A 107,017-nucleotide genomic window follows, 5' to 3' on the forward strand; every position below is an offset into this window, starting at 1 on the left:
GAGGAATTCAGTCATTCATCATCTTTGACAGTTGAAATTGTTTAGCCTTTACACTTCGGCCTCGTAAAACCCTACGAGCAAAACTTCCCTCACCGTACCATCATAAAAATATCACCAGGATCTCAAAAATCTGTGGCTCTACAAAAGCAGATCATTTTGAATGAAGTCAGAAGAAAAGCTGCGATTGCTAAGCTCCACTCCCAACATACAGGTTCTCTCAAAAAATATCCTCATAAACCCTCACAAATTTGTACTCATAAGACCTTGTATCATGTACATTACAGCCATAAAATAGTTTAGTATATAATGACATAAGATTCAGACAAGCTGATTTTTTTTGTGGCACTTATTTAAGTTTAATTAAAAAGTTTTATCCTGGTGAAGGTTGCAGTAAATCTGGAGCTGATCCCAGGAGCACTGGGGGACGATGTGAGAATATACACCCTGGATGGGATGCCAAATCTTAGCAGAGATTTTACTCATTAGCAAACAAGCAGCAAAAATGATCCTCTAACATGACACAGAAATAAAAACGAACTCGTGTGATCAAGCCTTTTGGACAGCGAGAACATGTGAAAGATCTGAACTGTCAAACTATAACCACCCGACATTCCTAATATATTTTATTAGATTTATTTACTGCTGTGTCTTTTAAAGGAATATTTATGCTGTGCCAATATAACATAATGAAAGACCATCCTTAATGAGACATTACACTGAGCAAAAACTGAGGCTTTTCAACACTTTTCTGGCCATGAGATTCATCTTAAAGGTTGCAGTAGGACCAGCTCTCCACATGAAATATATTTCCAGTTTCATCAAGTTTTGAACACTGAGATAAAAAAAGAATCGACAAACACTTAAAAGACAACAACAATAATAATAATAATAATAATAATAATAATAATAATAATCCTATTATTCCAGGGATTTTATTATTCCAGAGGTGGATAAATGGAACAATGTTTGTTGCATGTTTGGGAAAAGTCTTGTGGTTGGATGTCACATTTATTTCTAAAATAATAATAATTAAAACAATTAAGTAAAAAAAAATTTAGCTTATAAGACTAAGACGTTCTAAAGACTTGGGATGTAAATAGGACATTCAAAAAGAAAACATAGCTAATATCAGGCACTAACACACTAACACAGCACTGGCTAGTATAAGGAATGGCCCAAGCTATATATAGCAATATCCAAGGTATGGGTAAGGGTACTGGCTAATATCTATAGTGTATTCATAGCTTAGTTAGGGTTTAGTAATACTAGTTTAAGTATGTTGTTGTCGTATTAGCATGAAGAAAGTTTTGCTGCAGCTCTTCAGGCTAACAGACTGATTTCATATTCAGGACTATTTTTGACTTATTAGCCTCAAAGAAATGGACAGAATCGTCCTCTTCATTCATTAGACAGGAACTATAGCGAAGTGACTGAAACTATCTGAACAAACAAAGGCAACACAGAGCAAGTGCTAAATAATAGTAAGAATAATCAGCATGTTGTGTTTACTGGGTCTCGCTTTCCTGTTGTTTTCCTGTTCATCAGTCCAGTTATGACGAATACACTCTACTCCTGTCCTCTGGCACTGATTTTGTTTCTCATATGCCAGTTTAACAGCTCGTGTTAAAAGCCACAACACACAGCAGGTTCGGTTTATTTGCTGCAGTTCAGCTGAATCACGTTCTCACTGATTTTTTGTGTGGAAACAGAAAGTAGATCTGGTCTCTGATATGCTAGTTGGTTTGGCAATAGAGAGCAATTATTGTGTTTCCCAGACCAATCATAAAAAGCGAGTGAACACACTGGGGTTCAATTCAAGCGCCTGTTTAGAGCGGATACACAGACTGCAATATATTAAATATTAATTCTTCCTTCACTACAAAAATAAAATACACATCTTTAATTAAACTGAGTCTGTATCATGCTTTGTTAATAAATTCTCTTGTGATCTACTCTACGGAAGCCATCCTTTCTGGGATCACGTGAATATGGCAGACGTATGACTCTGTTCGCTCGGTCTCTCACCTAAAAGAAGAGAGGGAGAGTTTGTTGCTCTTCTAAAGCAGGGGTCAAAGGTGAAGCCTGAGGGGGGCAAAGGCAGGACGCTTGACCCGGTGACTCACAGACCTCCCCCCTTCAATCCTGCCGTCACACTCCGTGTCTTATAGAGAAAACTTTAATAGAGTCTCGCAACGGCAAGAGAAATAGAGAAAGACAGACAGTAGAGGTGTGAAACTCGAGCTGACAGAGCAGCAGGAAGGATATTAACACCACACTCACATCAATACGCACACAAATTAAAAAGGTTTCAGCCTTCTATTGTGACTTTTACGATCCTGGTGGAGGCTGAATATTAGAGTTGCACAGAGAGAGAGAGAGAGAGAGAGAGAGAGAGAGTTATCAGACTGTTCTGTCCTCTAGTGGAGAGAAAAAAGCATTTCATACATTACAATCTTTATTATCTTTAATCTTTATTATTAGTATAACTTCTTAAATCAAACACTAATATAGTAATGTTTCACTAACAGACAAATTCCTTAATTAAGCTACAACAAAGCTGGAGGTTTATTTAACCCTTAATTGCTCAGTTGTATAAATGAGACAAAAGTCACTCTGGATAAGGGCGTCTGCCAAAATGGTGTAAATTTCTACAAATGTAAGATTACATCTTTTTACACGGACCCACATGTCTTTGCCTGCAGAGTCTAACTTTACATCAACGTTTCATCAGAAACTCAAACTCGTACATCTATAACTTTAATAAACTGAAAACACGTGATGAAGAGGGCTCAGCGATTCAGCAGCAACTCGGAACGCACTATTAGATTTGAAAGTGTCAGATCATCAGCAGTCTGCTAATTCACAAATGCAAATAACTTTTCCACTTTCCCAAAGCAAGAACATGCAGCTCCAGTGCACATGTGGGCATGGGGATAGTTTATAGAGTGCTGTCTGAGAGGCTTTGTTTGTGTGTGTGTGTTGTATTGTGTTGCCTGTTTCTCACGCCGCACTCTACGGTTATGTCTCTGTTCACTGTGAGCTCAGTTTCCTGCTATTGAAAGAACAATCTCTGTCCCCCTCCCCATTACCTTATCTACCCATCACACACACACACACACACATACACTTGTTTTTAACATCCTTGTGAGGACCTTCCACTGAAATAAACATTATTTATCTTTGCTAATAATTAATTACTACAAATTCTAAGATTAAACTTAACCCCAGTAACCAAAAGACATTTTGTGTCTTGGTGTCATTTTTTTTAATAATTTGAAATAAAACTGCAGTTTTTCCTCATGTGGTCCAGCTAAATGTCCAGCTAAATGTCCCCACAAAGTCAAAACGGTCAGATAGTAGTATCCTTGTGGGGACATTTTGTTTCTGGCAAGAGATTAGCACGCACGCACGCGCACACACACACACACTTGCCTATTTCTACTGTACTTATAAAACACTACTACTACTACTACTACTACTACTACTATTAATAATAATAATGACAGCAACAACAACGGTAACAATAATAACAATTATTATTATTTAATTTTTATTATTATTATTATTATTATTATTATTATTATTATTATTATTATTATTACATTTAAAGTGCATTAAACAATGTTAATCGTGTTTTATAAAAACATAAAATAATTTTGAGGCTTTATTAATGGAAGTTAACAACAATAAAGAAAAATAATAAAAAAAAATTAAATTATTGTAATAAATTAAATATTTAACCAATTTAGAAACATGCCCCATAATACCACAAAACTAGAGTACCCATTTATTTATTTATTTATTTTTCTAAATTGCTTCATTATTATTTATGTTCCATATAAAGAGTTTTGACTTTGACTTAAATGCTACATTTGTGTTACAGAGCCATTGAACCTTGTCTGAACTCCTTTACTGGTTATTAATCATAAACACATCAGCTCAAGATTATATAATATATACACTTTTAAATCTCTATACATTATAACAGTCAAAGATCTCCATCCTCCTCTGTGCTCGTTCTACATCTACAACATGAAAATCTTAATGCAAACGTAAATTGGGTTTAAAGAATAATTAGGTTGCAGCTCGGAGATTATGGAAAAGCTTGCTATTGTTTATAAAGACATCCAACATCCATGGGAGACGTTTTAAATCCTGTTTCCAAATGTCTTGAGAACCAAGTCTTTTGTTTTGTCCTGGCTTTTCATTTATGGTTTTGTCTTTTAATGCTTTTTTATTGTGTGTGTGTGTATTTCTTTTATTAGTTACTTCATTAGTTTACGTCAATCTACTATTTCTATTTTTCCTCACTGCTGTATAAAAAGTATTTAAGTTTATTGCACTGCACTGGCCCAACACTGTATGCGGCATGTTTGTAGAAATAAAAGTGACTTTCAGAATTTAGCACCTTCCTTAACCGAGTTTAAACAAATTCAATTGATCCGGACAGGGGAATGTGCTGTATTAATTACCTAAACTAGTCACTAAGTAAAGGTTTGCTTGCTGAATACAAGTATTCCTTTAATAAATGTTAAAATAAAACTGTGAAAAAAACCCCAAATATAAATAAAAAATAAATAAATAAAAATAAAAATAAAACTAGCATATTGGAGCATTTCAATATTATTTATAATATTTATAATTGTAACATTACAGTAATAACAAAAAACATACTCATAATATAAACCTTAATTTAAAATAAAGTTATTAAAAAAACAACAACAACAACAACAACTTCTCTGTAACCCTATATAAACACACACACACACACAAACACACACACACACACACCACAACTGTGTTCCAGCATTTTTAACTAAAGATGACAAGCCGCCTTGAACTATGCGCTCTCTCTCTGTCTGTCTCTCTGTCTGTCTGTCTCTCTTTCTCTCTCTCTCTTTCTCTCTCTCTCTCTCTGATCAAAGTGAGTCTCCAGTCTGTCAGCACAGAGGTGCCGTTTGAGATTAACACACCTAAGGTTCAGAGTTTAACCTCTTCTGAGACATGGGAACCAGGAGCAAGAGGCCTGAGGACAAAACTGAGTTGGACCTCTGTGTGTGTGTGTTTGTGTGTGTTTCTCCCGGAAGCTCCTTCTCTCTCTATTTGCCAAAGTCTTTCTCTCTGTAGTAGATTGTTTGTCTTGCGGCTCAGAGCCTCTGTTCACCTCTCTCCATCAGAGAGGATGAGAAAATCCCCCCTACTTCACCTCCTCTCTCTCTCTCTCTTATCTTTTCATGCTGCTCGACCCCTCTAAGGCAGAGTGACAGGGCAAACATACATCACATGGCGTAGAGGTAGCGGCATTGGCAGGGACGGCTATTCACACTGTGTGTTTCATAAACATAGGATTAACCACAGACACACACACAGACACACACACACAGACACACACACACACACAACACCCTGCGTGACACACTTCCAGAGTAATAGAAGCTGACACTGTTTGCAAAATGGAAACATTCCTCTCTCTCTCTCTCTCTCTCTCTCTCTCTCACACACACACACACACACACAACACACACTGATTTTAATTCCCTATGGCCATGATTTTGGTAGCATATTAAAATGGAGCACTGCAGTACATTATCAATATATTATTATATTGTTGCATTTGTTGTCAATATTTTCTGAAATATAACTCCACCCATATAATTAAGCTTTATCAACCTCATAACATTATATGAGCATGCATGAAACACCTCGTTATTAAAAAATCGTTATCTGTGAGCAACTTTGCTTCTAAAGGTTCTCAGCTTCTAATGAACATCTTCAGCAAATATCTGGGGATTACACAAACGGCATTCTCTTCTCTAATTATAACAATTTTCAAGTCCTAATTAATTACACGCCGCTTCGGGATTCAGGGTAAACAAATTCCTGTTTCAGAAATAGACAAAATTAACATCATGGAATTATTGCATAGTTTATAAATGGACTAATTTGAATGCTTTTAAATGACCAGTATAAAGAGCTATAATAGCTTGATAAAAAGAGTCAGAAATCGAGGTTTATGACTATAAAGTTTTCCCAGAGGTTCAGTATCCAGTTTTAGAGGGAGACAGAAACAGATTACTGGGTTTTCCAGTTAACAAGCTGAAAACTAAAGAACTTTTTGATAACTCAGAGGATATATTAACACTTCACCCTTGCTGGTTAATTCTATTAAAAGAGATTTTTCTTTTTATGTACTCAGCATTATGCTAGGTCATGACATACAGACATGACTAGCATTTAAAACCTGTTTTAAATTCCAAAATTTTGATTACAGATTACTTTATTTTTCCCATACGAGTCCTACAGCAGCCGGGTTTTCTAGAAACCTAGCAACACTAGCGAACAGAAAGAAGCCTTCCTCTGAACGATCCGATATATTATCCGATAATGTTACAGGATCCATGGAGTTGTGGAATCTAAACACAATTCAATTTTAATATTACACAACTCAAAAAATAAGAGCGCTTAGCCTGAAATGCACTGATTAATATCTATTCACACACTAATCCAAGCACAGACCCCCAAACTGGCAGTGCTGGGATTTGAACCTGCAGCCTTCTAAACCTTAAAATCTACTGCGCTTCCCCTGCCCCAAGCTTGTTATAAATATCATTTAAATGATCCGCCCTAGTACTGTCCACTCCAAGCAATTTTTCTCTGCTCTTAATGCGTTCCTTTGGCCCGTCTTTCATAAATCAGGTCTCTGTCTCTATCTTATGGCCGTGTGTGGTACTGCGTCTTACAGCATATGCTCCAGAATTCATGCGTAGTCTTTGGCTCCATCTGGTGGTCTGATCATGTACTGCATTTTAGGCACATATGTTCAAGTTTACGTGCACCAGAGATCTAGCTTCACTAAGAATTAATTAACAAGACCAAGGATCATACATTTCTGCTGTAAATGAAGTGGTTTATGGACAGATTCCAGTGTTCTAAGGAGGCTGACCTTAACACATACATGCTACATGTTAACTTTTAATTTACAATGAACCTGATGTTGTTTAGTTAGCACATTCGCCTCACACCTCCAGTGTCCTGGGTTTGAGTCTCGCTCCCGCTCACTGTGTGTGTGGAGTTTGCATGTTCTCCCCGAGCTTGGTGGGTTTCCTCTGGGTGCTCTGGTTTCCTCCCACAGTCCAAAGACATGCTTCTAGGCTGATTGTGGTCTCTAAATTGCCCGTAGTGTGTGATTGCGTGAGTGAATGAGTGTGTGTGTGTGTGTGTGTGTGTGCCCTGCGATGGGTTGGCACTCCATCCAGGGTGTATCCTGCCTTGATGCCCGATGACGCCTCAGATAGGCACAGGCTCCCCGTGACCCGAGTATAGACCAGAAAAGCGGTACAGACAATGAACTGAACTGATGTTGTTTACAGCAGTGCTCATATTTTTAACTTTTTCACTGGGTCACGTGATGCTACTAAATAAAAAAGACATTTTGTTCAATATTTGTAATTTGACTAAAAGAAAACATCCACCCCAATATTTCAATATATTGAAATATTTGTGATACTGGTGCGAATGTATTGGTTGATCTGGTATGTCTGCAAGAGCATCAGCAAAAATCAGCAAGAGCATCTATTTTTCTGCTACAGTCAGCATCGTATTCCAGTATGCTCGTATTCACAAATGCTGCAGAAACCTACAGGTTTTGTGCCAAAATAATTTTGAAGTCCCAGCTGAAGAGAAACAACCCCATATAACATGATGCAGCCACCACCATGCTTCACTGTGATGATGAGCTTCTTTAATTGTGAACCACAAAAAGTTCTACATTGGTCTCTATGTTGGATTTAGGAGGGCTTAGATTTTTTTTATTTCCATTTTTGGGAGAAAGGACTACAAGAACTTATTGAAGAATATCTTTTACTAGCCCTTTTGTCTAGTTTAGAGGGACATCCTGTTCTTGGAAATGTCACTATAGTGCACCATCTTCCCCACTTCACTTTCTATGGTACAGATGATATCTGATGTACTTAAGGTGATATCTAATCTAATTCTTCTGAACCCCTTTCCTGATCGATAAATCGTTTCAGCATTGAGTTACACCGATCAGGCATAGCATTATGAGCACTGACAGGTGAAGTGAATAACACTGATTATCTCCTCATCATGGCACCTGTTAGTGGGTGGGATATATTAGGCAGCAAGTGAACATTTTGTCCTCATATTTTATCAACTTTGGGATAAAATATTCACTAAAGTGCAGACTTGAGCGAGTTTGATGAAGGGTCAAATTGTGATGTCTAGACGACTGGATCAGAGCATCTCCAAAACTGCAGCTCTTGTGGGGTGTTCCTGGTCTGCAGAACATCAGAACTGGACCAGAAAACAATGGAAGGAGGTGGCCTGGTCTGATGAATCACATTTTCTTTTACATCACGTGGATGGCTGGGTGTGTGTGTTGCTTACCTGGGGAACACATTTTTGACTAACATTGTCTTGTTCACTGCACAAAGTCAGCCTATATGTTGTTTGTCTGCATTGTCTTGTCTTGTCTTCCTGTGCACTTCTGTTGTATGTCTAGTTCTTAAAGACTGCATCTTAAGTTTAGTTTATTTTTTTAGTTTAATTTTAATTTTTAAATTATAGTTTAATTTTTTTATCTCTATGTTATAGCTCCATGTTTGTCTGCGTCACTGTACTTTGTCTGTGTTATGTGTAGCATCTCTGGTCTAGGAGGAATGTTGTTTCACTTCACTGTGTACTGCATCTGCTATATATGGTTGAAGTGACAATAAAGCTTCTTTGAATTGACTTTGACTTTGACCTTACCTTAAGTCAGCTTACCTGGGGAACACATGGCACCAGGATGCACTATGGGAAGAGGACATGCCGGCGGAGTCAGCGTCATGGTTTGGACAATGTTCTGCTGGGAAGCCTCGAGTCCTGCCATCCATGTGGATGTTACTTTGACATGTACCACCTACCTAAGCATTGTTGCAGACCATGTACACACTTTCATGGAAACTGTATTCCCTGATGGCTGTGGCCTCCTTCACCAGGATAATGCACCATGCTACAAAGCAAAAATGGTTCAGGAATGGTTTGATGAACACAACAACGAGTTTGAGGTGTTGATTTGGCCTCCAAATTCCCCAGATCTCAATCAAATCAAGCATCTGTGGGATGTGCTGGACAAACAAGTCCGATCCATGGAGGATCCACCTTGTGACTTACAGGACTTAAAGGATCTGCTGCTAACATCTTGGTGACAGATACCACAGCACACCTTCAGGGATATAGTGGAGTCCATGCCTCGATGGGTCAGGGCTGTTTGGCAGCAAAAGGGGAACCAACACAATAGCAGGTTAGGTGGTCATAATGTTATGGCTGTTATGGTGTACATGCTTTGGAAGATCTTAACGGAGAAAATCTTCAGCAAATCATAAGAAACCAAGAATATAATCCTACAGAAACAGCAGATCATTATTTGGGGGTTAATCAGAATCACATCATTGATGGCATGTGAGTGATAATTACTTTTAAACGTGAGGTTGAATGTAATAGGTTGAGTCACATGACATATTATATAACACTTTCTTTCCCCTAAAATGAATATTAGTATTCTTCTTCTTGAATTTTGCTGCTGTGTCAGGTTAAAGGTAGGAAAAGATCTGAGGTTCATCTTGGTTTTTAATTTATTTCCATATCCATTTTAACAAGTGTGTGCAGACTTTTTATATCCACTTCATCTCCATAAATAAAAATAGCTGAAAAGAAAGAGAGGGGGTGAAGGGGAGGTCGGCTGGGGTAAATATATATATATATAAAAAGGACCCAAATGCTGTTGAGAAGGAACATGAGTTCTATTTTAAGCAAGAGTAAGCAAATAGTTTAAATTATGCAAAACATTTCTGCTAAGTTCCAAATTTGATGGTGAAGGAAGAACATTTGTGGTTTCCAGCACTACAAAGTGGAAATGAAATCATGTCTAATCATGGCAACTCCACCACTGTTTCCTGTATCAACAGAAGGTGAGATGGTGGAACACGTAGGTTAAGAAATATTTCACAGCACTGACATGAAAGTCTAATAATGAAGATATGAATGTCTCTGCTTCCTGTACAGCACAGCATGCAGAGTTCAAAAAGTTATTAAATACAGAAGCTTTCCATGGAAAAGCAAGTTTCATTGATAGATAGATAGATAGATAGATAGATAGATAGATAGATAGATAGATAGATAGATAGATAGATAGATAGATAGATAGATAGATAGATAGATAGATAGATAGATAGATAAACTAGGGGTAATCTATGAATTAACAATATGTACATTATAATTATTTTATATTGACAAGATGTAGCAGAATGTACAGGGTAAAGCAGAACTGCAAAATGGTGAAGTGTAGTGAGACAGAGTGTCCTAGCAGAGTAGTGTAGAGTTCAGAAGATTTATGGCTGGTTCCAGTGCGGGGGTCCTGCATCTCCTCCTGGATGGAAGGAGGCTGAACAGTTTGTGACTAGGGTGGGAGGAGTCCTTTATGATTTTGTGTGATCTGCTGAGGTGAAGAGACTCAATAGCAGGTATTTGGGTGCTGATGATGCATTGGGCAGTTTTCACCACCCTTTGCAGAGATTTATTTTCAGAAAATTGGTCAGGATCTTGGGGGATAGGTGCACTGTTTTTAATCTTATCAGGAAGTAAAGACACTTTTGCACCTTCCTAGCCAGAGTTGAGGTGTTCTGATGCCAGGACAGGATTCCTCAGAGATGTGGATTCCCAGGAACTTAAAGCTGGAGACGCGTCCTACTTCAGACCCGTTGATGTAGATGGGGAGTGTGTGCTGCTGTTAGATTTCTGGAAGTCTACAATGTGCTCTTTGGTCTTCGTGGTATTAAGGGTGAGGTTGTTCATGGAACACCATGCTGACAGGCTTTCGAAACCCCCCCATAAATTTATAATGTAATGTACATCATCTGGGAAACAACTTAAATATCTTATGTAGTTTCTGAAGGACTGTACTAAATGAAAACTAAATGATAACAATGTACACCGATCAGCGTGCTCAAAAGTTTACACACCCTCTCCGGCTCTTAGTGTATCATGTCACTTGCTTGTGTATCAGTGAATGTTGTGGCGAGTCTCTTAACTGTCCTCAGTGTAAAAAGATAGAGCTCAATTTCATATGACATGTTGGAAAGGGGTCAAATATGCAGAAGGTTCTGGAAAAGTAAAGAATGTACAGGAGGCTGGAGGATTTTGAAGAACAGTGTGCAGGTCTACTGTTCTGGACAAGCAAGGGACACATAAACAACTCATAATTCTCACTGGAAGGAAGGTGTTGATTCATTTTCTACTACAGAAGGCTTATACCTATTAACGCACTTTACATACATTACGTATTATGCATATTAACGTATTATACATATTAGCGCACTTTACATACAATATAATTTCTAATCTCACTCACAGAGACTTGTAAGATGGAGGCTCCACATTAACAGATCATCATATCGTATATTTTTCAGTTTCTTTTTGTTTAGAATTTGTCTCTGGTGTAAGCCCTTTGTAAGAATCAGAGTTAAAATATTTCTTCATGTTTTCTGACACAGGAGAGTCTTCTTAAAGGACACCCCACGCCCTGGACACCATCTATTTGAACGTCTGCCATCAGGTAGACAGTACAGATCATTAAAATCAAGGAGAAATAGATTTAGAAACAGCTTCTATTCCAAAGCAATAACCAAACAGGAAGTCCTTAGCGTAGTGAAAATGAAATGATGAATGTGCTACACTGGGTATAATACACGAGTAGTGGTGTGTTGTTTAGAAGCAGTGTAAGTTTAGCCGTATGTAGTCTGATACTTATTCGTCAGCTTCTATGATTTCTGTAGATCTAACAGGAAAAGCCACATCTTCACTGGGTGTGACCTTTCGCTACTTATCACAGAGACCTCTGCAAATAACTAGTTAAAGGATTAGTTCAGAACGGGTTAAAATGAGTTTGAACCACAAAAAATGTTTAAAAAATATAATTTTTGGTGGGATGTGTTAATAATTTAGAATACTCGATGTGCAAAATCTCCCACTGAGTCTTTTTATAACCACATGCACATGCTTACTTCAGCAAATAAATAAATAAATAAATAAATAAATAAATAAATAAATAAATAAAAAACAATCAATCAAACAAACAAATAAACAAATAAATAAATGCCTGGATAAGACTGACCAATTCAATTCAACAATTTAAACAACCCAAGTTTTAAACAATATCACCAGAGAGAAACAGGGTTCTTAACAATAAAAGCACCTCATTGCTAGGCCTCTGTGTGCAGCCATCTTGAGAGAAGCACAAGTTGGTGTAGACCTCAGGAAGTGGTGTAGCATCATGCCTGCTCTCAGACTTACAGGCAATGAAACGTCTGCATCAACCACGTGAGCCAATCGCACTTCCTCTAAATGACACTCACACTCTCACACACACATTCTTTTCTTTTACTGTCCCACCATCTCTAACCGTGGGATTATCTCAAGACAGCACCGTGACCATATAATCAGGTGAGCAGGTAAGGGTGGATTTACTTTTATTTCTTCTTCTTATTTCCTTCATTAGCATCACCTTATCAGCTGGATGATGACGAACACTTTGAAATGGAGAAATCTCCTATGCGATTGAGAAACCAGATTTTAGATGTTTTTTTTGGGGTTTTTTTTAACCTTGCAGGCCTTCCTGAACGCATAGAGCTGGTTTAGTGGGCAGTAAAAATGTAAACCTAGACGTATTATTTAGAGTTACATCATGCTTAAGATATTTTAGATTAAATGTTACAAAGGAATAGTTGTGATGGTAAAAATAAAAGTGATAAATAATGTACATCTGATGAGGTTTTGCTAGGGTTTGGGCTACGTCGCTGTATTTGGTTCTGATCGTTAAATTATATACATATAAAAAGTGTTCGGGAACGAAAAACAGTGCAATAATCGACATGCTATCTGACTTTGCTGCTTCTGAAACTTTGACTTAAATAGACACAAGACTCTGTTCTCTGCTGGCACTTGATTTCCGTTACCCCCTTTTTTTCAAGTGATTTATTTATTTCCTGTTGTTTGACAGAGTGAGCTGTTACTACGTAACGATAGGGCAGCATTTGGGTGCTTTGTGGGTGTAAGGTTCAGGGTTTCCTCACATTTTAAACTGCAAACTTTCCATACATGGAGTTGTAAACATCTCCATCTCTGATGCATTTAGACCAGAAGGAACATATGAAAATCTTCCATCATTTCCAAACTAGGCATTTTTAATCAATATTTCATCTATTTCATCGTATAAGATATTTATGGCCTAATGCTTTTGGTGACAAGCTATTACAAATAAACAATTACCTTCAGCATTAATACAGTATATAACAATAATAATTCATGCTTCATCTTACACCATACTATGCACCAGCTTCTGTGATTTCTGTAGCTCTAACAGGAAAAGCTATATCTCTACTGGGTGTAAATGTTCACTACTAATCATGGAGACCTCTGCAAATAACTAGTAAGAACTAGTTAAAAGGATTATTTCAGAACAGGTTAAATTGTTCATTTAAGTAAAAGTTAAAAATGTGGATCTAAAGCTAGACCTAAAAGAAAGCGGTGAATGGTATGGTCTCTGGATAAGACTGACCATAAATTTAAAACTTGAAATAAATAATAATATAATTAATAAAATTATAATTAATCATGTAGCATAATAGCCAAATATGCTAAAGGTTATACTAAACTAATAATCGACCACATTTACTGCTTAGGGTTGCTATAATTAGCAATAATTCATTTCATAATTTTTATTACATTAATGTAAAAGCCAAAGCTACATTTTTATCACTATATTATTCTTTGTAATCTTCAAACTATAAAGGGTTTCAAACTGTTTCATGAGATAAGAATCGATATTAATGTTTTAGCCATTATGATTCATAACAAACTAGGAATTTCTAAAATAATTCACACTTCTCTGAGCTGATGTTCAACAATGTTTTCTCTTATCCAAGTCCACAATGATCCGAACCAAACTTTTAACCTGCCCTTCCTAAAGTTTATCTGTAATTATTAATGTTTAAAGGAGAATTAGGCAAGATTCAGTAAAGTAGGTAGATGCAAGGGTAAGAGTGAAAGCACAAAGCTCCGCCCACTGATCCTAGCCAATGGATTTCAGCTGTACGGAAAAAAATGTGGACAGTCAGATTTCTATTCAAATATTCTGATTCCTAGCTAAACTATATTAATTGAATTTAAATGCATTTCTAAATCCATGTAAAGCGATACTGATTAGTTCACATAGTATTAAATCCTGTAATGTTTAATAATAAATATAATGAATTACATTTAACCTCATTAAAAGTATGGTAGTAATGACACACTGGGGCATGCCTCGCTGTCTCACAAAATGAGTGACCTGTGTGTGATCCTCAGCGAGGATGAAAGTGTTTGTTTTTACTCAGCGCTTTGAAAATACATGATCAAATCAGGTGGCATGTACAAAACCAAATTGTGTTAATGTAACTCGATTCAATTCAGTTCATTCAATAAGCTTTTCTTCAGCAAGCTAACCAAGCTTGTATTAGCAAGGACGGCCTTGACGTCTCTTTCAAGCTGCTGGATAGACAAGTTATAATATCATAAATGGACGAAATCTGGCTCATAATTTTTATGAGCATGGATAAAATTCACTGGTTATAAATCATTCAACCTTACAAAAGCTCTGCTAGTGTTTATTCTGGGATTACTGATTCTTCTTCTTCTTCTTTTTTTTTTATTAAAAACAGCAGCTCGTAGGAAAATTACCTGGCTGCGCTGGGCACATGCTGAATTTAGATTTATATTTTTTTATATAAAAAATACATATATTCATATATATATTTATATTTTATTCTTTCTTTCGGAATACACCGAGACTGAAATGAACGTGGAGTGAAAAGGATTTGGGGTATTGTCTATACAAGGAATGATAAGAGTCCCATCCAATTAGAAACAAGAAATCGAACCCTACTGCGGTTTTCTGATTTATTTATTTATTTTTTATTTATTTATTTTTTTTATATTTAACGTCTATATTTTTAGGTTATTTGTAAACATAAAAAAAGACTGCCTCGTTTATGACATTTATACAAACTCTTAGAATGTGCTATAAATAAGAACAGCTATAAATTAGAACGGCTATAAATAAGACTATTGAAAGTCCAAAGCGATGTCTACGAGCATAAAAGACTCACTTGGCAACAGATAAATGTTTGTTTGAAGCAGAAATTATTTATAATTATTTATTTATAATTATTTTTGATTTCCTGGCTGGTTGTGTTAATATTCCTCATTGATTCAAAACTTCATAGCTATCTATCAGGACATCAAAAATAAACTCATCCAAGTGTAGCAGAGTCCTTTCTGTATCCATTACTTACTTCTTCTTCTTTTTTTAAAGCTTGCTAATTATTATTTTTCTTTTTAAATCATGCTAATGATTCTCTTTAAGGCTGTTACACAAATAGAGAAGCAAAATCTCATGTCTATTAGATTTTGTGCAACAGATGTTTCTGCAAGAGAACATGGCACTGTTGGTTTTCACAGTTTCCTCTCTGAGGAAGTAACTTTATACTTTTGTTTCCTATCCTGTACCATAGCTAGCTACTTTATGATAAGATTCTTTGTAGCTTAAACTTGTTTAAATCATGACTAGCTTGTAGTATGACTTGTTATAGATGCAAAGTAGCTTCAACAACACTGGCTGGAAGCTAATAAATAAACTAGAACTTGAACAGAAACGATTATTTTGCCGACTACTGCTTTATATACTATTAATGCTGAAGTTCCTGAATTTATTTGTATTGAGAAATCACTTCCTTTAAATACCCGCCCTGAACATGTGCAACATGAACGAGTATCGAGAGAATAAACACACATTAATTCAGGTGACTATTTATTTAAATGTATTAATATGTTATATTATATTATATTATATTATATTATATTATATTATATTATATTATATTATATTATATTATATTATATTATATTATATTATATTATATTATATTATATTATATTATATTATATTATATTATATTATTATGTGGACTTTATATTATTAAGTCCAAACTGTTCACAAAAAAATTCTTTGTTACCTAAAAGCTAGCAAAAAAAGAGTAGAGAAAACGGTTCTGTCTTCATAGCCTGATGTTGGAATGATGCAAGCCTTTGTTTCAGGAAGCTGACTTGACCTCGTAAACACATGACACCAGGAGTGAGTCAAGACATACTAATCTGCTGCCTAAAACAATCTAAAATGATTTCTCTGGAAATGCTGTACAATGCTATATAAAGTCAGCTCCAGATTTACTGGCACCCTTTGTGAAATCTTTTAAAGAGGGATATGTCTTTGAGTTTAAACATATCAGGATGCCCCAGAGTTATGACTGAGCCACTGAGACACTTCCTGTTACGAGTGTCAGGGCTGGAGAGGCTGGATGTTTCTTCATGCAGGACAAATCAAGCGGACACAGTCTTAGTCTTATCATCTTCTTTAATTAATTAGATTTGTTATTTAGGCATTAGTTATCAGTTGTTTTGTTTATTTTTTTTGTTGTTGTTGTTGCTAAATTTATCAGGATTTTATTCACTTAACAACCAGCATCGATGATCCGCCTCCATGATTTACACTGAATATCAGGTTCTCAGTTATCTCAATTCTATATCTCAATTTTAGACAAAAAAAGTGTTGCTCATGACTAAAAAAAGCCCCTTGAAACGGAACAAATAAAGGTTTGGGAGATTTCACAATCCCAGCACAACTGATGAGAGCAAATGAACTCGAAAGATTGTTAGATTTTTCACCATAAGGCCAGTATCATTTACACACTAACGAAGTGATGCCTATAAACTGCCCTGTTTTTTACATTAAAAAAGTTTGAGATGTTATGAAATAAATAAATAAATATGGTTTTATTTTCATTAACGTCACACTTCACACACTTTCAGTAGAGGAAGTGTATTCATTCAGTGATACAGAGTCGACACAGGTGACTGACTTTATGCGTATTTCCTGCACTCTAATTTTACAGCACATTGAGCAGCAGCTATGATACTCTACACAAATCCAGACACTACACTGCTTTTATACCAGCTATAGCACTGGATCTACTCCTGTGAGAAGAAAGTGGGATTAGAAATGAAAATAAAGCTCATATGACATAAGCCAAGTGCATATGATCAATTATTATTCTGATTATTCAACTATTATGTAGCACAGTACAGTTATTTTTGTGCAATGCAGTATTTTATGTTCAACTACAAGGATTAAATATTAATGTAATATTAGAATATTAATATTATAAGGAGTTTAATGCTAGAAGTGTGCATGGAAAGATCATTGTGGAGCACTTCTTTTTTTGTTAAAAAAAAAAGTAAAATGTGTTGGACTACTGAACAGAAGGTTGTGAGTTCAAATCCCAGCTCCACCAAGCTGCCACTGCTGGGCCTCTGAGCAAGACCCTTAACCCTTAATTGCTCAGTTGTATAAAATGAGATAAAATGTAAGTCGGTCTAGATAAGGGGATCTGCAAAATGGCAGGAATGTAAATGTAAACACACACAAAAAAACAATTTAAACATCTGATCTTACATGTTCTTGTCCACTTTTTCAGCACTATCGCCATGCAGAATGTGTCGAAGCTGCCGCCTGTTCCTCTGGTGCTGCCTCAAGGAGCCGTAGCTATGAGGATCAAAAGCTCCACCGGTAGCGGTGAGCGCCTGAGTCAAACCAAATCTATGGTCATACCGGACCTGGACACAGCACAGAAACCAGTGAGACTGACTTCTTTTTACACACACACACACACTACAGCACATCATTTCCCTGTCCCATTATCCCTTTTATCACTGCTCTCTATCTGTAACTTCACATTAACTCATCAACACATACTCATCATTAATTATAGTTACATTTCTGTAACTGCAGCTTGGACAATAAAGTCTTTATTCTTCAATCACTAATTCATTATATGACACGAAGCATCACAGTGGACAAATCACTGATAAGATGATTTTTTTTTTTTTTTTTAATGTCTTTACTGTTTCATGCTTTGAACCTCTTTAAGGGAAAGAAAAAAATATTTATAGCTGTTTTAAATGATAACAAAAGTATTATATGTAAATGTTTTTAGCTTTAATGAACAGGAGTAATTCTTTCAGATATGGTGGACATGCGATTGACCTCTACACTTCAAAGAGAGGAAATTAAAACAAGATGCTACAATTACTAATTAGGCGTTAAGTGTTTATTCCATTTTTTTCGTCTACTTGCATCCATCAAATAATCTGAAATAGAGTAAATTTAAAAAAAAAAAAAAAAAAAAAACAAGCTCTGCCCACATGCTCATATGGCACAATTGTGTCATATATCCATGAAAAGCTTGATAGTAAAATGAAATATATTAATCATAAAATTAATTAATTAAAGATATTAGTTATGCAAACCTGCATTTATGTAATAAATAAAACAGGGAATCATTCACATAAGTAAATTTGCATTTTTGAAGAAGTTCCAATGTCAAAATTATTTATTTTATTTATGTATATTATTATTATTATTAGTATTAGTATTATTATTATTATTATTATTATTATTATTATTATATAATTTATAATAATATTGTTATATATTTGCATATAATGTTGTGCTAATTTCTTGAGATATCTCAACACCACCATACATTTAAAAAAAAATAAATAAATATTGTTTAGAAAATATATATATCATACTTCACATTTCTAATAAATAGCCTCCTGGTAGTCCAGCAGCAGGATCCTGCGCGTTCATTGCCATGGCCCAGGTTCGATTCCAAAGCAAGGAGCTAACCCAGCCACTGAAGAGTAAACTCTCAGTGCTGGTCCCAAGCCTGAATTAAATGGGAGAGTTGGGTCAGGAAGGGCATCCAGCATTAAAAAACCTGTGCCAAATCAAAACATGCGGACTAAATGATCTGCTGTGGTAACCTAGAACACCGAAGCAGCCGAAAGAACAACAACTTCACGTTTCTAATCATATCTGTAGCACCAAATAACAGAAATTAATAGACTAATCCTGGTCCACTCACAAATCTAGCACCAGAAATTCAGCAGTATGTGCTGAGAGATAAACCCGAGACTTCACGATGTGATGAAGACAGTAGAGGGCAGACGAGCTCTGTGTTACTGAACCTGGACTCTCTGCTGCTTTCACAAGACATTAATATCACTTACTAGCTGCCAGGTTACGTCTCCAACAGAGTGAAAACCTAAACCAAGGGATGAAAAGAAACTATGTGGACTTCACCTTAAAACTTTTTGGTTTATCATTTTTTTGATAGAATTGGTAGCTTGTGGGAACTGATCCTGTCACTGAGTCAAAACAAATCAAGTCATTATGAGGGAGTAATTAAGACAAAATGACAGAAATTAACGGCAAACTTTATGTTCTTTATTTTGAAAGAAAGGCTGTGAAATCACAATGAAATCACAATGTAAATGAAATTCCCCGATTTTTCTGCAGCTTAACCGACATCGCAGGAATCAGTCCCAGCACAACACCAGTCAAGGTGTACAGCAGGTGTGTGTACTTATTTCATCACAAATGAGAAGCAACTCCACAACAACACACATATCTAGGCTGTCTATTTCTGTGTCTAAGTCATGAACTGAATTAGAGCGGCATTCAAAGAATATGAAACTGTAAGAAAAAATATAGGAAACATATATAGTGAACAGGTATTATTATTATTATTATTTATTTTTTGCTGATATCTACTGACTTGTTATTAACTCTGTTACAGCTTCAGCCTTCTTTGCATGGGGTTTATCTGAACAAAACCAAGATCGCTGACGGAGGAAAAAAACTCAAGTATGTAAATCTGTCATTTTGTCCATGAACATATTTCATAATTCTGAGGTGATGTATAGTTTGTAATTCTATATAATTTTAGAAGTGGTGCCTTAAGTCAATATCAATATTTGCATGGGGAAATTTGATAATCTTGAACAGACCAATCAGATTATTAGCATGACCCGTGGTTTACCTCACACCTCAATGGTCACTTTGGGCTGGAGGCAGATGCTAATTTTATTTATAGTGCTAAACAACGTGCTACCAGGAACCGAGGACAAAAAAAACAAATATCAACAGAAATACTCAAGCTCACACGAGTTACAAACAGAAGCTAGACAAAGCCAACGGGAAAAACAGGAAGGTGACTAATTACTAAACACAGACTAATCACAGGTGAGCACCATGAACTCAGGAAATGAAACATATAACAAAAGAAGTCTTTTAGACTTCAACTGTGCAGGGTTGCCCTCTGGTGGTCTGGCAGGGAAGTGTCCTTAATATCTGAGACTAGATCCTTTAAATACAAGAACAATGAATATAATACATATTATAATATGTAATATAATATAACATGAAGATGACAAGCACTGAAATAATATGAACAGAATAATATGAATAGTCCTGGTCCTAATCATCATTTAAACTGAATTCTGGTTTCATTTAACAATATAGCTTATAAAATAGCACTTGATCCAGAACGTTCTGTTATTTTGCATTTTAGTGTTTATCATGCTCCAACAGTCTTATGTGCACACAACTTAAAGAAGCCACAATGTAATGAGCAATGTAATGTAATGGGGATGAATGGCACTTTGCTACACATTTAATTTATTTTGACTAGATAAATTAATAAAATGTCAATGTTTTCATTATTACAATGCACTCTCCTTTAAAAAAAAAACACGATTTAAAGCAGATGTTTTCCACCCCCAAATGCACCCCATTTCCCTGCTTTTCACAAGAACGTCCAATTAAAATGTTGACCCTTCAAAATATATGGACTTTTGAAAGGGACAATACTATAAGTGTCATATTTAGGTATTTAAAGGGACAATACTGTCATATTTATGCATATTTATCACTCAACAGCATATTTCATGTATTAAAGTGCAGTAATCAATGCAAATGTGATTTGATATCAGACTATGCTTAAATTTACACACACTCAGGAACATGAGAAGGACATTCACAAATACCAGATTTCTTGTGTAAACTCTCATATGAGCAATTTAGGCATAGACAGAATGAGGCCCAACATGTGTGTTAAAAAGGACATGACTGTATGTGTTGTATTTCTCTATTAAAATATCATCCTTATATGTCATTATATAGTTGTTGTTAGTGAAAACACACACATACATTTCAACATACACCGATCAGGCATAACATTATGATCACCTGCCTAATATTGTGTTGGTCCCCCTTTTGCTGCTAAAACAGCCCTGACCCGTCGAGGCATGGACTCCACCAGATCCCTGAAGGTGTGCTGTGGTGTGCTTCTAACACATCAACTTTGAGGACAAAATGTTCACTTGCTGCTTAATATATCCCACCCACTAACAGGTGCCATGATGAGGAGAAAATTAGTGTTGTTCACTTCACCTGTCAGTGGTCATAATGTTATGCCTGATTGATGTATTGTGGCTACATCAAACCGTTTAAACGTCATCACTTGAGTCAGTATTTCAAATGCTAAAGATCCACATCATATGTAAAGTAAGATGTGCCTCATGTGTGCAATATTAAATAAAAAAAACTAGTATCAGAATACTGCCCTTAATTAAACCTATACATACTTTCTAGCTGCTGTCTCTGAAATGATTAATTCTTTCTACACTCCTCTCTAGGAAAAACTGGACTTTAACTTGGGTCGTCCTGTCATCAAATGAGCTGCATTTTTACAAGGAGTACAAGCAAGAAGCAATGGCCAGTTTGGTAAGGTATCTGCATAGAGATGCGATTGATCAGCAAAACGTCAACACACCTACACACATAGCAACGCTGCTGCATTCAGTAAATGAAGCTAATTCAGTTCCAATACACATGTTCGAGTGCATGTTTCGTCTTTCAGTCCTCAGACTGTAAGCTTTAAATGTTGCCAGAAAGCTTGTCTCTTCATACAGATAGAAAAGTTACAATGGATGTTGGATAAAATGGGTGATTTAAAACAGAACCCACTCTACTCACCCACATGGAATCTCTCACCCACACTCACTGTTCTGTTCAGATTACCTTTTACTGGCTCTGGTACTGAGAAGTCACTTTTTTTTACCTTATTTTCTGTAAGCGATTGGAAAAAACCCAGCAAGGCTAAAGCTCCTTTGTCATCATTTACACTAAATATAGAAAAAAAATCAACCTAAAAAGAGCATGGAAGAAATGTTGTTAATAAAAGCAGAGAGGTTACAGGTGGTCAGTTACGCATTCCTCAATTCAGACTATAATTTAGACATCTCAGGTTATGCTCAGTGCCAGGATTTTTCTTCTTTCATCACCAGCCTGCATTTGAGATTTGATCTGATGCAGCCTCAAATGTACATTAAATCCTTTATTATTTGCTGTTCCTTATTTGTTCTTCACAGAAACCAGGACTTAAACCAGAAGGTGTGGACCTCTGCGGCGCCATTGTAGACTGGACAACAGAGAAGTCGAGTCGGAAGAACGTGTTTCAGGTTGGAAACCTTCTGCTAACTATTTCAGTAAAAAAAAAAAAAAATAGAGAGGGTTTTGTTTCTTCTGAGGCCAAAGAGAGGCAATTACTATACATCACATCTGCATTATGGTCCAGCTGATTTGTACCTTCACTACTCATTATGAAGTCCACAATGAACTAATAACTCTCTGTGTTGAGAAGACATGCGTACTAAAGACATACAGTGTACAGTTTGTTACTCTCTTCATTTCTCTCTCAATGTTTGAAGTTTTCTTTATAATGTTTTTCAACCCAACTCAGATAGAGTGTAGTATCAGCCAATGCCCTTAACTCTAACACTAATCTTTTCAATGCTCAAAACTTTCATATATCTTCTTAAACTGAGATTTATAGCAGAGCACTAGTTTGTTAAAGAGTACTGAAACTGGAGATTCCTTCCCAAAAATAATAAACAAACATCTCCAGACAGCAAACATATCCCTAATTATGCACTGTGAGATACTCATGGGTTGTGAGGAAAATGTGGAATCAAGAGGCAGGCCGGAGACAACTTCGACTGCACTTTATTTGATGTTCTTTCTTTTCTAAGCATTTTCTAACTCTCAGGCTCACACAGAGATACGCACAAACACAAACACAAACACAAACACAGTTCAGCTTGGCTCTCGCTCTGTGGTTTCCGTGCCATTTCCTGCTTTTATCCACTTGCTATCGCTCACTGAAACACAGAACACTTATTATTAAACTCCTATCAGACGTAGGCTCATCCCTACCACTCATTCATTCACCAGACTCCAGCTTTCATTCCTAAACTTGCACTCAGCCACATCCCTACCATATATATATATATATATAAGAAATAAATTTCGTAAAATTCATAAACGCACTTCACTTGGCTTCGCTTGGCTTTCCACTGATGAAGTTTTGAACGGCTCCAAGACTTTTGTACAACATAAGTGTTAATGGAGTGCAGAGTGATAAGAGAGTCTTTATTAAGTTCTAAAGGATCTGTATGGTGGACATGTCCGTGCTGAGCAATCTGATGTTTTGAGAGAAGAAGCTCAAACTACAAAAGTGCTTGTCTTGCTAAACAGAGAGTTACCAGGGTGGATGGAGTCCCTGATGATTTTAGCAGTTCTGGTACTCCATCGTTTGGTGTAGATGTCATGCAGAGAGAGAAGAGCAAACCCGGAGATGTGCTTGGGTAAATGGACCGCTCTCTGTAGGGCTCTGTAGTACTAAGTTGAGCAGTTAAGTACCATGCTGAGATGAACCAAGTCAGTAAAATTTTATAAAGCTCCAGTTTGAGGATCCTGGGGAGATCCTGAATTTCCTCAGCAGTCTCAGATGTTACAACCATTGTCTGGATTTATTCAAATGAGTTTTGATGTGATGAATCCTAGTCAGGTCCTTTTCTGGCTTGGTTCACCTTAGCCTGGATGTGATGACTTCAGGTCAGGTCCTTGTCTGGCTTTGCTTACCTGAGCTTGAATGTGATGACTTCCGGTCAGGTCCTTGTCTGGCTTGTATCACCTGAGCTTGGATGTGATGACTCCAGCTCAGGTCTTTGTCTGGCTTTGTTCACCTGAGCTTGGATGTGATGACTTCAGGTCAGGTCCTTGTCTTGCTTTGTTCACCTTAGCCTGGATGTGATGACCTCAGGTCAGGTCCTTGTCTTGCTTTGTTCACCTTAGCCTGGATGTAATGACTCCAGGTCAGGTCCTTCTCTGGCTTTGTTCATCTTAGCCTGGATATGATGACCTTAGGTCAGGTCCTTGTCTGGCTTTGTTCACCTTAGCCTGGATGTGATGACTCCCAGTCAGGTGGAGTCCCCCTGTGGAGAGAGTGAGCAGCTTCGGGTACCTTGGAGTACAAATTTCATTTTCTTGGGTCAGCTTGAGTTGTTTACTCCAACGTAAAGGAAACTATCACTGTCTCTTCCAATGTCCTGCAAATATTAATTGGGGTGTAGTTCCAATGCTGCTGTTTCTTCAACTCATCGAGGTAGGCTGCCACATTGGAATTGGAAATGAGGTCCATTTCCACTGTGTCGTCAGCAAACAGAGATAGAAGTGTAGCTGTCCAAGGACTTGCAGTCATGTGTGTAGAAGAAGTAGAGCAAGGATACAACCTTGTGAGGCTCCAGTGTTCCAGGTGATGGTGTTAGAGATAAATCCACTCTCACTACCTAGGGTTAGAAAGTCTAGGACCCAGTCACAGACAAGGGATATGAAGTCCAAGGTTTTTAAGCTTGCCATGTGGTTCCTGTATGGAACTATATTTTATAAACAGCAGCCTCACATAGTTCCCTTTGTTGCTGTCGGTGTGGCTACACGTAGTGAACCATTTAATCAGTGGACAAGCAGCTTTGCTCTAGAGAATCTAAGCACAAATATTAGACTTCTGTGCACACAACCAAGTGAACTTCATTATCTACACTAAGCATGCTCCCTAGATCATACCCAGTGGGTTAAGTGTGTGTCTGAAACAGCATTAAAGCAGCATCTAAAGAGAGCTAATCTTCGGACGAGTGCTTAAGAAAAAGTCCAATATTTATCAATACATGGACAGATGCACTAGAGCACATAATGAAGCCAAAGGAAAATGAAACACAGATTCCTGATCTCATCTCATCTTATCATAGCCAAGCGCTTCACCACTGGCCCCCCAAAAAATCTTTTTCTCCATTGGAGATTAAAAAGGCATTACACTGTAAGCTTAAGCAATCCTAAACTTGATATATAGAAACAAGTACTTGTAACGATATTAGCCAGCTATTTTGTGGTCTGATAACGCCGTCAATCAAATTGTGTGGATTAGAAAGGGGTGTGGAAACTTCTGATCAGCTTAGAGGACAATTAAGATTGCTGTCAGATGAAATACAGTTCAGATTTAGGATAAGTTCCCTTTTTCATGATCACTTTTTAAGCATTCAGGGCTGAGTTTTAGCTCCTTTCACTGTTGTAGATGTTCTCGTTTCACGGTCTGGACTAAATATTTTATTCCCTGCTTTTTTAAGGATTACACTAATAGCATTCCTACTTAAGCCTTAATATTAGGCGTGTTGATTTTGTCACTTTCAAAATGGCACATCAAAAAAAAAAAAATCACCCTGAAAATAGAAAGCATCAGCAAGCTTGCCATAAATTCGACTTATGCTATGAACTAATCAAGATATTGAATCCGGACAGCACACAAACCTACAATGTGCTTGCAACTGATGAAATATGAAGCCGAGTGTTAAAGTCAGCAGCTCCCTGTGTTCAGCTAGGAAGACTTTTACCACAATTGCTCTTAGCGATCCAACCCATACAGGCTTAATGGATAAATCTGAGGTCGTGGAGCATGGAACCACATTCAGGTATCACTTTCAAAGCCTTGTCAAAAACCCAACCTGTTTTCCCACATGGACATCAGTAACACTAGACGTTGAGGCAACAGCACACTTTTCCTACAGGAAGGCTTTTCCTACCACTGAAACAACACTGCAGCTGGTATTAAGGTTAACGCCTGTCTTTACACGGATCGTTTGACTCATCATTTCAAAAAACACAACATTCTATCTGGACGACAATGCTGAAAAATCCTTCGATCACACCATCACACGAATAAATCGGGAGGAAAGAGTGAATCATATCCAGTAAACATGAAATGACTCAAAGTTGTCAGATACATAGTTTAACTCTTTAGCACCTGTTTGTTTTTTCACTTTTTTATTTTGACAAAATTTCATCATCTGTTTTAAAGTAACACCCACTTTCCATTGAGAAATGTGCATCCTGAAAGAAGTATCACTTCACATGGAAACAACACGCTTTAGAAATTTGAAACTGATGGAATTCAGGAAGAAGGATGAAGAGATGTGTTTTTGCCTCTCAGAATCAGATAATAACTCATCCTCTGTTGAAAAAAAACAGTAAAAACAAAAAAAATAAAACAGTGTGTGTGTGTGTGTGTGATGGTGTGGTATACAATATAAAGGTTTTGAACACCACAGGTTTCTTTGGATTTGTTTTAAAATCCGGTTACTCCTTAAAAAAAAGGACAAGGAAGAAAATCTGGAACCTGCACTCATAAATTAATGTACTTATGGAAAAACATTACTGACACATTTTATAGTATTATAATATTTTACAAGTTATATGAAAGTCGCTCGCCACACCGCTGCCTCTTCAGTCATCTGATCTCAGTTCACACTAACATCACTGGGGATATAATCATGTGTGTATTGTGTAAATTGTCTAATTACAAACTGAATTGACTTTTTTGGTCAAAGCCTAATCATTTATAGCAAAAGCAAGGCAAAATATAAAGCAGAAAGCAGAGTAATTAGTCATTAAAAGGATGGAGGGCATTTTAAATGACTCCTGGGTTTTTGATTTGAGATGCGTAAACTGGGTCATTGTATCCGACTCGAAAAAAAAAGTCAAAATCCAACTTTACATTATCAGTGATCACCAACGAAGATGACTATCAGTGATGTGAATTGTGCTGTGATTCCTCATACAGCACCTTGCAGGCTGTTTAAGGCATACAGATTTAATTCATTCTGGAGGTGAGTTCTTAAGGTGAAAATTTGTATTGCGAAACAAATTTTCCCATAAGAAATAATTTAAATGCAGATAATCCGTTCCAGCCACCTGAAAATATGACCAATATTACCAATACGAAGCGTATGTAAACTGTATGGCTGCTTACAAAGAACTGACCCAAGCCAAGCATTCCATGTCAAGGGTCCTCACAGGAAGTCGTGCCACCAAGCTTGGGCTAAAAATAGAACAGACCACCCACGCCACCAATCTGTCAAAAAAAACATGCAAAAATCACCTAGCTTTTGAATGCATGACAAAGGCAACATTGGTATCGGGGGTTGACGCTTTCAAAACAGCTTTCACTGACTGAAAAAAAAATGCATAAAATCAGCTTCGCTTGGCTTTCCACTGATCCCGGACATACACGCAACTTAGCCGGCATTCGGTTCGGTTCGAAAACACAAAATTTCAATTCTTAAGGAGAAAATTTGTAAGGGAGGGCATTCGTATGCTGAGGTTCCACTGAATATCACTCACACTTACAGAGATGCCTGAATAGAAGCCCCAGTAATGGGCCTGATGGAGTTGCTAGTAGAGATTATTTATTAATATGAGCTAATGCTGTGATGTGTTGTCTCGAGTAATTATGAAATGCTTTTCAGGTTGTCATTTATTATAGAAATCAAACTGATGACTGTCAGGACAATAAGATCACAAATTCTGCTTACAATCAGCATGATTATCTAAAGAGAAAACGAAATATTCTGTCATCCGATCCGTAATCACAGTTTGTACATGTGGACTGTGGACAGATATTTTTCCAGTAAAGCCACAGAAAATTTACTAGCCTTTAAATTTATTTATATGCTCTGGCTTACTTAATTCCTCAGCATTAAGAGTAATAATTGAATAATTATTTACAATTAGAATTTATTTCACTTGGAATAATGTGTATGCTTTAACTAACTGACTTCCTCAGCATTAAGAATAATAATGGAATAATTATTTACAATTAGAATTTATTTATTGTGTTCAAGAATCTAGAAATGGGAAATGTGATGCATGCAATGAAAAGAAAAAAGAAATGTTTTTATGAATGTTCAAAAATTTCTGTTTTGAAGGCCAAATATATGGAAAAACAAACACTGAAAAAATAATAATGTAAGTTAATTATATATGAATAAAGATGTATATATGAATATAGATGCATAAAGAACTGCATCCTGGTATTCTTGAATATTCTTAGTATTTCCTTCCTATAAAACAAAAGTTTAAATCAAAATTAAAAGGAGTACACGTCTGCCACAATCAATAGATTTCATTCCAAATCAGTAACAAATACATAATATTCCAGTTGCATTAAAACTCTCAAGAACAGATAATAAATAAGAATAGTACACCATTCCTACTTCCACAATCCTTAAGAGAGCAATTATCGTGTTACTAAAGCAATACATATTAGTTAATTATCAAGAATTGTGAAACGTACATCAGCCATGACCACAGAGAAGCAAATACTGCTGGAATCTGGGAAGGGTTATAAGTCCATCTCCAAATGATTCGAAATTCAGAACGCTTCAATTAAGTTCAGACTTTTTAATGCAAATGTGTAGCCATCCATCCATCAGCCGAAACTGCAGCGAAATTGGCTCATGCAATAGGATAATGATCCCGATCTGTAATGGCAAAGTCCAGACCTGAACTTTGCAGTGGACACTGTGCATAAACAAATGCCTTCAAACATCCATGAACTTCAGCAATGATGTAAAGATGATAAGCCTGCAGAAAACATTTACCTCAAGTAATTATTGCTAAAGGTGTTTTATATTCAGTATATAGGGTGCACTTATTTTTCTCCTGTTTACTTTTCAGGAAAAATTGACTACATTAAAATGTAGTGTGATCCGTTGTTGTTGTTGTCGCCTCAGAGTATTTGTTCATTTCTAGAAGTTTGTAAGGACCACACAATTGTTATTTAGGCCCTGATGACTAAAACATAGACAGGGTACCATAACCCCCCAAAAAGTATGCTGTTCTTGTGACTCAAATTCAGACGGACTCACTGTTTTTTTTCTCACATCATTCTAACCATGAGCAAGTCCTACCACTAGCTGTATCTCCTGTGTCTTGAAAAAAGCTATCAGACACAAGGAGGGTGTTAAACAAACATGAGCTTCCTCTGACATGTGAAGCTGTTGCATCTTTTCAGAATGTGGCACATGTGAGATCATTGTGCAGTTTGAGCTTTCGGAGACACTCGGATAATCAGTTCGGAGAGAGAAAGACCTTTTTTCCTAAATAGAGAGCAGCTAAATTCAATCTCCAGGTTTTCATGCCATCCAGGAAGCTCTATGTTGATGAGAATATTCCAAAAAAAAAAAAAAATGACTACCATGCATAGAGTACATCTTGATCTCATTTTTGTTTGTTTAATATTCAACTCAAGCTTGAAGCATCATTTAATCATGCAGCAGGGTTAGAAAGAAAAAAAACACCTCACCCCCACTTATCCTTTGTTTTCTGGCTTATTAAAGTTGATGGCCTTCTAAATCAGACTCATTCCTACTTCGATGTAAAACTGGAGAAAATGAATCCCACAATCCAAAGTGCTTTAAAGTTGTGTCTTTATGAAGCACTCAAATGAATGGTTAATTTAATAGAAAAATACAAATGTGAAGTTATAAATGACATACAGCTCTTTGTACTGCTTTGCCTTATTAAACATTAATTAACAGACCAAGTGTGAGCTTGGATATAAAATTACTCCTCATTAAACACAGGCATAAAAAGGCATTGGATTCATGTTATGCTCCTTTTTTATTTCCTCACAAGAAGTTTGTAAGAGTTTTGATCATTTAGAACAAAACCACTTTAAGAAACCTTATTCTAAACCTTCTTCATCTTATACTTAACCTTATTCGTATGATATATGACCTAATATGATTGATTTTGCTGATTTGCTAAAAATCTTTACAGAAAGGTTTTAAATATTCCTGAATGTCACTGGGATATAAAAGAGAAAGAAGTAAGAATGCCAAGCAAGGCTGTTTCAGTTCCTGGTTTTTGTTCTTCTTCTGTAAGGAGTCGTCGCAGCGGATCATGTTCGAGTTGGTGCAGGTTTTTTTTTTTTGCCGGATACCCTTCTGTTTCTTCCAGGTTTGGGAAAAGTGAGAGGGAGTTAAGCAAATCCCAGTGGCTAGGTTGCTTCCAGTCCAGGAATCGAACCTGGTCATAAAAACATATGCAGTGTAAGCGGTCTACAGTAAACTGTTAAACAGCTGGAATGTAAAGACATGGAATCAACCTGTTTAATGGTCAAGCATTTCATGTACTGGGTCAGGCATATTCTGTCCCTGATAGCAAATCGGTTCTGGGCCGGGTCTGGGTGTTAGTTTGGCTCACAAAATAATGGAATTACTGCCCAAGGTTGGCCCAAATGGGGTTTGCCAAAAGTCAAACGGAAACAGATCAAAACTTCACAATGTCACCAGAAATCAGCCTTAACTTGCCCACAACAGTTCTGGAATCCACAGATGTCAGCCAGACAAGAGCCAAAATACCACCATCTTTACCACAGAACTTATCCAGAAGCTCCAGGACTGAGCGTCTTAGATATAAAATGTAAACTAATCATTTTCCTGAAGTGAAATTTACATGCTAAAGGTTGAAAAAGTCATACCCTTTAGTAATACTTTTTCACATATCGAAGGTTTTGACATCCTGAAACTTCAAATTTACATCACACAAATTCTCAAACGGTCTGAAAGTAAAATTTGGCCAAATCCATGCAGAACCTTATTATTCTGTCTAATCAAGTACTGATTGATTTTATAATGTTTCTAATAAACCAATCTTACTAAATATCTCAAGTGATGAGAAGCTCAGCACAGACAGAGTTAGATTTCATATCCCCTGAAAAGCTGCTCCTTCTTCATTGTATAACTTATATACTTATAACGATATACAATACAAGCACAAAACACGCCTTTGAAATCTGCTGCATAAACATCAGTCTCCTGTTACGCTAGAAGGTGTATTAAGCTTGTTGCATGTGGTTTGTAATAACGTCTGTAATATTTAATGCTAATGTTATCTGATGTTAGCCACAATATTGTTTTTTTTCTGCTGAGCTAAAGACTGGTATACATTGTAAAACCAGAAAGCACATCACACTTATGTTTTATTACTCTTAAGAGACAGATTTAGAATATTTACAGCTAAATGTTTTCCTCATCAATCTTTATACAGTGGCTTTAAGTCTGTTTTTTTTGGTTAGAGCATAAAGAAAATGTGGGAATTGATTGAGAAAGAGCATACCTGCACTATGTGGGCAGAGATTAAGCCTAGTTCTAGATTTAAACAGCCTTTAAAACCAGATTAACAGAAATCTGCTTTCTCAGTAATGCACAGAAACAGTCCTAGTCATATCCTAATCCTGGATTTACCAACCGATTCCCTGATGGATGATTGGAGAAACTCTCCAGGACGATATTGAGGCTTAAATTTAACCTCCCAGGAGATTTCAGATTAATGCTGTTTGTCAGAACTGTTTAAGTAAGCTATATTTGGTTTATTTTTGTCTTATTTTAAACCTTGTCCAGGAAACTGCCTGTATATGTTTGTGGACACCTGGCGCTCACACCCAGACATGCTCATTCTCCAAACCTGGAGGTACCAACTATACAGGAAGTGTTTATATTGTAGGTTTACAGTTTATCTTTACTGGAACTAAGGGACACAAACCCAGTTCCAGCATGACAGTGCAGCTGTGCACAAAGCACAGAGCTCTATGAAGGCAGGAAAAACTGGAGTGTCCTGCACCGAGCCCAGAGTCTGACTCAACCCCACTGAACACCTTTGGGATGAACCCCAGACCTCCATACTCTTACTCAGATTCTCCTAATTAATGCTCTTGTAACTGAATGATCACAAATCCACACTCCAACATCTAGAGAAAAGCCTTCACAGAAGAAAAGAGTGAAGTTGATTGTAATAGGAAAGTGGGAACTGAATCTGGAAGAAGCAAAAAAAAGGTGCGATGGTCAGGTGTGCACAAACTTTTGGACATATAGTGTGTGTGGGTTCATACTAGATACTGACTTGCTGGTTGATAGATAGAACTCAAACAACCTTGTCTACACTGATTTCTCTTTGCTTCGTGGGCCGAACCAGAGACAAACTGCAACCAGACATTTCTTAAAGCATTAAGGACTGAGATTACGAGTGGTAGCTGAGGGATAAGATATGAATATGTATATGAATATTTAAAAGATTAAAATCAGATTGAAAAACACGCACTCCTTTTGTAAGAAATGGCAGCTTCATCTTTCAATTTCTCTGCTAATCTGCCTGAGGTCAATAAACTAAAATGAGATGCTTTGATGTTTAAAGATATTTTCCTTTTCCTTTAAACCTCAGAAGAAGAGTTACTGCCAGGAAACTGACTGGCCATTAAAGAGAAGTTAATAGAAGTTTAGCCTTTAATTTGTTAAAGGAATCAAGGAATCGTTTACCCAAAATGCTAACAATGAATGAACGCTCATGTCAGCACGAGTTAGCTTGCTAAATGTTCATTTTTTATACAATGCTATTTTTTTATGGTGCAAAGGATTTCTGGCTTCATGATTACTTTAAAGGTCATTGGTCTCAGATGTGTATTAAAGATTTAACACAGCTGGAAATTTCATTAAATAAAATAAATAAAGGTTTCAGTTTCTTTTGTGCATGGTTTACTAGTGTATGTATTTGTTCCTATCAGTTCCAGTATCCACAAACTATGTTCATGTCCATAGGCAGACTGAGATCTAGAACAAAAACTCGCTCACATAATCTACATCTAAAAATGGAGATCTAGCAAACCCATTCTGACATTCTGCCCCAAATCATTCCCTGTTTCTGCCCACTATCCCCAAAGAGACCGCTCCGATCCCATCTGCCATTCTCTCTCAGAGTCAGAAAAGCCTCATTCCAAAAGGCACAAACTCTACATGTCTTTGTAGAGTGACTACAGAACAAGATGCCCTGTGATACCATCTGGTATTTTTAGATGCTAGCAATGTTAAAACAATTCTCGCTTTTGTATTAATGCAGTGTCAAGCAGCAAGCATCAGGAAATTCCAAGAGTATGTGACAACGCTGACCTTAGCAGGGGTGTTTGCTAGGATTGTCAGTGAAAGGCACTTATGCTGTGTGATGGTGCCATGTGCAGTTACGTCTCTGGGGGAAAACAAGGGCAGCATTTAGTAAGGTATCATGCGAACGAAGATAAGCCTGAAGGAGGATATTCTATTCTTTTCTCACATCCTGTTCAGCCTTTACAATGACGGCACAGAGCAGATATGAGTAACGATACAGCTGAAATCAACAGTCATCTATTTATTAATAGCCTACTTTACATCAAAGCTCCTGTAGTTCAAAGTAAAACCTAGCTGATTTTTTTAAAGTCTATTCACGCTACATTATATGGCCAAGAGATAATATGACCATCACTACTAAATGTGTTCTTTACCCAAAGCTGGAAACACAATTTCCATGAGAACTACGGAGCAAAATATCTCCACAGCCATTCTCCAAAATTGAATGGAAAACCTGGAGAGTGGAGCTGATTAATAAGAGCAAAAAGGAACCCAGTGTGGAATGATGTTTGACAAGCACCTCTGGGTGTGATAGTCAGGTGTCCACAAACTTTTGACCACAAAGACTTTCATGGCAATTGTGAACAATGGAAATCCTGAACACCACCAATGAAGTTAGGGCCAATAGTGTGGGGAAAAAAGCATTGGTATCCTGTTCTCAGGCGTGAACAACTCGGCTGTAAATGCACAAGAGAACCAATTCAATTCGAGTTTGAATCAAGTAACACCTAAACTGGACCGAAGCCTGCAGGAGGTCATTTCTATATAGCTCAAAGCCCTCACTTATCATCTTACTTATCATACTTACGATGCTGTCATAACATCTTTACCCTGGCACTCTGACACCAATTCACACCTCTAGACAATAACAACAGTCATGTGACCTTAATACAGTCTTTGTCTATTTTATTATTTGAATATTTCCATGAGATTCCATATATTAATCTGTTCACTTAGCTATGGAAACGTTATATAATGATTTCAATTGATAGTATTTATTCTTTATTATCCACAGATAACAACAAGGTCTGGTGAGGAGCTGCTTCTGCAATCGGATGACTACCCTACCATCAGTAAATGGCATGATGTCATCAAAAAAATAGCAGAAAAATCAGTGAGTCATTTTATTACGGTGCAGCTCAGGAAATTCAAGGGAATTTCAGTATGTGCTCTTAGTGTCTGAAACTGCATCTTCATTACAGGACTCAGAGCTATGCATTAATCATTTCTAGATTCATTCAGTGAGTGAGTGAACACATTAGAACGAGTCTAAGTTACTCCCAGGATGTAATTCAGATGTATGTATGGTCATGAAGTCTTTGTCAGATGTGCACAGAGATTACAGAGATTAATGGCCTGGATTTTCATCTGTAACGCTTCTTACTTGTGAGATATTTCATAAAATGCTGATTTTCATGCTCAGTGGTTTATACAGAATGGCAGAATGGTAGGAAGATGGAAATGATTTGTTGAGGAGAGAGAGCTCAGAGGAGAACGTCCAGTCTGATTGGCAGGATGGCTACGGTAACACAAATAACCACATAAGCAGAAAAGCAAGTGAGATACACTATAAGTGGAACCTCGAGGCAGATTATTTTCAAGCTGTCCAGTTTTAGTGATCTTTTGCCTGCTGTAATCTCAGATTCCTGTTCTTGGCTGACAGGAGTCATTTCCACCCACAGAACTGCCGCTCACTGGAATGACCATTCTGTGTAAACTCTATAGACTGTTGTATGTGAAAATCACAAGAGATCAGCAGCTTCTGAAAGACTTAAAGCAGCCCATCTGGTACCAACAGTCATGCCACAGTTAAAGTCTCTAATATCACATATTTAATGTGAACATTCACTAGAGCTTTAGAGCTTCACCTGGATGATGTTATGCATTGTGCTTCTGTTGCTGCCACATGACTGGGTGATTAGCAGGGCCACAGATATTTCTAATAAAGTGGTCAGTAAGTATACACCGATCAGGCATAACATTATGAGCACTGAGAGGTGAAGTGAATAACACTGATGATCTCCTCATCATGGCACCTGTTAGTGGGTGGGATATATTAGGCAGCAAGTGAACATTTTGTCCTCAAAGTTGATGTGTTAGAAGCAGGAAAAATGGGCAAGGGTAAGGATGTGAGCGAGTTTGACGAAGAGCCAAATTGTGACGGCTAGACGACTGGATCAGAGCATCTCCAAAACTGCAGCTCTTGTGGGGTGTTCAGTATCTATTAAAAGTATCCTTTAAGTCCTGTAAATATCCCTTAAGTCCTGTAAGCAGATTTGCTGCTAACATCTTGGTGCCAGATACCACAGCACACCTTCAGGGATCAAGTGGAGTTCATGCCTCGATGGGTCAGGGCTGTTTTGGCAGCAAACGGGGGACCAACACAATATTAGGCAGGTGATCATAATGTTATGCCTGATCGGTGTAATTCTAGCTAAAAAAAAAGGGTTTAAGTGAGCAACGATGTTTCACAGCACATGCTATGCAGTAACAGTTTAAATCACGTGAATTTAATACTTAATGAAACCTCTGATAAAAATTCTGAAAATGAGTAAAGAGAAAGAATTCATCAAAAGAAGAAAAGTTGCCCCCCCTTTCATACAGTAGTGTGAAATTTTAAAAGAAAGTCAACTACACTTCTGAATCACTTCTGACTTTGATTCTGCTTGCCTGTTTCACAGCCCAGTGCAGGCACAGGGTCCGGTGGAGGAAAGGCCCCATTACACAGGTCCAACAGCACAGAGTGTCTGGCCAGACGATCCCAGGACTCAATAAAATCCAAAGGCAAAGAGCCGAAATCAGAGAACAGACGATCTCTCAGTGAGTAATGTGTGTCAGTGACAGAACACACACCAAAAAATTTGGAAAGACCTCTTTATAAACCTCTTGGTGTTCTGACTAATTATTGTTTTCAGGCCACCTTTTCTGCATTATATATTACCCAGAATTGTGAAAAGTCTTCCTGAGAGAAAAACTTGACAATAAACAGTTATAGATAGGACATTATTTACATTTACATTATTTACTGTCCAGTGTCATGCAAATGAGGATGAGGTTCCTTAGGATTCTGAGCCTGGTTCATCTCAAGGTTTCTTCCTCACATCATCTCAGGGAGTTTTTCTTCACCATTGCCTCAGGCTTCTCATTAGGGATAAATATTAGGCATAAATACCATAAAGGTGTATCCACATAATCTTCAGTGAAATTTCCCAGATGTTTTCTTAATGAAATATAGCACACAAACCAACACTCACTCAGATACTGTTAATAAAATGGGTTTCTTCTCTATAACGTGGGCAGTGTTCAAGCTGAACTACAGTGCCTCTGACAGCGCAGATAAGAACGGCGTGAAGAATCGCCTCAAGAAGTTCATCTCCAGACGGCCCTCCATGAAAACACTACAGGAGAAAGGCCTCATTAAAGGTGAAGTGCAAAAAAAGAAGTCTAATAGAATTTATATCTCAGACAATGTTCTATGTCAGCAGCACTGACAATCATGTCAGCTATAATTCTTATAAGTCACACGTTTATATTAATGTGCTTATTATTTGTACAGTAACAACCCACACACAGGGACTTGTATACACTGTCTGGCCAAAAGTACAGGACACCTGACCATTGCACCCATGTGTTTTTTTTTTGTTTTTTTTTTTGCTATGATGTAGCTTTTAATTTCCCTTCACTGGAACTAAGAGGCTTGAATGACAATGCGCCTGTGCACAAAGCTCGGACAAAGACATGGTTTGCGGATCTTGAATCTTCAGTGTCCTGCACAGAACCCTGACCTACATTTGCATTTCTGGCATTTGGCAGAAGCTCTTATCCAGTTATACAACTGAGCAATTGAGGCTTGCTCAATGGCCCAGTGGTGGCAGCTTGGTGGACCTGGGATTCAAACTTACAACCTTCCTATCAGGAGCCCAAAGCCTTAACCACTAACCTTCCACAACCCCAGTGAACACTATTGGGATGAACTGGAACACCGACTGAACTAATGCTCAAACATCAACACACCCACTTCAAAATGTAGTGGAAATACATCTTAAAAAGTAAAGGAGTCTGACTCCATATCAATGCCCATAGTTTTGGAATGGGATGTTCAACAAGTATATATGAGTGTGCTGTGCCGGTCAGGTGTTCACATACTTTTTTCCATATTGTATAATAAAAAGATTTGGTGAAACTCTGTAACTCTGTAAGGAGTCTCCAGTGTCAGGGTTACGCAAAATTCTGTATGTTTTCCATCACAATATCCTAGTAGAAGCCATTAGTATTAATCTAGGTGAAATTCTGGGCTATTACTTAATTGGGGTATTTTCCCATTTAAGACAGAACAAATCTACCACCTCATCAAGCCAGCAGAGCCGCATTCCTTAATCCTAGAACAAATTATTAGCATATTTAGAATTCTTAGCTGAAAATAATGATATTTGTAATTTCGTCTTTAAGCTTTTTAATGATAAAAGAGGACAATGCTGAAAATAAAAGTAGTCTGGGATTAAGAAATAGCGCAGGTGGCCCTTGAACTGACAGCACTGGCAGAGCTCCAAGGCAAGCTAGTTAGGAGAAGATCCCTTACCATATTACTCTTCTTTCCCCTTCCTCTCACAAACGCACCATTAAAGGGTAATTTATTTAATAAAAGGGCTCTACTTCCATATATTTCTCCAGTAAGTGGTGCGAATAGAAATTTATATGCAAAGGTGGCTTGCTTGCAGTCATTTATGCATTTGGCGCAGCCTCCCCTCCCCTCCTCTTCCTTCTCCTCCTCCTCCTCCTCCTAACCCCCTCCACCCTTTACTGAGTGCTCAAACGAGAGCAGGCCATCTTTGATGTTCCATAAGCCTCGGGGAGCGCTTGGCTGGCCGCGTATTAGTTCAAACGCCGAATGATGAGGAAGTTAATAGACTGTGAGTAACTCCATATTGACAGTCGCAGTTTGATAGAACTGTGTCACAGGACCGAGGGTCGTGTCCGTCTGATGGCGGCTTCAGAAAAGTGCTCAAACTAAGTGACATTTGAGAAATTAAAATGCTTTACTTTTTGAAACCCGCCATGCCAAGTTCAATGAAAATGATTAAAAGAAAAGTCATCTTGCAGATTGCGTCTTTGGATGTCACATGTTGACTTTGTGTCAGCGTGAAGGGACCACGATTCCCAAATTTGTCCAGCTGTGTGTCAAGGAAGTGGAAAAACGAGGTATGTAGCTTTTGGAGAAAAGTCAATCATTATAGTGTTGCAATTATTAATAGCTCACCATAATAAACATATCTTTTTTTTTTTTTTTAAATCTGTTTCTCATAGGGCTTGAGGCTGATGGGATATACAGGGTGAGTGGTAACCTGGCCACTATACAGAAACTACGCTTCCTAGTTGATCAAGGTACCCTTCAAATAAAAACAGCTTTTTCTTTTCTTTTCTTTTTTTTTTTTTTTACTTTAAAGTTTCTGTATGCATATGCAGTCTTTTCTATTTACAACAGTGTCTTTCTGCCAAAGGCTCATTTTTCATTGTATTTTGCACTCAATGATATTCAAAGATATTCTCAGTACATATAAAAGACACAAAGAACAATGTCTCTGAGTTCTCAAGGGGCAAATTAACAGGTTTGTGTCCTACTGGAGGAACAAAAGAACACTGACATCATGATTAGCATTCTCTAATTTGCTCATCAAAAGACTGATGTTGTAATTGTTTCCTGCCTCCTCCTTCTGTTTGGTTCTTTCCCCCCCCAGAGGAGGAGCTGAATTTGGGTGACAGCCAATGGGAGGACATTAATGTCATCACTGGTGCGCTAAAGATGTTTTTCCGTGAACTGCCAGAGCCTCTGTTTCCCTTTCGCTTTTTCGAAATGTTCGTGGAGGCCATAAGTAAGTGACACTGCATTCTATCACATTTCTCTCGCTGGAAACCAGCACTGTTCTGTTAAATAACAATTCTTGGGAAATCTGGTCACCATTCTGGAAGTTTTTGAAAGAGCATAATTACTTCCCTGGATCCTTTCCCTTTAAAACATATATTTCAATTCTCTTGTTGAAATTACAAGCACATATTGAAACATTTAGGATAAATTCCTTGTGGCGCCTTATTCCACGCATGTAGCCATTAAAAATAAACTTTCAACAGTAAACCTAAAGACAATGACCAGCGGTTGAGAGTTCCTGAAACCTGAGAACCGTTTTGTCATTTCTAATAGTGTCTGATTCTGGAAACATTTCACTTAAATGCTTGGCCTAAAGCCATGTAAAAATAGGATTTCAAACTGACCATACTTCACGGCCATTCTGACACACCTGCCGGCCAAAAGGGGGCACTCTTTGATAGGGAGGTTGGTTTTCCCAAACCGTTCTCTGGGGAGCAGGGGGAATTCCTTAGGCCAGGGGGCAAAGCCAAAGCCTGAACTGCAGACTGAAGCTGTCACCAGATCAGCTTTAATATCACATGGAACCCCCAACACCACTGCAGGCCGAACTCTGGGCCCCATATTAGCAGGCCAACTGACGCCATGCTGGTTCTCTTGGGCACTCTACCTCATAAGGTGGCATGTTCTTATTTCAGCATGCCTCAATGACTGCTAAATGTTTATAATGGATTTTTTTTTCCACTTTAAAGGAATAGTCCAGTCAAAAGTGCCAACAGTTAACAGTAAATTAAACCATATAGCCTCTACTTATGACTTAACCGTTGGCTGCTAATTTCCATTCATGTTTGCTAGACCTATTCTATCAGCAGGGTATATTTTTATAATACAGATTATAAAGGCATCTATCTATAAGGATCTTTAAATACACAGCTATTTAGTTTCATACTGAACAGATTTCAGATGCAGCTACAGGTTTATTTAGAAGTTACATGAAACTATGAATTTGTGTAAAATTTCATTACAGGAGATACTTTGATGGCATTATTTTTTTTGAATTCTACAAAAATAGAGAAAATCATGATTATAAGCTACATACAAATTATGTAGTCATGACCTCAGTTTAGTGTCTCGTGGCTTCATTGAGTTGTGCTCACTATAACCGTCAGCATACGACAAAACAAAAGTAACCTGCAGAATTATATGAGGTGATGGATCAAGTGCTATTTTATAAGCTGTTGAATAATAAGCTGTTAAATTCAAACATATTTACAGTGATTAATGTGATGAATAAAATTCTGGTTATTCATGCAGCAATAGATTGGTAATATACTCGATTTCTATTAGATATTTATTAATGCTTTTCATTTACATGTAATATTAGTCCTTTTTTCATTTTTAAATTGTCTCCTGCTTTTATATCAAATTGCCCACACACACACCCTTCTCCCTGTTTTAATCCTGGCCAATTCCCACCCTCATATCACATGATCACATGAAGGCTACCAGCTCCTGAGGGTGAAGGTTGACACATGCTTCCCTGAGACACATCAATCTGACCAGCTGCATCTTTTCTTACTGCTGCTCATGCTGTATCACAGGCCAACAGAAAAAAATCAGTGCTATCTGCCCTCTTCCACATACATGACCTCACAGATGCTCCCAGCTACTAGTGTAACTGTGATTGACAGGGGATAGATTACGCCGTCCCCTTCATTTAGAGCGCACGGCTGCCTCACAAGCCCACAGTCCTCATTTTCTATCTCTGATTTTTTTTGTTGCTGCTGGAAAACCCTATTGGATGATCTAGCTAGAAAATGGAAATTCATAACCAAACTGTAATTATGTGTAATTGTTCTTGAATAAATTTTAATGTAAATTGTTGAGTCGAGTCAACATCTTTTAATTCATTGTTCACGCGTCTTCTGGAAAGCAAAAGATCGTAAAGATCAGCAAATACCGTATACTTATCGCTATTTCTCTCAGAGTAGGTAAGATTAATCATTCAAGCAGAGCTGGTCAAACTTCAGCCTTAAAAAGACAAATTGTATCGTGACCTGTGGACACTTACAGAATTCCAATCCTGGTTTTTTCCCATTCGGTTGCAGAAGGAGCCTGAGGTGACGTAGTTATTTGGTAATAAATATATTCTTGCACTGCAAGTAGCCCTCCTTTCGCTTAACGAGCAGAGGCGCCTGATCACTTATAGATAATGTTTAGACAACTAATTAAAACAGTATAAGGCACATCACAGCAGGATGGCAGTGTAATTACTTCAACCTGCAACACACTTTGTGATAAATGGAGCTTTAATACTGAAAGAAATGAGAAAGACAGCAGTGAAAGAAGGAAAGAGGCCAAAAGCAAATAAACAGTCGGGAGAAAGTAGTATAAAATCATACGAGCCGGAGAATCATTTCGTCATGATTCGTTATACCAGCTCAAATTCTGACGAGAGAAAGCAGAATGTTTGCTTTTACATGACTATCATCTCACAGAAGTTTTTCTCTCTTCCAGCTTCACTTTTATATACATTTCTTTTTACCTGGCAGCTGAAGATCATTCAAAAGAACAAGGATATGTTTCTCATAGTGACACTGGCCAGAGTGCATCATTAAAACAAGCTCACTCCTACTCATGACTGCCCTTTAAATGGGTGGCATTAGCTAAAGGTCTTTGGAAGAGCACTTTGGATCATAGTCGGTTCAATTAGGAGCCATGCCCAAAAGCACATTGTGATTGGAACAGGCTGTGGTTGGTTGTGCTCTCGCACCACCATAACTTTATTTATTTCTACTCATTACATCTCATAGCTTTCTGAATATAGTTATGGAACGCCCCTTGTACAATGACCTAAATGCAACTTTGTTCGATTGTTTACCGATGTATCATCCCACTCATGTTGGAAACACACCCCCGTCACACACGTTTATGTAATTATTAATTCGCTATGCCTGCTCCACGATTTAGACTTTCCTTTCCTCAGGTAGACAGTTGGCCTTATTTTCCATTCCCTCATTCTGTGCATGGAGTGCAAAGGTTGGCAAGCGAGCAGTTCTTGGCTCATGATGGGCTCAAATCTATTATTCATCTTGCCTGGTGTCTTAGCGACATTGTCCCACCACCTGTCTCGCACACAAGCGTGCCTTGTTGTTCCTAGTGAATGTGTGCTCACTGACAAATTGAGGTTTTGTTCTTCGAGTTGACAAGCAGAGAATCTGACTAAAATGTGTGTGTGTGTGTGTGTGTACTCCCAAGTTCCTTTTGTTTCATGTTAGCACGGAGATATACGACAAAAATCCTTCAGCGTGATGTGTTCATACGTGACGGCCTACGCGGCACCGTTCATTCGATGCTGAATATGTTAGCGATTTCTAACACCACCCTATATGAGCTGCGGTATGATATAGAATTATTCAGCTTTTCACTTAGTCTTTAAAACGATGCCTTCTATGAAGGCTGCCTAATTTCTCTGGTGTGAACTCATTGGCATGCAAAGCTGGCATGCAGAAAGACTTTCAAACGCATAAAATGCTTCCCAGTCTCTATATTTCATCAAGGAGTTTTTCATGTTTAATAAATTACAGCGGCTGATCCACTAAGACTTTGTTATTCATAAAGCAAAGCATTCAATTGGGATACATTTAAAATCTTAATCATAACCTGCAGGACTATTTGCAGTGTGCTAATATTTGCCTTGACAGGGCTTACAGAAGTCAGTAGACAAAAGCCCCGAGATGAGCTTAGACGCCGAAGCGAGCTTTATTTGAACAAAGCAGGCGTTGGTGTTTGTGGATTACTTTCACAGTTGTTTAGAACGGAACGTGGGTCTGATTACCACATCCATCGCTACCGCAAACAAACCAAGGATGCTACGATAGATTTTTTTATAGCTCATATACCGTATTGTCATCTTTCTTTCCGATTAAGTACATTTAGTCCATGCAAGCTGATTTTTGATGAGACACTGCAGCAAATAAGTTGCATATATGAGCAAAAATATGAGGTTACTGTAGCTCAGCCTACACCTTTAATGACAGCTGTGTGAAAGGACTAACGATTAGCATGATGTATAAGTGCACACTGATTTAGATACAGGCATTTTTACTCTGTTATATATTAATGACACTGTCCGCACCATCTGTCCACAATGCAGAACGAGGGACCATCTCCAATATGCTCACCACCAAAGGCAAAGTAATTAATGACAGCAATAATGCCAGCAATAATGACTAGATTAAATATTTCACAGGCCGACTGCCATGCAGTTGTCAAAGCCAAATAAGTGTTGAGGCTTTCACAGATTGGGTAAAGGCTGAAAATTTGTCTAAATGCTTTTTTTTTTTAAGAATCAGAACACGTCTTTCAGGGATTATGATGATAAACAGCCACTCCCTTTCATCTCTCTCTCATTTTATTAATAATTTTTTCTGCTAGTGCGCTGCATCATTATATCTGTACCTAAACACTGCACTACTGGCACTTATAGCAGTGGGTCATGGCCACTCTCAGTCCTAAAACTTGTTCCCTGTCTGTGCTTAATTGGAAAACCTGGCATCTGACAAGGGCATCTGCTAGCAAGGGCCGTGCCAGCACGGTGAATACATGCAGACATCTGCTCCATTAGTGCCCAGGGGGCATCCCGGGCAGTACAGTAGACCAGGGCCGTGATCACTGCCAGCTCTTTTACACTGCACAAGCAGGAAGAATAAAATCATATACATAAATATATACACACATATAGATAGATAGATAGATAGATAGATAGATAGATAGATAGATAGATAGATAGATAGATAGATAGATAGATGTAAAAAAAAAATGTTTTACTACAATAATACATTTTTTTAATTAATCAAGAAAAAAACATTGTATTGTATTTCATTTGACTTGAATTTTATTTATCTAGTGTTTTTAACGATGGCCGTTGTCCCAAAGCAGCTTTACAGAAATCCGGATATAAATTTCAATTCAAATTTTAATTTCATCCCTAATGAGAACTCCAGAGGCAACAGAATGTACTGACACTGGAGACTCCTTACTTAAATGTTAAATAGACATCTTACAGGAAGCTTCATCATTTTATAAAACATGGCTTCATTTATCTTAAACGGCCGCTATGCATGGCACTGAGAACGAGCTGTTACTATAGAAACGATAATGAATTAAAACGAGTGCATTGTGTTACAGCCAACACAACATTAATATTTAAAAAAATGTGTGCTAGTATACATAGAGTCTCTGCAATTTCTAACTGGAGATCTTGAATTTGGATCAGTCTGTGTGTGTAAACCCTTGTTGCAAAAAAAAAGGTCTTGAACTAAGCTGGAAAATAGCTAATGCGGTGCAGGCATCTGACCTGCTCGTAAGTGGCTCAGCATGTCCGTGTACACACAAACACACACACATACACAGGTGGTGTTCCTCAGCAAGCAAAAGCTGTTCCCAAACATCTGCTCAGGGATCAGATGGCCTGTTCTGGAAACGAATGCTGGAGTGATAGGAGATATGATTACATCCATGTACAGTTATTGATCTTAGCGTGCTCCTGTGCTCTCCAAGAGCCGACTAACTTCCATCCACCTTGATTTCCAAAGATTCAATATTAAACACTCCTAATGTAGAGGAAAAACAGCCTGACAGATGACAGATGGGGGAAAAAAACCCTCTACAGGTCAAATGGGCTGTTATGTGTTGTAGATAACATGCAGGTTGGCTTCTCAGTAGTGTTTCATGAGGCTTCCAGCCATCTGACATGCCAGGAGTATGAGGGTCAAAAGGTGAACGTTTAAGGCTAGTGTTACATCGCGAGGGCTTTTAAAGGACCACAGGTCTGTAAAGCCATTAACCAACCAGCACAACATCAATAAAAAGATCTATGAGTGAGCACCAGACTGAAAGACCATAATAATCAATATTCCATCCAGATTAATACTGCTATGAATGAGTTCTTACAAGTTGATCCAAAGTTAATGATTTCAATTTAAAACATGGCAAGATAAAGAGATTATACATTATTCACATATGAATTTTGAAGTGCTCTGCGAAATTAAGTATGTGAGCAGGTTATAAGAAATTGGACAATTTTGAGAAAATGTTCAGATGAATGCTGAAGTCGTAATTAGGGTTAAAACTAGGGATGGGTGATAAAAAAAAAAATGACAAAAAAAATCATATCATGTACAGGCATTTTTATAATATATTTTATATATTTCAATATATTTCATTATATATATATATATATATATATATATATATATATATATATATATATATATATATATATATATATATATATATATATATAATCAACTGCTTTTTCTTTGGTATAAAAAATGCTAAAGTATTACATTCTAATTGATATTAATAATAATAATAATAATGATAATAATAAATATATTTTTATTTAATATCACAATATGTATGATATCTCCAAAAAGTACCTGTTCATTGTAAAAATGTATCATAGAATCAATACTGTATCATCATATAACTCAGACCTAGAAAAAAAAACTACCTGTTTCTTTTTTTTTTCCGAACAGAACATAAGGAGCAAAAGCAGAAGGTTCACGCTTTGAAGAAGCTGGTCTGTCAACTCCCTAAACCCAACCATAACACCATGAAACTGCTCTTCCATCACCTGCAGAGGTTGGTCAAAACTCTTTTGATTTCATTTGCATTCAATCAGATCCTTACGAAAGTGAAATCTTTTACCAGGTTTGAACACAACCTCCGCTACAGAACACCAGTCGATGTTATCTACGAGTGTGATTAGACAAACTATCCATTTTGCCGTGTGTTTAAATACCCCAGGAAAGAAAAAGCCCCGTGCACAGAAAAATGCAAACTGGAGCGCTGAAGTCCCTGTCCATGCTAACATAGCTGGCACAGTCACTAGGCCATATGGCTAGTCTCCATCTCCCAGAAGGGGTGTTCCATCCCACTTTACCCTTCTGCACATTTACCACCCTGCACAGGAGGGCTAGAGGACTCAGATCAGATTGATGAGCCTCTCCTCGCCTCCAAGCTCTCCCTATGGAACATGCCCTTTTGGCTCTAGTGATAAAGTTTGTTGGGTTGCATATGTCAGATTGAGCAGGTGAGGTGAGGGGGGAATTTTTACTTTGTCATAACCGGCTTATACAGCAATACAAAAAAGAATTCTGACTAACTAACAAACAAATTGTCCTTGCCCATCATTATTATTTTTATTATTAGTAGTAGTATTAGTATTATTGTTGTTGTCTTCACCCAAAAAATGCATATTAATGAGCATATTGAGCCTCAGAATAACACAACAGACGGATGAGACGGTCTAAAATGAAAATAGATTTGTCCTGTGATCTGCATGATCGTAGCACAAGACATGGCCAGTTAGTCACCGTATTTGCAGCCAAAATTCATGTGTTAATGAACTGTCCAAAAAGACTATGAGCACAATACAATTTAAATTCCGACCTCGCTCAGTCATGCACAAGCCGTTAATTCTTTGAAAGGAGACCTTAATTCCTTGAACTTTTATTTTGCTGACTGACTTGCTGTTATAGAGGGACTTGTGGTGGTGTTGAAAATCCCTGCAGTGCCACCAAGTCTATCCTCTGCCCTTTTGCTGTACGCTACCAGTGGTCTCTTGTAGTGTTAGCGTCCGCGGGGGAACGTCGGGCCTCTCTGAGTCGTGGAGCCACGCCCAAAGCGACTGATGTGGTTCATACATAACTCTCACTTTGGAAGTTTTATACTTCTCGCTCCTTTTGTTCCTTTTCCTCTACCTCTGACTCTGAGAACAGCTTTCTCCGAGTTGAGTAAGCGCTAGGAATGTGTGGTTAAACGGAATTTAGTAGAAAGTTCACTCAGCTTTTTTGTTATCTCAGACATGACAGATAATCCAATGGTCATTAAGCGTGCAATAATATTAAATCACAAACGAGCGTGTGCGTTTATTCAGATGAAGCTCTAGGGAAGTATTAGTGCTAAGCGAATGATTCATTGGAGTGAATAAGTAACATTTGAATCTTGTTTGGAAACTTTTAGTACCAAATGAAGTCTGAATGCATGTTTTCATTGTACTTATTCGGTTGGCATGTCACCGTTCCAAGTCTAACTGTCAATAAAGATGCAAAATTTCCCTTCATTTGTAAAGCCTTAAATGCTAAATGGTTTGGCTGCAATTGCAAACACACAAACAAAAACAGCCTCCTCAATCTATAAATCTAGAAACTCCAATCAAAGTAATAGCAATTTCAGCATAGTTTCAAATCTGCTGTAACCAAAAACCTCAAATACCCGGCTGCAGCCAACAGGAACAAGTTAGAACCGAACTGCTTCCCATTATCTGTGTTTCCTTCATTGTTTATCACACTGGACTTTTAAGAAATGATTTTTTTTTTTTTTTTTTTTTTTAGCAAAACAGGTATGCAGCAGCTAAGTGTGACCCAGAATCCCTCACAGCTATGCCTGTGTTGTGGGCTACATTTTCTCCTTGGCTCGGCTCATTCGAGGAGTGGCGGAGAGCCTTATGAAGTCGAGGACCCTTTGTTGTGGGTGCGTGGTATGCCCGTGTGGAACCAATGTTCCCGTTTTCCTCTGGTCCATTGGGGCCTGTGTTCAATAAAGCAGTTGTGTATTCGCATTGTGATGATGTGGTCAAGGCAACCGGCTCTCTCAAGCTTGCATTCGCTCAGCCATGCTATTTACGTCTCTTCTTGTGGGTGTTTTTGTCACCGCCACTCATATTTCCCATTTGCCGCAAGTGATTTAAAAGATGGTAGGTTTTGGCATTTTTGCTGGTAATTCAAGGTTCTTTTTTGTGCCGGAGAAACCTGGACCGACCTTCGTGGCCAGAGCAAGCTGATCAGGAAAGCTAAAATTAAAAAAAAAAAAAAAAAAATACAAAAATGTTTGTCTCTCATCTGGGTTTGATGTTTCAAACAGGATAGGAATGCTGTTAGCAAATGAATAGCCCAGAAAAATAACAACATTTGTTAGAGGATACATGTGATGATACATCCTTGTTTGAAAAAACAGACTCCAGAGAGACAGTACTTTTGCAGAAAGATGCACATTTTGAATCGGACTGGATGCTCAGAGAGAAAGACGGAAAGAATATTACAACAAAAAAAATCACTAGGCCATATGGTTAGTCTTCATCACCCAGAAGGGGTGTTCCATCCCACTTTACCCTTCTGCATATTTACCACCCAGCACAGGAGGGCTGGAGGACTCGGATTAGATTGATGAGCCTCCCCTCGCCTCCAAGCTCTCCCTTTTGCCTGTAGTGATGAAGTTTGCTGGGTTGCATATGTCAGGTACCCCGATCCGAGAGCTCAAAACAGGTTAGTGACTGCATTTTTTCCTCACGTTGGTTGAACAAAGACATTTAGATGAAATTCAGTCCTTTTTGTGTGTGTATAGAAAAAAAAAGAAATGGGATATACACTCACCGGTCACTTTATTAGGAGCACCTGGACATCACGCAGACACAGACCAAGAGCTTCGGTTATTGTTCACATCAAACATTAGAAAGGAGGAAAAAATGTGAGCTCAGTGACTTTGATCATGGCATGGTTGTTGCTGCCAGATGGGCTAGTTGAAGTATTTCAGAAGAAACTCCTGAGTTAAAAAAAAATCCAGTGCACGGCATTTCTACAGCCGAAACGTCTTGCTGATGAGAGAGGTCAGAGGACGATGGCCAGACTCAGTAGAGCTGACAGGAAGGCTGAGGTAATTCAAATATCCACCTTTACAGCTGTGGTGTACTGAAAAGCATGTCGGAACGTTGATCCACACCAAATCAGCTGAAGAACAGGAAGCTGAGGCTACACTGGGCTTTGCCTTGCTGACATTGGATCAACATGGTCGAAATGAATAAATCCCTGGACCCAACCTGCTTTGTGTCAAAAGGTCAGCCTTGTGGAGGTGGTAAAATGATGTGGGGAATGTTTTCTTTGCATTGGGCTCCTTAATACAACTCGAGCTTTGTCTGAACGCTACGGCCTGTCTGAGTATTACAGTTGATCGCATGCATCATACAATGGCTACTTCATGTTACAAAGCACAAGCTGATTCCTAACCATGAATATAACAATGAGTTCAGTGTATTTTGCTGCTTTCCCCAGTCATCAGATCTGAATCCAGTCAAGCACCTCTGAGACATGGAAGAATGAGAGTTTTGCGATATGAATGTGCAGCTTATAAATCTGCAGAAATTATATAAATCTGCAGTAAAGGGACCTGAATGGAATCTTTCCAACACCTTGTGGAATCAGCAACAAACTCTAACATGGTGTTCCTAATAAACTGACCAGCCAGTGTAGCTTATACCCTAGAAAATCTAAAACCTTTCAGATAACAAGCAAATTTCCCTTTCAACCAAGCCAAAAATAATAAACTAAGTCTACTCGGTGATGCTGCCTGGTCTGTTCTCAGTTAAGGCCACATTCTACTAATGACATAATTTAAAGCTTGGAGTGATGCCTCCACTCCTGCGCCCCATCCCACCCCTAATTTATTATTCGACTCGTCCTTAAGGACTGAACGAGGCTGACCCAATTAGGAAAAGCTTCCTCTGCGGATGGGAGGGGGGAGGGGCGATTGTGTGCTGTCCTCCATTTCATGTCAAGTACTGTTCACAAACAAGATGCTAATTAATAACCATTGGCATCCTGAATAGCGCTTGTTGCCTTTCATGCTGGGTATCTCGTCTGATTCGTCTGATTCCATCGAGCGCAGCGCAGACACCCCCGGTCAAGCTGGTCCTCCCTCTCGAAGCTTCAGTCAACCGAAATAGTCTAATGAGGGCAATCTGCTATAAGCATATACATATATATAAATAGAAGAAGAAGCCTTTATTCATCACATATACATTACAGCACTGTGAAATTCTTTTACTTTTCTACATATTTCTGTTTGTTAGGAAGACCACAGGGTACCCAAGGTCCTTACTCAAGGGACCAGTGGCAAATTTTGCAGCGCTCGGAATTGAACCCCTGACCAAAAATAAAGTCCTCATATGGATACTACACTTAATCTTAGCTAAAAGGCTGAAAAGTGATGGCTAATTTTACTAAAAAAAAAAAAAAAAAAGAGTATACTATTTAATAGAATCTTGTTTTTGATGTACAAAAAATGATTACAGTGCACATATACTGTACATGTACACTGAACTAATCAAAGCTGTATTAATTTAATTCAGCTACAATGAATGCAAATTATGTAGAGGACAATGATGGTACAGGGATAACATAATGAAATAATTACAGATAAATATACTGCAGGATTAGGAAGAGAAAAAAAAAAGCTTCATATTAAACCTTTTAAAAAATCACTTCGGAAATGAAGTCTTTCCCTCTTTAAGATCATTAGTGAGCCATTAGCAATGGCAGCCAAGATCCTTACATCACACTGTGCTAATTAGGTTAAAATGCTGGTGGCAGGACGAGTGTCTGGCTATGATGTACAAGGGAAACGAAATGGCCGAGGTTAATTATACGCATTAAAGAGGGAATTATTGGAAGTGCTCGGGCTGCCCTTTTAGGTTATGTTGCTCCGATTAAATGGGTCTCTATAGTGCAGGAACACACACCAAAACAATCATGAAGAGCCATGTCATTACTCGTCTGTCTTTAGAGGCTCATTGTTTGCAGAACACGCAGGACATTTGTCAATTTGACGATGGGTGAGTGAATCTGTGGAAATACGCATGACTTCCGTGGACAGTTTGTTTCTTACTACCGAGCGTTCATCCTAAGGTATCATCCTAACTACATGCAACTGTGTAGAGTGCAAAATATTTTTGCCACTGAAAAGCCACAGAATGTTAAAGCCTCCAGTCCACCTCAGAGCTCTTAGTCATGATCCCATTGACAACTTGGAGTATAGCCTTCAGCCACAGTTCCACCCTCTTTTTCCAGGCTTTATCCCATTACAGAGCTCGAAGGCTCTGTCCTGATTCGTCCTAAGAGCCCTCCGGTAGCTTAGTGGCGTTTTTTGTGCATTCCAGCCAAACCTCAGTTCTCTGTAGATACCTCCAAAAGAACTCAGCTATCTTAGACTTTATCCTCTAGCCATCTGCCCAGCTGCACATTATACAACAGTCTATACAACACATGACTGGCTGAGACCAATAGCATATCAGAACTACCTTGATACTCAAACACATGATAAAATATTGTATATAACATTCCACTTGTCTGTTTCTCTTTGCAGAGTTTTGACAAAGTCACAGCAAAACCTCATGTCGAGCCAAGGCATCAGCATTGTTTTTGGACCGACTCTCATGTGGCCTGAGCTGGATGCAGGAAACATGGCTGTCAACATGCTGTACCAGAACCAGATAGTGGAATTCATGCTCATTGAGTGTGTTGAAATCTTTGGACCAGAATCCAAGTAACAAGTGTTTAAATATATATATATATATATATATATATATATATATATATATATATATATAAAAGCCTTCCATTTTATGACAGGACTACATGTACATTTGTTTTACATGAAAATAAGAAAATATAACAGGAACCTGTAGGATGTTGCTTCTTTTTCCTCTTGTTGCACTCCATATTCAGGTCTTAAGCCGGGTTTGATTTGTGCGATTTTTCAAATCAAATTCTACAATGTAAACAAAATCTGTGGTTGTGAGCTGAGAACAGTGGAATGTGACGTGACATGCTGACCTCCAGCAAATTTAGTACCACTGTGATCAAAACTTCTTCTCTATTATGCTTGATTATTGTAGGATATTGTATTAACTGCATTACAAATGCCAATATAAATGAATGAATTAATGTAACTTTATCAGCATACATGCTTGACCCTTCATACAGGCTTGCAAAGCTAGCATATGTGCCGAAGAACAGGGAAAAATATTGTTTGTGTGTTGTTGTTTTTTTCTTTTTCCCAATTATTATTATTATCATTATTATTTCTACTACAGTGGAACCTTGGCATAGGAATGTAATTTGTTCTGGAGGCGAGTTCTTAAGGGGAAAATTTGTATTTGTATTCCCCATAAGAAATAATTTAAATGCAGATAATCTGTTCCAGCAACCCAAAAATATTAGCAATATCACCAATACGAAGCGTATGTAAATTGTACAGCTGCTTACAAAGAACTGACCCAAGCCAAGCATTCCATGTCAAGGGTCCTCACAGGAAGTCGTGCCACCAAGCTTGGGCTAAAAATAGAACAGACCACCCAAGCCACCAATCTCAACAAAAACGGCCAAAAAAAATCACCTAGCTTGTGAATGCATGCTGAAGGCAACGTTGGTATCGTGGGTTGACTCTTTCAAAACAGTTTTCACTGACTGAAAAATGTAAACTCGCTTTGGTTGGCTTTCCACTGACGCAAACAAGTTTTGAAGGGCTCCCAGACGTACGTGCAACTTAGCCAGTGCTTGGTTAGGTTTGGTTTGTTCGTATGACGAAAATGCTTTGTATGCACAATTTCAATTCTTAAGGCGAAACTTCTTAAGGGAGGGCATTCGTATGCCGAGGTTCCACTGTATTATATTACCTCAGAATGGGTATTCTGGTCCTATTTTTTAGAGCCCCCAAACAATTCCAAACTCCCTTTCTCCCCATTTTAAAACATCATACAAAGAGCTTCTTTCTGTCCGTGCTTATTGTTATTTCTGAACAAGCCCGGAATGACACTGAAGACTTAAACACAACATTGGCATTTTCTTTAATCGTACTAGATCTTCACGGCATACAAATTCACATCCTGATGATGCCACTCTCTGGGTGGGAGGTGTACCATCTCTAAAAGAGGCGGGACTTAATGTCATGAAGAGGTCTAACCCTAACCCTAACCCGAGTCTGTGAATTCAAGTATGCAGAAGAGGGCAGATAGCTCTCAACAGCAACCTGTGAATGGTGTCTTCCCCATTCGTAGGTAGAGGGAGGGAATTTGTGGGAATAAATTGGAGAGTTAATTGTGTATATTAAGTGTGTGGAGTATGTGTGTGGGGTGGGGTGGGGTGGTTATGCAAATAATAATTAGCGTCTTGAATGGATAAATGTACATTTAGGAACTCTTGTGAGTTTTGGTCAATAAGGTTAACTTTTTTGACTTTTGAATCTTAAATATTTTTTATACCATCATCGTGTCATACAGACATATCTTCTTGTGTACTCTTGTAAATAAAAAGTAACCTTTATGTTTACCTGCAGTTTCAGCTGTATATTTCTTCAGGTTCAACAGTAAAAGCTAGAAACATTTTATGTACTGAATACATACACCACTTCTTTTTTTTTTTTTAAACATTTTGGATTACATGTTTTTGCTAGCATTCAGAAATCATATATTGGTCAACCGAGTTAAAACCCCACTAGCTATTCAGCTGGTTATATATGCATCCTTCAAGCTGGTATGCTGTTGTGAAAATAGTTCCAGTGATCTTCAGAACTGCCACAGCGAACATGCAACGGCCACAATCACATCGGTTTCTAATCAAACTGCCAAAAGTCCTCTCCAATTCCCCAACAGCGGCGTCTTTTTATTCGCTCTCCGCAAGCCATCGCCGAGACGCTCTGCATGAATGTGTTTTTTATTCCATCCCAGAGATAAGACGGAGTCTGTAATTACGTGGAGAGCCAGTGCTCTAAATCAGACACTTCATTTTTTTGGCATTGAGTCGAGGAACGATGAAGGGGAATGGAGAGCGTGGAATGGGGGATGGGCAACGCAAACCAGATATGCGAGCTTGCAAGTTTCACTAAATCCATTGTGGAAATAAAAGAGAGAAATGTTCTGGATGCTTGAAGTGACCTTCCTGGCAGTGTGGGTTATCTCTAGAGCTGGAATTAGTATGGGCAAATCACTGGGACATCCACTGCAACATGTTGCTTAGCACAAGTAAACTATACTATAGGTGAAGGAAGTAATTTTATCCAAAAATAATGGAAGATAATGTCAAAAAACAGTAATAAACCTTCAGCAGCATATTCCGATTTCTCTCACACGTGCATACGAAATATTACTACATACATTCACACTACGTTGGCTTCAAGTGCTGACTAAATGTTTCTCTCTTCTGGGAAAGTTTCTCTGGACAGACTTAATACCGGATTAATACACCTCAATAGGAGCTTTAATAAATATGCAAATCTTTCTTTCGAAATATAGGTTTTCCAAATCCGGAATATAGTGTTGAAAGAAAGCTGTAAAAACATTATATACATATACATACTGTTTAAACACGTTTTATACGTCTTCTTAGCTGGACATGGCTCATTTGTTGCCAAAAGCAATACAGACCTACAAATGCTAATCATCAATGTATAAGCAAAAAAAAAAAGGAATACATCGTAAGTTTTTGCGCACCCAAAAACAACAGGAAAACGGATCACATCACGGTGTCCTGTAAACGTCAGTGCCGTGTGAAAGACCAGTCGACGCCATGCAGACTTGCAGGACGAGATGGAGACTGTGGGCTTCGTGTTTTCCCTAGGCGAGCCAAGACGCTTTGCGTCTGACGATTTCGTGTTCTAACCAGAGACCACTGCGCTGTGGAGAACCCCCGCCCCTCCACCTCGCACTCAACACACACTTTTGTTTTCCCATCCTTCTTGGCAGAGCTTCATGGAAATGGGTGTCTTTGTAAGGCTAAAAAAAAAAAAGAACTGAATGCTTAAAAAAAAGAGACTCAAAAAAGTAAATGAAAGCATAACAATGCTGTGTCCTTGTGAACTGCCTGCCATGTTCTAACCACCAGGCCCCATTAAAAGGTGGAGCATGTTCCAAGAGAACATGGCAGCATATTGATAGCATATGACTGTGTCACACAAGGACAGCGCTCTGCCTTGGCCTTGTTTTTACATTAGGAACACTGGCATGCTTAGCATTAGTTCTTAACTACTTGTAAAGCTTTTATGTATGTACACCAAATATGTGGATTTGTATGTTTTAGATCCGTCATGTCTTTTGTTCAATCAAAAAAAAAAGTTGTCACTAGACTTGATAAGTCTTTGTTCTTGCCATCTGAGTGAGGTGGCCATCCCTATTTTTCTGTACTGGACTGAAAGCTACAGGTTTGAGTTATTTTTAATGACTACACACACTCAGCTAATAAAGTCTTACACTACAGAGGTAATAGAGTTTACATTTCAAATGTCTATAACGTGATATGTAAAAAAAAATAAGGCCACTTAGCATCAGTTGTGATGGCGGGAGCACCTTGTTAACGAGACAGGTCTGAGTAGAATGGCCAGATCTGATCTGAGATGCCCAGAAAGGATACAGTAACTCACATAGTACCTCTTTATAATTATGGTGAGCAGAAAAGCATCTCAGAATCAAACCGTGAGACAGATTACCAACAAGAGCGGAAGACCAGATCAGGATCCACTCCTGTCCAACAAGAGCATTAATCTGTAGCTATAGAGAGTAACAGGCTCATCCAAACTGAACAGCTTAAAGATCACAATAGCCTGGTCTGATGAATCTTATTTTCTGTTGCAACATGCAAATGATAGACTCAGAATTTGGTGTAAACAGCATGACTCCACAAATCCAGTGTCATCTCAAACTGGTTCAGTGAATATAACAATGAGTTTAATGTGCTTCAATGGCCCGGTCACCAGATCTGAATCCGATAGAGAAGTGTTCGGATAGGAGATTCTCAGCATGAACGTGAACTGACAAATCTGCAGCAATTATGTCATGCGAATCATATCGACACGGACCAGAATTTCAAAGGAATCTTTGCATCAAGATTCACTAAGGAAAGTACGTTTGTTCTGAAAGCAACGGGGGGTCCTAACAGGTATGAGCATGGCATGACCAGCATATCTAGAAGCACTTCTGAACATTTGAGTTAAAGACTTAAAAACAGAGCGACTGCAATTAAATGCACAATCTAGCCTGGATACTCATTTATTTCAGAGGAACATTTCTTTGTCTCCCACCACACACACACACACACACACACACACACACACACACAAGAGGTATTCATTGCTTAAAGAATTTCATTCTTTCATTTTCTCTTTCAGGTTTAGAACAACAGCCAAACAGAAACAGGATCACTGCTGGGCCGTGAAATTAATGCCACTGTTTCTCGTTGATAATCCAGTTTAAAGAACACCCCCAAACCTCCTCTCACTCTCAATCAGCACCTTTCTGTGGAACTTGGGGCAGCTGTTGCTGCATTTTTTATACACTAGTCAACTTTATTAGGGGCAGAAAAAAAAAACTGTAGAAATGTTCAAAATAAAACCCTTTATCCTGCGAAAGGTAAAATGGTATGTCGGAGATAAACACATTTTTAACCAAAAGCTGCAAATCTTCTGTTAAGACTGAGAATCTGTGAGGTGAGGTGGGGGAAGGATTAAAGTGGCAGACGTTCGGTGTAGTGGGAGGAAAGGCAGTTCTCACTGGACTTGACAAGTCTTTGTTTCTGAGTTATTTTTTGCCATATCCAAAGTTTTTGTGTTACAACCCAATTACATTTAACTGCCACATCTAACGGAGTGCTGGATTGACAGCTACAGGTTCAAGCACCAGTTCTTATGAATCACTGTATACAATCTTCTAGTAAAGTCCCGCCCCTTTGGTAATTTCCTAACTGAGTTTCCCCTCAGGTAGACTTATTTCAAATGCTTTAAAAAAAATATGCTGAAAAAAATAAGGCTATTTTAAAAGACCAGTCTTGAGATTCGGTCTGCTTGTGTCACTTCGGTTCCTCAGACACTGTTAGTGAAATGCGGGAACATGAATTAAAAAGGCCAGTGAAAAAGGGCTTAATGCCTACTGCATTTTACAGAGGTTGCTATTAAGTTTTTATTTGTGGGGTGACATTTTGTAAGTGGCGAAACGGCAGCGGTATAAGCTTTACGGCGTCGTTAGGTCCTGACCTCAGGTCGGCCAGACTCGTCTGACTCTGCAGGAGAGGATCCTCAAACGACAGCAGATCGGTCACGGCACTCAGGGGTCAAAGCAATCCATCTTCGGGCGTAATGTACCACGGCAAGACATGGTGTTGGCTTTCGGTAAACCCGAAATGTGAAATGACATTATCTCTCTTAAAGCTTCTTTTCTACTAGTATCCTGCACATACTAGATTATGATCTTGAAAGCACCGTACATGAATCTGTGAGTGGGAATGTCCCTGGAATAACACATACATCAAGCTGCAAACATCTCTGCATCTTCTGGAGGAAGGAAAATCATAGTTGCACATGAGGAATGCTGATAAAAGATATTAGGAGCCATTTTTCAAACAGAGGTGAGTCAGGTCCTATGCCAAAAGCAAGAATGATGGGCCTCATTTTGCTCTCTCAGGAAATAAGGAGCTATATACCAACCTGATTTCATTTCTTCCTTTAATTCCGATCTCACATCTGCTGCACCTGAATTAGCAATGCATTTGTATTAGCTGCATGTCACCGAGCCGAGGAAGTAGAATAAAAATGGATATATTGCAATCATTTTTTTCTATTGACCAACCTAAATGATTTCAGCAGCACAGATTAAAAGGCGGAAGCGATCAAAGGGTCCAAGCACTCAAGGAGGGTTGACATTCAAACACGCTTGTAGGAAAATATGTTATTTCATCTTCCCCTTTACATCGCTTGACTACTTATAAATACCTAGTTCCTGGGCCCCCTTAATTACACGGCGGTTCATTTCCAAACGCAAACACTATGAATATATTTAGGCACAACCACAGTGCAGCGAAGGCCTCCTATTAACCTTTTCTGAGCCTCGGGGGACTCTGTCACAACCTGGCAACCCCCAGGTGGAGCCCACAAGAGCTTCAAGCCACAACTTTGGCCGCCACTCAGCCCGAGTGGGAAGCGAAGATTCCAGCCGTGCAGCTCAGCTCCGGCACAAAAAGGATAAAAATGGACCTGAACCGAAATGTGAGGTGGCACCGCCTAAGCGGAAAACACGGACGGCGGTCGCAGGTTTCTAGGTTGTTTATTTTTTACTTCTTGTTTTTTTTCTCCTCTGCCTTAAAACTATGCATGTAAAAGCGCTCAGCGTTGAGGCCCTTGTGCTGTGGATGTTGTTTTAGTGGAGAGGTGGTGAGGCCGAGGTAGGTTTGTGGCTGTGTCTGTTATGAGAGTCATGAGTAACACTTTATTTTAGTTGCCTGCAGGACACGTTTGGGGGATTTCTTACACTCCTGATTATTCTTCTCCTTCTTTTATAATTTATTTATTTGCCATTTATCATTTGCTACTTACCTATTAAGTGTCATATTAATCACTCACGATGCTAGCATGATGGATAAGACTCAAGTTTAATAACAGAAACAAGTGGAATCATTGTTTAAAACTCGGAAATATAGGATTTTGCTGATAAAGTGCCTCTAAATTAGTCCTTCCAGGTTACTTCACTTAATTGAAGTGTTTTGATGCGTGTCTGAGTAACGCTCGTGTTGTACTTTAATACAACATGCGCACATCTGTCATGACGTGTTCCTGGAACCTGTCGCCAGCAGAGATCTGTACTCCTGTCCCAAAGCGTCCCAGGAAAACCTTCCAGCGTTCACCTAAAACAGAGGGATGACATACCATCGTGGTACGAAATGATCAAATCGCTGCTTAAAATTCTAACTGAAGAATGTTGGAATACGTGATCAAGGAAAAAAATGCGGCATAACCGACATCCGTAATGTGATCAAAAGTCATCATGGTATGAACATTACATACATCATATCTATACCTACCTGAATGACATGATGTCTCACTAAATGAGGATGCTTACAGAAACCCTGAAGTCTCTTAAACAGTTGCTCAGGTGTTGAGTACAGATATGAACCTACATTAAAAAAAAAAAAAAAGGAATACATTTTTGATTTAACACACACACACACACACACACACAAAAAACCTCAAAGCATGGAGCAGAGACCAGCCACTTCCAGCATAAAAAATGCACCCGACTCCATGCTGTGGTATGTTCTACATTATTCAACTGGGCTTAGATTTTCTTTATTTATATATATAAAGAACACCAATGTGTTATGCCCAATGCTTTAGGCTTTAAGATGAATTACTTATTACTTTGACATCATTCACAGCTTTGGTCTGTGACAATTAGTACTTTATGGTATATGAAAGGCTACATAATTTTGTCATGGTGTCATCTTCAATGTCAAATTTTTCAATAGGGGAAGAGAGAGAGAGAGAGAGAGAGAGAGAGAAAGAGAGAGAAAGAGAGAGAAAAAACCTACCAGGGAATATTTCTGGGTAGACAAGAGCCTTTGGACACAGTGGGTAGCAACCACAATGCACTGCTTCCAACCTGTTACACCAGGTCATGTTAGGAGACAATTATTCTGTGACATACTGAAAAGATATCAAACTACAATATATATAGACTAAAAGATTAACTGCTACAAGCTCTCATGTTGAAACAAAAGCATGTGTATATTTTTACACTGTAGATGTATTTTCCCTCCCTCAAAAGTGTTTTATCTGATTTTTTTTTCACGGTGGTCACTGTAACGAAGTGCCTTTACAGAATTCCATAATCTGGCCCGTAATGAGCAAGACGAGGGAGACCGCGGCAAAGTAAAAAAAAAAAAAAAAAAAAAACTAACAGGCATGACGAACGGATCTTAAAAAGGAGCCAAAACCCGAATGGAGAACTCCTCCTCTGTGTGGATCTGTTTGGTCAAAGTTTTGGTCGCACACAGACACGGATGGAATTCACGCTTCGCCATGTCAAAACTACAAAATCCTCAGTGAATAGTTAAATCTGGGGCAAACTTTGCTCCCGACTGACTCGCCTCATCCGAACCCGCCCTGTTAGCTGCCAGCGGAAAATGACTGGCTGTTTAAATATTTTGTAGAATGAGCGTTAATATTTCACGAGTCCATGCATCACTCGCCTCGCCATCAGATCACCATCTCATTCCCCATGCTAAAGCCATGCATATTTTAATATCCGATTAGCTGGCTGACATTCAGCTCGGAATTTGTAGATTTGACTGAGCGACGGGACAAGCCTTCTCGGAAAAACTTTTTTTTTTTTAAACCTCGGTTTTAATGTGGATCCTGGTAGGGGGTTTGGAGTGACGCAAGCATGCTGCAGCAACTTATGTGTCATCTCAGAGCATGCAAAAAAAATAAATAAATTGGATTCTCTTGTATGTAACGAACAGCACCAAGAGACTCATAAGAATAAGAAAACCCCTAGAGTTCCCCATGTTTCGAATGTGGTTACATGCCAGGAGATAACTGTCAAACTCAAGGCGCCGATCTCTTTTCCATCAAAAGCTAGACAGTAATCAGAACTATAAACTAAATATAACCGCCAAGTGCAACCAACAATGTTTCCCTCGCTGATCTACCGCCGCGTGAGCGTGGAAACTTGTAGGCGCTTGGCCCCGGTCTCATGAAACTGATTAAGATCAGCTCCATGTCAATGCAGTTAATGTGCGAGCGCACAAATGCTTATCAGGCATTTCATCTCAAATATAATTAGCAGATCATTCTGCTTGGCAGCTTCGCTGTTTTTCTGCCGGGCATGGATGGGTGTCTGCTGACAATTAATTAGATTAGGCTAATTTCCACAATAACGAGGACAGAGTGCAGTAGAGAAAAGTCCCTCCATGTGGGCGTGGTGCTTTTCCTCATGTGGTGTGGCACTCAGAAAAGTTACATGTAACCCAATCAGGGCTGCCAGTAAATATAGGTAAATGTATGCTTAGCTAATAATACACTGGATTTACTCGTAGGTTTTTAGACAGTTCATAGGTATGATGTACAGATCGACAAAGTAAAAGTATGAGCTCATTGTCTCAAGACTATAAAATCTGCAGGTACTTAATTGCAGGAACTCTCCTGCAGTGTATGCAGCCACATGCATCCAAGCACACACACACACACACACACATGCTCAAAGGGCCTCCTTGTTTATTCCCATTCCAATATTTTAATTGTGCTGAATCAAATCGCTCTCTTTTTTTTCTTTTCAGTCCCTGTAAAAATAATCAACGCATTTAATTACTGTCCTTTATACTGCGAATACATTGCAGCAGGGATGTAGGTCTGCATTTGTGAAATATGGCGCTATCTATCATCCAGATACGACTGAGAACAAGAAGAAAAGAGCAATCAAATTCATGCAACCATTCTCATTCGCATGTGGAATGAACTTTGTACTGTAAAGAAACAAAAAAGGTGCATTGATCTTCAGTAAGCATTTTTCTCCTGGTCAGGGACATGGTAGATCTGGAGTGCCGAGATCCTGGACAGGAGACAGGGATATACCCTGGATGGGTAGGACACCATGTACACACACGTTCACACACTTGTGCACATCTAGGGGTAATTTAGAACAGCCAAGCCACCTTTGGTATGATTTGGAAGTTTAGAGGAAACCAGAGGAAACCAACACCTTGACAAGCTCAGGACTCAAAAAAAATACCTTAGAGTATATTTCTAGCAATCTAGTCTCTAAAAACCCATACGCTCACACTTCTGACTTCAACCTATACTTCACCCTAACTATTCCATCTACTCCTTCCCTGATGTAACCACATACCACTCAGTCTTATTATTTGTGCGTGTCTAAGTACGCTTACCCAATTTCGATTTGATTCTGGCACATTATCTTCCCAATACACTGTAATCCTGCATTTTGTAAATCTTAATAAACTATTAAATGTTCAGTAAACGCCCTTCTGACACAAAACAAGAAAAAAAAAAATCAATAAGGTTATTCGGTTTTGGTAAGTCGTGCCGTTCTGGATGTTCCCTGGTCCTACTGCGTATTCACAGTGGGGCCACTCCATTCGTAAGAGAGAAAACGCCCTTCATTAGCAGACTTACATGGCCACGCCGAAGAACTCGTGCTTGGCCGTGGAAACGACAACATCTGCTTGGCACAGCGTTCTGAGGTAGTCCTCCTTACTGGGCATGAAACCCCAGTGGCGGATGTGGCGATCCAAGCGTTCTTTAGCCTCGGCAAAGATGTCTGAAAAGTTCGAGAGCTCAGCGTCAAACACAAGGGTAATTAACACAGAGAGGCAAGTTTGTGCTTCGGCCACTAGTTTGTATGCGAATGAAAAAGACACGAGGGGAGGTCATAACATTCGGACGTATATAAAACGGGAAAGGGCAAAAATAATCAATAGTGATCCTATTAGTGGAATCAAAATGGATTAAAAGAGTTTTTAGCATGATTGCCTTCCGAGCAACCGTAAACATAATTTCCAAATATGAGAAACATTTACGGTGCCTTTTCCTCCACCCCCATAAGCTCTTTACGCTACTATAAAAGTTTAGAACGCAACAGAAGAGATTGTGATTTCTTTAATCTAGTATGTGTGTATAAATTAACTTAAGGAAACACTATAAATATCCAAGTCTGTCCAAAAGACATTAAAGCATAATCATCTGCTAATGGAAACATGTTTCACCAATGAAAATGGTTTGAGTACAAGCCATACAGGACTAATGGATGATCTCTGAACTTTGTGTATTTTGTCTATTTAACAAATTAGTCACCGTTTAGCGACGGCTTGGATGGTACAGAGGCACATAAACATCATGTATAAAATTTACTTCCAGAGGAAAAAAAAAGAGTTCATTATGGAATCACTTTCTGAACTATGTTAGAGTGACCTGATTTGATTTCCTCAATTCAACATTAAAAATAAATATAGGTCCTTCATCACTCTAGCTTTTGCAGATCTTTAGGGGTATCAGCATACCTGGTACATCGGTAAAGGTTTCCCCGAGGACGGACACTTCAAAGCTCAGCTCTCGCTCTGCCAGCTTTAGCAAGGTCTTGAAAAACAGCTCGGGGTCTTTGTCATGTTCCCTTCAAAGAAAGAAAATGAATATGAATGTGTCTCATTGGTGCTACAATATTAAAGTGCAAAATTAAAACAAGACGTGGTCGGACGTGTGCCAGAACAAGAACCTAAATAAAATCTGCTTTTGCTGTAGATTTCAGAAACCCATGAATATTAATAGCAACAAACACACAGTGTTCTGTAAACGGATCAGTACGTCTCTCTCTCTCTCTCTCTCTCTCTGTCCTTTAAAGTAATAACTCAAACCATCTCCTGCTAAGGCCGCACGCCCAAAAATTTCAATCGAAACGCATGAGCTGGAAATAAATATCAAATGGTCCTTCCATCTCTGCCTGTAACACAGTCCAGAAGTGAGCCAAAGGCCTGGCACACGGGGTACGCTCCACACTCGAAGAGTGCTGCCAAAGCCTTTTCATTTTGCAGCTCATTTCCTTCTTTGAGCCCGTTTTTTAAACAAAAACGGTCCTTCCTTTCCAAAAGTGACGTTTGTTGAAGGTCGAAGGCAGATTACTGAAGCGCTTGACAAAAGATGCCACCCCGCCTGGGCCGAAGCTCTTTAGATGAGGTATTAGCACAAAGCTTATTTATCCTCATTTCCGCTTCTTTTATGCTGCCACGTCCCCCTGTGGCTCGGCGCTGATTCCCTCATTAATTTCACATCTTCTTTGAATTGAACATGTGAATGTAACCCTCCTCCGGTCTAAGCACGGTTGACCCGTGGTGAGGTGACATGGCGCCTATTACCCGTCCTGTCAGCGGAGTAAATAAAAATGTAATCTGTACACGGCATGATGCCTTATTCCCTACTGACACCGAAGCCCAGGGTTAATTAACATGTCAGCTATGCTGCTCCGGGATTGCAGGAGGCTTCGATGTGTTGCTGGCACTTTGGGAGTCAGACGAGAGAACGCAGCAGAATGTCACTGCCAGTGCTGCAGATCAGGGTTTTATACCAAGTTTAATTTGCAGTATTAAGTCTGAAAGCAGAGTAAAATATCCGCTGCGGTGCACATCGCACTCGTTTACTTCGAAGCATCACGGACATTATGTAAGGCAGCGATTTCTTCAGACCATTGTTTTGCTTTCATTTTTTCCAGCCAAACACGCATTCCCCTTTCGACTGCTTCTGTAAACAGCCTTCACCCGTATGCGGCTTGATTAGCTGAACCGAGCTACAAGACAGAACGCAAATAAAACAAATCAAGAAAAGCTTGTTCAGTGGGGACCCTCATTAGCAGCGTCCTTTAGCACTTAAAAGACTATCATCCTTGCGTTCAGACAGCTATGATTAAATATTCCCCTTTAAGTTGCACCCAAGAGGTGCATTTTGAACAAAAAAAAAAAAAATATCGGACTATATTTACAGCGAACGTTAAAAGCATTCGCATCAGGAGAAAGTAAAAAGTGCTAAATTAATGGGATGTCTGAAAGCCCGGGCGCAGGATATCAGGGGATTGATAAAACAGACAAAAAGGGGGAGATGGTCCTCAAAGAGAGAGTATTTCTGTATGCATTATAATTCCATATGGAAGCTCCAGTGCATATTTAATGAATACCAGGAAAATGTAAACATGGTATTGTTTTGATGATGATTCGAAAAAATGGGATTTTCAGACTTTATCTCGGCTACTTGTTCCAGATAAAGCTGTTTCCAATTGAGCATTGAATGGCAACTCTTTTCTAATCTGTTACATGTCCCTGAACACTGAACTCGAACTGTTGTCTAATATGTTGCATATTTCGGAACGCTGAATGGCAAACGTTTTCTAATTTGGGTTTTGGGAAAGTGCTGTTGAAGCTGCTAGTCTGGTGTGCGTCATGCTCTTCAATGCACAGTCACTCCGAAATGGCAGCGTTTTGGCTGCGAGCTCGGGGGAGAGGGTGGTGCCAGAGGAGCGTTCAGGGGCAGTGCCAGCATGGTGTGGTGATGCGTCAGTGCCCGCGTCTCTTACACTCGCTGATTAGTGCCTAGAGAACAGACTGGGAGGGAAAAATTTTTTAAAAATAATAAAAAGAAATAAAAGAAAGAAAAACAGAGTGATGCACAAATATGTCTGGATTTTCAGAAGAAAGAACACAGCACAGGTCCAGAAGGTTTTTCTTTTCCACTTATAATTGTATAAAATAAAATCTAATTATTATTTATGTAGCTGCTTAATGTCAGTATTAATCATTATTTAACCTGAATATAAAAAAAGGTTTAAAAGCATTTTCACAAGAAGGAATCCTCAGATCTTGTTAATTGCTATTTTCCCTATTTGAAATAAATTAAACAGATATAAATAAATAAATAAATAAATAAATAAATAAATGTAGAAACAAAAATTAATTTATTATTATTATTATTATTGTTATTATTAATAATAATAATAATAATAATAATAATAATAATAATAATAATAATAGTATAAAATAAAATAAAAATTACTTTTGATCTATTGTAAACAATTTGCAAGGGCCACATTTATAATTTGGTGGTTTGTGAAATTTGATTAAAAACCACTCCATAGGTTTTTCTAATTAAGCAAAACAAGCGGTCAGAAAGCACACAATAAAAAAAACATCCAGACCTCAGCGTGAAGCTGTGTACATCTCCAACACAGGGACACAGCTTATCACTGTACTGTATGTGGACTAGCTTTAAATAATGAAATCATCTCTACAGCTTCAGAAATGAGTTTCACTTCTTGCGATCACAATATTAGTGTGAGTTTATTATTGGGAGTTTCTAGTCCTGTGCCACATTTCCTAGCGCTGAGTGTGAGGGACTGTTTTTTTTTAAATCCTCAAACTCTGACAGCACACATCCGCTCTCCTGCTACGCGCCGACTAAAATCTGCAACTCATGTTTTACTTCACTTTTCACCTCCCTCTCTTTCAGTCAAGAATGAATATTCATTTGTGCAAAGCTTTAACAAGTGAAATTCGATTTGCTGAGTAAAACCCGGACACTGGCAGTAGCTTATCGGCCCAGCCGAACGCTCAGAGGTTTAAGTAATGCTGTCTGATGGCTATATATACACTTTTTTTTAAGTTTTGGTATTAATTAGTAATTTTGGGATTGGAAGTAACATCAGATTAGGCAATGCTTCGTCATTCAGATCTATTATTTCAAGAAACGTATATATTCATTATGAAATATAAACATCAAAGAACTGTAATGTTTCATTCATAGTAGAGAAGTTCTGAAAGTCATTTATAATCAGCTTTTAAACAATCAATTATCAAGCTGAAGAAAAAACATGAAGTATGTCTCTATTTACCCCAAACAGATTCAGAAGTTTAAGCATCGTGATCACTCATCCCTCCCTAACCCTTGATTTGTTTCAGCAGTTGTGGCATCGACACCTGCATACGCGGATCTCTGACCTGATTGGTCCCAAGCAGCGCCTGCAATTAGACAGCACTGTAATCCGTCCCAGGATGAACGCCTAACCAGGCCACAAACAGATTAACAATCTGTAAGCAAATGATGAGAGGGGGGGGGGGGGAAACCAAGCTTAGTGGAAAAGAGAGGGGTGAAACAGTACACACAGTGTCGCAGCTTAAATCATACAGATAATCCAAGCCTCTTTTTCGAACCAGTTGCTCTGGCCCTGTGTAAACCCTAATTTAACTCGGCCTGGCTCCAGCGTTTATGAAACGCGCATGTTGCAAGTCCTTAATCCATCTGTGTTTTGCTCAGTTTTTCAGGAGATTAAAAAAACGTCCCGCTTTCATTACCGATACAAGAGTAGTTGAGACGCGGAGACCCAACGCAAACAAACACAGCTAAATCCCAGTGCCAGCGTAGAAACTTCTGCACCGGTGGTCTTTTTTTTTCACCCGTGAACCTGATTTACGAGCGTTTTTTCAGTCAGGAAACATGCTGTCCCCGCCAAGAGATGAGAGCAGAGTCATGGGAGAAAAATGCAGCTCGAAAAACCTTTTTCTCTCCCCACTCTGTAGGCTGAGCAGATGAGGCAGAGATACAACACTGCTTGGTTTCCATTAACGCCAGGAGAAGCTCTAAAATATGGGGAGTGGAAGACATTTAAGCTTCAGCAAAAGCCACAGAGCGGTCCTGCGGGCAGTGAAATATTTTCTCATCCCTCCCCTGCTCTTTTCTGCGAACACAGCTCAATGGCAGCGCATTTCCACATTGTCATTGGGAGTACGTGGCATCGCAGTGGGCTTCGGCCCCTTATGACTGCTGTAGAACAATTTTGAAATAATTGATGTTTCTCACCCCCACCACACTGGTCACACGTTTTGTTTTTTTTTTCTCCCTGGAGTGAAATGGGAAGTAAAACTGCTGCGCAATAAAAGATCCGGGCAGAACGGATTTAAGATTATACGCCTAGAATGGACTCAATGGTCCTTCTTTGTTGCACCAAAATGATTTCTTCATGTTGTACCGAAAACATGTGGGTTGTCCATGTTCCATGCCCCCGCCTCGCTGTCAAACATAACACACTGGTCCAACAGCCTGAACGGTTTCTGTTTGGAAACACAGGGAACACACTGAGATGCCAAACTGTTTCGGCCTTTTGTTCGAATCCACCATGAGAACCGTTTGCCATTTGCACTTTGCACCACATTTCCCCTGGAGGTTAAACAGAGTCCAGTGTGAAATAATGATTCACATCGTATGCAAAACTTTGTTACAGTTGGAAAGACGGTTGATATACAGGATTTTTTTTTTTGAAGGCATTTCGTTTTGCAGGTCCAGCCAACTGTGAACTGAACCGAACCGCAAACGCCGAGCTGGAGGAGGATATCAAAACACCTACCAACGGTGGGGCCAGACGATGTGCAGGGGCCGCAGCATTCCTCTTTCTGGATCAGAACACTGCTTGGACGCTAGTCGAGGCGCCAGCTCTTCTGCATCACACTCGTTCCTTTGTTCCTTCTCATTTTCACATGTCGTGGAGCTAGAGAGATGAATAAAATCTCAAGTTGTATAGCATTATCCCAAGCTTCCGCTGTCAGCATAAATATACCTCATATAAAGTGAATTTATAGAATATAGAATGTCTAACATATGGAGATATTTTGCACTACACACATGTCAGTGTTAGGTCATTTACCTAGCTGCTGCTGTTTCAGGATGCTTTTGGGAATCTTGCGAGCTGCTATTACGCTCAGACTGGGTTTGCCTTAGCAGGAGCTTGTGTTCAGGCAGAAATCTAGAAAAGAAAAAAAGCATGGCATAAATAGTTGCTGAAAACCAGGCATGACAAAGTCTATATTTAACTTTTCCTAACACACAGTACATCTCTCAGTCACAAGGTCCTTAAAAGTTCTCATTGTGAATATGTTTGTTCCGACCAAGGAACAAGTAATTAATGTGCAGCACACCAGTACCAGGGAGAACACAAAAATGTTGATTACTTTACAAATCAACCCACATCATCTATTTTTCCCTATGCCCTCTACTAGCAAATCTGTCACGCTGCCCTTTCCCATAGACTAAAATAAAAGCAGGTAGGAGTTTAAGTGACGTGTGCTGTATGTGATTATTACACGTTAGTTAAAAACAAGTCTGATTTTTGTGTTATTTTGTGCCAAAAGCCAGCTGTAAAACACAGAAGAGACATTCCCGACTTCCCTCAGACTGCCTATACGCTGCTTCATTGCACTGGGAGGCCTAATTGCAGGTTGTGCAATGGACTTCAGCCAATTAGCTATTCGAGAGCAAAGATTCCCTCCCGTCACGTACTGACGCGTTATTATTTTTTGCAGCAGAGCAGAACCGAGGGAGCAGTTGTAAGCCTGAGACTCAGCGCTGAAGAATGAGCCATCAATGGCTTGAAGTGAGTGCAATGAAAGACATCGATAGTAGCGCACTCATCACACAAAACAAATCATAATAAACAATGGCATTACACATATTCTTTTTATTCTGTTGGCTTGCATGCTCCGATTCAAGCAGATGAGCTTCTGGCGCAACTTTTTACTTTCAGAGCCTTTAATTCCTCTCTTGCCCACTAGCTACAAATGAATACCACAGAAACCTTGGACCATGGCAAGCAAAACACAGACCTAGTTTCTCAGATAATCTCTAGTAGACAGTGCCATGCCTTCAGCAGTCATTTCCCAAAGGAAGAAAGTTCATTATTTTGGCCTGACTGAAATGGATCCTCTAAGTAGTGCCTTCGTTGCGCCAAAAACTTTGTGGTGGAGGGCGACGGCGCGGGATGACTAACTACTAACCGATTTAGCACAGTGGCCCACAATATGTTTGCAATACACGGAGGAGCGTTCCAATTGCTGGAGATCTCATCTACTTCAAAACGAAGTGTGCTATAAAGTCAGGAGTGTAAAAACCAGCTTCTCTTTGAGGTACACACAAACGACTGACTTTTGTGGTGTGGAAGCCCTTTTTCGCTTTACGCGTTCCTGGTTAGCTCATGGACCGGCAGAGACGCAACCCGCAGTCAAAAACTGTTCGCTCTCTATGTGATAATCTAGTGTCCTTCGTGCATCGCCTCCACAAAGAGACATTTAGACGGTGGAGAAATCCACTGCAAGCACAGAAAGGTTTTTTTCTGGTATTCACCACCCTCACCATGTTCTTGCTGATTGGTACAGCATTTCACTGACAAACTCTGGAAATAATAATAATAATAATAATAATAACAACAACAACAACCACCACCACCACCCCTTAATGGATTGTTTACACTAGGTGAAGGCTAATACAGATGCCATGGATGTGGTAGTATGTTGTATGAAAGACACTAGGGTTGGGTCATACAGATTTTTAAAAGCTTGTAAGAGATTTAAAAAAAAATACAATAAACTATTTAGTCGCCCAGGACTGACAGCCTAAAAAAAATAAAATAAACAGAACGTGAACCATCATATTATATAACATGCGAGGCCGGGAACTGTTGGCTGGCAATCAAAAAATCTCAGCAGGATGGTGGATTATTGGATGATTCTGCAGTACTGAGCAATAAACATTATGATATGATATGATATGATATGATATGATATGATATATGATATGATATGATAAATTTTTATGTACATATTCCTTTTAAAAATCAAAATATAATGTCCATTCAAAGTGTATCTGCTTGAATGCATCTTTGATTGATGCAGGAAAGCAAAAAATAAAACTATTTTATCATCACCATTAACACCATTCGTTAAGTTTTAGATTCATTTAATTCTTTAGACTGACACGTCCATCCTCTTACCAAAGTGCACTTTTTTCCCCATTTTCTGTCTGAAAACGTTTAGAGGAAGTGTCTCTATGGGAGAGTTTAAAATATCTGTATTAATTATTCTTGACACGTATGCCAACTGGCTATTATCTGTCTAATTGGGTAGGAAAAGAACAGTGGAACCTCGGCACAGGAATTTTATTTGTTCTGGAGGTGGTGTCTTAAGGTGTAAATTTGTATTGCGAAATTAATTTTCCCATAAGAAATAATGTAAATGCAGATAATCCGTTCCAGCCACTCAAAAATATTAGCAATACGACAGATACGAAACGTACGTTAGCTGTACGGCTGCTTAAAAAAAAACTGATCTACAGATTCCATGACAAGGCTCCTGACAGGAAGTCGTGCCACCAAGCTTGATCTAAAAATAGAACAGAGAACCCAGGCCACCAATCTGTCAAGAAAAAAAACACCTGAAAAATCAACTAGGCTTTGAATGCATGCCGAAGGTAACTTTGGTATCGTGAGTTGACGCTTTCCAAACAGCTTTCACTGACTGAAAAAAAAAAATTGTAAAATTTGTAAACTAGCTTCGATTGGCTTTGCTTGACTTTCTACTGACGCAAACAAGTTTTGAACGGCTCCTGTATGTACGCGCAACTTAGCTGGCATTTCGTTTGGTTCGTTCATGTGCCGAAAATGCTTCGTATTCCGATGCAAATTCCCTGCAAAATTTCTTCATTTGTATGGGAGGGCATTCATATGCCAAGGTTCCACTGTATTTCTGATTTTCTGGTATATTTTTGAGAACAAAAATTTGTTTTGCTTGTTAATTCTGATCACTTTCATGACTGGACATGGTGGCAGTGTAAAACTGTGGAGAGATGATTAAACCCTTGCATTATACGAGCCTAGATGACACCTTGTTAATGTTTTCTATGCACTCCTTTCCTTTTTGTAATGTTTTGAAATGCATTGTCATTTTTTGTCCATTTTACAAAGAAAAAAAAAAAACCTGGTCTGCGCTCAGACTTACAGTCCATATCATACTATATCTTATAGAGCCAGTTTTCTCTCATCATCTGGTAAGCAAAGTTGCGAGCTTTTCATACACGAGATTAAACTTTATGTTCCGAGAAATGTTCCTCTCAAAAATAACCTGGAGAACCAAAGGCTCTGATCCAAATGCTCGAAAACTGGCAGAGATGATTGTTAAAAGTATAGATTTTTTTCTGCTAATTTTAGACAGGACATTCTTAGACTGTGCCGCTCTCCAAATTAGTACAGTACTCGTGAGTAAATGATAAACCTTATGTTTTCTACCAAACCTCAAAAGACTAAACATCAACAGAGGCCACTAACAGCCTTACCTCGACCAACATGGTGCCAAAGCCGAAGTTTTGGACTGATGAGATTGCAAACAAAGAGCTGGCCTGTGAAACGCTGCGCCAGACAAAGAAGTACTCTGCGAGAGCTGTGAGCGATGGAGGTGCTTCGCGAGCTCAGAAGAAAATTTCATTTCAAGAGCCATTTTGAAAATTACATGAAGCGGGTTTTGACTAGGCAATAAAAACAGGGCCATGTCCACAGGAGGGAGAGGTACTTAAAGAGAATGCCGCCAATTAGCTTATTTATAAATCAACGGCAATTTCAGTGATGACTTTACCTCACGTTTGATTAAATGTGAAAGGATGGCAGGGCAAAAGAGAGAGTGGGGAAAAAAAATCAAAGTCAAAAATCATTTGATCTAATTTCCTTTATTGGCAATAATCACAAGCGGTTCCGCTTTCCCGGGCTAATGAAAAATGCCATTGATCTTGAGGTTGGCCAATGCAATAGCTCAGAAACTGAAAGAGCTGGAAGAGAGTCAGGCTTGGTCTCTACGTTTTGGGCAGCGCTGCATAAGCGGGCTAAAGTAAAACTCTCAGGATGACTTAACGCTCCCTGTGCATTAAACAAAAGAGACTGATCGTGCAGAGGTTGAACATGGGCAAGGGCAGAGCTGGGACTGTACCGCTGGCATCATTAATCTCATCATAACGGGCGTCCTGTACGGTGGCCTGACAGAGGTTGAACGTTACGGGCATGGGAGACCTGAAGAGCGCTTCGGAAATGTGGTCTGAGAAGGTCATTATTGCACATTAATATCCACATTCATCAATTTGAACTGACCTCACAGGGGCGGCAAGACTCCCGCCCCGGATCTGGCTCGTAGCCTTTAGTGCAGCTTGTTAAAATGAGACGCGAGCACAAAACTCTACCTCTAAAACCTGAAGAGAGAGTGCTTCGCTACAAAGTTACTGACACAGATTGATAGGAAAAGAGGGCAGGTCAGTGAGGGGAAATGCAGTGTGTCAGTCATAGTGTCTGGACAGGACTGCTTCAACTTGTTTTATTAAAGGAATACGTTTTGGAACAAACTTCTCTTACACTATATGAATGACACCAAACTAGAGCTACACGAATAAATAATTGAAATCGTGATGCTGGTTCCCTCCTCAGTGTACATCGATGGAAAAAGTGTGTGTGTGTGTGTGTCACTATTCCCTTCTATTTGCTTATATATGACGTTACAGACATGGACCCGGAATAAAAAAAAAAGAAGAAATGATGTCAGAAAGCTTGGAGTGAATTTAAAAATGGATGAAATTACTAAAATGTTCAATATATTATGAACTAATTATTACATTTCCAGTCACGAAACTGTCAGAATGTATGGAGTGTACGAACGGGGCGACTGACTCACGATACCGCGTGTGCCGTCTCGCTCTAAACTCGCCACACAAAGCATGTTTATAAACTCTTAGTTTCACCAAGTGGGAACATTGTCGCGACTAATTATTTAACCAGCTGTTAATATCGCTAAAAAGTACAGCGGCCACACTGAGCACTTGGCAGCCTAACGTGATTAAAGCGCTGTTTTTGAGGAAGTCCTAACGTTCTGGGAAATAAAAGTGTCTGATGCACTAATGCATTTTCACTCCTAATCCAATAACTTTTCAATGACCCTGAAACATGAAACGTGATGGAGCTTGCGGTGCTGAAGATGAGTCAAACGTAAGCATCACGAAACGAAAACGCTGAAACAAAAAAAACCACAAGAGACGCAAATGCTAAAGCATAAATCCTGCACTGAGTGTGTTACCATGTATGAAGAGAGCACAACTGGAGTTCTCCACAAAAAAAGTACGATATACTACAAACAGTGTACCAGACGTTATACCCACCGCTGAAAGGTGGTAAGTAGCTGAAGAAGCTCCAGAGATTCTACAGTGTTGATGAATACAGTATATGTATAGGATAGCGCTTTGTGTGTGGTTGTCATGCAAAAATGCCACAGTGGAAAATGTGAATGCCTTGAATGGCAACCTTATATAGCAACATAATGATCTTTTGTGCTATTAACAGACTCCTCAGGGGGTTTCCAGTGTACTAGGAATGCAGAATGTAAACATTTTTAGCTCATAGAGGTCACAGGTGCTACAAAACGACTTTCTACTACTCATCTATATGTATTCATTTCTTTCAGCTTTAAAAGTGGGATGTTATCCGTATTGCAAGCTCAAGTCGTCAGTTTCAGTTCCAGCACATGGGGAAACCCAGAGGAAAGCCTTTCAGCTGTACTCAGTATTCCTATATTACTACTGGATACTGAATCAAAGCTATAAACAAAAAATTTGCCCATTGTTACTTTTATATATATATATATATATATATATATATATATATATATATATATATATATATATATATATATATATATATAAAAGTAACATAATAAAAGTAACAAAAAAGAAATATAAAAATATATATATATATATATAAAAGTATATAGTATATACACACTATATTGCCAAAAGTATTCGCTCACCTGCCTTGACTCGCATATGAACTTAAGTGACATCCCATTCCTAATCCATAGGGTTCAATATGACGTCGGTCCACCCTTTGCAGCTATAACAGCTTCAACTCTTCTGGGAAGGCTGTCCACAAGGTTTAGGAGTATGTTTATGGGAATTTTTGACCATTCTTCCAGAAGCGCATTTGTGAGGTCACACACTGACGTTGGACGAGAAGGCCTGGCTCTCAGTCTCCGCTCTAATTCATCCCAAAGGTGTTCTATCGGGTTGAGGTCAGGACTCTGTGCAGGCCAGTCAAGTTCATCCACACCAGACTCTGTCATCCATGTCTTTATGGACCTTGCTTTGGTCACTGGTGCACAGTCATGTTGGAAGAGGAAGGGGCCAGCTCCAAACTGTTCCCATAAAGTTGGGAGCATGGAATTGTCCAAAATGTCTTGGTATGCTGAAGCATTCAGAGTTCCTTTCACTGGAACTAAGGGGCCAAGCCCAGCTCCTGAAAAACAACCCCACACCATAATCCCCCCTCCACCAAACTTTACACTTGGCACAATGCAGTCAGACAAGTACCGTTCTCCTGGCAACCGCCAAACTGACTCGTCCATCAGATTGCCAGATGGAGAAGCACGATTCGTCACTCCAGAGAACGCGTCTCCACTGCTCTTGAGTCCAGTGGCGGCGTGCTTTACACCACTGCATCCGACGCTTTGCATTGCACTTGGTGATGTATGGCTTGGATGCAGCTGCTCGGCCATGGAAACCCATTCCATGAAGCTCTCTGCGCACTGTTCTTGAGCTAATCTGAAGGCCACATGAAGTTTGGAGGTCTGTAGCGATTGACTCTGCAGAAAGTTGGCGACCTCTTCGCACTATGCGCCTCAGCATCCGCTGACCCCGCTCCGTCAGTTTACGTGGCCTACCACTTCGTGGCTGAGTTGCTGTCGTTCCCAAACACTTCCACGTTCTTATAATACAGCTGACAGTTGACTGTGGAATATTTAGGAGCGAGGAAATTTCACGACTGGATTTGTTGCACAGGTGGCATCCTATCACAGTTCCACGCTGGAATTCACTGAGCTCCTGAGAGCGACCCATTCTTTCACAAATGTTTGTAAAAACAGTCTGCATGCCTAGGTGCTTGATTTTATACACCTGTGGCCAAGGAAGTGATTGGAACACCTGATTCTGATTATTTGGATGGGTGAGCGAATACTTTTGGCAATATAGTGTATATATATATATATATATATATATATATATATATATATATATATAAGAGTACATACTTCCAAACTCATACCTAGTCGGTAATTACTTAGGACAAATATCTCAAGGTTTATTTTTCATCCTCGCTGCATTCCTATTTATCATGGTTTGCTCTGAGCACTTCAAAGCACCATATGGACTCGATTGTGGCTCGGTCCTGGCACATGCAATCTGTAGATCAGAAGCATGCTGTACCTTTGGGTTTTACCATTGGATTATTTTCACAGGGGACATGCTGAGGAGTTGTCGTGACTCTGAGCCGAGAGATGTTTTTTTTTTTTCTTTTTAAAGACCAATCCTATAAGAACACGGAGGTACAATCTAACTTGAATGAAACAAATGAGAAAAGGTGCCTGCCAGATGTTCCACCGACAAGATTAAACGCTTGACGGTTTGATTAAGAAAGCCCCGGATTCTTCATCTCCTCACTCCGACCACATTACGGCTTCAGAGCAATCGGGGGGGTGGGGGGAGGACTGCTGTAAGGATGAGTGATGTGGCGTTTGAGGATTTGGAGTTCCAGGGCCAAGTTGATAAGTATTCCTGACCTCCATCGGGCCAAGCTCTGGTCAGCTCCAAGTTTAAGGAAGGACAGCTCCGAATAAATCTGTGGTGATCCTCATGTGCGATGGAGGCCTGTTGTGTCATTGGCAACATCATTATATGATATTTTCCGGTGCAGATTCACTTCAAATCAAACGAATATCCACAGAATTGAAAGATATCTGCATTCAACATAGTCTGAAAATCCAATGCGTCTTTATGTAAGTGTTAAATTAATGTACACCTTAAAACACCCTGAAAAGCATTCAGCGAGACAGGAAGCTCACTTGCTCAGAATTTTAGTTTGACCCTGAATTTTTTGCAAAATATTGCAAATATTTTAATATATAAGCAATGCACACCTCCCGAACGCATCATTGATTCCCATCCAGAGATTAGTCTTTGCCTAGTCTTAAACCAGGAAGGCTTTTTCATTAGTGAAATAACATGGCCCAGAACAAGGCTTACTCCACGTCCAAGTGGCTTTGATCTAACTTTCCAGCATTGCCATTGTGAAACTTTGATATGGAGCTGTTTCCTTTTGAACCTCGTTGAAGGAATCTCTGCAGCAGGATATCCTGCCATCTGCTTCGGCAACACAATCATTCCACGAGTCAGTCATTGGAGGCAGGCCACTCCTCGGAGAGTCACATCAATGGCTTTGAAGCGCTTTTTAAAACCAGCCAAAGAGCCCTCTTTTCCCCCACAACTTTAAAAAAAGTAGCTTCAGTTATCTGCATCGAGTTAAATGGGCTAATGAAAACCTGTCTTTCTAGACAATGGAATCCTGCTAAGAGATCATTGAGATACTGTTTCCTCTCGAGGAGGCTAATTGTACTGAGATTTTGGTCACATGGGACAGAGTGTCGTTGTTAAATCGTGGTCTTTAGGATCAATACGGTACCATTTATGCCTCGGAGACAAATGGTACGATCATTCCAGGAAACATTTAATGCCACTTAAGTGGAAATGGCATTTGAAGCTTAAGGAGTAAATTTAATGACGACATGAAGGACATAACAATTGGAAATGTACCATAACAACATCCAGTGGTACAGATTAGTCCGCTTATATCCGTGGAATCCTGGATTTCTGGTGATTCGGTACAAAAAGAGCTGCTGAGCTTGAACTGGTTTATTGTAGAAGGTTAACCTTGAAATTGAAATGATAAACATAGAGCTTCACCATATCACTTCACACAACTCTTCATTCCTGAATAAAACCTGACCGTGGAAATGAAGGGTTATCCTACGACATTAGATGATTGGGTATTTAATTATTACAAGGTCTTAACAAAAGGCACCTGCGAATAAAAAGGAATTCAAATTCATAGTGGGTTTGTTCCTTGTCTGTTGGCGTATTTTACTTTCTATATTTTCAAAATCCTTAAACAATGTTGGTCGGAATCCTTGGGCATGTTGACGGATGACCGGTCATGCGTATAATCACTTCCTTACACTCTGTGATTTTCCTGTGGATGGGGCAAATTAGCATCTGAAAATGAGCTGAGAAACACTGTAGGCGAGAGCCTTGCGTCATCACTGTCAGTTCACTTACAGTGCCTCTTAGCTGTGACACACACACACAGACAGAGAGAAAGAGAGAGAGAGCTACATTTAAGCAATTTAAGCTGCACAGGAAAAGTCTGGACCTGCATCTAGAAATCTAGAAAGCATACAAACAAACCTCCTGGATTTTGTGCGAGAACCGGGTCGTGAATCAAATGTCAAAATGAGATAAGGCGTGTTAATTAGGAACATGCAAATCAGTGTGTGATTTATGAAACTCTGTATATTGTGAAATTCTAAATGACCCAGTTACGACACATAAATGAAAGTGCTGATATTGTTCGAAAATAATCTGAGCAGGCAATTAATTAGCTGCATCTTTCCTTGTATGTAATGTCTTTTACATCATGATTCTATATATTTATGTCCAAAATGAAGAAAATACTGACTTGTCTGGTGTATGTTTATTCAACTCCATTGCTGGACTATCTTCAAATGTGGTAGAATGCACTGCTATTTAAATATAGTAGCAGACTGGGATCATTACTTTAAGAAAAAGTCCTAAAAGTCATTTCAATGGAAAATAACTTTTTATTTTAAATATTGTGCAATGCATTAGATATTAAATGAATTAACTGCATCACATTAAACAGACTGTATTTTATTTGTATTATATTTATAATAATGTGTGTGTGTGTGTGTGTTTCAGCAGGAGGGTGTTAAGTGCACGATACTTGCCATTGTCGACTTGCCATTAACCACAATAGTGTACTTTATCAGCTTTTGGAAGAGGATTTAAAAGTATATATATATAAAAAAAAAAAAAAAAAAATCACAGATCACTCGAAGGCAGACTGCATGATTATGATGAAGGGAAAGTCTGGGATGAAGGAACAGACCTTGTGACTTCAGGGAGGCGGATGGGAAAGTAAAGGACGCTGCATTTGGGCCGGATGAGCTGCTCCAGGCCTTTGGGTCGATGATCGGGCATTGTCTTCAAGAAGCCGGAGATGGAGGACAGGAACGAGTTCATGTTGAACGCCGAGTTGAACAGGACCGCGTCTGCCACCAAGCTGAAGGTCGAGAAATGTGTTATGTAAGATGAATGCAATAACAGGAGTCAAAATAATAAAAACACAATTATGGAACAGCACAGAAGCATGGATTAGATATTCACGAGGACTAGTAATAGTGATTTAATTACATCCAATAAAACATAAAACCGAGGAGCAACGAGCTGTTTTTAATTGTTGTACAAATTAACGGCGATTAAAGAATGACTCGTGCCAAGGCACTCAATTAGCATTCAAATTAGCAGAGCCTAAGCTGCGAGCCTTTTAAATATCACTGCACTGTCGTAATTATAAACAAACAGAGAAGTTAACTGAGCAAGCAAAGTGGGCAGACTATAAGCAGAACAATTACACAGTAGCCTTAAAAAAAAAAAAAGACATTCCGAATTGCTGCATGGAGATTAATGAATATATTCAGTGATTCATAGCAAGAGCTGCATTATGAGATGCAATAATTAAGCATGTGCGGTGAGACAGCGAATGCTTTTAGCGACAAAGTACGCCTGCAGAATGACGGTCTATCTGACTCTATTAAATCCTTCCATGGAACTTCTGCTTCACTATTACGCATCCATCTGAGGTCGTGGTTTACAGGAAATGCAGCAGTTAAGAAAAATAAAAAAATAAATAAACAAACAAACAAACAAAACTACACAACTGATCCACAATTGAGCTGAAATGCATTTTCCGCTTGATGAATTACCATGAAAGGATCTGGTTGTAGCCATACTGGAAGTCTCGCTCTTGGCTTTTCTGGACTGGATAAATCAACTGGTTTTCGTGAAAGTAGAGGATCTTCTTCAGAGTGGCGAGGTCCGGCCGCAGGGCCACCAGTTCGGCGAGGTTAAGCACGGAGCTCGTTAACAAAACCCTGAAGAAAAAGAAAACTATCATTAATATAACAACACTATTGATACAAACAAACTGGATGTATTTTCATTACAAATATAAATTAATGGTATACTTATTATTAACATATCCAGCAGGCATGTGTCATAGCCAAAAATAAATAAAGGTCTCGTCTCAAATTGCTGTGTTAGGTGCATTACTGAGGGGCAATAATCAGTGTGCTGGGACACACAGTGAAGTAAAGTGAAGTGAAGTGAAGTGAAGTGAAGTGAAGCGAAGAGAAGTGAAGTGAAGGGTGCTACTCGAGGCTGTGTCCCTGTCTGTGTTAAGAGCTTTGGGATAGAGAGAGCGAGCTTTGAAGCTGCGTCATTCATCTCCCTAAATGAACCCAACCCCCTATTTGCTGTGCTCCGAGCTCAGCTTCTTTGATGTGGCGAGCCTGCGGCCTCGAGACCACGACACGCTCTGGGTTTAACTTGCGTTCTTACGCTGAGCTAGGAACGGTTTCTCTTACAAGAATACTAACCTCGATCATCATATCACGAGTCATGTGAGAGTTCTAAAATTGGCGGAAAAAAAAAGAAAAAGTTTTTGTTATCATGCGCTCATCAGTACACGGTGCGGTTTCTGCACAGAAAAACCAGAAGACGCAGAACCGAAGCAGATGAGGGAAAGCTATTTTTTCCTCTGTATTCCTGCTGGAAAGGGTCCAGGCAACACATTCGGGTACGGTATTAATAAAAAACCAGGGACTTGCTCTCGCTGCCTTTGAACTCGAGGTGATGAGTGAAATTTGATGCATCTTTTCAATTTGGTTCAAATCACACGTGTGCGTGTGTGTGCGTTTGCACCCAAATCAGCTAAGCATTAAAGATATTAGTACTGTACATAAGCCAAATTCATAAAAAACAGACACTGTGCATTGACGTGACTTGGTTAAGACAGGATGGATCTTTGGTGTTTGAAGTTTTTTTATTCCTGAACATGGAACATAAGTCCGCAGAGGTTCTGAGACACCCATAAACAGATGATGAACAATCTCGAGTTAGCATTAGAAGAATAAAACTCCATCTCTCCATCGATGTGGGGGTCATTTTGTGGCACTTGTATAAAATAATATTTCTATAACGGTCCATAGTAGTGGTGTAAAAACATACAAGCATGTTAGCATTCTGTGTGTGTCCTTTTTTTTTTTTTGTTTGTTTTTAAATATTCTCTCTATTTCCATAACCAAATCATTTGCATATCACTTGCACTGATGATATGTTATGTATGATTTCATGTGACTCTTTTTAAAAAGAGCCTGTTGTAAGCAGACACCGTGACATGCTGAAATTAGTTTGGGTGGTTATCATTCCATAAATTTTTCATACCACTCCACCCATAAGCCCAGAGAGTGGACTGCTCCTGAAGAATTCGGACTCTAGAAGAAGCCAAAATCCCACGAGAGAAACAAAATGACCGATGTGAACATGCTTCCCCCTCCCCCGATTCCACTGCTGAGTCAGCTCCCTGGAATCTGTGGCCTTCGGTACGATGACCATGCCTGTCTAGTCCGGTGGACGGATGTTGGTAACCCATTAAAGTGCACGTCTGTGTAGTCTCGGCCTGCCGCAAAGTTGTCAGGACATGCTGTGGCAAGTCATGTGAGATTTGTTTTTTTTTTTTGGGTGTATACGGTCGGAGCAAAATTATAATCCCTAAATACCATGTATTCCATAAACACATGATCTGGCGCATTATCAGTGTTGCTGGGTCATGGTGCTTGGCCCCCTGTGAACGCTGCTTACTGCTGCTCTGTATTCATACACTGGATTAGTTATTTGTTGGAAAGAATCCTTTCACCAGCGGAAAAACACTTTAAAAGCCTCGACCAGTAATTCTGTGGCGTTCCATAAATCAATCATCACTTCGCGGCACAATGAAAGTGTTCTCGTGTGTTAGACTTTTAACTAGTGTGCACTATTGGTCCATCGATCAAATAAGGAAAAATCACAACAAACGCGTCAGAGCTGTAACGTAATATGGGTGTGCTTTAAACATGAATGCCACTTTTTACTCATAACTCTGTATTTCCTTTCACTCCCACTCAAAACACATTCTCTTATACAGTACATCAACCCGAGTTTGGTTTTTCAGTACACAGTTTACTGAGAAGCCTTTCACCAGCGATGAGTGCGAGCCCTTAAAATGCCATCCTTGGAAAGTAATTTGTTATTGGCAGACACAGGATTTTCTTTCTCGTCACAAGCCCATAATTGTCGCCCACCGTTTGTTTCCAGCGGCGGCTGCTAAGTGAAACCAAAGCAGATGTTTTAGGTCCAAAAGGGACCTGTAGGACAGCAGACATGGTGGGTGGCTGTGTTACTGCGTTTGCTTAGTCATACTCCTAATTGCATAAGAGTGTTTTGAGTGAAAGGTGCCGTTTTGGAAAGACTTTTTCGGCTTTTTGCTCCTGGCGTAATACGGCTGCAGAAAATTTCCCCTCCTATAATTAACATGGGGAGCGAGAGTCAGCTTATGAATTAATCGTTAGGCCTGGCGCTCTTCATTAAGCTTGGATATGTGTAAATATTTTGCTCAAAGGGCTAAAATATTGAGACGAGAGGATGATGTCTGTTTTTTATCAGGTAAAGTCTTACAAGGTTCATCTTTGTTTCATCTGTTTTTTTTTTCTTTTTACATTTTTGCTCTGTACAAGAACGTATTAGACAAGAAATGACACATTTTAAGGGTTGCTGGGTTTTCCCCACCCACCATTTAAGAGGAAAGGTGGAGAAAGTCTTAACAGATGCTGCTGTTCATGTAAATGCAGAGTTTTACCCCAAATAATAATAATAATAATAATTTGGTTGTGAAGTGTTTATCCAGAGAACCTTCTGTAGGAACAAACTGATTTCTTTAAAGCTCTATGCAAAAGCGTGACAAAATTTGCTACTTGCTGTCTGCATATGGTTCTTTATTTCCACAACGTCAAGGGCAACCATTTCAAAAAGGTCACGCTAAGGAGAGGAACAGTGTGCAATCTTATTATGAACTGTTCTCTCAAATTATGACCTAGGACCTGCTCATGCTGGCCCAGAGGCACTGATCCTTTATAACCACCCATTTGTTTAGATATACACATAGATATATGTTGTTTATATATACACACACACGTGTGTGTGTGTGTGTGTGTGTGTGTGCGTGACACAAACCACATTAAAGAGCTTTCACTTGCCTGCATGGAGGAGTAAACAGATTGAGACACTTATTGTGTTTGTGTTGCACTGTACTGTATTGTGTAGAATGTAGTCCTTTATTTTTCTTTCCAAAATGTTGTCAAAATGTCATTTGTTCTGCTATACAATTACAAAAATGCACAAGGATAATGCAACTGTCAATTACTGGGGGCCAAGAGACCTATGATGATGCTCTAAAACAGCCGCAGCTCCAGCGGTTTGCTTCCTATTTGGCTGAACCAAAATAGACAGTGGGTTTCCCCTTGACACAACATGATCCTCACAGTCATCCCCCAAAATCTTTAGCATATTTCAAAACTCCCATCGAGATCCAGCATGATGGCCAGAAACATCTCATGCTATTTTTAATCGGATTGTGGTCGAGTTTAAACCTACGGTCCAAGGCTTTATATCCAACACATCCAGAATGGCCTTTAAAATGAGACAAAACATAACAATCCTTGCTAATTTCAGAGACCCAAACCTCTTTTAACCACTATTTAGTTGATTCTATTCCAATTTATACCACTAGTTAGTTTAATTACTATTATTCTTAATAGTATTAAATAGCTTAGAGAAAATGTAGAACATAATCAAACAAAATGCCATAGTGTATTAATAACACAAGTGTATTATGACCCTGAGAAAAGCTGTGTTTACATGAGCCTCCTGTCAGTCATTCTGTAGACACGCACACAAAAAGACAAAATGTTCAGGCGTAGGAAAAGATTCATGAGACTCATGCTTCTGCTTTTTCTTCAGTCTTTTCGTGGGAAAGAAGTTCACAGTGGTGCGGATACCAAAAAAAGACACATATTACTGGATATACACCAATCAGCCATAACATTCTGAGCAGTGAGAGGTGAAGTGAATAACACTGATGATCTCCTCATCATGGCACCTGTTAGTGGGTGGGGTATATTAGGCAGCAAGTGAACATTTTGTCCTCAAAGTTGATGTGTTAGAAGCAGGAAAAATGGGCAAGCTTAAGGATTTGAGCAAGTTTGACGAAGGGGCAAATCGTGATGGTTAGAAGACTGGATCAGAGCATCTCCAAAACTGCAGCTCTTGTGGGGTGTTCCCGGTCTGCAGTGGTCAGTATCTATCAAAAGTGGTCCAAGGAAGAAACAGTGGTGAACCGATGACAGAGCCATGGGCAGCCAAGGCTCACTGATGCACATGGGGAGTTAAGGCTGGCCCGTGTGATCCGATCCAACAGACGAGCTACTGTTGCTATATATTATATACTGTTACTATACACATACATACATGTATGTATGTATGTATGTATGTATGTATGTATGTATGTATGTATGTATGTATATATATATATATATATATATATATATATATATATATATATATAGTATTGGAGGAATTTGCTACAGATGAATAAGATGGACACAAAGTGAGCACAAAATACCAATTAGCTCAGATTGCATTACATTCAGGGAGTGCATGCTTGTCCTCAGTCAGCCACTGTACTGTCAGATACTGTCGAAAAGTTTATTATAGCTAGACAACATTTAACTAGCCAGGTTTCTCATGCAATAATCCATAGAGCACGCAGGACATTTAATAGGCAACGGACAAACGATTATTCCTTTGTTCAGCGCACTTCCTGGGAAAGTGGTAGCTCAGTGGTTAACATGTTGGACTGCAGATCGGAAGGTCGTGTTCTTGCTGCCAAGGTGCTACTCCTGGCCCCTCGAGCAAGGCCCTTGTCCCTCAACTCCTCAGCTGTATAAATGAGATGCATAAAAGTCCCTCTGGATAAGGGCGTCTGCCAAATGTTATAAATTGAAATGAAAATGAGAGTGAAGAGTCGGACATCATTGCGAATCCAAATGTAAGGACAAACATGATTGCATGCAAGGATATGTGCGAGCAGACCAAATACTGAAACTAAAAAAAAAAAAAGGACTGGAAACAGCAGAATTCATTTAAGCCAAACTCAGCTGAACCACTCATGCATCCAGGCCAGGTTTCAGGTTGCCAAAGTAATAGCATGGAGCAGAAAACCTCTCTCAGATGGGGAGTTTGTTAAATAAAAAAAGCTGGCGGTCTCTGCAGAAATCTGTCCTGACAAGAAAGTGGCTATCAATGGCAAGTCTGTCCACAAGTGCAATCATAAGAAGGACTGAAGAAACGACTGTGTCCATGTCTATGTACAAAACTACAAAACCACTCCACACATGTACAAGAAATAAAGTTAGATACACAATTTTCTACTTCTTGTATATGAGTGACTTCTTGAGTGACAGATGTCTCGTCCAATCAGAGGTAAGTATTCCATTCGCAAACTATACCTACCTTTTTGAGGTTTGTCTGAATTGTCCTTATGTTTTCGGATTTGTTATTTTGTTTCGGATTTTTATTTTGTTTTTGGATTTATTATTGTGTTTTCAGGTTTGTTATTTTGTTTTCTGATTTTTTTTATTTTATTTTTGGATTCGTTAGTTTGTTTCAGATTTGTAATTTTGCTTTCTGATTTTTTTATTTTGTTTTTAGGTTATTTTGTTTTATATTTGTTATTTTGTTATCTGATTTTTTTTATTTTGTTTTTGGATTTGTTTTTTTGCTTTCTGATTTTTTTTTATTTTGTTTTTGGATTTGTTATTTTGTTTTCAGATTTTTTTTATTTTGTTTTCTGATTTATTTTGTTTTCTGATTTTTCTGTTTTGTTTTCTGATTTGTTGTTTTGTTTTCAGAGTTGTAATTTTGTTTTCTGATTATTTAGTTTTTTAGTTTTTTATTTTGTTTTCTGATTTATTATTTTGTTTTCAAAGTTATTTTGTTTTGCACTTCTTGGCCACCATATCCCAGCTTGTTGAAGATCAAATTTTGGTATCTGTAAAAAGTTTGCTTCCCTACAACAGGGTACAACACAGAAGTCATGATATTTTTTGAAGGTTTGTTAAACTATGAAATATCTCTGTCTTGACTAATCAAAGCTCCCACTGTGGCAACTACTCAGCCACGTCAATAAGGAAATGGACAAACATGGCCGCGGGTAGCTTTAACAGATTATGTCACAGCTAGATCAGTTGATGTTGTGTACCACAGAGTAGTCAAGTAAATGAATCGTGGCAGAGATTTTAGACTCTTTTTAACAAGCTGCTTTCCAAGATCGACACGTTTCTTCATTCAAAATGCAAAAGTGTCACTCTGATCCAAACCGTAAAGGAAAACTGTGACACGTATTCTAAATACAAGAGGAAATTTTTTGTAATCATCCTGTGACACCGAAGCTTTCTGCTGAGAAACCAAAACTGAATGAAGATTTGAAATTGCTGAAGAGACAGTCTGAGGTGAAATTTGCCTTTTTCCAAACAATATGTGCTGCTGTCGTAAACAATGTCTTGTTTTGTTATCAGATGGAGGCAGTCTGATTGCCAAATGCATGAATATGAGATGCCTGTCTTCGGAAGCACTTCCATCTACATGCAAATCTTTTCAAGAACAAAATTACTGAAAATGCTGATAAGATCAAAAATTGGTGAAGAACGTTTTCATTAGTCACCGAGAGCCTGACATTGACCTTCTCACCACCCTGATGTAAACCTACAGTTCTCACTCATCTAACAGGTACTTTACACTCCTACTCCCATGCTGATGTGTTTTTGTTTTCAACTGAATGGAAAATATAATCTTTATAGTTGTGTCATGGTGAACAGGGGCCTTTTCTTTTAGATTATTTCCACTGATATCCACATATACATACATTACAAAAGTTTGTGGGCACCTGGACCATCACACACACGTGATTCTTCCCCACACAAATGCCACAGAGTTTGAAGCATAGTCTCTATACGCTTTAGTATCACATTTTCCCTTCACTGGAAATAAGAGGCTCGAACCTGATCCATCCATCCCTGGTGCACAAAGCACAGAGCTCCATGAAGACATTCATATATTCAGATATCAATCAGATATTGGCACAAGTGCGATTGAGCAGGTGGACATATTTACATTGGTTTTTTTTTTTTTCATCGTTTGTTTCAGGATCCTTTTTCCCCGAAATCTTATCCACCACTGGATCCCACTGGTTAACTGCATGGGAACTGCACGGGAACAGCACCATGCGGGACAGATGAGTTCTTCAGGGGGTAGTGTGATCAGCTGAGTGCATCATCCGCATCATCCGTACCAAGCTGACCTGCACTCAATCTACAACAAGCGGTGCTGGACCAAGGCCAGGAAGATCGTGAAGGACCTCAGTCACCCCAACAATGGACTTTTCTCCCTGTTGAGGTCAGGGAAGCGCTTCTGCTCCCTGAAGGCCAACACAGAGAGACTGGGGAGAAGCTTCTTCCCGCAGGCTATACAGTCTCTCAACCAGAACTCCACATAGGACTTAACTGATTGGACTCGCTATGCTTCCTACACGTGTGTTGGAAAACACCAAACCGTACCACACATTTGCACATTACAGGACTGTGACACACAATACATAAAACATAAACATATATGTCACATCCTGGTTCCGTTTATACACAAAGAGGACTTGTGCACATCTGCGCTTTAAGATGGGCAATACCACTGCTTCTCATCATCTCATCACCTTATTTCACTAAATGACCTCCCCGTACTGCTGCTGTCTGCACCTTGCACATTATTTCACACTATTCACTTTATATAGTTCTGTATAATACAGTTGTTTACATTTTACATATCTCACATTTCTTATATATATTCTATATTTTATATACACATATACCCTACCTTACTTTATTTATATTTTTATTTTATTTATATTATATTTTTATTTACCTACTGTGAATTGTAGTTTTTTATATTTTATAATTGTAGTTTTTTTATATTTTATATTACATATTTTATATTTTACATTTTATCCTTGTCTTTTCTGTCCTTTTTCCTTTTCAAGGGTCAAAGCAAACAGTCGTGTAAGCATTTCACTGCTGCGTACTGTGTACGATTATGTATGTGACAAATAAAATTTGAATTTTGAATTTGACTAAACAGGTGTTCCTATTAAATTGAAACAGTTCAGAAATGTTTACTTGTATTTCTACAGGAACACCATGTGTCATCCCTCTTCCACCTGTAAAAGCTCTCACCACCATTCTGAGTGTCTGTAGAATGTATTTTTTTATTACCGTAAGAGAAAGGTGGGCAGTGAAGCAGAAATGTCTTGACATTCACACATTCTAGAGAAAAGATCTCCTTTTTTAATCTCTCTCAGGTGAAAAGCGAGGTTTCGATTATTAACTTTCTGTAGGTTGCTTTGTCAACATGCACGCTAGTTTCCGGACACGTTTCCACCGCATTCGCAAATTATCAAATGTGAATCACAGCTTCAACACTAATTAACCATCAACCTAGAAACATGATCAATACTGAGAACATGACCATGATACCACAGGTGGGGTGCACCCACACACTGTAAGTCCTGATGAAAGTTTCCCTGTACCTCAGCTAATCTTCTATAGGCCAGTGACCATGTTAAAACTTTCATGTTTGGTGTCCACAGGGATGGCTAATCGGATTGAGGCTGATTTTTAAGGAAACACAGAATGTGAATGACCTCCAGATCATTAGAGGAACTGTTACTGGAATATAGCAAACAATTATCCTGATTTCTTTTGCTCTCTAGAGTCTCTAGTGCAGCTTTCCAGTAAGCAAATAAATAAATAAATAAATAAATAAATAAATAAATAGATATTTTTAATCTACTTTTTAAAGGATTTTTTTGTATTTATAAATGAAAATTGTTATCATTCTAAAAGATCTACAATGTTAAAGTTAATGTTTATATTTATTTTAATTTTAAGATGAACATAAACTTTTTTCCTTTTTTTTTTTATTAATTTTATTTTAATGTATAACATTTTTTACTAGTTTTCATTTAGAAACAAATGGAAGATCAGGCAGGTTTTTGTTGTTCACTTTTTCACATGCTATTCCTAGACTTATTTCAGTTTTGAGTAATAGAAACCATTTGGATTATACAGATGTGTTTTTAAAGTATTTAAAAATGCTTAAAAGTGTTCAAGTTAATTAAAGTGTAGTACGGAGATGCTTATTGTCAGTAGGATTGTGTCCTGATGGTCTTCTACACACCGACCTGTACGACTGGCTGCTTGGTATAGCCTGCATAAAATGCAGTGCTGCTGTTCTGGCTCTCCAGTGCCATTTCTTTGCAGGTAGAGTGCAAACCACACAGTCGTCTATGTTTTCCTGAAGAAGGTCTATCAGCTGCTTGTGAGAGCCGCCGTAGAACGCCTCCACTAGCAGCACGCTCATGATATCTATCAGTTCAATCTGTAATGACAGAGATATTGATAATACACCATAAATCATAAGACACCATAAATCACGCTTTTACATACTGATGTAGCATCGATGCAGCACAACGAACAAAATCAAAAGAAAAAAAAATTACTGAATTATTCTTATTATTCGATATTAATGGAAATACCACAATGAGTAATGAGACATGACATATGAGGCGACGTGACGAGGGAATAATAAGTGGGATGCCATTAAAGGCTGTATTCGAAAGAAAGAAAAAATAAATTCGCCTACATGCAGTACTTTCCCGGTCGTTTCTGAAGCTCACGGCTGCCATGTGAAAAGAAGGGTTAAGTCATAACTGGAAAGCAGAATGAGGTGTACATGATATCAACAGCTGGAAATGAAATGCTGACACAGTGATATTTATCAGACAAACAGGCCTGTAGGTTTAGCATCATGGGAAAAGTGACATTTCTGATCATTTAGAGGATGTACGGTTATGTTACTGGATCACAAGGTGCTCAGGAGTTGTCTGTGTAACTCGATCATCACATCACCATTATTATTATTATTATTATTATTACTATTATTATTACTACTACTACTACATATTTCCCTAAATATTTTTTATTTCTATTTAAAAAATAAATAAATAAATAAATAAATAAATAAATAAATAGGTGTAATGAATTATGTCTGATTTTCCGTTTAAAAATTCATCAGGAAATAATTATTTCCTAAACATGTATTAAAAAAAAATAAAAAACATTTCAGTAACATTAGATTCATTCTCTTTGCTCTAGAGAACGAATCTAAAGAATGCTGAAACAACACAATTGCAAACGTATTCTATATTATACCCCCGCACACACAAAAAAATAAATAAATAAATAAAAATACAATTACAAAAACAAACAGCACTTACACATCTGATCTGCTAGAGCAATAACACTAGCACCAAGAAATGATGCAATAAAAAAATAAATAAATAAATCAATACGTTGGGGTTTTCCAAATTCGATGCTGATAAAAGTTAGTGGGCTTTTCCCCACGTACACCACACAGTTACCTTTAACTCGAGCCCTCCATCTTAGACAGGTAGGACAGGACGAACGTTAAGACCTCAAAATGGAGAGAGGAAAGTGAGGGGTTAACGTCAGAGCTCTTACCCACAGGGTGTTGTGAGAGGGAAACCCCGTGGTACGAGAGCTGGAGTGATCTAAAGCAGCACCATCATGCCTTAGCTTGGCTGCTGAATCATTTCTGAACTGCTCTTTAACGATTGCCTAAGCACAAGCACTTGAATCGCTTCAACGCAAAGACTAAAAGCTCGAGATTTTAGAATGCAGTTGAAATGTATTTGAACATGGCTATAACACACATCTCTATAGCTTTTATATTCACTCTAAATCAGCTACTGTATCAGTGTATGGAATATGGTATGGGAGGGTGAGTCAGATGAAAACTTTTTTATATATATATAATATATAATATTAATATATATATTATATAATAATATAATATATATATATTATTATTATTATTTTGGATTGTTTATTGCAAAAAGCTGGCACAAACATGAGGCATTTTTCTACATGAGCTCCAGTTGGTTCCGTGCCAGTGCTTCAGAGCTTAACTGTATCCAGATTTCATTTGATTCATATCTAAATTTGCTGATTTAGTCATTGAAAGTTTTTCATTTGACTCATACCATCAAACGGTGTAAATCATGGATGGTCAATAAAGGTGATCAATAGAACTAAAGAGATGAATAAACTTTTAGCTTTATTTCAAGTTGGAATTTTAGCATTTCAGAATTGATATATTATTATATAAATAAAATTGAATAAGAAAAATTTCAGACACTTTTACAGTGCAGGTTATGACATCACAGCATTTGCGTTTGGTAGTACCACCACCCACAGTACCACACAACCACTGACGATGCTTTCACTGATATTTATAGTTGTAGAAAATGAACGGTTCAAACAAGAAAAAGGAAAAGAAAAAAAAGAAAAAAGAAAAAAAAAAAACATAGGATGAATGATCGATTCTGACTAAGCAGATGATGTTAATAACAGCCACATTGCCATGGACACAGTCACCGTTTCCATAGCAACAACTAACAAATATAAACGTGCAACGATCTGAAGATTAGGATTGGCGTGTCTTTTTAAGAGGCATGAATTTCAAGTATGATAAGAAATCAGTTGGTGTGTAAAAATACTCCATCTCATGTATCAATCATCAGGTTAGTGAGGTGATTGTTTCTGGAGCTCAGTAAACAGCAGGCCTGCTCCAGATACTCAACATCACTGCTTACGTTTATCATATCATATAGTAGCAGATTCTGAGGTATTAGATCTGAAATTACAGCCTAATATCGATATCATGAAATATAATCCTGACTTTCTGACATATCAAGACTACTGTGATATATATGTCGATTTTTTTTTTTCCAATGATAAACTCAGGAAGTGGGTTTTTGATCACATGCTACTAAGGTTTAATAGTTTTCTACACATTTCAATCCTTTTCGTTGTTCATTTAGTTTTGTCCACATTAAATTCAACCCTCAAACTCATTATGACTCACTTTATTATTATTTTTATTATAATTATTTATTACATGCAATACCACTAGTTTGTTTTGTTTGATCAATGAGGCCCACGAGTGAAATCTGTCTATTTTACGTTTGTGTGATTAATACTTACTTAGTGCTATTTTTCATTATAAATGAGATTACTGACAACAACTTGTTGCTTCAGTAAAAAAGATTCGACATCATGAGCAAAATCGGAGCTTTTGATTTGCCTACATTTAAACAGAGACCAAGAAATAGTTTCGAAGCTATAACCTAAAATATTCATTATATTAAACTATAACTCTCTTTGTTTTAAATATCTCCCAAAATGACCTTTTGAAAAAAGATCTTTTGGACCTCTTTATACATCATATATTGACTGAAACATTGTAATATGATATTTTCAGTATTATCGCTCGTCCTTTTGTGTTATCACACATCTGACCACTGCTTTATGAATTTATTCATCTGTTTATTTATTTGTTCTATTCAGATGGTGACGTTTTCAGTAACAGTTTTAGGAGTATCCCATGTCAGAGAATGTGATTATCAGGAAAGAACACGTCACAGTTTGTTTATCAGAACAATCCGTATTAGCGTTTTAATTAACAAATTTATGCTTTGGATCACTTTTACTGTATTTGCAAATACATTAAATTAATAAATAAATAAATGAATGGATAAATAAATAAAAACAAACAAATAAATAAATTAAAATAAAATATAATAAAATAATATAAAGTAAATAAATAAAATAAAACAAAATTAAACTAAATAAATAAACAACATACACCATCACCAGAGAGAATGCAGATGCTCAGAGTTTTATAAACTCACTTGATCTTGATGGTCTCTCACTCGGTCTAATTAAAGTGCTGATCTACAGCATGTTGGAATGGAAAGACATGTTGTGAAATTATTTATCCTGATATCAGAGCGAGAAAGGCAATGTACTCATAACAGCCCTCAATCTGATTCCTCTGATTTAAACAACTCGAATCATATGAACATCGGTTGTTCTGAAGTTTCAGACTGCACAAAGATCCGGTGTCCTTCTTCTCTCTACTCGCTGTGATCTCAGGAGATGGGTTACTCTCTAATCCGGATGAAGCGTACGATTTCTATCTCATTCTGAGAACACGAGAGGAAGACGATACGCTTTCGACGTTGGGAGCCTAAGGGGTGGAAAAACTCTCAGAACATGGCTGACACACGTACAAGGCGGCCCATGGAACGTCACACCATGTGCACCGATCGTACCCGATTAAAACCATCAGAGGGAGCGAGCATAGCCCTGCCCTGCGATAAGAGGAGGAAAAAAAAAATAGTGTAGCGCACTGCCAGCTAGCGCTCGACACCTCCTTCAAATTGCCTCCAGCCATCCGCAGATGTCTTTGGACTGTGTGTGTGTGTGTGTGTGTCATCCTCTACAATGAAGTGTGATAAGGCTTGAGGAGGCCTGAAGTGATATGGTGTTTCTGGAGGGTTAATCCAGCTTGAACGATAGCTCTGATTAAACACTCCCCCGCGGTCGAGTGAAGCAGAGGCTCATAATGTAAAATTACACTTGAAGAATAAGGAGAAGGAAAAAAACACACTCACACACGCCTAAAGCACGCTGTTGGATAACAAGTTTCCCGACATAACGTGTTAAATCGAAATGAATACTAGTAACACTAAACCATCAAGCAGTATGTTTCAGAGCTGAATAAACAAGACTCATAACAAACAGCCTTTAGAGTTCATCGGTACGACATGATCCACACCGCTGTCGAGCTTACGACTCGGAGTGATTTGTTTTCCATCACCACAGCTCTCACAGGAGTCGACTGGGGGATTATATTAATGCACTCGCTCAGATCCGCCATCTTTTTTCTCAAATTTTTACCTCTGTCATTATATATATATATATATATATATATATATATATATATATATATATATAAACACACAATAAAACTTTTAGATCAGTTTAAAATTGTTAGATTTATGGAAGAAATCTCCAATCTTCATGATGATGAAAGCACGTTGCTTTTTCCGGCGTCATGGTAACGAGGTGCGTTTTTGCGAACCCCATGTTGTTAGAATAAGAGAAAGGGAAGGAACGAATGTTTAAAGCCGATTTGCTGAGCAAGAAGGTGACGCAATCACAGATCAGAAAAAGTTCATTTTTAATTCACCAAACAATTTGTGTGCTGTGGGGTAATAAGAGGAATAACAAAGATGAAACTCTAGAATATTTTATTAATTATTTTCCTTTCACTGCACAAGGTTTATTCCTTAAATAATGTAAAAGTTATTTATTTATTTATTTCTCATTTGTTTTTTAATAGGTAAAAGTCTTTCTACGCTGATTGTCGGGGATTTTAAAAGAAAAAGATTTCCCTGAAACTCCTTCAAAATTACAAACGATTTTAAAAACCTTTTTAAAAAATAAAGATATACTGCAATTTAAATAAAAACTGTAGCTATAGCTGGAAAAAAAAACAAAATGGTTAAAAAAGGAACTGCTGTCCTGTTTTGAGTACAAGGTGTTATTTGCAAATCAAATCGATTACGTTTTTGTGCGATGGCGTGAAACTGAGATCCATGACATGGCACTTTCAGGTATTATTCTGCCGGCTGTGTGTAATAACCTGCTCAAGTGAATCACAGAACGCACACTTTTGACCCTGAGAAGAAAAAGACCCTGAAAGGGGAAACACAGGGATGGGTGTGTATTTACTCAAACCTGTAGCTGAACAGAGAATTCAGACAGTTGTGTGTGATGGTGATCTTCATGCAGCTTTCTTCATAACTTCCAATTCACCAAAAAGTCATTTCTCTCTTCCTCGCAGTCTTCACCTCACACTCGACATGCGAGGATGATATAAATAGGTCAAGAAAACTTTTCTTCAACAGTGACGTGAGGTTACATGCAACGGTTTTAATGGAGGCTGCTAAGACGTCATGGCTTCAACCGCAAGCCACGTTGAATGGCATCTCAATCAGCTAAAACAGTACTGTAAGCTCTGTATTAAAAAAGGGGGGGGGGGTTGAGTAATTTGTTCCTGAAACCCTCTCATTCAGCCTGACACTGACATTTCTGTCGGGTTCAATACGCCGAACGAACGGCACGGCGGCACGTTGCCAAACTCGTTTGATCTGGCATTAGAAGAGCACGGAAAAGCTCACATTTTCCACGGATTAAGCTCCAGAAGTGCCGAGAGAAGTGACTTCTCTTTCATTTATCAAAAGTCGCCTCGTCGTTCACTACATCAGAAGCTTTTGTGTGAACGCTAATCGTCAAAGAGAAGCTATAGAAGGAGAGCAGGGTTGTAATTACACACTAACATGTATGTACTAATCACCACACGCTCGCTGAAGAGCAGACGCGTACGGCGGTGATGGTTACATCAGAAAATCCAATCTGATTTGGTCAAACTACGCAGTCTAAACCAAAGAATGGATTAGTGAAGATATTAAGTTATAATATAAAATATTAAATACAATTTTAACGCTAGACTTCCCAAGCACAAAAATGTCAATTTAATTTCCTGTCAAATACATGACTGCTCCTTAAAGTGTACGATACGTCATAGCTACTCAAAACACAACCTTAACACTTGGGGGGGAAAAAAAAAAAAAAAAAAATCACACTCATCAACTCATTATCAACCATTAAATTTGGCGTTGTTTTGCTTTTTTCTTAAAGGGGTGAGCGAGATATAATATATATATATATATATACACTATATTGCCAAAAGTATTCGCTCACCTATCCAAATAATCAGAATCAGGTGTTCCAATCACTTCCATGGCCACAGGTGTATAAAATCAAGCACCTAGGCATGCAGACTGTTTTTACAAACATTTGTGAAAGAATGGGTCGCTCTCAGGAGCTCTGTGAATTCCAGCGTGGAACTGTGATAGGATGCCACCTGTGCAACAAATCCAGTCGTGAAATTTCCTCACTCCTAAATATTCCACAGTCAACTGTCAGCTGTATTATAAGAACGTGGAAGTGTTTGGGAACGACAGCAACTCAGCCACGAAGTGGTAGGCCACGTAAACTGACGGAGCGGGGTCAGCGGATGCTGAGGCGCATAGTGCGAAGAGGTCGCCAACTTTCTGCAGAGTCAATCGCTACAGACCTCCAAACTTCATGTGGCCTTCAGATTAGCTCAAGAACAGTGCGCAGAGAGCTTCATGGAATGGGTTTCCATGGCCGAGCAGCTGCATCCAAGCCATACATCACCAAGTGCAATGCAAAGCGTCGGATGCAGTGGTGTAAAGCACGCCGCCACTGGACTCTAGAGCAGTGGAGACGCGTTCTCTGGAGTGACGAATCGCGCTTCTCCATCTGGCAATCTGATGGACGAGTCTGGGTTTGGTGGTTGCCAGGAGAACGGTACTTGTCTGACTGCATTGTGCCAAGTGTAAAGTTTGGTGGAGGGGGGATTATGGTGTGGGGTTGTTTTTCAGGAGCTGGGCTTGGCCCCTTAGTTCCAGTGAAAGGAACTCTGAATGCTTCAGCATACCAAGTCATTTTGGACAATTCCATGCTCCCAACTTTGTGGGAACAGTTTGGAGCTGGCCCCTTCCTCTTCCAACATGACTGTGCACCAGTGCACAAAGCAAGGTCCATAAAGACATGGATGACAGAGTCTGGTGTGGATGAACTTGACTGGCCTGCACAGAGTCCTGACCTCAACCAGATAGAACACCTTTGGGATGAATTAGAGCGGAGACTGAGAGCCAGGCCTTCTCGTCCAACATGGTCAAAAATTCCCATAAACACACTCCTAAACCTTGTGGACAGCCTTCCCAGAAGAGTTGAAGCTGTTATAGCTGCAAAGGGTGGACCGACGTCATATTGAACCCTATGGATTAGGAATGGGATGTCACTTAAGTTCATATGCGAGTCAAGGCAGGTGAGCGAATACTTTTGGCAATATAGTGTATATATATATATATATATATATATATATATATATATATATATATATATATGTATATATATATATATATATATATATATATATATAATATATGTGATATATCAAAAATATATCACAATATTAGAGGATGTTTCTACCATGCAAGTCATGTCTACCTTATCCTATGTCTACCGGCGATCGCAAGTGCAATGTTCATTTTTATCCAATAATTCCATTAATCAGAAATGAATATATGATAAGTGACATTTAGGACACAACATGACCAAACAGATGGTGGGAAAAAAAGAACAGATCACTAACTTTATAGCTCTATTTATAGCTCGCTAGCTTGCACTGAATTGTACGCTAAACTTCATCTTCATTTGTTTTTAAAGTCAAAGGTTAAAATTCCTGCTTCTGCATCTGCTGATGATCATAGAAATGATGCTATCGTAGAAACAGTTCCAGTGGGACTATAATAATAATAATAATAATAATAATAATAATAATAATAATAATATAGTTATTATTGTTGTTGTTCTTAATAATAATATTAATAAAAATTATAATATTAATATAAAAATAAAATAAAAAATCTTTAAAAATTGAAGCATTTTACAATTTTAAAAATTATTTTTTAAGTCAAATCAGATGCGTTCAGCCAGCTTATTAATTTTTTTATTTTAATTAATTACATTTTAAATTGAATTTGACAACATTTACCAATTATTCTTAACAAAAAATGTCTACAGTATCATTTATCATGATAATACTAGTCATATTGTAAAAACAAATAAATAAATAAAAATAAATAAATAATCTCATATCGTCTAGCCATAACTTGAAAATCTCAGAAAAGCATAATTGCTTCATAATTTATCACATTTTTTATATTCTATCATTTGACCCTGTGCTAAATTCATAAATATACAACATGATTCTTCTAGATAACAAGACACGTGTATGACAGATGTTATCAAATCAGATGCCATTACTGTACAAATTGCATGAGCTCAAAAAAGGCAAGAAAGTTGTACTGAGCAATCAGTTAATGTCAGACTCCACTAATGACTGCCTCTATCAGTGGAAACGACTGATAGCATCCCAGAGTCTGTGCGATGGCTTTGTTGTGATGTCTTTCGTTTTGCTGTTTAGTGTAAATGTCACAGGAAACAAAGAGTGCTAGTCTGTGACCTTCACAAACAGCTTGCTGCTGAAAACATATATTATATATTTATAGCATTTGGCAGATGCTCTTAAACAAAACAACATGCAAAATATGACGTACATCACTACAGCAGGAGTGTCTGCAATTTGTCAAAATTAGACTGCTAGTAAATATAAACATGTGAATATAATACACAGTTAGTGAGCTCTAGAACACACGGACACACACACACACACACACACAACTCAGAGAAAAGGATAAGCCACACATTTAAGTGTCCATTAGTTATTAATACTAATGTCTAAGTAAATAGAACAGTAAGGAGTAATTTTATAACACACAAATGTACAATAGCTATCGAGAAACAAAACTATTAAGAACTATCATTTTAATATGACCATATTTCTGAGTGTTTAATTAATAAACAAATTAATTAATTAATTAATAAAACAACTATTTAGAAAATCTGGAAGCAGCTGTTGATGTTAAACACACATTTTACAGAATTTTAAGCTTTGATTGTATTACTATATTATATTATATTTGTTAAGCTGCACATTTTTATTGTATTACTATATTATATTAAAATGACTGTTTTAAATAATTTATTTTATACAGGAGAGTCATAGTTGTGCTTGATTTAGGACAAAAATGTAGACTGTGATTCTTTCATACACTCAGCAGATGTTTTATTTTGAATGATCTTGAACTCTGAGCCTATTCCTGGTAAAGTGTGAAGGTACATAACACATTCCCACACTTTAGGGCAGCTAATTGTAGCCAATCCACCTTTTGTCATGTTTTTGGGAGATCAGAGGAACCTTTCGTAGCAGTGTGTAAATAACACAGTGGTAAAAGCTGTAATCATAACAACATTAGTACATACAACAATCAGGCATAACATTCTGAGCACTGAGAGGTGAAGTGAATAACACTGATTATCTCCTCATCATGGCACCTGTTAGTGGGTGGGGTATATTAGGCAGCAAATGAACATTTTGTCCTCAAAGTTGATGTGTTAGAAGCAGGAAAAATGGGCAGGTGTAAGGATTAGCGCGAGTTTGACAAGGGCCAAATTGTGATGGCTTGACGATGGAAGAAGGTGGCCTGGTCTGATGAATCACGTTTTCTTTTACATCATGTGGAAGGCCAGGTAGGTGTTCGTCGCTCACCTGGGGATGCGCTATGGGAAGAAGACAAGCTGGCGGAGTCAGTGTCATGCTTCTGGCAATATTCTCCTGGGAAACCTTGGGTCCTGCCATACATGTGGATGTTACTTTGACACGTACCACCTACCATGTACACACTTTCATGGAAACAGTATTCCCTGATGGCTGCGGCCTCTTTCGGCAGGATAATGCACCATGCTACAAAGCAAAAATGGTTCAGGAATGCTTTGATGAACACAACGTGTTTGAGGTGTTGACTTGACCTCCAAATTCTCCAGATCTCAATCCAATTGAGTCTCTGTTGTATGTGCTAAACAAACAAGTTCGATCCATGGAGGCCCCACCTCGCAACTTAGAGGACTTAAAGGATCTGCTGCTATCATCTTGGTGCCAGATACCACAGCACACCTTCAGGGATATAGTGGAGTCCATGCCTCAATGGGACAGGGCTGTTTTGGCAGCAAAAGGGGGACCAACACAATATTAGACAGGAAGTGATAATGTTATGCCTGATCGGTGTATGTTACATTAACACTAGCCAATTCAGCTTACAAAGCCAAATATACACTATATGGCCAAAAGTTTGAACACACCTGATCACCCCTTTCCAGATGTAGTTCCTCCTTTGCTGTTATAATAAGCTCCACCATTCTGTGGAGGCTTTTGTGATCACTCAGCTACAAGAGCATTAGTGAGATCAGACAATGATGTTGTAAGAGTGAGGAGGTCAGTCGGTGTTCCAGTACATCCCAAAGGTGTTCAGTGGGGTTGAGTCAGCACTGAGTCAGGGCTCTGTGCAGAACACTCCAGTTCTTCCACTCCAACCTTATCTGATCTGAGATCTGTGCTTTGTGCACAGCTGCACTGTCATATTGGAACAGGGTTTGAGCCTCTTAGTTCCAGTAAAGAAAAACTGACAACAGTCTGGAGAAGGGACTTGGTCCTGGTATGGGTGTGATGATCGGGTGTCTACACACTTTTAGCCTTATAGTGTAACTGGGATGTTCCCAGTTCAGTTACTCACACTCTACATGCTCACCATAACACTCAGCGGGTGAATCATGTTTTTGTGGATTTTGATTAACACATTTCCATTGGTCACTGACATTTCAGACTCCCAGTATAGTGAATCATGAGACATAATATGTGTGTCTGACATTGTTAACGCAATAAGAACACACTGTCTGAAATTAGGCACGTCTATTTTTTCTCAAAACGCTAATAGTAAACATATTGCAGTCCTCCCACAGTCCTGTTTTTTGTTTCTTCTAATACACATATTAATACACCAACTCGTCTTTGCAACCTACATGTTGCACTAATAGAAAAACCACACGAGATTCGCAGTAAAAGTGAGCGAAATTGTTGGAAAGCTGACATGTTTACTTAACGTAGGCCTGCACCTAATAAATATTTTGCTAATCAATCTTTCAAAAAATTATATATTAAATACTGAAAGTCTCTATTTCAAGATATTTTATTGTTTTTGCAGCATCAAATAAAGGTACAATTACAGAGCTGACTTAAACGGAGTAGACTGAATTAAATTACAGATCACTACCTGCAATACAGCTGACTCTTGACATTTAGAAGCTAATCTGTTCCCAGCATGAGAATATTACTAAGTCACTAAGTTACTCAAACAAACCAGACACTCAAACTGATACATATTATCAGATGGTTCTGCACACCTTTTCTGTCATTTAAAAAACTCCCTTATTGTTCAGACAAATAAATGCAAATAAATATCCACAGCCTGTCTCACTAAAACGAATAATTTTCAGTGCTGGGAATCGACACTGAAGCTTCGCAACTGACTCTTAGGATTAAGTTTTTGGGAACCAGTGAACCGATTTTATTTCGTATCTTCAAAGGATGTATTTGATTTGATGACTTGAAACAAAACATGTATTGAATTAGAGCATGCCACGTTTGCTCAGAAACACTTCTGCTGGCAAAATGTGTCATGCAGCACATGGTCAATGACATAAATGAATCATTTGATGAATTAATCATTTGAAGGAATCATTTCAACCCATCAAGTTCTCATACATGGCAACAGGTTGGCACAATGGCTTAGTGGTTAACCTGTCTGAGGGTTCGATTGCTGCCTATACCCTGTGTGTGCATGCTTTGGGGGTTTCCTCTTGGTACTCATGTTTCCTCCTGTAGTCCATGTGTTATATGATGGCTGGCATCTCTAAATTATCTGTACTGTGTGACTGTACTCTGAGACATTCAAAGTGACCCCCACCTTGTACCCTGAGACATCAAGAGCGACCCCCACCTTGTGCCCTGAGACATCCAGACTGGCACCCACCTTGTGCCCTGAGACATCTAGAGTGACCCCCACCATGTGCCCTGAGACATCCAGAGCGACCCCCACCCTGTGCCCTGAGACATCCAGACTGGCACCCACCTTATGCCCTGAGACATCCAGACCGGCACCCACCTTGTGCCCTGAGGCATCCAGAGTGATCCCCACCTTGTGCCCTGAGGCATCCAGACTGGCACCCACCTTGTGCCCTGAGGCATCCAGAGTGATCCCCACCTTGTGCCCTGAGGCATCCAGACTGGCACCCACCTTGTGCCCTGAGGCATCCAGACTGGCACCCACCTTGTGCCCTGAGGCATCCAGACTGGCACCCACCTTGTGCCCTGAGGCATCCAGAGTGACCCCCACCTTGCGCCCTGAGGCATCCAGACTGGCACCCACCTTGTGCCCTGAGGCATCCAGACTGGCACCCACCTTGTGCCCTGAGACTTCCAAAGCGACCCCACCTTATGCCCTGAGACATCCAGAGCGACCCCCACCTTGTGCCCTGAGACATCCAGAGTGACCACCCCCCTTATGCCCTGAGACATGCAGAGCGACCCCCACCTTCTGCCCTGAGATATCCAGATTGGCCCCCACCTTGTGCCCTGAGACATCCAGATTGACCCCCACCTTGTGCCCTGAGACATCCAGATTGACCCCCACCTTGTGCCCTGAGACATCCAGAGCGACCCCCACCTTGCGCCCTGAGACATCCAGACTGGCACTCGCCTTGTGCCCTGAGGCATCCAGACTGACCCCCACCTTGCGCCCTGAGACATCCAGAGTGACCCCCACCTTGTGCCCTGAGACATCTAGAGTGACCCCCACCTTGCGCCCTGAGACATCCAGAGTGACCCCCACCTTGTGCCCTGAGACATCTAGAGTGACCCCCACCTTGCGCCCTGAGACATCCAGAGTGACCCCCACCTTGTGCCCTGAGACATCTAGAGTGACCCCCACCTTGTGCCCTGAGTCCCCTGGTTCTCCTACAAAGCACTGCCTTTTTGGAGGATTTCACACAAAAGCTAGCTATGTGAGAAATATGACCACACGTATGACACAGCCTGAAAAACAGATAACTCACTACCCACTGGTTACTAAGTATGATTCAACCTGGGGCACTGTGCTTCCACTGTTTCTCACAGTGACCACAATTGAAAGAAACTGAAATGTTACTCACATGAATATCATGAGGCGACCTGTTTACTGTAACGTAAAGAGTTCTCGTATTTTTAAGGAGGTTTTCCTTTGCTTTGATGTGATATGCCATGTCCATTACATGATTACTTTAATCATGTCCACACATCATGGCTTTTACACTTGATCACTAATCTACCTCATTGTCTTCTTTTTGCACTTGATGCACCTCTGGTTAGAGGCTGAAACTAATCGAATGAAATCAGTTGCCAATAACGTTTATGAGCAAATATTACTGATTTTATCGGTTTGTTATTGCCTACATGAGGTAATGTCACCATGAGGACAAATTCTGCTCCCATTAAACTAAAAACCAGATCACAAACATATGAATAGAGTTATTATTATGGAGAAAAAAAAAAAAAAAATCATTTAAATCCAAACTGAATATTTGCACTCTATGTACGCTGTTTATTTACATATGCTCCCTTCTGAGGGGTAGTGGATGAGTGGGGTAACTATGAACATTAATATTGCAAATGTACTGTTTAACAGCTTTAAACAAATCTGTAGCATCAACTGAAATTGTGTTATTTGAGTCTACCAAGTTGTCGCTCACCAAGCTCCAGACAAACAGGAAGATGTCTCCGACACTGCAACTTCTCCTCTTTCTAAGCCTACATTACATCTCTCCCTCACCGACTTCATACCCAAAGCCAGACTAGCGTGATCCAAGCACCTAGCATGGACGCAGTTACACTTAGCACCTACACAACATCTTCGTATGAATCAAACATTATGACATTTTCTTAATTTTTTCTAAAAAGTGTGCCAGTCTTTAATGCCTTGATTTCTTTGATGCATGCTGCCTTCAGAACACTCTGAAAAGTCGTCGATTATCACACTATGAGTCACGGTAAGAAACCTACATGGGTTTATGCCCACTTTCATTTTGCATAATGCAAAATAGTTTGCTAATTTCCATAAAGTATACAACATGATAACATCCGTCTACTACTTTCGAATCGTGCCTTGAAGTTTTGGGGCTTGAGCTCAGAATTTGTATAAAGTGGTCTGCAAGGAAATTAGTCTTCTAGTCACAATTATATTAAATTGTATTATAGGAGGTATTACAGGTGTACGTTTTTTAGGAACAGACTGAGCGCTGATGTGTACTCGTTTCCTCTCATCTTATCAGATGAACCTACTCTGTAGATGCTTTTATAACCTGTCCGTCACTAGAAATGCCCACCACAGCCCAGACGCTCTGTTGGACTCAGATTGTTCCCGGCACTGATGCTGACGATGCAGTTTGTACTGAACACAGATATACCTTTAGGGTCTTTCAGCAATCTGATAAACGATGACTAATTATACCACAGCGCTGTTGATCTATAAAGGGGGCCAGTTCATTTTCCACAGCAGCAGCACACTACTCTGACGGCTAGAATTCGAGTCGCGGGTTTATATTAGCACACCGGATCTAATACAATTCTATAGTGACCTAGTCTTGTAGTGGAGGCACCAAATAAACAGATTTATTATTATTATTATTATTATTATTCATAATGAGACATTTATTTAGCAATGGTGTCTGTACTATAACATTTAGTGTTTGCCTGCTTATATTCCTGAAGGATTGAAAAATTGAGGTTGGTGAAGAAATAACTGTTTATAGTTGATAGATTGGTTTAAAAAATGACATATTTGTTAACTTAAAGAAGAAGAAAAAACACTTCAAGACATGTTGTTATTGGAAAATAATCAATACCAGGTTGGGAACAGTGCTCAGATTTTTGCGACAGTTTCTTCACGTTAATTAGTTTCCTACAGCTACCTAAATTCCCAAAGTTTTTTTTTATTATTATGTTTTGTTATTTACTCATTTATTAACAGTGAGAAAACAGGATTAACAAAGAGCTAGAAACAAGAATACTTGCTGAATACACTGATTTTGTTTTTTCTTTTAAATCAATCAAAGCTAAAACTTTTTTTTCCCCTGAAATGAACTAAAGTGGACGTGAAACTAAAATTGAGGGAACATTTATATAAAAAAAAAAAAAAAAAAAAAAAACAATGCTGTGTTCCTACACCATAGTATTTAAACTCAACTTTAGTAACTTTAGTATAGTGATGGAGATATTTTCATGTGATAAACATCTAGAATTTTGAAATAATTCTCAGATAATACACTATATTGCCAGAAGTTTTTGGACACCCCTCCAAATCATTGAATTCAGGTGTTGTTTTTCAGGGGTTGAGCTCAGCCCCTTAGTTCCAGTGAAAGAAACTCTTAATGCTTCAGCATACCAAGACATTTTCATGCTCCCAACTTTGTGGGAACAGTTTGGGGATGCCATGTAAATCTGCCTTTACATACACATGAATGTAATATGGAGTTGGCCTGCCACTTTCATCTATAACAGCTTCAACTCTTCTGGGAAGGCTTTCCACAAGGTTTAGGAGTGTGTTTATGGGAATTTTTGACCATTCCTCTAGAAGCGCATTTGTGAGGTCAGGCACTGATGTTGGACAAGAAGACCTGTCTCACAGTCTCCGCTCTAATTCATCCCAAAGGTGTTCTATCAGGTTGAGGTCAGGACTGAGGTGCAGGCCAGTCAAGTTCCTCCACACCAAACTCTCTCATCCATGTCTTTATGGACCTTGCTTTGTGCACTGGTGTGCAGTCATGTTGGAACAGGAAGGGGTCATCCCCAAACTGTTCCCACAAAGTTGAGAGCATGAAATTGTCCAGAATGTCTTGGTATGCTGAAGCATTAAGAGTTCCTTTCACTGGAACAAAGCGGCCGAGCCCAACCCCTGAAAACTTTTGGCAATAAAGTGCATTTTGCTGAATAACCCACGGGTATTTGGATATGGTGTAATCTGTCTCTTGTCACAAAAATGTAGACAAATCTGATACATTTCAGCTGATGAAATCAGGTAACTTCCGTGTACAGGGTTAAACACTAGCGATTTGTTGTTTGCTTGTTTTGTAAGCCTGAACCGAATACGACTGCAAACGCGACTAAAAGAAGCGTTTAATCAACACGTATTACAAAGTTTGTTAGTGAAGTCGCCCTATGTAGGACACCTATCTATCTAGCACACACAGAATTGGGACACAGCCACAAACCTAACGTTAAAACCTAAGCTAAGCTAATACTACACTGCATTATATATAAACATTAAGCACTAATATTGACCGAAGTAGTATTTTAAAGACGGAGTCGTCGGGTATTCTACAGGTCAACATCAGTGTGGACCAAAAACAAAAAAAAAGAAAGAAACATCTTAACGACACCGCGCTCGATTCATATTTACCTCTTCCTCAATGTCCCGTCGTCCACCGGCGCACGTGCGGGCATGCATGCGTGCGTGCCTGCGCGGCTCTGACGTCACTCCTGCTACGCTGGCCGAGAGCGTCATCACGTTCAATGTCTCTCTCCTAGTGTGTTCTCCTATTAAACCTCTGCTCTCTCTCTCTCTCTCTCTCTCTCTCTCTCTCTCTATGTATATATATATATATATATATATATAAATTTAGAGTTAGATTTAACTGAAAATTATTTAGACACTTCAGCAAATTCATATTAAAATTGTCATATCAGTCTATGACGTGTGTGTGTGTGTGTGTGTGTGTGTGTCAGGAAGATGTCTCTGACACTGCAACTTCTCCCCTCTCTCTAACCCTACATTACATTTCTCCCTCACGGAATTCATACCCAAAGCCAGTCTGGTGTGATCCAAGCACCTAGGATGGTCGCAGTTACACTTAGCACCTACACAACTTCTTCATATGAATCAAACATTATGACATTTTTTTAATTTGTGCCAGTCATTAATGACTGTTGATTTCTTTTGATGTGTCCTGCCTTCAGATCACTATGAGTTACACTATGAGTCACAGTAAGAAACCCACACAGGTTTACCCCCCCCTTTGAAAAAAAAATATCGTAATATAATTTTCTCAGCTAAAAGACAAAATTTATGCCAAAAATATCCGTTAGAGAATTAACCATTCCAAATGTGTTTACCTAGCTAAAGCCAATATCTATATAATATATTTATTACTGTTTCTTTGCATCTTTTTTTTCTCTTAAATGAGGAACAGTGTTGAGTTTCAGGGTTTTCACGTAGAATTACCTAAAACGTGGTTAACATTAGGATGGTACTCACTAACGGTTTCTAACGGTTTACTCAAAATGCATTGGTTTATATCGTTGAAAATAAAGAATAAATAATGAGAGGATTTCTTCATGCTTTTGTTAAGCTCAAAAGACACATCTTTTTGTTGAAGTTCTGATTTGTGGAGTATTCCAAATATTTGAAGTAACATGACTGATCAAATGTAAAGTATTCATAACCTATAATAGATGAGTCATGGAAAAGTGCGTTTCAAACATGCAAAAAATTTTGTGAAGTGTTCTAATGATTGCACAAATTAAACACCAGTGTAGAAATCACCTACAGTGTATACTAATTTTTCTACACTAGTATAATGTAATGTGTGTTTCATGTCACCTGTATTAAATATTGTCTTTTGCGTTCCTTGTTAAATAAGATAATTCCAGTTTAAAAAAAAATAAGTATAAACAAATATCCCATTCTTTCTGAAATGAAATGCTTCTCCTTTTTCTCTTTAGGAATGATTATGAGTTTGTTTTAGACATTTTGCTAAATTTACAGAATATCTCTTTTTTGTTACTGGCTATTAAAAATGATAATAAGATCATGTAATTCGTTGACATTTACAACACTTTCAATATTTTTATTTTATATCATTATTGTTATTGTTGTTGTAATAATAATAATAATAATAATAATAATAATAATAATAATGATAATAATAATAATAATAATAAAAATAATAATAAAGATAGAATGTATTTCAATATATATATATATATATATATTATTGTTATTTATTTTATTTTATTTTTTATTTTTTTAGTTAGTAAACACTGTCTTAAAACTGGCTAAGAGAAAACCCTGCTGCTTAGGCAAAAAAAATATTTCACTAAATCTCATAGTCAAATTTTTACCTTAATATGTAAACAAAATAAATTGCTAGTACTTCACAATTATGCTCATAGACTTATTTTAATATTAAGAGTAAATGTTTATGTCAGAGGAGAATGTACATATGTTACATACAGATAATAACTGTGTATATTGTATGGCTG

At 38.6% G+C, this 107,017-nt stretch overlaps 2 protein-coding genes across 6 annotated transcripts; one reads left to right on the forward strand and one right to left on the reverse strand.

Moving 5' to 3' along the window:
- Positions 1 to 12,360: 12,360 nt before the first annotated feature.
- arhgap15 (Rho GTPase activating protein 15) lies at positions 12,361 to 52,865 on the forward strand. Of its 2 annotated transcripts, none has more exons than XM_058391715.1 (14): positions 12,361 to 12,501; positions 17,628 to 17,787; positions 19,514 to 19,570; positions 19,794 to 19,861; positions 21,694 to 21,781; positions 22,429 to 22,518; positions 34,181 to 34,279; positions 35,847 to 35,985; positions 36,466 to 36,588; positions 38,266 to 38,364; positions 38,470 to 38,547; positions 38,901 to 39,035; positions 45,568 to 45,673; positions 51,230 to 52,865. In XM_058391715.1, the coding sequence occupies exons 2-14, from the start codon at positions 17,638 to 17,640 to the stop codon at positions 51,411 to 51,413; spliced, it is 1,416 nt and encodes a 471-aa protein (XP_058247698.1). In that variant the 5' UTR covers positions 12,361 to 12,501; positions 17,628 to 17,637; the 3' UTR covers positions 51,414 to 52,865. The 2 variants fall into 2 exon arrangements, with proteins under 2 accessions (XP_058247698.1, XP_058247697.1); XM_058391714.1 differs by having other exon boundaries at positions 12,370 to 12,509.
- A 5,381-nt stretch (positions 52,866 to 58,246) lies between these two features.
- gtdc1 (glycosyltransferase-like domain containing 1) lies at positions 58,247 to 105,222 on the reverse strand. Of its 4 annotated transcripts, none has more exons than XM_058391717.1 (11): positions 105,156 to 105,222; positions 88,368 to 88,564; positions 78,913 to 79,080; positions 78,036 to 78,209; positions 67,875 to 67,973; positions 67,578 to 67,718; positions 62,701 to 62,810; positions 61,817 to 61,961; positions 59,212 to 59,282; positions 58,705 to 58,796; positions 58,248 to 58,527 (listed from the first exon to the last, which is right to left on the reverse strand). In XM_058391717.1, the coding sequence occupies exons 1-11, from the start codon at positions 105,201 to 105,203 to the stop codon at positions 58,444 to 58,446; spliced, it is 1,329 nt and encodes a 442-aa protein (XP_058247700.1). In that variant the 5' UTR covers positions 105,204 to 105,222; the 3' UTR covers positions 58,248 to 58,443. The 4 variants fall into 4 exon arrangements, 3 of the variants coding, with proteins under 3 accessions (XP_058247702.1, XP_058247700.1, XP_058247701.1); XM_058391718.1 differs by lacking the exon at positions 105,156 to 105,222 and adding an exon at positions 88,829 to 88,895; XM_058391719.1 differs by lacking the exon at positions 88,368 to 88,564 and having other exon boundaries at positions 58,247 to 58,527.
- Between the last annotated feature and the right edge of the window lie 1,795 nt (positions 105,223 to 107,017).

The sequence above is a fragment of the Hemibagrus wyckioides genome, linkage group LG06 (assembly GCF_019097595.1).
Source record: "Hemibagrus wyckioides isolate EC202008001 linkage group LG06, SWU_Hwy_1.0, whole genome shotgun sequence".
NCBI classification, from domain to species: Eukaryota; Metazoa; Chordata; class Actinopteri; order Siluriformes; family Bagridae; genus Hemibagrus; species Hemibagrus wyckioides.

Coding starts and splice junctions, on each gene's coding strand:
- arhgap15 (XM_058391715.1), top strand. CDS start 17,638: ATGCAGAATGTGTCGAAGCTGCCGCCTGTTCCTCTGGTGCTGCCTCAA. Junction 19,862..21,693: donor GACGGAGGAAAAAAACTCAA/GTATGTAAATCT, acceptor ACTCCTCTCTAG/GAAAAACTGGACTTTAACTT. Junction 34,280..35,846: donor AAAAAATAGCAGAAAAATCA/GTGAGTCATTTT, acceptor CCTGTTTCACAG/CCCAGTGCAGGCACAGGGTC.
- gtdc1 (XM_058391717.1), bottom strand. CDS start 105,203: ATGCATGCCCGCACGTGCGCCGGTGGACGACGGGACATTGAGGAAGAG. Junction 88,565..105,155: donor GACGGGACATTGAGGAAGAG/GTAAATATGAAT, acceptor CTGTCATTACAG/ATTGAACTGATAGATATCAT. Junction 62,811..67,577: donor ATCGTCTGGCCCCACCGTTG/GTAGGTGTTTTG, acceptor CTTTCTTTGAAG/GGAACATGACAAAGACCCCG.